Here is a 144,179-nt window from a genome sequence, read left to right as displayed (position 1 = left end):
CCTGGAACAAAAAAAAAAAAGTGGGAGATAAATATTGGCCTCTGGGCTTGTGTGCCACTCCTGACTCCTGTGTGCGTCATCTCTCACTTAGTGGGCCATAGAAAGCCTTTTTTTGTTTTCTTTGGTTTCTAAATTCTCCCTGAAAAAATCATTTTATTCTTTTTTTTTTTTTTTCCTAAAGTCTCCCTGAAAAAAACAAACAAAAAAAAACAAATCAGTGGGAGATTAATATTGCCCTTTCTGCTTGTGTGCCAGTCTTGACTCCTGGGTGTGCCATCTCTCTCTCTCTCTCTCCAATTGTGGGCCATAGAAAGCCTATTATTTTTTTGCTTGATTTGGGTTCCAAAATCTACCTGAAAAAATCACTACATCAATCAGTGGGAGATAAATATTGGCCTCTGGGCTTGTGTGCCACTCCTGACTCCTGTGTGCGTCATCTCTCACTCAGTGGGCAATAGAAAGCCTTTTTTTGTTTTATTTGTTTTCTAAATTCTCCCTGAAAAAATCATTTTATTTTATTTGGTTTCTAAATTCTTCCTGAAAAAATCATATTATTCTATTTTTTTTTTCCTAAAGTCTCCCTGAAAAAAAAAAAAAAAAACAACAAATCAGTGGGAGATTAATATTGCCCTTTCTGCTTGTGTGCCAGTCTTGACTCCTGGGTGTGCCATCTCTCTCTCTCTCTCCAATTGTGGGCCATAGAAAGCCTATTATTTTTTTAGCTTGATTTGGGTTCCAAAATCTACCTGAAAAAATCACTACATCAATCAGTGGGAGATAAATATTGGCCTCTGGGCTTGTGTGCCACTCCTGACTCCTGTGTGCGTCATCTCTCACTCAGTGGGCCATAGAAAGCCTTTTTTTGTTTTATTTGTTTTCTAAATTCTCCCTGAAAAAATCATTTTATTTTCTTTGGTTTCTAAATTCTTCCTGAAAAAATCATTTTATTCTATTTTTTTTTTTCCTAAAGTCTCCCTGAAAAACAAAAAAAAACAAACAAATCAGTGGGAGATTAATATTGCCCTTTCTGCTTGTGTGCCAGTCTTGACTCCTGGGTGTGCCATCTCTCTCTCTCTCTCCAATTGTGGGCCATAGAAAGCCTATTATTTTTTTTAGCTTGATTTGGGTTCCAAAATCTACCTGAAAAAATCACTACATCAATCAGTGGGAGATAAATATTGGCCTCTGGGCTTGTGTGCCACTCCTGACTCCTGTGTGTGTCATCTCTCACTCAGTGGGCCATAGAAAGCCTTTTTTTGTTTTATTTGTTTTCTAAATTCTCCCTGAAAAAATCATTTTATTTTATTTGGTTTCTAAATTCTTCCTGAAAAAATCATTTTATTCTATTTTTTTTTTTCCTAAAGTCTCCCTGAAAAAACAAAAACAAAAAACAAATCAGTGGGAGATTAATATTGCCCTTTCTGCTTGTGTGCCAGTCTTGACTCCTGGGTGTGCCATCTCTCTCTCTCTCTCCAATTGTGGGCCATAGAAAGCCTATTATTTTTTTGCTTGATTTGGGTTCCAAAATCTACCTGAAAAAATCACTACATCAATCAGTGGGAGATAAATATTGGCCTCTGGGCTTGTGTGCCACTCCTGACTCCTGTGTGCGTCATCTCTCACTCAGTGGGCCATAGAAAGCCTTTTTTTGTTTTATTTGTTTTCTAAATTCTCCCTGAAAAAATCATTTTATTTTATTTGGTTTCTAAATTCTTCCTGAAAAAATCATATTATTCTATTTTTTTTTTCCTAAAGTCTCCCTGAAAAACAAAAAACAAAAAACAAATCAGTGGGAGATTAATATTGCCCTTTCTGCTTGTGTGCCAGTCTTGACTCCTGGGTGTGCCATCTCTCTCTCTCTCTCCAATTGTGGGCCATAGAAAGCCTATTATTTTTTTGCTTGATTTGGGTTCCAAAATCTACCTGAAAAAATCACTACATCAATCAGTGGGAGATAAATATTGGCCTCTGGGCTTGTGTGCCACTCCTGACTCCTGTGTGCGTCATCTCTCACTCAGTGGGCCATAGAAAGCCTTTTTTTGTTTTATTTGTTTTCTAAATTCTCCCTGAAAAAATCATTTTATTTTCTTTGGTTTCTAAATTCTTCCTGAAAAAATCATTTTATTCTATTTTTTTTTTTTCCTAAAGTCTCCCTTAAAAAAAAAAAAAATCAAATCAGTGGGAGATTAATATTTACATTTGTGCTTCAGTGACAGTCCTGCGTGTGTGGCATCTCTCTCATTTGGTGCCACCAAAAACAGAGTGTGTAACATTGTGCCTGATTTTCGTTGTGGTCTCACTCACCTGTAAAGGGGTAGCTAAATCATACTGAGGTTATAGCTCACCGTGTAATTTGTGTGACAGCAACAAATACCGTTAGTTTGTTTACGTTTTTAAAACAATGAGGAAGTATGGTGGAAGAGGTCGTGGCCGGGGGCGTTCATTGTCAGCTGGTAATGAGGGTAGTGGTAGTGGTGGAGCATCAGCTGGTCGTGGGAAAAAAAATATTGCACCTAAGTCTGGAGCTGTGGAGCCAGGTTCGTCGTCTGGCTACACAAGGCCTCGAACGCTCCCTTTTCTGGGAGTAGGAAAACCGCTTTTAAAGCCGGAGCAGCAAGAGCAAGTTTTGGCTTATCTTGCTGACTCAGCCTCTAGCTCTTTTGCCTCCTCTCGTGAAACTGGTAAATGTCAAAGCAGCGCGTCGTTAGTGGATGTTCACGGTCAGGGACAAGTCGCTTCCTTGTCCTCTTCAGCAAAAACAACAACAGAGAAGAATGCAGCAGGCGACACAACGGGTTACTCCATGGAGCTCTTTACACATACCGTCCCTGGCTTAGAAAGTGAAGCAGTTAACAGTCCATGCCCATTACAAGTTGAATCTGACATAGAGTGCACTGATGCACAGCCACAGCCAGACTACTATGCTGGTCCTTTGACTCAGACCACAACATTGCCCTCGCAGGGTGCTGATCAAGAATCAGACCCTGATGAGACTATGTTGCCCCATCACGAACGCTATACCACCGACCGACACGGTGACACAGACGAAGTTGCACACGAGCTACAAGAAGAGGTAATAGATGACCCAGTTCTTGACCCCGATTGGCAGCCATTGGGGGAACAGGGTGCAGGCGGCAGCAGTTCTGAAGCGGAGGAGGAGGGGCCGCAGCAGGCATCAACATCGCAACAGGTTCCATCTGCCGGGCCCGTATCTTGCCCAAAACGCGTGGCAAAGCCAAAACCTGTTGGAGGACAGCGTGGCCATCCGGTTAAAGCTCAGTCTGCAATGCCTGAAAAGGTATCCGATGCTAGAAAGAGTGCAGTCTGGCATTTTTTTAAACAACATCCAATTGATCAGCGCAAAGTCATCTGTCAAAAATGTTCAACTACCTTAAGCAGAGGACAGAATCTGAAAAGTCTCAATACAAGTTGCATGCATAGACATTTAACCACCATGCATTTGCAAGCCTGGACTAACTACCAAACGTCCCTTAAGGTTGTAGCACCCTCGGCCAATGAAGCTAGTCAGCAACGCAACATCCCTTCCGGCAGTGTAGGGCCACCATTTTCCGCACCACCTGCAGTATCTGTGCAGGTTTCTTTGCCAGGCCAAAGCAGTCAGGGTCAGGGAATCACCAGTTTCGTAGTAGGAAACACTGCATCTAGGGCACCGGTGGCAACAATACCATCTCCCACCGTCTCTCAGTCTGCCATGTCCACCGGCACCCCCGCTAGTTCCACGATCTCCAGCTCTCCAGTCCAGCTCACCCTACATGAGACTATGGTTAGAAAAAGGAAGTACTTAGCCTCGCATCCGCGTACACAGGGTTTGAACGCACACATAGCTAGACTAATCTCGTTAGAGATGATGCCCTACCGGTTAGTTGAAAGCGAAGCTTTCAAAGCCCTGATGGACTACGCTGTACCACGCTACGAGCTACCCAGTCGACACTTTTTTTCCAGAAAAGCCATCCCAGCCCTCCACCAGCATGTTAAAGAGCGCATCGTCCATGCACTCAGGCAATCTGTGAGCACAAAGGTGCACCTGACAACAGATGCATGGACCAGTAGGCATGGCCAGGGACGTTACGTGTCCATCACGGCACACTGGGTAAATGTGGTGGATGCAGGGTCCACAGGGGACAGCAAGTTTGGGACAGTTCTGCCTAGCCCACGGTCTAGGAAACAATTGGCTGTAGCCGTTCGCACCCCCTCCTCCTCCTCTTCGTCCTCCTGCAGAAGCGAGAGCTCGTCCACAGACCGCAGTCGCACAACCACTCCATCCGCAGCTGCCACTGTTGCACACCAGGTCTCCCATTATGGGGCAGCTACTGCCAAACGTCAGCAGGCTGTATTGGCTATGAAGTGTTTGGGCGACAACAGACACACCGCGGAAGTTCTGTCCGAGTTCTTGCAGAAAGAAACGCAGTCGTGGCTGGGCACTGTAGATCTTGAGGCAGGCAAGGTAGTGAGTGATAACGGAAGGAATTTCATGGCTGTCATCTCCCTTTCCCAACTGAAACACATTCCTTGCCTGGCTCACACCTTAAACCTGGTGGTGCAGTGCTTCCTGAAAAGTTATCCGGGGTTATCCGACCTGCTCCTCAAAGTGCGTGGACTTTGCTCACATATCCGCCGTTCGCCCGTACACTTCAGCCGTATGCAGACCTATCAGCGTTCTTTGAACCTTCCCCAGCATCGCCTAATCATAGACGTTGCAACAAGGTGGAACTCAACACTGCACATGCTTCAGAGACTGTGTGAACAGAGGCGGGCTGTTATGTTTTTGTGGGAGGATACACATACACGGGCAGGCAGTAGGATGGCAGACATGGAGTTGTCAGGTGTGCAGTGGTCGAAGATTCAAGACATGTGTCAAGTCCTTCAGTGTTTTGAGGAATGCACACGGCTGGTTAGTGCAGACAACGCCATAATAAGCATGAGCATCCCCCTAATGCGTCTGCTGATGCAAAGTTTGACGCACATAAAGGATCAGGCGTCTGCAGCTGAGGAAGAGGAAAGCCTTGATGACAGTCAGCCATTGTCTGGCCAGGGCAGTGTACAGGACGAGGTAGCGGGCGAAGAGGAGGAGGAGGACGAGGAGGATGATGGGGATGATTATATTTTTAATGAGGAAGCTTTTCCGGGGCCACTGGAAATTGGTGGCGCGGCAAGGCCGGGTTCTGGTTTTTTGAGGGACACAAGTGACGTGGATTTGCCTGAAACTGCCCCTCAACCAAGCACAACCGCAGATTTGAGAACTGGAACTTTGGCCCACATGGCGGATTATGCCTTACGTATCCTCAAAAGGGACACACGCATAACTAAAATGATGAATGATGACGATTACTGGTTGGCCTGCCTCCTTGATCCTCGCTATAAAGGCAAATTGCAAAATATAATGCCACATGAGAACTTGGAACTAATATTAGCAACCAAACAATCAACTCTTGTTGACCGTTTGCTTCTGGCATTCCCTGCACACAGCGCCCGTGATCGTTCTCACACGAGCTGCAGAGGCCAGCAGACCAGAGGAGTTAGACGGGCAGAAATCAGAAGTGGCGTTGGCCAGAGGGGTTTTCTGACCAGGTTGTGGAGTGATTTTGCTATGACCGCAGACAGGACAGGTACTGCAGCATCAATTCAAAGTGACAGGAGACAACATTTGTCCAGTATGGTTACAAACTATTTTTCATCCCTTATCGATGTTCTCCCTCAACCGTCATTCCCATTTGATTACTGGGCATCAAAATTAGACACCTGGCCAGAATTGGCAGAATATGCATTGCAGGAGCTTGCTTGCCCGGCAGCTAGTGTCCTATCAGAAAGAGTATTCAGTGCTGCAGGTTCAATACTAACAGAAAAAAGGACTCGTCTGGCTACCCAAAATGTAGATGATCTAACCTTCATTAAAATGAACCACAACTGGATTTCGAAATCTTTTGCCCCACCTTGCCCGGCTGACACCTAGCTTTCCTATGAAAAGGTCTTGCCTGTGGACTATTCTGAATGCCTTTTCCAATCTCGTAATTTTCTGCACCTGATTGTCCAGCATACGACATGTTTACACCTCACTAAATGGCCAAACTCCCCACACGGGGCCATGGTATCGACACTTGGCGACAGCACCCGTGAGAGTGCAGTTTGTCTGAAGAGGTGGGTGAGCCCGCTTTTGGTCGACGGCACTGCCACTGGGTCCCTCCTAGTACAATAAAGTGTCTCTGGCGGTGGTGGTGCGCACCCAACGTCAGACACACCGTTGTAATATGAGGGGCCCTGGGCCTGTACCGCCGGCCACAAGACAGTTTCCCCCCACCCCAGCTCAAACAGTGCTCTACCACTTGCAAAATTATCTCACAGCTCCACCAATGTTTAGTCTATGCGCTGACATCCTTCAATGCCTGCCACTGACAATACCATTGTATTGACATTTTTGTTATGTTAGGCCTTCGATGCCTGTCTGTGGTCACTCCTTCCACTAGGCCTCCACTGACCACACCACTGCTGCCCGTGTACCCCTGTAACCAATTTAAAATTGCCTACAGCCATGTGTTATTATTTTAGGCCTTCGATGCCTGTCTGCGGTGACTCCTTCCACTAGGCCTCCACTGACCACACCACTGCTGCCCGTGTACCCCTGTAACCAATTTAAAATTGCCTACAGCCATGTGTTATTATTTTAGGCCTTCGATGCCTGTCTGCGGTGACTCCTTCCACTAGGCCTCCACTGACCACACCACTGCTGCCCGTGTACCCCTGGAACCAATTTAAAATTGCCTACAGCCATGTGTTATTATTTTAGGCCTTCGATGCCTGTCTGCGGTCACTCCTTCCACTAGGCCTCCACTGACCACACCACTGCTGCCCGTGTACCCCTGGAACCAATTTAAAATTGCCTACAGCCATGTGTTATTATTTTAGGCCTTCGATGCCTGTCTGCGGTCACTCCTTCCACTAGGCCTCCACTGACCACACCACTGCTGCCCGTGTACCCCTGGAACCAATTTAACCCCTTAGTGACAGAGCCAATTTGGTACTTAATGACCAGGCCAATTTTTGCAATTCTGACCACTGTCACTTTATGAGGTTATAACTCTGGAACGCTTCAACGGATCCCGCTGATTCTGAGATTGTTTTTTCATGACATATTGTACTTCATGTTAGTGGTAACATTTCTTCGATATTACTTGCGATTATTTATGAAAAAAACGGAAATATGGCGAAAATTTTTAAAATTTTGCAATTTTCAAACTTTGTATTTTTATGCCCTTAAATCAGAGAGATATGTCATAAAAAATAGTTAATAAATAACATTTCCCACATGTCTACTTTACATCAGCACAATTTTGGAAACAAAATTTTTTTTTGTTAGGGAGTTATAAGGGTTAAAAGTTGACCAGCAATTTCTCATTTTTACAACACCATTTTTTTTTAGGGACCACATCACATTTGAAGTCATTTTGAGGGGTCTATATGATAGAAAATAATGAAGTGTGACACCATTCTAAAAACTACACCCCTCAAGGTTCTCAAAACCACATTCAAGAAGTTTATTAACCCTTTACGTGCTTCACAGGAACTGAAACAATGTGGAAGGAAAAAATGAACATTTAACTTTTTTTTGCAAACATCTTAATTCAGAACCATTTTTTTTATTTTCACAAGTGTAAAAACAGAAATGTAACCATAAATTTTGTTATGCAATTTCTCCTGAATACGCCAATACCCCATATGTGGGGGTAAACCACTGTTAGGGCGCACCGCAGAACTTAGAAGTGAAGGAGCGCCGTTTGACTTTTTCAATGCAGAATTGGCTGGAATTGAGATCGGACACCATGTCACATTTAGAGAGCCCCTGATGTACCTAAACAGTGGAAACTCCCCACAAGTGACACCATTTTGGAAACTAGACCCCTTAAGGAACTTATCTAGATGTGTGGTGAGCACTTTGAACCCCCAAGTGCTTCACAGAAGTTTATAACGTAGAGCCGTGAAAATAAAAAATCGCTTTTGTTTACACAAAAATGATCTTTTTGCCCACAAATTCTTATTTTCACAAGGGTAACAGGAGAAATTAGACCACAAAAGTTGTTGTGCAATTTCTCCTGAGTACGCTGATACCCAATATGTGGGGGTAAACAACTGTTAGGGCGCACCGCAGAGCTTGGAAGAGAAGGAGTGCCGCTTTACTTTTTCAATGTAGAATTGGCTGGAATTGAGATTGGACGCCATGTCGCGTTTGGAGAGCCCCTGATGTGCCTAAACAGTGGAAACCCCCCACAAGTGACACCATTTTGGAAACTAGACCCCTTAAGGAACTTATCTAGATGTGTGGCGAGCACTTTGAACCCCCATGTGCTTCACAGAAGTTTATAACGTAGAGCCGTGAAAAAAAAAAATTGCATTTTTTCTACAAAAATGATCTTTTTGCCCACAAATTTTTATTTTCACAAGGGTAACAGGAGAAATTAGACCACAAAAGTTGTTGTGCAATTTCTCCTGAGTACGTCGATACCCAATATGTGGGGGTAAACCACTGTTTGGGCGCACCGCAGAGCTTGGAAGAGAAAGAGTGCCGTTTTACTTTTTCAATGTAGAATTGGCTGGAATTGAGATTGGACGCCATGTCGCGTTTGGAGAGCCCCTGATGTGCCTAAACAGTAGAAATCCCCCACAAGTGACCCCATTTTGGAAACTAGACCCCCCATGGAACTTATCTAGATGTGTGGTGAGAACCTTGAATGCCCAAGTGCTTCACAGAAGTTTATAATGCAGAGCCGTGAAAATAAAAAAAATTTTTTTTTTCCACAAAAAAGATTTTTTAGCCACCAAATTTTTATTTTCACAAGGGTAACAAGAGAAACTGGACCCCAAAAGTTGTTGTCCAATTTGTCCTGAGTATGCTGGTACCCCATATGTGGGGGTAAACCACTGTTTGGGCGCACGGCAGAGCTCGGAAGGAAGGAGCGCCGTTTTGGAATGCAGACTTTGATAGAATGGTCTGCGGGTATTATGTTGCGTTTGCAGAGCCCCTGATGTACCTAACCAGTAGAAACCCTCCACAAGTGACCCCATTTTGGAAACTAGACCCCCCAAGGAACTTATCTAGATGTGTGGTGAGAACTTTGAATGCCCAAGTGCTTCACAGAAGTTTAGAATGCAGAGTCGTGAAAATAAAAAATATTTTTTTTTTCACAAAAAAGATTTTGTAGCCCCCAAGTTTTTATTTTCACAAGGGTAACAAGAGAAATTGGACCCCAGAAGTTGTTGTCCAATTTATCCCGAGTACGCTGATGCGCCATATGTGGCGGTAAACCACTGTTTGGGCGCACGGCAGAGCTCGGAAGGGAAGGAGCGCCTTTTTGGAATGCAGACTTTGATAGAATGGTCTGTGGGCATTATGTTGCGATTGCAGAGCCCCTGATGTACCTAAACTGTAGTAACCCCCCACAAGTGACCCCATTTTGGAAACTAGACCCCCCAAGGAACTTATCTAGATGTGTGGTGAGAACTTTGAATGCCCAAGTGCTTCACAGAAGTTTAGAATGCAGAGTCGTGAAAATAAAAAATATTTTTTTTTTTCACAAAAAAGATTTTGTAGCCCCCAAGTTTTTATTTTCACAAGGGTAACAAGAGAAATTGGACCCCAGAAGTTGTTGTCCAATTTATCCCGAGTACGCTGATGCCCCATATGTGGGGGTAACCCACTGTTTGGGCGCACGGCAGAGCTCAGAAGGGAGGGAGCACCATTTGACTTTTTGAGCGCAAAATTGGCTGTCGTGTTTGGAGACCCCCTGATGTACCTAAACAGTAGAAACCCCCCAATTCTAGCTCCAACCCTAACCCCAACACAACCCTAATCCCAACCTCATCCATAATCCTAATCACTAACCCTAACCATAATCACAACCCTTACCCCAAAACAACCCTAATGTCAACCCTAACCATAACCCTAATCAAAACCCTAAATCCAACACACCCCTAATCCTAATCTCAACCCTAACCTCAAACCTAACCCTAATCCCAATACACCCCTAATCACAACCCTAACCTTAACCCTAATCCCAAACCTAACCCTAATCCCAAGCGTAACCCTAATGCCAACCCTAACCCTAATACGAACCCTAATCCAAACCCTAACCCTAATCCCAGCTCTAACCCTAACTTTAGCCCCAACCCTAGCCCTAACTTTAGCCCCAACCCTAACCCTAGCCCTAGGGCTACTTTCACACTTGCGTCGTTTGGCATTCCGTCGCAATCCGTCGTTTTGGACAAGAAACAGATCCTGCAAATGTGCCCGCAGGATGCGTTTTTTGCCCATAGACTTGTATTGCCGACGGATCGTGACGGATGGCCACACGTCGCGTCCGTCGTGCACTGGATCAGTTGTGTTTTGGCGGAGCGTCGGCACAAAAAAACGTTCAATGAAACGTTTTTTTGTATGTCGCATCCGCCATTTCTGACCGCGCATGCGTGGCCGTAACTCCGCCCCCTCCTCCCCAGGACATAGATTGGGCAGCGGATGTGTTGAAAAACTACAGCTGCTGCCCACGTTGTGCACAATTTTCACAACGTGCGTCGGTATGTCGGGCCGACGCATTGCGACGGCCCCGTACCGACGCAAGTGTGAAAGAAGCCTAACCCTAAGTTTAGCCCCAACCCTAACCCTAAATTTAGCCCCAACCCTAACCCTAAATTTAGCCCCAACCCTAGCCCTACCCCTAACCCTACCCCTAACCTAACCCTACCCCTAACCCTACCCCTAACCTAACCCTAACCAAACCCTAACCCTACCCCTAACCCTACCCCTAACCCTACCCCTAACCTAACCCTAACCTAACCCTACCCCTAACCCTACCCCTAACCTAACCCTACCCCTAACCTAACCCTACCCCTAACCTAACCCTACCCCTAACCTAACCCTACCCCTAACCCTAACCCTACCCCTAATTTTAGCCCCAACTGCTGTTCTCCTGCCGGCCGGCAGATGGAGACAGATGGCGGGCGCACTGGGCATGCGTCCGCCATGTTCTGCTGCCGGCGGCCAGGAGGAGCAGCAAGAGGATCCAGGGACCTAGGTGAGTATGCTAGGGTCCCCGAATCCCCCTATTTCTCTGTCCTCTGATGTGCGATCACATCAGAGGACAGAGAATTACACTTTACTTTTTTTTTTTTTTTTTCCGGTCGCCGGTAAACAGTTAATTACCGGCGATCGCAAAACAGGGGTCGGTAACACCGACCCCGATCGTGCTCTTTGGGGTCTCGGCTACCCCCGGCAGCCGAGACCCCAAAGATTCTCCCGGTGCCGGCCGGCGGGCGCACTGCGCATGCGCCCGCCATTTTGAAGATGGCGGCGCCCACCGGGAGACACGAGGAGCATCGGGGGAGCTAGGTGAGTATTGGGGGGCCACCTGGGACCCCTTTTCTCTGTCCTCCGATGTGCGATCACATCGGAGGACAGAGAAATTAAAAAGAGATCGCTTTTTTTTTTTTTTTTTTGCGATCGCCGGTAAACGGTTAATTACCGGCGATCGCAAATGCGGGGTGGGTTAAAAACCCCCCGAATCATGTTCTCTGGGGTCTCGGCTACCCTCGGCAGCCGAGACCCCGGAGAAAATCGGCCTCTGGGGGGCGCTATGGACTTTTTCCACAGCGCCGTTAATTAACGGCGCTGTGGTTTAAGTACCCTTAGCGGCCGCCGTTAAAAGGCGTATCGGCGGTCGCTAAGGGGTTAAAATTGCCTACAGCCAGCCCAATTTTTTTATTTTAGGCCTTCGATGCCTGTCTGCGGTCCATTCTTTCTACTACTACTACACTGACCAGGGCACTGCTGCCCGTGTACCCCTGGAACCAATTTAAAATTGCCTACAGCCATGTGTTATTATTTTAGGCCTTCGATGCCTGTCTGTGGTCACTCCTTCCACTAGGCCTCCACTGACCACACCACTGCTGCCCGTGTACCCCTGGAACCAATTTAAAATTGCCTACAGCCATGTGTTATTATTTTAGGCCTTCGATGCCTGTCTGCGGTCACTCCTTCCACTAGGCCTCCACTGACCACACCACTGCTGCCTGTGTACCCCTGTAACCAATTTAAAATTGCCTACAGCCATGTGTTATTATTTTAGGCCTTCGATGCCTGTCTGCGGTGACTCCTTCCACTAGGCCTCCACTGACCACACCACTGCTGCCCGTGTACCCCTGTAACCAATTTAAAATTGCCTACAGCCATGTGTTATTATTTTAGGCCTTCGATGCCTGTCTGCGGTGACTCCTTCCACTAGGCCTCCACTGACCACACCACTGCTGCCCGTGTACCCCTGTAACCAATTTAAAATTGCCTACAGCCATGTGTTATTATTTTAGGCCTTCGATGCCTGTCTGCGGTCACTCCTTCCACTAGGCCTCCGCTGACCACACCACTGCTGCCCGTGTACCCCTGGAACCAATTTAAAATTGCCTACAGCCATGTGTTATTATTTTAGGCCTTCGATGCCTGTCTGCGGTCACTCCTTCCACTAGGCCTCCACTGACCACACCACTGCTGCCCGTGTACCCCTGTAACCAATTTAAAATTGCCTACAGCCATGTGTTATTATTTAGGCCTTCGATGCCTGTCTGCGGTCACTCCTTCCACTAGGCCTCCACTGACCACACCACTGCTGCCCGTGTACCCCTGGAACCAATTTAAAATTGCCTACAGCCATGTGTTATTATTTTAGGCCTTCGATGCCTGTCTGCGGTCACTCCTTCCACTAGGCCTCCACTGACCACACCACTGCTGCCCGTGTACCCCTGGAACCAATTTAAAATTGCCTACAGCCATGTGTTATTATTTTAGGCCTTCGATGCCTGTCTGCGGTCACTCCTTCCACTAGGCCTCCACTGACCACACCACTGCTGCCCGTGTACCCCTGGAACCAACATCAGAAAATATAAAAATAAGTATTTTGCTTATAAAAAAGAAAATACTGAAGAGATATCAAATGCAGACATTTTAACATTAAAAACAAACACATACAACAAAAATCTGGTACAGTACTAAAAATGGCCACCAGCTACAATAACTTTCTCCTGCAAGTAGTTAACTGAAAGGTTTTTTCAATTTTAAACACAGATATGGCATCCACCGAGTGTTGTCCTGTCGCGTCTTCTTTATATTATTGCCAAGAAGATGCAAAACAATGAAAATAATAAAATCATTATTTACCAAAAAAATAGAGTAAGTCAAAACCACATTGCAAATAAACATTCATTACAAATAAAGAAGCAGGGCGCGTCCGAGGGTGAGTATATACCTAATAAGAATATAATCACCCTCGGACGCGCCCTGCTTCTTTCCGACAGCCTTCCTTCCTAAGAATCAGCCCTTCCGTGGTGTAGAGAGAGGGTTTGTTACACTCCAAGGTGTTCCCCAGGTTGCCTTTCCTGAGCTTCGATCTTCCGGCTCTCGTTTAGTAGTTGTTGGAAACTACGCTGCATTGGGCCTACAAATTGGGTATGGGGTATAGAGAGATGGTGTGTTCCACTCCAAGGTGTTCCCCAGGTTGCCTTTCCTGAGCTTCGATCTTCCGGCTCTCGTTTAGTAGTTGTTGGAAACTACGCTGCATTAGGCCTACAAATTGGGTATGGGGTGTAGAGAGATGGTGTGTTCCACTGTAGAGAGATGGTGTGTTCCACTCCAAGGTGTTCCCCAGGTTTCCTCGCCAATGCTTCGATCATCATGCTCTCGTTTAGTAGTTGTTGGAAACTACGCTGCATTAGGCCTACAAATTGGGTATGGGGTGTAGAGAGATGGTGTGTTCCACTCCAAGGTGTTCCCCAGGTTTCCTCTCCATTGCTTCGATCTTCATGCTCTCGTTTAGTAGTTGTTGGAAACTACGCTGCATTAGGCCTACAAATTGGGTATGGGGTGTAGAGAGATGGTGTGTTACACTCCAAGGTGTTCCCCAGGTTTCCTCTCCATTGCTTCGATCTTCCGGCTCTCGTTTAGTAGTTGTTGGAAACTACGCTGCATTAGGCCTACAAATTGGGTATGGGGTGTAGAGAGATGGTGTGTTACACTCCAAGGTGTTCCCCAGGTTTCCTCTCCATTGCTTCGATCTTCCGGCTCTCGTTTAGTAGTTGTTGGAAACTACGCTGCATTAGGCCTACAAATTGGGTATGGGGTGTAGAGAGATGGTGTGTTACACTCCAAGATGTTCCCCAGGTTTCCTCTCCATTGCTTCGATCTTCCGACTCTCGTTTAGTGGTTGTTGGAAACTACGCTGCATTAGGCCTACAAATTGGGTATGGGGTGTAGAGAGATGGTGTGTTACACTCCAAGGTGTTCCCCAGGTTTCCTCTCCATTGCTTCGATCTTCCGGCTCTCGTTTAGTAGTTGTTGGAAACTACGCTGCATTAGGCCTACAAATTGGGTATGGGGTGTAGAGAGATGGTGTGTTCCACTCCAAGGTGTTCCCCAGGTTGCCTTTCCTGAGCTTCGATCTTCCGGCTCTCGTTTAGTAGTTGTTGGAAACTACGCTGCATTAGGCCTACAAATTGGGTATGGGGTGTAGAGAGATGGTGTGTTCCACTGTAGAGAGATGGTGTGTTCCACTCCAAGGTGTTCCCCAGGTTTCCTCGCCAATGCTTCGATCATCATGCTCTCGTTTAGTAGTTGTTGGAAACTACGCTGCATTAGGCCTACAAATTGGGTATGGGGTGTAGAGAGATGGTGTGTTCCACTCCAAGGTGTTCCCCAGGTTTCCTCTCCATTGCTTCGATCTTCATGCTCTCGTTTAGTAGTTGTTGGAAACTACGCTGCATTAGGCCTACAAATTGGGTATGGGGTGTAGAGAGATGGTGTGTTACACTCCAAGGTGTTCCCCAGGTTTCCTCTCCATTGCTTCGATCTTCCGGCTCTCGTTTAGTAGTTGTTGGAAACTACGCTGCATTAGGCCTACAAATTGGGTATGGGGTGTAGAGAGATGGTGTGTTACACTCCAAGGTGTTCCCCAGGTTTCCTCTCCATTGCTTCGATCTTCCGGCTCTCGTTTAGTAGTTGTTGGAAACTACGCTGCATTAGGCCTACAAATTGGGTATGGGGTGTAAAGAGATGGTGTGTTCCACTGTAGAGAGATGGTGTGTTCCACTCCAAGGTGTTCCCCAGGTTTCCTCGCCAATGCTTCGATCATCATGCTCTCGTTTAGTAGTTGTTGGAAACTACGCTGCATTAGGCCTACAAATTGGGTATGGGGTGTAGAGAGATGGTGTGTTCCACTCCAAGGTGTTCCCCAGGTTTCCTCTCCATTGCTTCGATCTTCATGCTCTCGTTTAGTAGTTGTTGGAAACTACGCTGCATTAGGCCTACAAATTGGGTATGGGGTGTAGAGAGATGGTGTGTTACACTCCAAGGTGTTCCCCAGGTTTCCTCTCCATTGCTTCGATCTTCCGGCTCTCGTTTAGTAGTTGTTGGAAACTACGCTGCATTAGGCCTTCAAATTGGGTATGGGGTGTAGAGAGATGGTGTGTTACACTCCAAGGTGTTCCCCAGGTTTCCTCTCCATTGCTTCGATCTTCCGGCTCTCGTTTAGTAGTTGTTGGAAACTACGCTGCATTAGGCCTACAAATTGGGTATGGGGTGTAGAGAGATGGTGTGTTACACTCCAAGGTGTTCCCCAGGTTTCCTCTCCATTGCTTCGATCTTCCGGCTCTCGTTTAGTAGTTGTTGGAAACTACGCTGCATTAGGCCTACAAATTGGGTATGGGGTGTAGAGAGATGGTGTGTTACACTCCAAGGTGTTCCCCAGGTTTCCTCTCCATTGCTTCGATCTTCCGGCTCTCGTTTAGTAGTTGTTGGAAACTACGCTGCATTAGGCCTACAAATTGGGTATGGGGTGTAGAGAGATGGTGTGTTCCACTGTAGAGAGATGGTGTGTTCCACTCCAAGGTGTTCCCCAGGTTTCCTCGCCAATGCTTCGATCATCATGCTCTCGTTTAGTAGTTGTTGGAAACTACGCTGCATTAGGCCTACAAATTGGGTATGGGGTGTAGAGAGATGGTGTGTTCCACTCCAAGGTGTTCCCCAGGTTTCCTCTCCATTGCTTCGATCTTCATGCTCTCGTTTAGTAGTTGTTGGAAACTACGCTGCATTAGGCCTACAAATTGGGTATGGGGTGTAGAGAGATGGTGTGTTACACTCCAAGGTGTTCCCCAGGTTTCCTCTCCATTGCTTCGATCTTCCGGCTCTCGTTTAGTAGTTGTTGGAAACTACGCTGCATTAGGCCTTCAAATTGGGTATGGGGTGTAGAGAGATGGTGTGTTACACTCCAAGGTGTTCCCCAGGTTTCCTCTCCATTGCTTCGATCTTCCGGCTCTCGTTTAGTAGTTGTTGGAAACTACGCTGCATTAGGCCTACAAATTGGGTATGGGGTGTAGAGAGATGGTGTGTTACACTCCAAGGTGTTCCCCAGGTTTCCTCTCTATTGCTTCGATCTTCCGGCTCTCGTTTAGTAGTTGTTGGAAACTACGCTGCATTGGGCCTACAAATTGGGTATGGGGTGTAGAGAGATGGTGTGTTCCACTCCAAGGTGTTCCCCAGGTTTCCTCGCCAATGCTTCGATCATCATGCTCTCGTTTAGTAGTTGTTGGAAACTACGCTGCATTAGACCTACAAATTGGGTATGGGGTGTAGAGAGATGGTGTGTTCCACTCCAAGGTGTTCTCCAGGTTGCCTTTCCTGAACTTCTATCTTCAGGCTCTCATTAAATTGTGGTTAAACGGAACAACTGCATTTGGCGTACTAGTTGGTTTGGGGCCTACTATCGGTGTCTGCCACTCCTTGCTGTTCTCCTCCACTGAACAAAGCTGTGCCGCCTGTTTACTACTGTTGCCAATTTTGAACTGCATTTCGACTACTTACTGATTTGGCCCTACTCTCTGTCAGCCTCTCATTCCAGTTGTCCTCCACTGCAATGCCCCCTGATTAGTCCTGTGTTACCAATTTTGAACTGCATTTAGCCCACTTTATTCTTTGGGCCTATATCTGTGTTTCCTCCTCATCCTGCCCATTGCCCAGCCAGTGATAGATGAGTCTGCTGGTACATTGACCCATAACGCAACATTTCCCGTGCACGCTACACTGCAAGATTGTGACCCTGCTGAAAGTCAGGTCCCCCTTCCCGCATACCATACCACCTTACACGGGGACAAACAGGAAGGTGCAGATGAAAGTGCAGGTTCCTTCATCAGGTGGGGGGAGGAATACTAGTTGGCGACGTCACTGGCACAGGGCCTCTCATGGTACGCAAAAGTGTTGCTGCCGGTGGGAGGCGCCCCCGCCGTGCAAACACACCGCTGCACTTTGAGGGGCCCTGTGCCAGTGCCAATGCCAACGAGTGGGCCCCCCCTGCTTGCTCAGGTTCACAGCACTTGCAAAGTTGAAATACTTACCTCTCCCTGCTCCACTGCCGTGACGTGGTCCAGATTTCCTGGGCCCACTAATTACTTGAACCAGCCCTACCCACCACAACTTTAGCCAAATGACCCCCAATTTCAAATGCCTTCCAATTATTATAAGGTAAATTACGCTTGACAAGCTTCATTAAGAAGAATGGATGATTTTGACATTAAAATGGGCACTCTAGGTGTTTTCCTGGCCCCCACTCACTGCCGACTATGCTGCCCCATTGACTTGCATTGGGTTTCGTGTTTCGGTCGATCCCGACTTTACGTCATAATCGGCCGATTTCACTCGACCCGACTTTTGAGATAGTCGGTTTTCGCGAAACCCGGCTCGACTCTAAAAAGGTCAAGGTCGCTCAACTCTAGTAAGGATCATTATTTCCTTATTACGTGGCGACCCTCAAGACTGGGCATTTTCTCTTGCGCCAGGAGACCCGGCATTGCGTGATGTAGATGCGTTTTTCCTGGCGCTCGAATTGCTTTATGACGAACCTAATTCAGTGGATCAGGCAGAGAAAATCTTGCTGGCTCTATGTCAGGGTCAGGATGAAGCAGAGATATATTGTCAGAAGTTTAGAAAGTGGTCTGTGCTCACTCAGTGGAATGAATGTGCCCTGGCAGCAATCTTCAGAAAGGGTCTCTCTGAAGCCCTTAAAGATGTCATGGTGGGATTTCCCATGCCTGCTGGTCTGAATGAATCTATGTCTTTGGCTATTCAGATCGATCGGCGCTTGTGTGAGCGTAAAACTGTGCACCATTTGGCAGTACTATCTGAGCATGAGCCTGAGCCTATGCAGTGTGATAGGACCTTGACCAGAGCTGAACGGCAGGAACACAGACGTCAGAATGGGCTGTGTTTTTACTGTGGTGACTCCACTCATGCTATCTCCGATTGTCCTAAGCGCACTAAGCGGTTCGCTAAGTCTGCCACCATTGGTACGGTACAGTCTAAATTTCTTTTGTCCGTTACTCTAATTTGCTCTTTGTTGTCCTATTCTGTTATGGCATTTGTGGATTCAGGCGCTGCCCTGAATTTGATGGACTTGGAGTATGCTAGGCGCTGTGGTTTTTTCTGGGAGCCCTTGCAGCATCCTATTCCATTGAGAGGAATTGATGCTGCACCTTTGGCCAAGAATAAGCCTCAGTACTGGACCCAATTGACCATGTGCATGGCTCCTGCACATCAGGAGGATATTCGTTTTTTGGTGTTACATAATCTGCATGATGTGGTCGTTTTAGGGTTACCATGGCTACAGGTCCATAATCCAGTATTGGACTGGAAATCTATGTCTGTGTCCAGCTGGGGTTGCCAGGGGGTACATGGTGATGTTCCATTTTTGTCAATTTCGTCTTCTACTCCTTCTGAAGTTCCGGAGTTTTTGTCGGATTATCAGGATGTATTTGATGAGCCCAAAGCCAGTGCCCTACCTCCTCATAGGGATTGCGATTGTGCAATTAATTTGATTCCTGGTAGTAAGTTTCCTAAGGGCCGATTGTTCAATTTATCTGTGCCAGAACATGCCGCTATGCGGAGTTATATAAAGGAATCCTTGGAGAAAGGCCATATTCGCCCATCATCATCACCGTTGGGAGCAGGGTTCTTTTTTGTGGCCAAGAAGGATGGTTCTTTGAGACCTTGTATTGATTACCGCCTTCTTAATAAAATTAGTCAAATTTCAGTATCCTTTGCCGTTGCTGTCCGACTTGTTTGCTTGTATTAAAGGGGCTAGTTGGTTTACCAAGATAGACCTTCGAGGGGCGTATAATCTTGTGCGTATTAAACGGGGCGATGAATGGAAAACAGCATTTAATACGCCCGAGGGCCATTTTGAGTACCTGGTGATGCCATTCGGGCTTTCCAATGCTCCATCAGTATTTCAGTCTTTTATGCATGACATCTTCCGAGAGTACCTGGATAAATTCCTGATTGTGTATTTGGATGATATTTTGGTCTTTTCGGATGATTGGGAGTCTCATGTGAAGCAGGTCAGAATGGTGTTCCAGGTCCTTCGTGCTAATTCCTTGTTTGTGAAGGGGTCAAAGTGTCTCTTTGGAGTTCAGAAGGTTTCATTTTTGGGGTTCAATTTTCCCCTTCTACTGTCGAGATGGACCCTGTTAAAGTCCAGGCCATTCATGATTGGACTCAGCCGACATCTGTGAAGAGCCTGCAAAAGTTCCAGGGCTTTGCTAATTTTTATCGTTGCTTCATCGCTAATTTTTCTAGTGTTGCTAAACCGTTGACTGATTTGACCAAGAAGGGTGCTGATGTGGTCAATTGGTCCTCGGCGGCTGTGGAAGCTTTTCAGGAATTGAAGCGTCGTTTTTCTTCTGCCCCTGTGTTGTGCCAGCCAGATGTTTCGCTCCCGTTTCAGGTTGAGGTTGATGCCTCTGAGATTGGGGCAGGGGCTGTTTTGTCGCAAAAAAGTTCTGATGGCTCGGGAATGAAGCCATGTGCTTTCTTTTCTAGAAAGTTTTCGCCTGCTGAGCGCAATTATGATGTTGGTAATCGAGAATTGTTGGCCATGAAGTGGGCATTCGAGGAGTGGCGTAATTGGCTTGAAGGAGCCAAGCATCGTGTGGTGGTCTTGACAGATCACAAAAATTTGACTTATCTTGAGTCTGCCAAACGGTTGAATCCGAGACAGGCTCGATGGGCGTTGTTTTTCTCCCGTTTTGATTTTGTGGTTTCGTACCTTCCGGGCTCTAAGAATGTGAAGGCTGATGCCCTGTCAAGGAGTTTTGTGCCTGACACTCCGGGTGTTCCTGAGCCGGCGGGTATTCTCAAAGAGGGGGTAATTTTGTCTGCCATCTCCCCTGATTTGCGGCGGGTGCTGCAAAAATTTCAGACTGATAGACCTGACCGTTGCCCAGCAGAGAAACTGTTTGTACCTGATAAATGGACTAATAGAGTTATCTCTGAGCTTCATTGTTCGGTGTTGGCTGGGCATCCTGGAATCTTTGGTACCAGAGATTTGGTGGCTAGATCCTTTTGGTGGCCGTCTTTGTCACGGGATGTGCGTTCTTTTGTGCAGTCCTGTGGGACTTGTGCTCGGGCTAAGCCCTGCTGTTCTCATGCTAGTGGGTTGCTTTTGCCCTTGCCGGTCCCGAAGAGGCCCTGAACGCATATTTCTATGGATTTTATTTCGGATCTCCCCGTCTCTCAAAAGATGTCAGTCATTTGGGTGGTTTGTGATCGCTTTTCTAAGATGGTCCATTTGGTACCCTTGTCTAAATTGCCTTCCTCCTCTGATTTGGTGCCATTGTTTTTCCAGCATGTGGTTCGTTTGCATGGCATCCCGGAGAACATCGTTTTGGACAGAGGTTCCCAGTTTGTTTCGAGGTTTTGGCGATCCTTTTGTGCTAGGATGGGCATTGATTTGTCTTTTTCCTCGGCTTTCCATCCTCAGACAAATGGCCAAACCGATCGAACTAATCAGACGATGGAAACATATCTGAGATGCTTTGTTTCTGCTGATCAGGATGATTGGGTGTCCATTTTGCCGTTGGCTGAGTTTGCCCTTAATAATAGGGCCAGCTCGGCTACTTTGGTTTCGCCGTTTTTCTGCAATTCTGGTTTCCATCCTCGTTTCTCTTCAGGGCAGGTTGAGTCTTCGGACTGTCCTGGTGTAGATACTGTGGTGGATAGGTTGCAGCAGATTTGGACTCATGTGGTGGACAATTTGACATTGTCCCAGGAGAAGGCTCAACGTTTCGCTAACCGCCGGCGCTGTGTGGGTCCCCGACTTCGTGTTGGGGATTTAGTTTGGTTGTCGTCTCGTTATGTTCCTATGAAGGTTTCCTCTCCTAAGTTTAAGCCTCGTTTCATTGGTCCGTATAAAATTTCTGAGGTTATCAATCCTGTGTCATTTCGTTTGGCCCTTCCAGATTCTTTTGCCATCCATAATGTGTTCCATAGGTCGTTATTGCGGAGATACGTGGCGCCTGTGGTTCCATCCGTTGACCCTCCTGCTCCGGTGTTGGTTGAGGGGGAGTTGGAGTATGTGGTGGAGAAGATTTTGGATTCTCGTATTTCGAGACGGAAACTCCAGTACTTGGTCAAGTGGAAGGGTTATGGTCAGGAGGATAATTCCTGGGTTTTTGCCTCTGATGTTCATGCGGCCGATCTGGTTCGTGCCTTTCATTTGGCTCATCCTGGTCGGCCTGGGGGCTCTCGTGAGGGTTCGGTGACCCCTCCTCAAGGGGGGGGTACTGTTGTGAATTCTGTTGTCAGGCTCCCTCCTGTGGTCATGAATGGTACTTCGGCTGGTTCTGTCCATGGACTTTCTCTGGTGCCTGTGGGTGTTTCTGAGTTTCCTTCCACAAGTGACGAGGCTAATTCGTTAGTGGGCTGCTCTATTTTACTCCACTTAGATCTTTGCCCCATGCCAGCTGTCAATGTTGTACTATGGCTCTAGTTCGCTCCTGGATCGTTCTGAGTTCCTGTTGCTCCAGCAGAAGCTAAGTTCCTCTGTGCTATTTTGCTTGTTTGCTATTTTTTCTGTCCAGCTTGCTTTTGTCAATATTGCCTTGCTTGCTGGAAGCTCTGGGACGCAGAGGGGCGCCTCCCGCACCGTGAGTCGGTGCGGAAGGTATTTTTCCCTGCACTCTCTGTGTGGTCTTTTGTAGGTTTTTGTGCTGACCGCAAAGTAACCTTTTCTATCCTCTCTCTGTTCAGTAAGTCGGGCCTCACTTTGCTAAATCTATTTCATCTCCGTGTTTGTATATTTTCATCTTTACTCACAGTCATTATATGTGAGGGGCTGCCTTTTCCTTTGGGGAATTTCTCTGAGGCAAGGTAGGCTTTATTTTTCTATCTTCAGGGCTAGCTAGTTTCTTAGGCTGTGCCGAGTTGCATAGGGAGCGTTAGGCGCAATCAACGGCTATTCCTAGTGTGTTTTGATAGGTTTAGGGATTGCGGTCAGCAGAGTTCCCACGTCCCAGAGCTCGTCCTTATTATCAGTAACTATCAGGTCCATTATTTGTCCTAACCACCGGATCATAACAGCTCACTCTGTCTTTTGACAGTGTGGAAACCGTGGCTCTCTGACTGATGGTGATGTTTTTACTGCAGATTAGAAGTGGTGTTTGCAGCGCTGTCATGCACATGACAGCATGGCAAGCACTGGATGTTCAGGCCCCCCATTCAAGTGAATGGGGTCCAGGTTCGGTACTGTTCTGGTACCTGAACCTGAACTTTTTGTAACTGTTCGGCTGAACTCACCGGACCCGATCATCCAGATGTCCATCTCTAATTGCGACCCAACATCCTTTGGGAATCTTCACATTTCATGATGCCTTGCACACCGTCAAGTCACCCAGTGCCGAAGGAAGCAAAACAACCCCAAAATATCTTTGAACCTCCATATTTGACTGTAACTACTGTGTTCTTTTATTTGTAGGCCTCATTCCATTTACAGTAAACAGTAGAATGATGTACTTTACAAAAAAGCTCTATCTTGGTCTCATCTGTCCACAAGACGCCTCTTGGCCCTCTAAAAATAGTGGGGGATGCCCACAAAGTTTCAAATTTTACAGTATTAATCCAAAAAAGAAAATGTGCCCACCTCAGGTGTATAAATTATATTGCAGTAGCAATAGAAGGCTATGCAAAACATAGCCGTCTGCTGGCCCTCCAAAAATGCTTAGTGAGGGCTGGCTGCTGGCCCTCCAAAACTGTGAGGGCCGGCTGCTGAACCTCTACAATTAGAGTGAGGGCCACCCGATGGTCCTCTGACAATAGTGAGGGCCAGCTGATGGCCCTCTAACAATAGTGAGGGCCGTATGACTTTCAGAGTCCCTTTTTCATAAATTAAACAGGATGTGTCTGATCATGTCTCACACATTATATGACCAGATAAGGTAGTAAAATGTTAAAATTACATTTCTTGGTGAATGTTTTTTTTCACCATTGAAAGCAATGCAATCCAAAAATGTAGCAAAAAACACTACGTGTGAACATAGCCCAAGGTGTGGAGGAGAATATTTTTTTCTGTTATTTATTTTGTTTCTTAAAATTGTTTCCAGTCAAATCCATTTTAAGTGCGGTTTTGAATGTTTCATTGTCAGTCTGTAAAAGTGGCGTAATATTCTGACAAATTTGTTCCCAGAAGCGACCTGGGATTCAGAGATGCTTCCAGGGGTCTTCCCCATGCTGTTTCCATGCTATTTCAGCGCTGTTTCTATCAATTTGAGCAATTTTAGACTCCTCCAGACCTCTGGGGATTGGGGGCGCCGGGAAAATTTTCGAGTTTCCCATTGACTTCCCTTTTACTCAGTAATCGGGTCGAGCACCCAAGCATTACGATTTGCTCAACTCGAGTAACAAACACACGAGCATTTTAGTGCTCACTCATTACTACTGGGCACAAAAGGCTTATTTTTTTCCAACACAAAGCTTCCGCTATTACTGTGAGCGTGAGAAAGTTCTCCTGCAGGGGTGTGCTGGTGCAGGGGTGTGATGAGATGTCTGTATTTTTATTTACAGCTTAGTTGGTTAATCTGAGAATGGTAGGTTCTGAGCTGTCTTCAGGTGTTTCCTGTCTCAGGTTATTGCCCAGCTACTTAGCTGGTCAGATCTCTGCTAGACTTAGGTTCTGCTCTGTGTGGTTTGTCTCAGTGCCTTGAATGCTGTATGTAAATCTTTTTGCTGCCTGACCTTGGATCTCTTTCTGACCATCTTTTTAGCCTGCTCCCTTTGCTGTGATCCACTTTCCTCCTGGGATTCTGATCTCGGGCCGCTCTCTGACTACGCCTTTGTCTCTTCCCTCTGTTTATGGCGTACTGTCCTGGCTTTTGACCTCTGACTCCTTGACTACCCTGACTCTCAGCTTGTCCACGAGAACTGACTCAGTGTCATAAGCACCTATTAAAATCTGTTCTACGAAGGACAAAACTGAAAACATGCAACTGGGTCTTGGATGCACAAGGCTAATTCAGGAGCAAGGGAAACAACAGTTAGCCCAACTGATTTGATCCCACAGAAAACATACTGAAACACAAGCTATAGCAAAAAGGTACTCCTATACTACTATAAAAAGTGTCAAAACATACAGAAAATAAGAGCTTGCTGTATATTGGACAGAGTAGAGTAAAAGTGTAGTAGTCAGTAAGAAATTAGCTTATGGGATTGCTATTTCCTGGATTAGATGAGCTCATGGCAGCGTGCACATGACTGAGTTTAGTCCAAAATAGACGATTCAGCTTTATACACTTCTCACTCATACTAAGTAATTACATCAAAAGTATAAAAAATGCCTAGGCCACCTGACCGCTCACTTATATCATCTCTTTCCCAACTATCTGTTTGAAGGACTGCCAACTAGCACCTCAAAACACTTGTCAATAACAATCATCACAACTTTTGTCAAGATTTATGGAGGTGCATGCTATGCCCAACGGTGGCGCAAGAGGATTTGTGGACCCACTGTGCCACAGGACTGGGCCTACCTAGGAAGAGGCATACCTAAGCAGCTGCCAGGTGTTCACTGGAGCTCCTGATGATGGAGACAGACTGGGCTGCAGTTAGCCACCAGGTACCACTCCTGGGCAGATTCCAGTACTGCAGCTGTTGAGGTTTGCTGACATAGATTAGAACTATGATCAGACACATCGGTCTAGGATACCTGATCAGGGACTGGCTACACACCAACCGGGACGATATTCAGGCAACTGGCCTCACTGGGACCTGGATACTTTGGAAACAGGACTGGTCTCATGGGACCAGTGGACTCCAAAATCAGGAATGGCCACTCCAGGACCAGGGAAAAATATTAGCACTGGCAGCATTGGGGCTAGGGGACTTCGGTAACAGGACTGAACACACTGGGACCAAGGGACAACATTCAGGCAATGGCTGCACTGGGATCAGAGGACGAGGTTCAGGACACTGGCCGCCACGGAACCAGGGATTCGGTTTGAGGGCACTGGCCTCATCTGGACCAGGGGACCTCACCCCTGACTGGTAGAACACACTACCTAATGACTCAACTTGTTCCTTGGCGACTCCAAAAGGGAGAGGGAGTCTTTTATATAAGATCCCTCCAAGCTATTGGGAACAAAACACAGGAAGCAGGAGCATGCCTGGGCCACGCTGAGGTCCAGGGTGGAGAGTAAGCCGGCATCTCTGCATGGAAGGAGGAGGGGACACCATGCAGGGGCGCTGGCCATAGTACTAAAGTGCAGCATTGTGTAAAACTTTTTTGACTAGTGTTGGTTTTAAATATTATTCTTAAAGTGGTTAGCTGTTTTATAAAAATATTTGATGATGCCAAGTTCTAAAGGGGAGTCCCTTACTCTCCATTATTGGCCAGAGTACAGGAACCATACAAAGATGGCCTTTCTCTGAGGATGACCTGGCTTCTTCTTACGTGATATAGACATTCTGTTGATTCCATTAGAACTGTGTAATACCTCTTTCTTACTGTGGGGGCACTGTATGAAAAATGAACACTTGTTACCAGGTTCTCCCACAGAATGCAACTGATTGTTGTGCAAGTATTAAAAGCAGCTTATATATAACTTATTGTAAATACATTTATTAAAAGTGTTTAATCCACAAGAGGAACAAAACCACAGAAGTAACGAACAGTGACCATGTGTGGAGTCATCTGCAATGAAACTATCCTGGCCGCAGTCACACCAGGGTCCTAAGTCCTCCTGCAACAAGAAAAAAAACAGTATTATAAATGGCACATGGCGGCTGTGGGGCCTTGTAATACAGGTCCTTCTCAAAAAATTAGCATATAGTGTTAAATTTCATTATTTACCATAATGTAATGATTACAATTAAACTTTCATATATTATAGATTCATTATCCACCAACTGAAATTTGTCAGGTCTTTTATTGTTTTAATACTGATGATTTTGGCATACAACTCCTGATAACCCAAAAAACCTGTCTCAATAAATTAGCATATTTCACCCATCCAATCAAATAAAAGTGTTTTTTAATAACAAACAAAAAAACCAACAAATAATAATGTTCAGTTATGCACTCAATACTTGGTCGGGAATCCTTTGGCAGAAATGACTGCTTCAATGCGGCGTGGCATGGAGGCAATCAGCCTGTGACACTGCTGAGATGTTATGGAGGCCCAGGATGCTTCAATAGCGGCCTTAAGCTCATCCAGAGTGTTGGGTCTTGCGTCTCTCAACTTTCTCTTCACAATATCCCACAGATTCTCTATGGGGTTCAGGTCAGGAGAGTTGGCAGGCCAATTGAGCACAGTAATACCATGGTCAGTAAACCATTTACCAGTGGTTTTGGCACTGTGAGCAGGTGCCAGGTCGTGCTGAAAAATGAAATCTTCATCTCCATAAAGCATTTCAGCCGATGGAAGCATGAAGTGCTCCAAAATCTCCTGATAGCTAGCTGCATTGACCCTGCCCTTGATGAAACACAGTGGACCAACACCAGCAGCTGACATGGCACCCCACACCATCACTGACTGTGGGTACTTGACACTGGACTTCAGGCATTTTGGCATTTCCTTCTCCCCAGTCTTCCTCCAGACTCTGGCACCTTGATTTCCGAATGACATGCAAAATTTGCTTTCATCAGAAAAAAGTACTTGGGACCACTTAGCAACAGTCCAGTGCTGCTTCTCTGTAGCCCAGGTCAGGCGCCTCTGCCCCTGTTTATGGTTCAAAAGTGGCTTTACCTGGGGAATGCGGCACCTGTAGCCCATTTCCTGCACACGCCTGTGCACGTTGGCTCTGGATGTTTCCACACCAGACTCAGTCCACTGCTTCCTCAGGTTCCCCAAGGTCTGGAATCGGTCCTTCTCCACAATCTTCCTCAGGGTCCGGTCTCCTCTTCTCATTGTACAGCGTTTTCTGCCACATTGTTTCCTTCCAACAGACTTACCATTGAGGTGCCTTGATACAGCACTTTGGGAACAGCCTATTTGTTGAGAAATTTCTTTCTGGGTCTTACCCTCTTGCTTGAGGGTGTCAATGATGGCCTTCTTGACATCTGTCAGGTCGCTAGTCTTACCCATGATGGGGGTTTTGAGTAATGAACCAGGCAGGGAGTTTATAAAAGCCTTAGGTATCTTTTGCATGTGTTTAGAGTTAATTAGTTGATTCAGAAGATTAGGGTTATAGGTCGTTTAGAGAACCTTTTCTTGATATGCTAATTTATTGAGACAGGTTTTTTGGGTTATCAGAAGTTGTATGCCAAAATCATCAGTATTAAAACAATAAAAGACCTGACAAATTTCAGTTGGTGGATAATGAATCTATAATATATGAAAGTTTAATTGTAATCATTACATTATGGTAAATAATGAAATTTAACACTATATGCTAATTTTTTGAGAAGGACCTGTACATTCCAGAATTCATCGCAGAAGCTTCAAGTTAGAGTACACGTAAGAGACATCATGGCGGCCACTAATGTGGAGGATGTTAGTGCCCTGAAAACTCTGCCCAGACATTTCAGGGATAAACACAATTGTGACCCGAAATGTCTAAAAATATTTGGCATTGATAGAGTCAGATTGGGAATTAGAGGGGGGGACTACAAGCGGATTCTGGCTCAAAGAGAATGTAAGTGGATAGCAACTCTAGGAAGCATGGTCCCTAACGGACTGAATGAACAACTGAGCTTTGCCCCATACCTATGATTTAGATTTAGCTTTTATCTTGTGTGTCTGTATTTTCTTCTGTATTTTAATTGAATCTTTTCTTTTTTTAGTTTTTTATGTTTATTATATATGGTTCTCTGAATGAATTCACCTGATCCCCTAGAGTGGAGATACATATGAGTGTTGCCGCATTGCCCTGTTCATGGACTAGAACTTGAAAATGATAATGGAGTGAAGGACTTAAATCTACATGACTCAAGCCGGATGCACGAAATTCCTTATATGTTGATTGGAATTTCTCTTATTATGTCACGTGTTATTATTATTGATATATTGATTGTTGTTATTATTATTGTTTATTATTATTATTTGCACTCAGCACTTTTCACTAGTAATCTATTATCATTCCATTTTTTGTTTTTAGCGTTGGTCTGGCCATATTTGGCTATGCATTTCACTATTCATATGTTTATTTATATAATTATGATTATTCACTTTGCTTATGGTCACTCATCCGGCTTGTGTTAATTGAAGGGATATAACTCCATTGCGATCCCCGCTCCGTTCTTAATGGTGCGCGACGATTCATATCATCATGGTCAATGTTTACATAATACTCGTACCTGGGCGGAGTTTATTTGGATACGTCATTTCCGGTTGTCCGGGATTCATCTATACGTCATGGGAGGCGTTGAATAGGGCACTGGGACATGTGCGCATGTCCGCGATGTGTGTGGGCGGTGGCATCGCTCCGGCGTCCTGATTGCGGCGCGCACAGGCCTCGGTCACCATGGCAATGGCCGGGGTCGATGTGAGTTGCATGGGACGCTTTGTGGTGATGTCACATCCGGTCCTGCGGACCTTGCGGGCATGCGCCGCTGATTGTGTCCACAGTGGGGACAGGTGGGCTGGGTATTTATAGTCCAGAGACACACACTAGCAAGCATGGCCCCCTGAGGAAGCCCACGCGAAACGTGCGTTGGGGCTGCGTTCAACCTTATAAACGGACCTTGCTGGGTAAGATACAAATTTAGCTACTTTTATTCACATCACACTGGGCTGCGGATATTGAACCTTGGGCCACACTTGTGGTGATTTATGCATTTCTTTTCCTTGGATCTCTCCGTATAGCCAGTGTTGGATGGTGATATGTATATCATGCTATACACCCATGGTCCTTTTTTACACTATGTAAACTTGGTTGTTTCTGTCTGTGTCCTTCACATATTTTAACTTGTCTGTCCTTTGGTATATAAATTTTTTTATTATATTTTATTGTATGTTTTATATTTATTATTAATAAACAATTGATTTTAATTTTTTGGTGGTTTGGTACTCCTGTTTCTCCATTGTCTACAAGTTAGAGTACATGTGTACAAGTCTCATTGTAGAGACTTTACTTATCCTTCCCACTATAGCCAATTTTTTTAATCCACCAGACTCTTTTCCAAGAGGAGCAAGGAGGTAATAGAAAGCTGAATAAAATGATACCTTGATACATGCGATCTGATGTTTTATTCCAGAGAAATCCACAATTTTTTTATTATATGTAAATAAGCTGTTCATGACTATGGGCCGGACATAGATCTGCAAGAGGATCTGCCTCCAGAGCTTATTTTTAATAAAAGGGGAGTTACCAGTGTGATGTGTGATGGCCGCTCTCTGCTGTGTGTGATTTGCATGACAACATACCATCTAGAGGAGTTTTTTCACTGACTGCAACAGCCGGGTCTGAGCTCTTAATAAACAGTGCACAGTTTTGCCCTGCCACTGCCCTGTTGTGTTACTACAGGCTCTATTCCCTTTTAGAATATGCAGCAGAATGTTTTTGTCTCTCCCTACTCCCCCTTTGATCTGCTGTTAATAGTACAGCCTGTCTAGGCTCTGTATTCAAGCCCCTCCTTAATCCCCCATGTATGTGGTGGTGGTGGTACATCGCATATTCATATAAGCCTCATGCGTAACTTGAGCTGCCTCTTTCCAGCTGCCTTCTCTGGAGCACTGTTGGCGGTTCATGGTTACTCTGGAGATGAAGTGATGGAATTGAAGGCAGATTTACTCACTGGGCGTCCCGCAACCAGCATATTGCTTCAACAAGGTGATAATTTACATGGCACTTTAACTGGTTTAATGGTTACATTTTAAATAAAAGCTATGGACGAACCCCGTCCAACAAAATAATTTGTGTGTTGTGCTTTACTGGGCCAAGGAGGGGAGGGCTTTAAAATGTTGGTCTCTGCAGTCGTGACTGACCATGTGCAGGTTCCTCTCAGTTTCAGCTTCCATCTCATTGGCAGCCAATGTTGCAATAGTGTTGCAATACAGCAGAGCTGTGATATCTGCAGCAAATGTGTTTGTTAGGAGACAAAGTTCAGTTCTACTGCTCTGCCTTAGCTACTTGTCTCACACTGGTAATGCCTCCCATTGTTCATAATAAGCTTTGGAGGTTTATTCTCAGGGAGATCAGTGTCCTGTACAGAGTCCTGGCATAAGGGTACAACACATCTTTTAATGATTTTAAAAGTCCCTTCCTTCCCAGTTCCTCCCAAGCTGCACCCACTTTGGCGGAGATGGCCGAAACTGGCTTGAAAACATAAAAGTCATACAATTTTCATGTTATGCAAACATTTTAAGGCATTTTACAGAGTAAACACCTAAGGCTTAATTCACATATCCGTGTGGATTTTACCATTTGCGAAAAAAGGTACATTTTTGTTTTCTCACAGGTCATCTGTTTGGCATCCATGTTCATGGATCCCCACAGACTTGTATTAGGAAAGGACCTACTCCGAATCTCATGGATGTCACTCATATCTAGGTTTTCCCAGATTTGTGTATAGCTCAATGAAACTCTATGGGTCTGTGTGCTGTCTGAGATTGCACGCGGACATTTCACACGAATGTAACCCAACTTGTACACTCTCACCAGACATAGGTGACAAATCTTGATAGAACGCATATACCTTCTAGGACTTTACCAATCACTGCCTTAAAATTGTCATATTGTTCAGAATCAGTAAATCTGCCCTATTCAATTTCCCCCAAAGATTTCAGTGAACGTGTTAGAAACTCACATCCTGACGATGGAAACTGGTAACTAGAAGGTTGATACCAATATTGAGAAGATCGGTAACAGTGATGTCCAACACCATGAAAACAAATGCAGAACATTTGGTCTGGAGTCTGGAGTCATGGGGGCTCAGTCTCGCAGCATGGGTGCTTTGGGGCAACAGGTCGTCCGCCCTGCTGGTGCATTGCCGCTGTGGCGGTGGTGACGCACGGCTCTGCTCCGTTAGGGCGGTAGGACCCACTACGAGGTTTGCCGTGACGTGGCAGTGGGCTTCATACAGTCTGATCAGAATGTTAAACTGAAAACCTCATATTCAGTTATATAAATTTTTGCCTAGTGGCTTTAGATCAACTTATGATTTTTGGAGGTGCGGTTCATGCCTTTTTTTTCCTTTTTGTGCAGAATGGAAAATGATGGGAAGCGGCCATCTGTAATGCCATAGCCATCTGTAAAGCCGAAGCCATCTGTAAAGCCAAATCCATCTGTAACGCCAAAGCTATGTGCAAAATGAATAAAGAGAAAATGACATCACCGCGGCACAGTGGATCATTTGTGGCAATACTACCAGCACTTCCTTACAGGGTTTTACCTGTCATCTCCAATATACATTTAGATGACCAAAGTTGCAATCAAAATTATTCAAACCTCACTTTCCAAAATTACCAGTTTTCTGAAGATTGCAATATATAAAAATGTAAAAACAGCTCAGCACAACTAATATAACACGTAATACCACTTTCAATGACTACTACAGTCTCAAATCAACATGAAAGATGTGGTGGCCATTGTAACCTATGGAAAAGTCAAGTGGGGCAAAACGGAAAAGAGCTGCAGAATCAGGGGAACTAGGGGATTTTTGCAAGGTATTCAACTCAAGCTTTTCTGCAAGTGACGGGTCCTCTTTAAACACTCATCATGTAAACTTATTACCGGATCCTCCTCTAACAGTACAGTCGGGGGGCGCCCAGCCTTCTTCACAATGACACTCCAGCTCATGATCACATACCTATGGAAAAGAGAAACTTTATTATCCTCAAAACAATTACTACAGAATTAGAGCTCATTCATGGAAGCGTATTAAAATCACACCATGCACCATGATCTTTACAAAGTCTATGGGTGAGTAAAAAAACAGAATACATTCGGGTTACCATCCGTATGTCATGCATTTTTCACAGCCCACTTGCATTTATTAATATAGGAAACTGTATTTGACCTAATATTATATTTTAAAATGTTGATGTATAAAATGGATGTATAAAACGGAAGTAAAAAATTGGCATATAGATGACAATACAAATGTAAAATTGTCTGCTTTTTTCTAGATGAAAGATGGATGATTTTGAACATTCTCATCTGATTCTGGTCTTGAATATACACCAGGTATTGGAACAGAAATTCAGGGAGATTATAGTCTGATTCATCCAGCCATTTTGAACAGTGTTCTGGTCTAAAACTTATTATATCTCACATAACTTTTGTGAAACTCTTAGTTGTGCAAAAATGTTGTGATTTTTGACATTTTAAGGCCAGTCCCGGACACTGACACTTTTCAAGAAGTTGAAACTCCAAAGATTCCAAGGAACCAGAGAATAGTATGTAAATCAAAATGAATATCCCATGGAGTTCTGGATTTGGGATGATACTCAAAATTAAAGTGGAAAATCTAATTACAGGCTGATCCAACTTCAGTGGAAATACCTCATGACAAGGAAAAGATGCTCTGTATTGTGTGTGGCCTCCCCGTGCCTGTATGACCTCCCTATTGTACAATGCCTGGGCATGCTCCTGATGAGGCGGCGGATGGTCTCCTGAGGCATCTCCTACCAGACCTCGACTAAAGCATCCGCCAACTCTTGGACAGTCTGTGGTGGCATGGCGTTGCAAATTGGAGTGATAACCTTCCTTATTCAAAATCCCTTTTACCTTGTACAAATCTCCCACTTTACCAGCACCAAAGCAACCCCAGACCATCACATTACCTCCACCATGCTTGACAGATGGCATCATGCACTCTTCCAGCATCTTTTCAGTTGTTCTGCATCTCACAAATATTCTTCTGTGTGATCCAAACACCTCAAACTTGGATTTGTCTGTCCATAACACTTTTTCCAATCTTCCTCTGTACAATATCTGTGTTCTTTTGCCCATATTAATCTTTTCCTTTTATTAGCCAGTCTCAGATATGGCTTTTTCTTTGCCATTCTGCCCTGAAGGTCAGCATCCCAGAGTTGCCTCTTCACTGTAGACGTTGACACTGCCGTTTTGCGTGTACTATTTAATGAAGCTGCCAGTTGAAGACCTGTGAGGCGTCAATTTCTCAAACTACAGACTCTAATGTACTTGTCTTGTTGCTCAGTTGTGCAGCGGGGCCTTCCATTTCTCTTTCTACTCTGGTTAGAGCCTCCTCTGACGGGAGTAGTACACACCATTGTAGGAAATCTTCAGTTTCTTGGCAATTTCTCGCATGGAATAGCCTTCATTTTTAAGAACAAGAATAGACTGTCGAGTTTCACATGAAAGTTCTTTTTTCTGGCCATTTTGAGAGTTTAATGGAACCAACAAATGCTCCAGATTCTCAACTAGCTCACAGGAAGGTCAGATTTATAGATTCTCTAATCAGCCAAACTGTTTTCAGCTGTGCTAACATACTTGCACAAGGGTTTTCAAGGGTATTTTAACCATTCATTAGCCTTCTTACACAGTTAGCAAACACACAGTACCATAAGAACACTGGAGTGATGGTGGTTGGAAATGGGCCTGTATACACCTATGAAGGTATTGCATTGCAAACCAGATGTTTGCATTGTATATAGTGTATTTCTGAATCATATAATGTTAGCTTCATTGGAAAAAAACTGCCTTTCTTTCAAAAATAAAATTTCGTAGTGACCCTCCTAAACTTTTGAACGTAAATATATATATACAGTGCCTACAAGTAGTATTCAACCCCCTGCAGATTTAGCAGGTTTACACATTTGGAATTAACTTGGCATTGTGACATTTGGACTGTAGATCAGCCTGGAAGTGTGAAATGCACTGCAGCAAAAAAGAATGTTATTTCTTTTCTTTTTTTTTTAAATTGTGAAAAGTCTTTTCAGAGGGTCATTTATTATTCAACCCCTCAACCCACCAGAATTCTGTTTGGTTCCACTAAAGTATTAAGAAGTAGTTCAGGCACAAAGAACAATGAGCTTCACATGTTTGGATTAATTATCTCTTTTTCCAGCCTTTTCTGACTATTTAAGACCCTCCCCAAACTTGTGAACAGCACTCATACATGGACAACATGGGAAAGACAAAGGAGCATTCCAAGGCCATCAGAGACAAGATCGTGGAGGGTCACAAGGCTGGCAAGGGGTACAAAACCCTTTCCAAGGAGTTGGGCCTACCTGTCTCCACTGTTGGGAGCATCATCCGGAAGTGGAAGGCTTATGGAACTACTGTTAGCCTTCCACGGCCTGGACAGCCTTTGAAAGTTTCCTCCCGTGCCGAGGCCAGGCTTGTCTGAAGAGTCAAGGCTAACCCAAGGACAACAAGGAAGGAGCTCCGGGAAGATCTCATGGCAGTGGGGACATTGGTTTCAGTCAATACCATAAGTAACGTACTCCACCGCAATGGTCTCCGTTCCAGACGAGCCCGTAAGGTACCTTTACTTTCAAAGCGTCATGTCAAGGCTCGTCTACAGTTTGCTCATGATCACTTGGAGGACTCTGAGACTGACTGGTTCAAGGTTCTCTAGTCTGATGAGACCAAGATCGAGATCTTTGGTGCCAACCACACACGTGACGTTTGGAGACTGGATGGCACTGCATACGACCCCAAGAATACCATCCCTACAGTCAAGCATGGTGGTGGCAGCATCATGCTGTGGGGCTGTTTCTCAGCCAAGGGGCCTGGCCATCTGGTCCGCATCCATGGGAAGATGGATAGCACGGCCTACCTGGAGATTTGGGCCACAAACCGCTCCTCCATCAAGGATCTTAAGATGGGTCGTCATTTCATCTTCCAACAAGACAACGATCCAAAGCATACAGCCAAGAAAACCAAGGCCTGGTTCAAGAGGCAAAATATCAAGGTGTTGCAGTGGCCTAGTCAGTCTCCTGACCTTAACCCAATTGAAAACTTGTGAAAGGAGCTCAAGATTAAAGTCCACATGAGACACCCAAAGAACCTAGATAACTTGGAGAAGATCTGCATGGAGGAATGGGCCAAGATAACTCCAGAGACCTGTGCCGGCCTGATCAGGTCTTATAAAAGACGATTATTAGCTGTAATTGCAAACAAAGGTTATTCCACAAAATATTAAACCTAGGGGTTGAATAATAATTGACCCACACTTTTATGTTTAAAATTTATAAAAATTTAACTGAGCAACAAAACTTTTTGGTTTGTAAGATTTATGCATCTGTTAATAAATCCTGCTCTTGTTTGAAGTTTGAAGGCTCTAACTTATTTGCATCTTATTAAACCTGCTAAATCTGCAGGGGGTTGAATACTACTTGTAGGCAATATATATATATATATATATATATATATATATATATATATATATATATATATATATATATATATATATATATATATATATATTGCCTACAAGGTTAGTGTACAATTATGCTGAACACTATATATATATATATATATATATATATATATATATATATATATATACAGTATATATATATATATATATATATATATATATATATATATATAGTGTTCAGCATAATTGTACACTCCTTTATTGCATTAGCTTTAGTGATTTGAAACTCAGAAGTTTTCTCCAGCACACTATGTATTGACAGGGGTTAATCAGCCATTTTAAGGGCTAGGTCTTTGTGGACAACCATAGAGCAGGTGCAAGGTTATCCACCTTATCTCCACCCCAGGGTGGCCCCCAGAGTCATTTATTGTAGGTCTGGAGAGTGGAACTCAAATGCTAGGTGTCCTGACAAGGAAGCTAAACCTGCCAATGTTTCTTTTTCCCTGAGCGGAATGATCCCCGAAACCACTCAGACTGTGCTGTATGTTTTGCTTTGTTTTTTTTCTTTAGACCAAAAAGGCATTGTTTTAATTTGATAACTCTGCACTTTCTTATGCAGCAATAGACCAATGAGAGTCTTTAAGAGACAGTGGTCTACCCTGGTGTGCAGCCGAGTGAGATATATATGTATTATATTCACAGCTCAAAAAAATAAAGGAAACACTTAAACAACATAATGTGACTCCAAGTCAATCACACTTCTGTGAAGGCAACCTGTCCAGTTATTAAGCAACACTGATTGTGAATCAGTTTGGTGTTGTGCAAATAAAACAGACAACAGGTAGAAATGATAGGTAATTAGCAAGACATCTCCTATAAAGGAGTGGTTCTGCAGGGGGTGACCACAGACCATTTCTCGGTTCTCATCCATTCTGGCTGTTTTGGTCACTTTTGCATTTTGTCATTGCTCTTACCCCTAGAGGTATTGTACAGTAGCGTGAGGCAGTGTCTACAACTCACAGAATTGGTGCAGCTCAACCAGGATGGCACATCAATGGGAGCTGTGGCAAGAATGGTAGCTGTGTGATTCAGCACAGTGTTCACAGCATGGAGCAGATACCTGGAGACAGGTCAATACATCAGGAGACATGGAGGGGGCTGTAGGAGAGCAACATCCCAGCAACAGGACTGCTACCTTTTCCTTTTGTGCAAGGAGGAACAGAAGGAGCAGCACCTGAGTCCTGCAAAATGACCTCCAGCAGGCCACTAACATCCATGTCTCTGCTCAAATTGTCAAAAACAGACTCCATGAGGGTGAAATTGGGGCCCAACGTCCACAAGTGGGTGTTGTGCATACAGCCCCACACCATGCAGGGCGATTGGCATTTGCAAGAGAGCACAAAGTTTGGCAGATTCAATATTGGCGCCCTGTGCTCTTCACGGATGAGAGCAGGTTCACACTAAGCACATATGACAGAGTCTGTGACCAGCCTTTCTCGAAACATTGCCACACCATATGGGCTAAAAAAGTCCACCTTTTCATCATTTACTGGAGTGCTGCCTCCTCTTTTCATATTGTAAGATAGCGCTCACAAGCGTATTGGGGAATACTCGCTTGGCAGCAGGATAAACATAGACAGGCATGGTTTCTCACATAAACAGTCCATGTGGTTTATTATCCACTCAGCATAAACCACTGTAGGCCATGTTACACATCACAAACCTCACATAATACTTAGCACTTCATAGTATACGGCTTTGAAGCACAGTCAGTAAACATGCTGGACTTTACTTTGTCCAGTTGCCATGGGTGACCGCATGCCGCACAGTTCATATAGCAGACACACCTCTCTGCCTTTCTTACAACCCCCTTGTCTGAGGTTACCTTCCAGGACCTCCTGCTCCACACAATGGCCTCCTGTCAGTCCTCTCTCCTGGGGAACTGCCTTATGGGGATCACTGTCCTTGTGACCAGGGCACTCCCGACAGTCCATGCCCACCGAAGGTCAGTAGCTCCCCAACACAGCGCCGTCACTGACTCTGCACACAGAATGCTCTGTAGTGTACCGCCTGGACACATGGAAGTCTGTACATGCTGACAGACTCCCAGACAACTCTCCATGTGCCAGACACACTTCCATTATGTAGTTTGTAACCACACCCACAGGTGAGGTATGGATCACATGGGCTGATTACGTGATCCTGACATCACTGCAGGTCCTCAAACACCTGCACTTCACGCAGGAAAAAGGGGTACAGTGAGCACCCTCACCAAGTGGTAAGGTTTGTGGGTAGCCAGACTCTCCCATCTCTCATAGCTACCCGCAACCCGGACCCAGATTCACTAAACAACATCTTAGTGCTCATGTGCATCAAAGACCAAATACTGCATTGCAGGGAGCAGCTCCCCATATCATGGGAGTCTAACAGCGCAGAAGACCTCCTCTGCAACACGTACCGGCCATTCACCACAATGCCGGACACTGTCTCACTATCCACATTACGCCTCCATGCGTGCCCTGGCGAGCACATACAGCGCCCTCTAGCTGTAACAGGGGTCACTGCATCACTATATATATATATATATATATATATATATATATATATCTGTAGAAAAGATAAGCTCCGGGTACCACATTAGGTCTTACCGCATGTCCTGTGCATTTTGATTCACATCCTGCTGTTATGTAGGCTTCCTCGATTTTGGTACATTTATTATTGATACAGACCTGAAAGACAGAGTAATTCCCAGTTACATATTTATATTAAATAATGACAAAGCCGTCTTTCAGATAGTTTCTGTGTTAACCCTTTTGCTGACTTTTTTCCACATTTTGCGCCTGTGGTAGCTCGGACGATATTCACACTTTTGCTGGAAAAAAACACATTATGCCTCCACATCTATATATTTCGAGAAATTAGACACCAAGCACATTGTCAAAATGCTACGCAGAACTCTGATGCAAAATTTCATAAAGGTGTCTGCATGTGCAAATTGAATTTTTTTTATAAAAATTGCATAAAAATGTATATTAGTGGCTTAAAACATGTCTCAGATAGGAAGTGAGATACACTACACCTCCTTAAAATAAAATTTTGGCATGTGCAGAGTCCAAACATACCACTTAGGTCTATGTCTTTATATATTTTATACAATTATCAGAAATGGAAAGGCCAAAAATCTGGTTTTATAATGAAAATTCTAAAAGGTTACAATTTATAAATAATAATAATAATAATAAAATATAGGGATTATACCTTGAAAACTAAGTGAACAACTATGCTCTATATAATTCCTGAAAGCAGACAACCTGATGATTGCAACTGTGTTGACGTGCTGTTGACAGCCATTTTCCACATTCATGTTATTAGGCGACAAACAGAAATTATTTAATAAAAATAATATAAATGAAAACATACATTTGTGCCTAAAACGCACATACAAGTAGTGATTTACACACAAAAACTATTTAAAAAAATGAGCTCAATGTCAGCAAAGTTCATATATGCCACAATTATCTACACTATTTCAGATGTTGGGATGAAGTCCCATTTTTCTAATCTGACATGTGTCACTTTATATAGCAATAACTTTGGTTTACGTATCCCAGAAGTTTTGAGACTGTATTTTCGTTACACTTTGTACTTTACGTTGATAATACAATTAGTTCACTATGTCTTACATCTTTTATAAAACAAACATGACGTTTAGAACAAAATTAGATATATTTGCAGTATATAAACTTTTAATGTGTCTGCCCTTAACACAGATAGTTGTTAATAGCATTGGGGATGTTCTAGGGCAGTCCCAATGGGTGGTAAAAACAACAACTGAATATGCCATCCTCCAGCAGACAGTGGCTTAGCAGGACTTTACACAGCAAGTTGGGGTCAGCAGAAGTTATATAGTAAATCTTGAGAAATGTCCACCCAGGAGGCCCGATTGCCTTTGTAATGAACAGTAACCCAAAAAGGGCAGAGGTTTATACTTGGCATTGTAGACTTCCACAACAGACAACCTGATCAACTTGGAGATGGTTATTTTAGGGTGTCAGTCCTTGCTTTGCTCATCAGGGATCAAAGAGAGAATTTAAACTCCAGAATACTTCTCTAATGGTAAGGTAGGTTCTAATTGCTTTGACCAGATAAAGATGATGTGTAGAAGGCTCCGCTGGATCGATGGGAGTTGTATTAAAACCCCTTAATGACCACCGATACGTCTTTTAACTGACCTGAGATATAAGAGAATAGCCTCCCCATACAAGTGACAATCCAGCAGCTGTCGGCTGTACACTTTAGCTGACAACTTGCTGTATAAGCCACGATCTGTGTTGGCACTGTCCATATCTGTTTAACCCCTTAAATGCTGCTGTCAATAGTGACTACATCATAGAAATGTTTAACAGAGTGTGTGGGCTTCCTCTTTATCCCAGTTGGTGCCCTCAGATCATGATTGTGTGGTCCTGATGTTTGCCATGGCAATTCACGACCAAATAGCGGCCTTACAGTCTGACGGCTGTAGTAATCTGTTCAGAAGTTAGAGGCATTTAGGTGGTAAAAATACACATTTTCATTTCTGTCATTCCACTTTGCATTAATTCCTGAAAATCACCTGAAGGGTTAATAAACTACCTGACTGCAGTTTTCAATATGTCTGAGGGTGCTGTTTTTAAAATGGTATTACTTTGGGGGGTTTCCCAATAAATAGGACCCCTAAACGCACTTCAAACATGGATAAGTCCCTAAAAAAATAAATTTCCTTGAAAAAATGAAAAATTACTGCTATATTTTTAAACCTCCTAAAATGCTAACAAAATAATATAACATTTTACAAATGATGCTGATGTAAAGCAGACATGTGGGAAATGTTATTTATTAATGTTTTGCTGCGGTATGACTATCTATCTGGATTAAAGGGATAATCATTCAAAGTTTGAAAATTGCTAATTTTTAAAATTTTTCTCAAGTTTCTGATATTTTCTATAAATAAACACAAAACATATCGACCTAAATTTAACATTATCATAAAGTATAATGTGTCACAAAAAAACACTGGGATTTGTTGAAGTGTTCAAGAGTTATTACCACATAAAGTGACACTGGTCAGATTTAAAAAATTTGGCTCCGTCACTAAGGGGATAAAGGAAGGAAGGAGGCTGAGAAGGAAGGCCAAAAACATATTTCTAAGAAATTATGACATAGGACTCAAGACCTCTTTCCCAATGGAGAAAAAGGAATGGAGCCCAGCGGGAGAGGGAAGCGAGTCAGCGACCCCAGACACCATGTGAATGGTGATCACCAGAAATGCGACTTTCTAGAAATGCTGCAAAGATGCTCAAAGTGAGACTGCTGCAGTGCAGACAGGGCAATGTTGAGGTCCCAAAGTTCCACTGGATGCCTGCAAGTAGGGTCACACCCCCCCCCTTTGTCACCCCATAGGTAGGGACAATAAAAAAAAAATAAGAATTTTTTTTTTCCCACTAAGGTTAGAATAGGGTTAGGGGTAGGGTTAGGGGTAGGGTTAGGGGTAGGGTTAGGGGTAGGGTTAGGGTTAGGGGTAAGGTTAGGGGTAGGGTTAGGGTATTTTCAGCCATTTTAACCCTAAAAAACTTCCTAGAAAACACACAGACTCTGCATAGAAAACTGCATAAAAAAAAGGATCAAAAAAGGATAAAAAAACGCATCAAAAAAGGACAAAAAAAGGACCTGCATTTTCTGCCAAGAGCTGCAGTTTTTTAAAAAACAGTCCTGAAAAAAAAGGATGGAAATCAGGAACATGTGAACATACCCTTAGAGATGAAAGAATAATCACCTGGCCCCTTCCTCCCCTGACCTACACCCTATAGAGAACTTGTGGACTCTCCTTAATCGGGAGATTTACGATGAAGGAAAACAGTTGCCTTTCTGAACAGTGTCTGGGAGGCTGTGGTTTGCCGATGCCCAAAAAGTTGATGCTCAAAAGATTAAAAAAACTGACAGACTCCATGGATGGAGCTTATGGCTGTTATTGAAAAGAAGGGCGGCTGTATTGGTCATTGAGAATTTAATGGAAATGTCAGAAATTTGTATTTTTGTACATTTTGAGGTGTTTGGCTATTATTTTCACTTGAACAGGTGAAAATAAACAATTGAGATGGGAAAATTCATATGTTTCATTTAGTTGCTCAATAATTCTGATAATAAAAACAAAATGTCATTTTTACTACCATCTTAAAAAGTCATATTTCCGGTTTAGTTACCTTTTGGATTGACAAACAGCACTGTAGTTGATCAATAATAAAATTAGTCATCAAAGATACAAATTGCCTGATAATCGTGCATAGAGTGTAAATCTGAAGCTTCTGTCACTCCAGCTCTATTCTTTCCCCAGCACAGGATCCTCCTCCTTTACTGACAGCCACTCTGCATTGGGAATTCAGGCAAAGGAGCCTCCATAGGGTATTGCCAAGTTCGGGAGACATTGCTTTAAAAAATGTTGGTTTCTTTTTCTAAATCTTATTACTCCATGTGAAAATGAAAAACTGGAGGCTAAAACTTAAATTTGGTGAACTTTAATTTTTAATTTTTTGCTTCCCAATGCCATCAACTTTTGTTAAGCACCTGAGGGTCCGAAAGGGTCTCTACACCACTTTTTTGGAAACTGCACTCCTTAAGACATTTATCAAGTGGTGTAATGACTATTTTGAAAAGTATCTTCAAAAAATAAATAGGTGGCAGGTAGCAAAGAAATGAAAATTTCCTTTTTTTTCCAGTTTTATTATTTTTTATGTTGAATGTGGTGTTATAAGTGATGAATCAACTGTATTCTGTGGGTTAATGCAATTAATGATATACCGAATGTATATTGTTTTATTTATGTTTTGCTATGTTGCATAATGAAAAAAGTACAAAAATTAAAAAAATAAAAATATTCTTGAGTCGCCACATTCTGGGAGACTTAACCGTATTTTTCTGTTGGCAGCATTTTAATGAGAGATTCTGTTTTAAGGGATCATTTGTAGATTAAAGTAATATTAGCAAAAAGTGGGGTTAAAACATAACCTTTAATACAGTGGCATGTAAAAGTTTGGACACCCCCCTTGTCAAAATAACTGTTATTGTGAACAGTGAAGCAAGTTGAAGATAAAATGATCTCTAAAAGGCCTGAAGTTAAAGATAAAAGATTTTCTTTGATTTTAGGCAAAAAAAAAATATTATCATTTTTTACATTTTGAAAACTTACAAAAATGAAAATGGGCCAATGCAAAAGTTCGGAGATTTGTGTGCTCAGATAATTTTGACCAAGGTTTCAGACCTTAATTAACCTGTTGGGGTTATGTTTTGTTCACTATCATCATTAGGAAAGGCCAGGTGATACAAATTTCCCAGCTTTATAAAAGTGGAGTTCAAGATAAGATCTGGAAGACCAAGCAAAATGTCAGTGAGAGTTGCTTGCAGGATTGCTAGCTACTAATGGCCATATGTCAGTCTTAAGGTACCGTCACACTTAGCGACGCTGCAGCGATACCGACAACGATCCGGATCGCTGCAGCGTCGCTGTTTGGTCGCTGGAGAGCTGTCACACAGACCGCTCTCCAGCGACCAACGATGCTGGTAACCAGGGTAAACATCGGGTAACTAAGCGCAGGGCCGCGCTTAGTAACCCGATGTTTACCCTGGTTACCATCCTAAAAGTAAAAAAAAACAAACACTACATACTTACCTACAGCCGTCTGTCCTCCAGCGCTGTGCTCTGCACTCCTCCTGTACTGTCTGTGAGCACAGCGGCCGGAAAGCAGAGCGGTGACGTCACCGCTCTGCTTTCCGGCTGACCGACGCTCACAGCCAGAGCAGGAGGAGTGCAGAGCACAGCGCTGGAGGACAGACGGCTGTAGGTAAGTATGTAATGTTTTTTTTTTTTTACTTTTAGGATGGTAACCAGGGTAAACATCGGGTTACTAAGCGCGGCCCTGCGCTTAGTTACCCGATGTTTACCCTGGTTACCAGTGAAGACATCGCTGAATCGGTGTCACACACGCCGATTCAGTGATGTCTGCGGGGAGTCCAGCGACGAAATAAAGTTCTGGACTTTCTTCCCCGACCAGCGACAGCACAGCAGGGGCCTGATCGCTGCTGCCTGTCACACTGGACGATATCGCTAGCGAGGACGCTGCAACGTCACGGATCGCTAGCGATATCGTCTAGTGTGACGGTACCTTTAATCACAACTACACCAATGATCCAGGTTTAATTTTGAAGCTGAGATCCACTTCTGTATCAGCTTAGGATCACTAGTGTTGCTGCTATGCAGGATGAGATATACAGTAGTCAGTTAAAATGCCACCTGGACTTCAGCTGGACTCACTGAAGGAGACATTGGGCTGCAGGAACTGGAGGGAGATGTTCAGATGTTTAAACCTCCTCATGTCCTTGTGTAAGATTAGGTGTTGTTCACTATGATGTTGAATATTAAGTTGAATATTTAGCACCCGTAGAGTATTTTATTTGTCCTTGGCTACTGAGTTGCCGCTCTGCAAAGATGTATAAGATAGATACTTGTTGGGGAAAGCGTTAATTCATGCTCTCCTGCTGCCAGCCCTCTCCTCAATCACACTGGCTGAAGTCAGAAAGGGGGGAGGAGAATTTTAACAAGCAATATTTCAGCAGATATCTAAGACTAAGAATCTCAGCTTTATGGCTCATTCAGACATCCGAGCTCATACAGCTAATGCACGGACTGACCTCGGCTCTCCTGACCCAAGCGTGACATCTTCATGTTTTCCTATGAGGTTCTCACTCTCGGGTCGGGAGGATTGTGGCCAGTTCGTGCATTGTGGTCCGATCTCGGACTGATTGGCCCAGATGTCTGAATGAGTCCTTAAAACAAGACTGGAATTGCGGCTGTAGTTGTGACTCAGCCTGAAGTATCACAAGGTAGGGCTTGTTCACAAGATCAAATTTTCAGTCCGTGACAATAGCATTAAAAATAGCCGTAATTTCGACCAGGGGTGCCTAAATTTTTACAAGCCACTGTACAGCAGTGAAAACAGGGATTCTATTAAAACTGATTCAAGCAGTCCAATAAGTGAGACTTATGGTAGTTGGAATCAGGGTCTTTGTCACTATATCATGCTGCTCTTAGATTGAATACCAAAAACCTGCTGACAGATTTCATTTAAACTTAGATGCATTACAGCAAAACACAATGGTCGTAACTGATGGTTTTAAATAAACTTAAGTCATATTTATATATTTTGGTGGCTATTGAGGTTTGCACAGCTACAAAACCCTACTAACTAACATAATATACAGTTCTCACAGCAGAGCGCGGCGTGGCACAGACAGGTGCTTCACTGTTTTCCATATATTTAGACGACTAATGAGGTGTGCACAGCTACAAAACCCTAATAACTAACAGTATATACTGTTCTGTATGACTGCTTCTTCCTGAGCAGGCAGATAAGCAGAGGTTTACTTACATTTGTAGCACTGCACTTTGTCCCTTCAGCCACTATTCCTTTATTAAATACAAAAGCTTTGCATTGGTCCATAGTAATAATGACGCCTTGTAAGTTAGGAGAGTCAGCACCACCACTACAAAACAGAAGTCCACACTTTACATCCCTGTAAGAAACAACAAAAGAAATTTATTAATGGCTTTGTAAAAGTTTTATTGGTTTACTAAAATTACTGACAGATGTGCAGCTTTTAATAAAATTTGCTACAATGCCATTAAACTTATGTTTTAGACTGGCTCATGAAACACCAGTGCCAATACCGCATAGTCATAGTCTGCTCTACAAAGGATGAGGAATCTACAGATCACAGAGTATTATATAGAGATATAGCACAGCCCGATTCTGATATCTGACCACTGAGCAAGGAAGACCAAAGAGGACATCTCTTGTCAATAAATAGTTATCATAATACAGGTATGCAAAACTTGGGTCTATGAAAATTATTTCTAATTCAATGACTAACTCCTATGTTTTCTTATGCCTTGATTTAAAAAAACAAAAAACAAAAAAAAACCTCTATTTGTAACCATCACGTATGGATTTTGCACAAAACCCTTGTAAAATTACGTATAAGCGAGATGAACAATAACATTTTTTATTAAAATGTGCACAATATTATATATAAAAATGTATTGAAAATTAATTCTGCAATTTTATTGGAAATAAAATTCTGGCGCCTTTTCCTTTTCTCTTCAAAGCGTTTCTTGATACCTTTTCTCTTATAGTAGACCTAACAATCTTATTTGTGAAGTATCCAGCAGTAGTCCCCCATCATGTTCTCATTCCATCTCATTGATTTCCTGATTTAAGATTTATCTTTGCTCTTCGCTAACAGCACCAAGGTTTTCGTGAAAGTAGGCCAAACAGGAATGTAAAAAATGTAACTTCAAATGCATCACACAACCCAAGGCTTTGAAACATTTCAGAATGTTCTCCACAATGGATTTAAATGTTGAATCTTTGCTATAACCTAGAAATTTCTTTATGACTTCTTTAAAAGAATCCCAAGTCTTTTTCTCAACAGCTTTCATTTTTGTTTCAAACACGTTGTCCTTCATGAGTTTCCAAATATCCAGACTGGTAAAAATGCCTTCCTTCAGTTTTGCTTCTGACAATCCCTGCTTGGTACACAGGTACTTAAAAGTCTCTCCTTCGTACGGTAGAGCTTTCACAAACTCTTTTTTGCTCCAGTGATGAGTCCTATGCCAGATTTCCCATTCCCACAAAAAGCACGCATAAGCCGTGTATCCTCCTTGCTGCCCAAGGAGCAAAGAGAGCACTTTCAGATCACCACAAATTGACCATACTTGATACTTGTAGTTAAGTTTTTTGTAAATAAAGTCTAAATTCTGTGGCAGATTGGCTCACTCGGCTGCTAACATAGGTAGACACAGGTGGATAGCTTCCCGGGCCTGTGCTCCACAAGAAAGCTGAAGTCCTAGAGCACTAGAAACCACCTTATCACCAGGGCATTTTTCCCCATCGTTTCCCTCATCCATGTCAGGGGTGCATGATCTCTCACTAGCCTGAACGTCCTTCCTAACAGGTAGTAACTTAGCCTGTCAACTGCCAATTTAAAAGCCAAGCATTCTTTCTTTATGATGGTGCAGCGCCCCAGAGACCTGGTCGTTGCAGTATGACGCTCTGCCTCTAAGGGGAGTGATGGTACGTCTGATGGCACTAAAGGAGTTCATCTGACCAGGTATCACCAGCACACATTACACTTCACACTCCGGCCACTAGGGGGAGCAAAAGGTTTTATTTACTAGGCCACTCCTCACACTGGTAAAACTAGGGGTTGGATAGGAAGTTAGTCAGAAGCTGACTGGGTTGGATTCAGGCAACATCCCGTGGCAGGGGGTGTTGCAGGGAGAAGATTCAGGGGGGTCCCTGTCAGGCGTGGGAACCTGGCAGGTATCTAGCGACCAGAATAGAACGTTACGGAACCGCGCCTGCACACCCCGCAGCGGTATCCTAAGAAAGAGACACGAAGCGAAGGATATTGTAGAACAGTGAAAAACAAGATCAAGCACAAAGGAGAGCCAGTAGGAGTCGTGCCCGGAGAACGGCAACTTCTTACTGAGGCGCGTAACCGGTGGCCGGAACACCGAGGAAGTAACTGACTCTATGCCTTACTTCAAACTCCGCAGGACAGTTAATTATAGGTTGGCTGTCTACCTTACATCACCTAAGCAGACATAGGGGCCAACGCGTGGAGAGGGGCATCTCTAGGGTCCCGGAAGAGCTCCGAGCCTACCCGTCAAACGGGTGCGTCCTAGCCATAACATACCTGGGGGACGGAGAACTAGAAAGATCTGGAACGAATTAAAAAGAACAAACGAACGAGAACAGAAGTTGTGAGGACTATTCCGAATGCTCAGCAGGATAGCACTACAACACACAGGCGCTATTGGTAGGCAACGATTTCCACCTGCAAAGGGAACTCTGGATGTGCCATCGGACCGGCCGGTCTCAGACAGCCCTGTTAATCGTGCTCTGGATTGAGGATCCTGAAGTCTTCAGTAAAGAGGTAAAGAGACTGCAACTTTGTGTCCTCGTTATTGACTGCACCTCACGCCATCACCATCCACCTTACTGGGAAGCCCTGGGGACATACTTCACCTGTGGGAAGGTATACCATCTAGCTGCCATTCCAACTCCCCCAGCGGACCCCTAAGCAGCGTCGGTCGCCCTGACCGAACCCCACAGGTGGCGTCACGAAACCTTGACAAACTACCATCACCCCTTTTATTGGACGCCCCTTAGCAGGGTCACGGACCGGGTCCTGCCACCGTGACAACCCCAGAACTGAGACAGAGAGGACCGGTACCGAGTAACCTGTGGCCCTGTGTCTGGGGGCGCTCCAATGGCTTAGCTATTTTCACAGGAGGAGAGTTTCCTACTTAGATATATGATTGGATGTTATTTACCATTTATCTCCTGGGACAACATGGCTCCCAATTTTACCTCAGAGGCATCCGTCTGGACCACAAACTCCCTACTGAAGTCAGGCTCTACGAAAACTGGCTGTTTACACAGGGCAAGTTGAACTCCTGGAACGCCATCTACGCTTCAGAAGAGCACTTGGAATCAATGACTTTATGCCCTTAAGAAAGTCAGATAGGGGTGCAGTTATCATGGCGAGATTTGGGATAAAGCGACAATAGTATCCCATAATTCTCCGAACCACCCTGACCTGTTTCTTGGAGATCAGTTGCAAACAGTCCACCTTTATTTTGCCCTTTCCTACAACATAGCCCAAGTGTCTTGCCTTTTCCTACAGCATAGCCCAAGTATCTTTCCTCTTCTTTCCCCATGGCGCATTTCTTTGGGACTATGGTAAACCCTGCTTCCCTCATCGCACCTATTACCACCTGGAACTCTTGCAGATGACTTCTCCAATCAGGGCTGAAGATCACAATATCATACAGGTAAGCTGCGGCATACTTTTTGCGAGGGGCTAAGATCCGGTCCATGGCCCTCTTTAAGGTAGCTGGCATGCTGGTATACAGATAGCAACCTTCAGTTGTACAGAAGGTTGTCTTTTCTTGACATTTTGGAACAGGAGGACATGCCAGTACTCTTTTGTTAGGTCCTGGGTGGTCATGTATCTGACCTCTAAATGAGTTCATCGCCGCGGGGCATTGGATATGCATCGAATTTGGACACCTCATTTAGCTTTCTGTAATTGTAACAACAAATGCCATTCTCCATCAGGCTTCAACACCAGGACAATGGGGCTGGACCAGTCACTCTTTGACTCCTTGATGACACCCAGGCTCAACATTTTACTCACCTGCTTCAAAATCAACTTGCAGCGGGCTTCGGGAATTGGATATAGCTTTTCGTTCACCTAAACATGCGGATCCGTCAGAATTTCGTGCTCAACAACACAGGACAAAAGAATGTTTCTCATCTTCTACTGGTTTATTTAAAAAGTACAGCATAAACCAGTGCAAAGTTCAGAAAAATAAACAAGGCCTCTCTGGTATAACAAGGATCTGACCGCTCAGGGTAAACAACAAGGTTCAACTTTCTTTCACAAACAGCTCTCTGAAGCTTTCGTCTCCAGGCACACCGAACTCTGAATGATTTAGAAGGCTGACTATTTCTCTCCTAAACCACTCCCCGGGGTGGAAATAAGGTGAATAGTCTTCCACCTACTTTTCAGCTCTCACTAAACCTAGCCCTTAACATGGCCGATTAACCCCTCTAAGCACTTAGTGTGTTGGAGTATTTTCCTAGGTTCATATCACCGAAGCTAACAACCTCAGTGACACACATCTCCCATCCAGTACTTTGCCAGTGACATTGTCACAATTCTCATAGCTTTCCTTCAAGTGCACAGAGTCTCCACTCGCTCACATTTTACTTAATGTTAAATTTTTCCATCAGCCCAGGAACATCACTGCAATACACTAAAGCACAGTCTTGAGAAACGTATGAAAGTAATTCCTTTTCTCTGCTTCTGTACCTTGAAAAAAACATTTCTAACCAATCTAATGACACCAAAATCACCCCAAAAAGACAGTGCAAAGGGGTCAAATTATGGTGCAAGAAAATAATATGGACTCAGTGTTTGTGAAAAAAGCTGTATGTGATGGAATTTTTTGGATATTTTTATTGAGTTCAGTGATCAAAAGTATATAAAAATCATGTCTTACTTTTCAAACAATTTTACTCTTGCAGACCTGTGTAATTTACTGTGAATATTTCATGTACTAATTAAATTCAACATCAGGCATGGAAGACAGGTTTGATTTGAGCATCCCTCTTGTTAAATCTTCCCCATTTTGTACTTAAAGGATATCTATCATTAGAAAATTGCCTATTTAAATCAAGTTTTTGTGTTTAATTTATTTATTTATGTTTCACAATATTTTTTCCCTTATACTAATATAATCTGTATAAAAAAATAAATATGAGAAATCTTGCAATTTTTGCACTGGCATGTGGGACTTTTTTTAGACTGTAAGTTCCAGTCGTTTCAGGAAATGTGCATGTACATTTTCCTCAGATAGACTCCGACCCCATATTTTGATTGATGTATCTAATGAGCATGTGCAAAGTTCCTTGTGAAGGGAGTGGGGATCAGGTACAGCTGTCATATCGGCTATTGTGATTGGTGGATCCTGTGTTATCAGCCATTGTAACACTAGTAACACTAACTTTGATGATAAAGAAACTTTTTAGAACTCTTCCTGAAAGGACAGTAAGTATAATTCTAAAAAAGCCTTAAGGTACCTTCATACATAACGATTTCATTAACGATATCGTTGCTTTTTGTGACGTTGCAACGATATCGTTAACGAAATCGTTATGCGTGACAGCGACCAACGATCAGACCCCTGCTGGGAGATCGTTGGTCGCTGGGAGTGATCCGGACCTTTTTTTGGTTGCTGATCACCCGCTGTCATCGCTAGATCGGCGTGTGTGATGCCGATCCAGCGATGTGTTCACTGGTAACCAGGGTAAATATCGGGTTACTAAGTGCAGGGCCGCGCTTAGTAACCTGATATTTACCCTGGTTACCATTGTAAAAGTAAAAAAAAAAAAACACATACTCACATTCCGATGTCTGTCACGTCCCCTGGCGTCAGCTTCCCGCACTGTGTCAGCGCCGGCCGGCTGTAAAGCAGAGCACAGCAGTGACGTCACCGCTCTGCTTTACGGCCGGCGCTTACACAGTGCAGGGAAGCTGACGCCGGGGGACGTGACAGACATCGGAATGTGAGTATGTGTTGTTTTTTTTTTTCCTTTTACAATGGTAACCAGGGTAAATATCGGGTTACTAAGCGCGGCCCTGCACTTAGTAACCCGATGTTTACCCTGGTTACCCGGGGACTTCGGCATTGTTGAAGACAGTTTCAACGATGCCGAAGTTTTTCCCCTGATCGTTGGTCGCTGGAGAGAGCTGTCTGTGTGACAGCTCCCCAGCGACCACACGACAACTTACCAATGATCACGGCCAGGTCGTATCACTGGTCGTGATCGTTGGTAAATCGTTTAGTGTAACGGTACCTTTAGTATCCAGTGAGAAAGCTGCAAGATTACTATTTTGTGTTTTTAAAAAATAGAATTTTTTTAATACATCTAACTAAAAACCTGATTTAAACAATAGATCATTTAATTTAAGTGAAACAATATTGGTGTGTGTTTATTAAGTTGTTTTTCAGCCCCCAACCAGTGACGCGATCGCACAATGTAGATTAGTATTTCCCAAACTTCAATCCTCACGGCCCCCAACCCATCATTCATCATACTAAGGAAATCCTGAAAACATGATCTGCTGGGGGCCTTGAAGTTTGGGAAACACTGATCTAGATGTTCCTTTGAAGTCACAGAAGTAACTACTGTATTTTATCACTTGTATTATATACTGTACTGTACCAGTATTGCAGTATATAGTATGAGACATAAAATGATTGCCTGTTCAAGTTCCCTATGGGATGGTAAGATGAGTGGAGTGAAAAATTAAAAATGGCAATGGAGCAAAACACAATTCAAACAACCCCTCCCCCCCCCCCCCCCAAAAAAAAAGAAAAATTATAATTGGATGGCAAGTTTACGAGGGCTAATGATCAATAGTAATCGTTCTTATGCATGCTGGTTTGCCCGACCATCAAGCTTCGTGATGCGGCCTTCTTTTAATAACAGGAAAACTGTTGACAGTTCCTTTCTATCCAAGCCATGCCAAAGTGCTAGTGGGTCATTAGTGAATCATGACCGTGTGGTCAACTACATTGCTCATTTTAATTCTTCATCATATTTTCTTTCTTTCTGTCACTTTACTGTACTGTATTTCCAAACCAAACTAAACAAATCTGTTATTTTACTCCAATCTGATATCATACTCACGCCTTCCCACATGGAACGTATCTTTGCCCTTCTTTTCTGCAGTGTCCATATATGGCGCCATATTTATTAAGTGAAAAACAGTCATCACCTGCAGGGATGGCTCCTGAATAAAGAGAAGCTTGAAATGTAACTAAATCTGTGAATATATCATTCATTTTAGTAGTTATATGATGTTATTCTACATCTTGATTACATTTTTGGCACTGCCCTTTACTGTACTCACATTCTTACCAGGGATGTCCTAATAGCTGTGCCATCATCTAAGAAAGTGACAGACTGTAAACTCCAGGCTTCCTCCAACGTTACTCACCTGGACCCCAGATGTCAATACATTGGCTTCTCATTACCGGACATTTTCCCATGTAACAGGCCCCATTTCCGTTCATACATGGGAAGCCATTTACTTTAAAACTATCCTTTGGACACTCCGGAGACCTCCCATCACACATATCGGTAAGGTCACACTCCTCCTTGGCCGGTCTACAAATAGATCCCGCAGGTTTAATCTGTGGGGAAATCATATATAGCGCATAGGAATGATACATACACAGTTACAGATTTGATTATTTTTAAAACATTCACCTTTCTGACCCTACTCTACAATCTCATTGCAAGGGATACAAAACAAAACTAATTTTCCCATACAGGGCTGGTCTATGACAAAAAAGCAGCCCTGGAACAAAACCCCACCAACCCATACATATCTATAACAACCCACCCCATGCAAGATGCAATTTGGTTCAGAAAATTTTGCTTTAGTTTGGAAGTTATCACTTGTCTGTGGGATAGGAAATAACTTCTCGATGACCAGTTCACCCAAATGGCAGCATTGCTCACAGACACTTCCTACTTCAACTTGAACCTGTCTCTATCTGCCTAACTACAGGAAGTGATGTTTTCCTAACACTAAGCCACTCCCACTATGGGCTATTCTCAAACATTAACACCATCCTTACCCTGATGTCACTACCTAACTACAGCCACTAACTATCTTACCTACCTTGTGTCATAACTTATGTCTTATCCCATATTGTACACTACCAATACTTTCCCTGATGAAGCCACACTCCTGAGTGGCGATACGCTTGGGATCACTGTTATCCTTGTCTGCATATCCTTACAGTTCAAAAATAGCCTTAATATCTTTTCTCCCTACTTATTTGTGCCACCAGTATATTTTATTTTGCTCTTACTGTATGGGATTGATGTCTAAATATTGCACATACACTTTATTTTATTTTGCATGGTTGCACAGGGCAAATATTTGTATGACCTCTTTTGATATTGTCTATACTCAATGCTGCAATACTGCATGGGCACTTTATTTTGCATTATTGCGCAAAATACATCCTTGCATATTTCAGTTACCCTACTTATCTACTTACCAATTTTGCTAGGCTTCTTCAATCTTAAATTATAGTGTCTTCTTATATAAAAGAAATATCACTACTTGTAGCATCTAAATATGTACAAATTTTGTTGGTGAATTATTACCTATTTGATGCTTAATTAATTTTTTATACCTAACAGACCAATTGCTGAGACCATGAGAGTGTAGTAGATGTTAACAGGATCGACCTCAGCTCCATTCAGACGAAGCTCTTCAGAGCTCCAGTTCTCATGATCAGTGATAACTTCCAAATGTAAGATAAACATTATCCAGGAGTCATTTATTAATATGTATTTACCGTATTTTCTGGTGTATAAGACGACTGGGCGTATAAGACGACCCCCAATTTTTCCATATAAAATATAGAATTTGGGATATGCCCGCCGTATAAGACGGGGGTCATCTTATACGACCAGTCATCTTATACGGCGTGTGGTTCCCAGGCTCTGAAGGACAGGAGACTCTCCTTCAGGCCCTGGGATCCATATTCATGTAAAAAATAAAGAAAAAAAATATGGATATACTCACCCCTCCGAGAAGCCTGGCTGTCACCGCTGCAAGCTTCTGCCTCTGTTCCTAAGAATGCAGAGGGTGAAGGACCTTCGATGATGTCGCGGTCTTGTGATTGGTCCGTGACCGCTCATGTGACCGGTCACCTGACCACGACGTCATCGAAGGTCCTTCACGCTCTGCATTCTTAGGAACGGAGGCAGACGCTTGCAGCGGTGACAGCCAGGCTTCTCGGAGGGGTGAGTATATCCATATTTTTTATTTTTATTCTTTATTTTTTACATGAATATGGATCCCAGGGCCTGAATGAGAGTCTCCTCTCCTTCAGACCCTGGGAACATCCAAGATCGCTCCCTGCACACGCCGTACCCGGCGTATAAGACGACCCCCGACTTTTGGGACAATTTTTAGGGGTTAAAAAGTCATCTTATACACCGGAAAATACGGTACATACAGTGCCTTGCGAAAGTATTCGGCTCCCTGGAACTTTTCAACCTTTTCCCACATATCATGCTTCAAACAAAGATACCAAATGTAATTTTTTGGTGAAGAATCAACAGCAAGTGGAACATAATTGTGAATTTGAACGAAATTTATTGGTTATTTTAAATTTTTGTAGAAATTCAAAAACTGAAATGTGGGGCGTGCAAGATTATTTGGCCCCTTTAACTTAATACTTTGTTGCGCCACCTTTTGCTACGATTACAGCTGGAAGTCGCTCGGGGTATGTCTCTATCAGTTTTGTACATCGAGAGACTGAAAATCTTGCCCATTCTTCCTTGGCAAACAGCTCGAGCTCAGTGAGGTTTGATGGAGATCGTTTGAACAGCAATTTTCAGCTCTTTCCACAGATTCTCGATTGGATTGAGGTCTGGACTCTGACTTGGCCATTCTAACACCTGGATACGTTTGTGAACCATTCCATTGTAGATTTTGCTTTATGTTTGGGATCATTGTCTTCTTTGAAGACAAATCTCCGTCCCAGTCTCAGGTCTTTTGCAGACTCCAACAGGTTTTCTTCAAGAATGGTCCTGTATTTGGCTCCATCCATCTTCCCATCAATTTTAGCCATCTTCCCTGTTCTTGCTGAAGAAAAGCAGGCCCAAACTATGATGCTGCCACCACCATGTTTGACAGTGGGGATGGTGTGTTCAGGGTGATGAGCTGTGTTGCCTTTACACCAAACAGATCGTTTGGCATTGTTGCCAAAAAGTTCAATTTTGGTTTCATCTGACCAGAACACCTTCTTCCACATGTTTGGTGTCCCCCAGGTGGAGTGCAAACTTTAAACCACACTTTTTACGGATATCTTTGAGAAATGGCTTTCTTCTTGCCACTCTTCCATAAAGGCCAGATTTGTGCAGTGTACGACTGATTGTTGTCCTATGAACAGACTGTCCCACTTCAGCTGTAGATCTCTGCAGTTCAACCAGAGTGATCATGGGCCTCTTGTCTGCATCTCTGATCAGTCTTCTCCTTGTTTGAGATGAAAGTTTAGAGGGACGGCCGGGTCTTGGTAGATTTGCAGTGGTATGATACTCCTTCCATTTCAATATGATTGCTTGCACAGTGCTCCTTGTTTAACGTTTTGGAAATAATTTTGTATCCAAATCCGGCTTTAAACTTCTCCCCAACAGTATCACGGACCTGGCTATTGTGTTCCTTGGTCTTCATGATGCTCTCTGTGCTTCAAACAGAACCTTGAGACTATCACAGAGCAGGTGCATTTATACGGAGACTTGATTACACACAGGTGGATTATATTTATCATCATTAGGCATTTAGGACAACATTGGATCATTCAGAGATCCACAATGAACTTCTGGAGTGAGTTTGCTGCACTGAAAGTAAAGGGGCAGAATAATATTGCACGCCCCACTTTTCAGTTTTTGAATTTCCACAAAAATGTAAAATAACCAATACATTTCATTCAACTTCACAATTGTGTTCCACTTGTTGTTGATTCTTCACCAAAAATTTACATTTGGTATCTTTATGTTTGAAGCATGATATGTGGGAAAAGGTTGAAAAGTTCCAGGGGGCCGAATACTTTCGCAAGGACTGTACAGTCTTGCAGACATGGCAAATATTAAACACACCAATACTCACCCCCCTAAAGTTCAATGCCGTCTTTCAACAGGACAGGAGAAGTGGTAATGTGCAGTGTATACATTCAGAATAATTCAGAAACTGAAAATTACATCAAGTATGGATGACAGCAGGTACTGTGTACTGTATATACTAGTGATGAGCGAGTATACTCGTTGCTTGAGTTTTCCTAAGCACACTCGGGTGGTCTCCAAGTATTTGTAACTGCTCGGGATTTAGTTTTCATTGCCTCAGCTGCATGATTTACAGCTGATAGACAGCTTGAATACCTGTGGGGATTCCCTAACAACCAGGCAACCCCACATGTACTCAGCGTGGCTAGCAGCTGTAAATCATGCAGCTGAGGCAATGAAAACAATCTCCGAGCAGTTACAAATACTCAGAGACCACCCGAGCGTGCTCGGGAAAACCCGAGCAACGAGTACAATCGCTCATCATTAGTGTATGCATAAAATACACTGAGAATGCTGTATACACATCACAAAAGATACATTAGGACTGAACATTTGGTTTTCTTTTTATGTGAAACAAAAAACAACAAATAAGACAAATCAACTGAAAACTTCAGTGTGAATAACTATTCACCTCCCTAAAGTCAGTACTTTATAGAGCCTCCTTTTGCGGCAATTACAGCTGCAAATTGCTTTGGATAAGTCTCTATGAGCTTTCCACATCTTGGACACTCAGTTGAGTGTCTGTATTCTGTTGTGAATGTTTTCCATTTTCTGGTTGAGTCATTCAGATAACTAAGTAAAATAATTGCGGTGAGTGAACTGTTTAGGGGTCGTTTTTTTCTCGCACATGAGTTTGCTGCATCCTGAGTAACACACCCCGGTACATGACTTACATTGTCACTTGGATTTTTGCCCTTTCCTCAAGGCAAAAGTGCTGCAGCTCTTTCAAGTTAGAAGGTTTCCTCTGGTGAAAAGCAATCTTCAATCTGACCACAGATTCTCAATTGGATTAAGGTCTGGGCTTTAACTAGGCCACTCCAAAACATTTACACACTTCCCCTTAATTCACTCAAGTGTTGCTTTAGAAATATGTTTGGGTCACTGTCTTGTTGGAGGTGAACTTCCCTCCCAGTCTCAAATCACTGACAGACAAACAGGTTCTTCTCCTGAATATCCCTGTATTTCGCACCATCCATCTTCCTTTTAACTCCAACCATTTTCCCAGTCCCTGATGCCGAAAAACATTGGTATCGCATAATGATCGCCACTGCCATAACGTCGCATTATGCTGCCGCTGCCATGTTTCATTGTTCATATGGTCTTCTTGGGGTGATGAGCTGTGTTGGTTTGACGCCAGACATAGTGTTTACCTTGGTGGACACAAATTTAAGTTTTGGCTTCATCTAACCACAGCACCTTCCTCCATACATTTGGTATGGTTTGTTGGTATTTCCTGATGAAGGGGGCATGAGACCCCTGAAACGCGTTGAATAAAACCACTGTGAATCAACTATACTCTCCTGAAATTCATCTCAGTGGCAGCGCAGAATTTTAACTACGAATCTCCCTTTGAAGACACTAAGTCTAGTTTAGCAATGACTTTCCCATACCACCTGATGACAGCAGCCTTAAAGTGTTTTTAATCTTCAATATTTGAATTAGGCCCACCAGTTGTTGCCTTCAAGCAGGGCCAGGACGAAGGGTAGGCAGGGTAGCCACCTGTCAAGGGCGCCACCTCCTGCCTACCCAAGGAGGGCGCATTTTGAAAAGAAAAATTGCTGAATTTCTGTGGTTGTCCAACATCTTCCTGTGTCCGCAGACATTCAGGACAGCGACGGCCAGGGCGTGGGCACACAGGAGAGCAGTATCAGTCACTGACACAGCTCGCCCTTTTCTTTGACTGCGCCACGGTCGACACTACCTCCCTGAACTCCATTGCATTCGCGGCTATCAGATGTGAATGCAATTGCTGTGTGCACTGCCCAGGACAGGAGCAGACGAGCTGTAATATCCCCTGCTCCACCAGGATCTCCAGCAAGACGCAAGCCACTTCCAACCTGTGCCTTGTTGGAGAAGGCACGCGCAGGGGGATGTTGAATAGTGCTGTGTAGTGACTTCATCACTCCGTCCACTACTTCACTTCACAGAAGAGGAGGAGGTGGACAAGAGCCGGGATTATGTATAACCATTTTTTTTAAATTCTTCTATTACAGTGCAGGACGGCATAAAATGGGAGAAGGGGCTGTCCTGATGGGGGGGATAACATGAGGAGAGGGGCTGTGCTGATGGGGGGAAATGGGGGAAGAGGACGGGCTGTGTTAGTGGGGGGGATAAAATTAGGGGAGAAGCTGTGTTAATGGGGGATAAAATAAAGTAAGAGGTTGTGCTGATGGGGGGGATAAAATGACAGGCTATGTTGAACAGGAAAAGGGGAATAAAATGAGGGTCTGTGCAGAAGGAGAAATAAACTAAGGAGCTGTATTGATGTAGGTAAACTGAGGGGCTGTGCAAATAGGGGAATAAACTGAGGGGCCTTGCAAGAGAGGAAGAGAAGAATAAAATGAGGGTTGTGCAGATGGGGGGAATAAAGTGAGGAAATGTGCTAATTGAGGGTAATAATCTGAAGGGTTTTGCAGAGGGGGGATTAAAATGAGGATCAGTGCAGAGGAGGGAATACAATGTGGGGCTGTGAAGGTGATGGGAATAATATTAGGGGCTGTGCAGAGGAGAGCAATAAAATTAAGAGCTGTGCAGAGGAGAGGGAATAACATTGGAGGGGGAATATAATAATAAGGTATTGTGCAGATGGGGAATAAGCAGAAGGGCTTGCAGATGGGGGAAATAAACTGACAGGCTAATTATCATCATTGATTGTTCTACTAAGCTTAGTTCTTGTATTCAAGTACTTTTGGTTCTGGTCATGAATGTGTATACTTATAGTGGTCTTGGTGACATATTCATGCACTGAAGGAGGTTCTGGTGACGGAGTCTGGGTCTGTTGATGTATTCATGGTGGATCTAGTGATTCATTCATGCACTAATGGTGGTTTTGGTGATGTATTCATGGACTGATGGTGGATCTGGTGATGCATTCATGTACTGATGGTGGTTCTGGTGATGTATTTATTTACTAATGATGTTTCTGGTGCCATATTCATGTACTATTGATAGCTCCGGTGCTCTAATTATGTACTGATAATAATTTTGGCTTCGCAATCAATGATTGATGATGGTTCTGGTGATGAATATATCAACAGAATCGTCATCACTACATTAATACAGCACCAGAAAAACCATCACTACATAAATATATAAATATGTCACCAGAACTGGAATACATCATCAGAGCCACGATCAGTTTTGTGCAAGTTGTATTTGTCGCATGACGGATACAAAAAAAAAATCAGATGTATTCCTTTATTTACAATGGGGGTCTGTTTATTTTCCATTAGGATATTTGCCAAATGCTGGACACCTTAATTAAAACCAAATGGCCCCAATTATAGCTACGCTTTATTAGTTTCCATAACTATCTCTGGGTTCTACATTTAAAAAAATACGATGACAGGGATGAACATCGCTATTTTTTCCCCTGTATTGTGTAAATGGTCCATAAAAAATTATTGATTCTGTGTGTAACTTTGAAATTGCACTTTCTCTTAAGTCACATTCCTAAAATACATTACTTTTTTACTTATGATAACACATTTTTGTGAAAAAGGTAACAATTCTAGTGGAAGTGGTCATCAGAGTTTGCTATCTAACCCATTGGAGGGGAAGGGGTGATGTGCATTAGTGGTACTGTTACCTTAGTCTCTGACCATTCCTTTACTTTGGGGTGGAGGGGGGCACTATTGGCTTCATCTGCCTAGGGAATCAAAATACTTTGTCACGGCCCTACCTTCAAGGATCCATGGATGACTAAATGACCCTACTTATGTTTTTTTTCCTGTGCAAAGCCTTTATGAGCATAGAAGTGCATCAACTACACTCAAAATATTTTAATAAGGCCCTCCAGTTGTTGACTTCAAGGGTCTATGAATGACTGAATAACCCTCCTTAAATTTTATTACTGGCTTTGCACTGTGTTGTGCAAAGCCTTTTTGAGAGTAGAAGTCCCACAACTACACTTTTTTACAATATTTAAATGAGTTACTACAGTTGATGTCTTGAAGGGTGTATGGATGATCCTGCCTGTAATTTTTGGCAGTCTTTGCACGGTTTACAGAGCTTTTATGAGTGTACAAGTACCGCAACTACACTTTCTTCACAATATTTGAATGAGGTACCACAGTTGGTGCCTTGAAGGGAGTATGAATGACCCTGCTTGTAATTTTGGTAGCTTTGCACTTAGTGCAAAGCCTTTATTAGTCGAGGAGTACCACTACATGACAATTTGAAAAGAATGTGTATGAGGCCCTCCTATATGTATAATACAGAGTGAATATGAGTTCCTCTGAGACCCCATTTTTTTGGAACTTCTTGATTTCTTCATAAACTACACTGAAATTTCCAATTTTTTTTTTTACATTCAAGTTTGGTTTACAGAAATCATTTATTTTTTTTAATCCTTTTTAAATTGTGCGTTATATACAAGTCCTTATACAGGAAAAATGGTCTGATACTTGGAGGCACTTATATGCATTGAATTATCGGCTGGTACCACTGAATGAGCAGCTTCAGCTGATATATTGTACATCTAATGTACAGTATACCCCTTAAAGGGGTGGTCCAAAACTAACACTGAGTTAATCCTAAATGTCTATCTATTTAATGCAATAATCTAATTGATTTCCTAATATATTTTAATTAAAAATTCCTTACTGTTCCTTCTCTGCTCTAGCAGCTTTTTTTTTATTTATTATCTTTTTTACCAACTGCTTCCTGCTTCATGACATTTTGTTTGAGAATCCCCAGTGCATGCTGGTATATTGAAATTGGACATAATTAAAGGGCAGAGGCTGCTGTCACAGCCTCTGCCCCCTCCATGAAACCAAGTGTCATCAATGACATACGTTTAAGGGGCTGGGCTAGTAACTGCTCTACTGACCATGTGCCATTTGTCAGTTCTGAAGCATGCTCAGTAGGATTTTGTGCAATGTTCTTTTTAATGCACAATGACAGCAAGAGAGTGCACTGTCAGTGCACATTGTAAGCAGTTAACCCAGCGAGCAGGAAAAACAGAGATCATCTCTGCCCCTGAAACAGACGTGGGAGTGAAGGAGAGCAATTTCACTGTGCATTAAAAAGTATATGCACAATGACAAGATCTTAATGAACATATGTGGGAATTGAAAACCGACGTATGCTCAGTAGAGTAGGGACTAGCCCAGCCCCTGAAACGGACGTCACTGATGATGTTTAAGCTCAGAGTGGGGACCGAGGCTGCAAAAGGGACTGCCGCCTATGTGCTCTTATGAGTTGAGTATCCCAACATGCACTTGGTAAAAAAAAAAACCTGACAAGAGTAGAGATGCAACAATTGATATTTTTTAATTAACGTATATTAGAACAGCAATAAGATTATTTCATTAAATAGACATTTAATTTTAGACATCAGTAGTTTGTACCATCTCTTTAAAGCTTATTTTTATCCCCAACTTTTACAAACAGATATGTATTGAATTCACACTATAGGATCCACATACATTACTGAACTCTTGATCTACATAGTGAGATAACGCATCTTCTAATATTATATTCTACCTTTTCAGTTTTTGCTTCCCTTTTTCTAAGACTCATAATTTTGTTATTTTTCAATTCACATAGCTGTATAACGGTTTATTTTTTATGGGACGAGTTGTACTTTTGAATGACATCATTCTTTTTTTTACTAATTTCTGCACTAATCCGTACCTCCCACTCCCATCTCCAAGGCTTCTCCAGCGCTGCGCCAATCCTCTGGAATGCTCTACCCCAAGAAATTAGGACCATCCACAATTTGCATAGTTTTAGGCACTCCCTCAAAACATATGTGTTCAGAGCGGCCTATCATGTTCCCTAATCAAAGTTATATTATGTGCAAGGGCGCGTGTGTAGTCCATTCACTATCTCCATCTATCCCCCACTCCTTCAAGATGGCTGGACCATCATTGTAAATACATCATTGTAAATAAGCTCCTGTACTTTGCATCTCCCCCACCTCATTGTAGATTGTAAGCTCTCACGAGCAGGATCATCTTATTTTGCTTTAATTATTGTATTAACGTTGTTACTTATGACTGTTGCGTTTGAAACTGTTAGGCTGCCGTCACACTATCAGTATTTGGTCAGTATTCTACATCAGTATTTGTAGCCAAAACCAGGAGTGGGTGATAAATGCAGAAGTGGTGCATATGTTTCTATTATACTTTTCTTCTAATTGTTCCACTCCTGGTTTTGGCTACAAATACTGATGTAAAATACTGACCAAATACTGATAGTGTGACGGCAGCCTTAAACTGTAAAGTGCTGCGGAATATGTTGGCGCAATATAAATAAAGATTATTATTAGGTTTTTTTTAGTTTTTTTCATGTTATGCACTGGAAAGTGGGAATACAAATTCCAAGTACAATGAAATTGCAAAAAAAGTGCAATTCCACAATTGGTTTTTGGCTTTTTTATTTACCATATTCACTATATGGTAAAACTGACCTGGAGATATGACTCCCCAGGTCAGTGCGCAGATACTAAACATCTGTAGATTGTTTTTTTTATTTAAGTGGCGAAACAAAAAGGAAAAATTTGTCCCCACCCCCAAAAATTAGCTTTTGTTGCCATTTTTTACGAGACGTGTAACATTGACCTTTTTTGGGATCTGGGGCTGGGTGAGGGTTTATTTTTTGCGTCCTGAGCTGACAATTTCATTAATATCACTTTGGTGTAGATACAATGTATTGATCGCCTCTTATCGCATTTTATTGCAGTGTTGCAGCGTCCAAAAAATGTAATTCTGGTGTTTGTTTTTTTTCTCATTGCGCCGATTACCGATTGGATACATTTATTTTATATTTTGATACCAAATGTGTATTTTTTATTATTATTTTATTTTTATTTGGGCAAAAGGGGGGTGATTTAAACTTGTGGGTTTTTTTACATTTTTTTAATATATTTTCTAAAACTTTTTATTTACTTTTTACTATATTCAGTACTTAGCACTGCTATGTATAGCAGATCTCACTCTCTCCTATGAACGTCTCCCGATCACATGACGGAGGTGCGTCCATGGCCAGGATTTGTGATGTGCTTCCAGCCAGTGTGTGTTAAATCCCAATGTCAGAGATTGAAAGCAGGATTTAACTAATTAACATTCTTGGGCGGAGCATTGCTCCACCAGCGACTGTTAGAGGCACTTGATGGCTGATTAAACGATACTTGTGAGCCCGCATTAAAGGCAGGGACACAACAATTGACTTATCCTGATACGCAATCTCCCCTCCACTGTCCCTATATAATATCGCTGTTCCCCTATGTGGCATATAAGGAGCATTACTATGTCATTCTGTTGCTTGACTTTATACACTCACCTTACAATCTTGGCAGCACAGATCAACGTCGTCACACTGACATCCTGGCTTCAGCATGCAGGTCTTAGCATCACAGGAGTTATTTGTACATTCCTAGCCAAGACACAACATAACGTTAATAAAGGCTGCTGTGGCCATATATATTCCATCGTCACTCAGCGTTATGTCTTTATTCTTTATTGCCATAGACACTTTTCAGTACCCTAGTCATGTTCTCTGTGCATCAGTTTCTTGTGCCCTCAGCTTTGCTTTCATTGTACGGGATCCTTCATGGTTGAGTTCTAGAAGGTAAGATCCTGTCCTCACCAAGGGAAGGTCACGTACATGTTTGTATGGCTTGTTACAATGACAGTACAGGAATCAGAGCTCTTTTTTATCACGTGGAGCCTTCCACCTAGGTGACCTGACAACCGCTTCCTTCAGGATCCCTGACAACCCCCATGTGGACTAACAGCCTCAATGTTTAAGGGTATGTGCACACGTCAGGATTTCTTGCAGAAATTTCCTGAAGAAAACCGGAAATTTTCTGCAAGAAATCCGCATTTTTTTGTGTTTTTTTCCCGTTTTTTTCGCTTTTTTTTAGCATTTTGCAACCGTAATTAGCTTGCAGAATGCTAAAGTTTTCCAAGCGATCTGTAGCATCGCTTGGAAAACTGACTGACAGGTTGGTCACACTTGTCAAACATACTGTTTGACAAGTGTGACCAACTTTTTACTATAGATGCTGCTTATGCAGCATCTATAGTAAAAAGATATCATGTTAAAAATAATAAAAAAAATAAAATAAATGGTTATACTCACCCTCTGCAGACAGCCGATGTCCTCAGCGGCGTCCGTTCCTATAGATGGTGCGCGCAGGACCTTCGATGACGTCGCGGTCACGTGACCGGTCACATGAGCGGTCGCGCGACCAATCACAGGACCGCGACGTCATCGCAGGTCCTTCACACAGACCACCTATAGGAACGGAATCGGCAGCATGCAGCGCAGTGAGGCGGGAAGACATCGAAGGTGAGTATATAACTATTTTTTATTTTAATTCTTTTTTTTTTTACCAATTATATGGTGCCCAGTCCGTGGAGAAGAAAGGGTGAAACTAGTCAAAGTCTTTATGTCGGCTTTCTGGCTTAAAAAAAAAAAAATTTGCAAATATTTGTTCATCAGGCAGAGGCACACCATAAAAATTGAGATAATTTTTATGCCAGGCTCATCACAGAAGGGGGAACAATGCGGCCCCTGAGAATCTACTTGGGGGCCTGATAAAAGGTCACCGAGGCCGTAAATGGCCCTGGGGCCTGAGGTTCCCCACCCCTGGTCTAGTTCATTGGATTATTGTACAGGATTGGGTATACAATCTGCCACTTGACTTATGATGGGTTAGATCCTTTCCTAGGGTGCAAGGAAGCTCAGTTTAGAGCCAGAAGGAGAAAAAGAGCAATTCTGGGATCCGGACACATCTGGATGGAATAGGACTTGTTTGTCAAATATTCTACCGAATGTGATCAGGAGAGAAGGTAGACAATACATTATAGGATCATCTCGTTCACATGATGTCCAAGCCTACGCATCTCCATATAATAAAGAAAAAATATAAGCTACTTTCGACTGGTCAGAAAAAAGTTCAAAATGTATAGTGCAATAGTTCACAAAACCCCAGCAGACCTTAGAGTCACCATCAAAATTCACAGGAGTAGGCAAAAGTGGAGATGCTCCCCAATATGAATGTCCCAATTTTATGATAATAGAGAAAGGGCCAATATTGTAGCACAAATTAGAGATCCGTATATACAGTAAGTCATGTCTAATAGAATTTATGTAGATAGTGAACAAACTCTATAGCTATCTACATATAACTCGTATACTAATAAGTGGGATAATAAGTGTGATATATATTGGTACAGCTTACTAACAGTGTTCATTTGGTCTATACACATCAATACTTTGCGCTATGTTATGGCTGTACCTGTTATCTCTACTGAACCGCCAATATTAGAGATACTATATATGACAGCTTTTACATGCTATATAACATTATACACTAGAATTCTTCTATTACCGTTTCATATACCTTTGTTTTTATGCTCGGTTGTCATGTTTCTGGTTTCTCTTATTTGAGAGCCATTATTTCTGATTTTAACTTTTCAATTACCGTATACACTCGAGTGTAAGCCAAGAATTTCAACCCATTTTTTTAGGCTGAAATTGCCCCTCTCGGCTTATACTCGAGTCATACCCAGGGGTCGGCAGGGGAGGGGGAGCGGCAGCTGTCTAATAATACTCACCTACTCCTGGCGCGGTCCCTGCATGTCCCTGGTTCTCCGGGTGCCGGCAGCTTCTTCCTGTAGTGTGCGGTCACATGGTACCGCTCATTACAGTAATGAATATGGACTCCCATAGGGGTGGAGCCGCATATTTATTACTGTAATGAGCAGTACCATGTGACCGCTCAACACAGGAAGAAGCTGCCGGCGCCGGAGAACCAGGGACCGTGCCAGGAGCAGGCGAGTATAACGCAGTGCACGATATTCACCTGTTCCCCGTTCCACCGATGGGCGCCGCTGCGTCTTCCGCGTCCTCTGCAGTGACGCTCAGGTCAGAGGCTGCGGTGATGCAATTAGTGTGCGTGCTGCCCTCTGCGTGAACGTCAGTGCAGAGGACGAGGAAGACACAGCGGCAGCCGTCGGTGGAACGCGGACTAGTGAATATAGCAAGTGCCTGAGAGGTGAGTATGTGATTTTTTTTCTTTTTTTTTTAATCGCAGCAACAGCATATGGGGCAAATGTCTGTATGGAACATCTTATGGGGTCATGTGCAGCATTATATGGGGCAAATATCTGTATGGGGCCAGGTGCAGCATTATATGGGGCAAATATCTGTATGGAGCATCTTATGGGGCCATGTGCAGCATTATATGGGGCAAATATCTCTGGAGCATTTTATGGGGCCATAATCAGCATTTGTGGAGCATTATACGGGGCAAATGTGTCTATGGAGCATCTTATGGGGGCCCTTATTAACCTTTATGCAGTACTGTATGGGGCAAATGTGTCTATGGAGCATCTTATGGGGCCATTATTAACCTTTGTGCAGCATTATATGGGGCATATTTTAATATGGAGCATCATATGGGGCCCATCATGAACTTTATGGAGCATCTTATGGGGCCCATCATGAACTGTATGGAGCATTATATGGGGCATATTTTGTATGGAGCATCTTATGGGCCCATCATGAACTGTATGGAGCATCTTATGGGGCCATCATGAACTGTATGGAGCATTATATGGGGCTCCTGATTCAATAAGGATATTCAAAAACACTGAACCTACTGATGTCTCAATTAATTTTACTTTTATTGGTACCTATTTTTATTTCTTAAATTTACCGGTAGCTGCGGCATTTCCCACCCTAGGCTTATACTCGAGTCATTAAGTTTTCCCAGTTTTTTGTGGCAAAATTAGGGGGGTCGGCTTATACTCGGGTCAGCTTATACTCGAGTATATACGATATATGTCATTATATCACTTCTTTATGGTATATCAAACTAATATATACAATTTTCTGCTAATTCAAGGCCATGATCAAGGTCCATATGAGCAGGAACCTTGGGAATTTTGTGCAATTATGCTGACACCCTAATAAATCTTCTTTACTACAATTGATACTAGGCTAAAACTGAACTGTTTGGTGTCGGAAGAGAGGGAAGAGCCCAGTAGACAAAACCAAAAGTTTTTTTCAGCTAGTGTCAAGCCTGCTAGTGGCAGAATGTATACCCATGCTATTAAGGAGTATTCCCTTTTTCAAGCATTTTCCTATAACAATACATTCTTATAGGGAAACAAAGCATTATCAAAAGGATAAGTGAACAAAAAACTCTAAAAAAAGGAAAAAATGCTTCTAAGCAGCCGTGAACTACATGAATTTTTTTTTTAAACAATGCTTTATCAAAACTGTCTGAAAGAAGAAGCTGGCCATACGTGTCAGAAAGATGTCAGTCAAACATTGGTTCAGTGCACAGTTCTCTATTCTGACTCCTCCATATACATTAATTTGTTTTCAAGGTGAAAAGAAGAGAAAGCCACTGCCAAAAATGTTTGCCAATGGCTAATCTTCCCTGAAAACAAAAGGATCTAGCATTGAAATGCCAACTGCTGTTTGACAGACTTTCAGATTACGTGTATTAAGGCCTTAAAGGCTCATCCAGTCTTCTGCCAAAAGTTTGCAGTCACTGCAGACTGCAGATTTCTGTATCTTGAGAGCAAGCAGTGAGTGCACTGTCAGGATTCCACTAGATTGTCAGTGAGGATGGGCAGTCATGCGACTACAAATATGCAATTTGCACCGGCCGACTAGACATGCTTGGCTTCTCTTAATTCACTTGCAGCTGGTACTAGCATGGTCCTTACCTCGGGTTCTCCACAATCACACTGCTCCCCATTTTCAATGAATTTATTACCACACACGGGGGGAGTCAGCACTTGTGAGGTCTGCGGAATATTTAATAAGCAGTCTGGAAAGTAAGTATAGATGAAGTTCCTCATGTCTTCGATGCTGCAGCTGGTGAAGGCGATCGGAGGCCTAATACTGGAATGATAAAAGCACATGGGATTATATGGGTGAGTGATAGTGACTGCACAAGATCTGCAGACAATGGTATTATCCACGAATCTGCAGGCTGGGAACTCGGGCGCACCTAACAGGTTTACTAAGAAAGAAAAACAACCATTAGCATATGTGAAAAGTACATGAGCCTTATAGAAAAACTTTAAAAAAGGGATCACACTGAATATTGACCCTTAACAAGTCTGGTGGCCCAATGGTAGGTGTAATGTCTGCCATCCATGACAGGATCACATGTGACTGAGCTTTGTATCCATAGCTGCCTTTATTCTGTAAATGGGGTAACTTAATAAGAAGGGCGTTTCATAGTCTTGAACCTACAGCCTACTGGAGAAAGGTGAGCAAGATTTGTTAAGATTAGCACCCCTCTTAATAAGTCTTATATTTTCAGTTGCCTGTGGGCCAGAATATTAAAGGAAATTTGTCAGCAGATTTTCTCTATGTAATCTGACAACAGCATCATGTAGGTGCAGAGACCCTGATTCCATCAATGTATGACTTAAAGGTAATCTGTGAGCAGGTTTTCGCTCTGTAATCTGAGTTCAGCATGAGGTAGGGGCTGGGACACTGATTTCAGCGATGTGTCACGTATTAGGCTTTGTGCTGTTGTTTCAATATAATGAAAGTTTTATAACCAGGAGATTATCACTGCCTGCAGTATAGTTCAAGTGAGTCCTGGTCTGACCACACCCCATCCTCTGATAAGCAGCTTAGTTTGCATCTCGGCTTCAGGAAAATGGCCGCCGTGATCTCCATCTGCGCACGCGCGACATCCCGCGGCCATTTTCCTGAAGCCCCGTGCAGCAGAGCACTCCATCTGCGCACGCGCGGCCTCAGGAAGATGGCCGCTCCCACCGATGACAAGGGTAATAGCGCAGATCGCGCGCTTTTTCTTCACATGCGCGCAGTGGATTCGGCACGGACATGCGCACACCACTACACCACCAACGGAAAGCTGGGGAAGAAACAGCGATGTCACCACGCCCACCTGACCTGACCAGCCTGATTGACAGGCGAAAACGGCGACTTTGGTAATGTATTTCGCAGCATAGGTGGGGAATCAGGGTACACTACATACACTATTGTAACGCACAGCGCAGGCCCTATTTAACAGTATTTTTATCTCAATCTGAAAAAACGGGGTGACAGGTTCCATTTAAGTTCTATATTGTTGGAATCAGGGTCTCTTTCCCTACATTATGCTGCTCTCATATGAGGCAGTAAACAATTGGTGACAGATTCCCTTTAACCCCTTCTCGACATGCCCCGTATTAGTACTGCGCATGCCGTGTCACCCCCTTTGATGAGGGCTCCGGCGGTGAGCCCACATCAAAGTCGCGACATGTCAGCTGTTTTTGTACAGCTGACATGTGCGTGCAATAGCGGCAGGTAAAATCGTGATTCGTCCGCCGCTATTATCCTGTTAAATGCCGCTGCCAAATGCTGACAGCGGCATTTAACTACTGCTTCCGGTAGCGCGGCCGGAAATGAGCGCATCACCGACCTCCGTCACATGATCGGGGGTGAGCGATGCGTCAGTCAGGATGGTAACCATAGAGGTCCTTGAGACCTCTATGGTTATTGATGCCAGCCTGCTGTGAGCGCCTCCTGTGGTCGGTGCTCATAGCAGCAATCTGATGATCGCTGCTATGTAGCAGAGCCGATCGAGTGGTGCCAGCTTCTAGCCTCCCATGGAGGCTATTGAAGCATGGCACAAGTTAAAAAAAAAAAGTTTTTAAAAATATGAAAAAAATAAAAAATATATAAAAGTTTAAATCGCCCCCCTTTCGCCCCATCCAAAATAAAACAATAAAAAAAGGAAAAAAAAACTACACATATTTGAAATCGCCGCGTTCAGAATCGCCCGATCTATCAATAAAAAAAAAAAGCATTAACCTGATCGCTAAACGGTGTAGTGAGAAAAAAAAATCGAAATGCCAGAATTTACGTTGTTTTGGTCGCCGCGACATTGAATTAAAATGCAATAACGGGCGATCAAAAGAACATATCTGCACAAAAGTGGTATCATTAAAAACATCAGCTCGGCGAGCAAAAAATAAGCCCTCACTAAACCCCAGATCATGAAAAATGGAGACGCTATGGGTATCAGAAAATGGCGCATTTTTTTTTTTCTAGCAAAGTTTGGAATTTTTTTTCACCACTTAGGGTACGTTCAGACTAGCGTTGTGCTAGTGTGCGTCGGCGCCGCGTCGGGCGACGCAGCGGGGACGCACGCGTCATGCGCCCCTATGTTTAACATGGGGGACGCATGCGTTTTTGCTTGTTGCGTTTTGCGACAAATGCGTCTTTTTTGCCGCAATCGTCGGACCAAGAAAACGCAACAAGTTGCATTTTTCTTGCGTCCGATTTTCGGCAAAAAACTACGCACGCGTCGCAAAACGCAGCGTTTTTGCGTGCGTTTTGCCGCGTTTTTCGGTGCGTTGTGCGTCGCGTCGCCGACGCAGCGGCGCACAACGCTAGTCTGAACGTAGCCTAAGATAATAAAAGAACGTAGACATGTTTGGTGTCTATGAACTCTTAATGACCTGGAGAATCATAATATCAGTTTTAGCATATAATGAGCCTAGCAAAAAAGCCAATCAAAAAACAAGTGTGGGATTGCACTTTTTTTGTAATTTCACCGAACTTGGAATTTTTTTCCCGTTTTCTAGTACAAGACATGGTAAAACCAATGGTGTTGTTCAAAAGTACAACTCGTCCTGCAAAAAATAAGCCCTCACATGACCATATTGACGGAAAAATAAAAAAAGTTTTGGCTCTGGGAAGGAGGGGAGCGAAAAACTAAAACACAAAAATGAAAAAGGGCCGCGGCGGGAAGGGGTTAATTTACTGGGTGCAGTAGTTGTGATAGAATTACAGTTTTCTCTGCTGCAGATCTAGGAGAACCTGGAGTTCTGAGCCCTGTATAGCCGCGCCCACACCACTGATTGGCTGCTTTCTGTGTAGACTGTACAGTCCTTGCGAAAGTATTCGGCCCCCTGGAACTTTTCAACCTTTTCCCACATATCATGCTTCAAACATAAAGATACCAAATGTAAATTTTTGGTGAAGAAACAACAACAAGTGGAACACAATTGTGAAGTTGAACGAAATGTGTTCAAACAGAACCCTGAGGCTATCACAGAGCAGGTGCATTTATACGGAGACTTGATTACACACAGGTGGATTATATTTATCATCATTAGGCATTTAGGACAACATTGGATCATTCAGAGATCCACAATGAACTTCTGGAGTGAGTTTGCTGCACTGAAAGTAAAGGGGCCGAATAATATTGCACGCCCCACTTTTCAGTTTTTGAATTTCCATAAAAATGTAAAATAACCAATAAATTTAATTCAACTTCACAATTGTGTTCCACTTGTTGATTCTTCACCAAAAATTTACATTTGGTATCTTTATGTTTGAAGCATGATATGTGGGAAAAGGATGAAAAGTTCCAGGGGGCTGAATACTTTCACAAGACACTGTATATTGACTGAAAGCTCCCAGACACCTAGTCCTCTAGTGATAATCTCCTGCTGATCAAACACTAATTTTATTGAAACAACCAAACACGGCCTAGTAAGTGACACATTCCTGGAATCAGGGTCTCTGCCCCTACATCATGCTGCTCTCAGACTACATAGTAAAAACGTGCTGACAGATTCCCTCGAAATCTAGGTCAGCAATGAGCTGGCATAGATTTCACTAATAATGTAATAACTAATCAACATTAAACAACATTAGAATATAATCAATTCTCTTTAATCCAGAAGCATCTATAAGGTGTGGGATGAACTTTAAGTTGATGCTTTTACCTGAGGACTGGATTCATGACACAGGCTGGAGCTTCGCATTTGCAGGTTTTAAAGTCATGATGATCCATTCCTAAGTTATGGCCCATCTCATGTGCGACAGTGAAACCAACGGAAGCAGCATTACTACTGTGATCCTGGGGGGAAAAAATAGCTAGGTAACTAATGTGATTGTTGAGAAAAAAATTATTCAGGGTTACAGTAAAAGTATTCTTAAAAATAAAATGAAAAAAATAATAGATTGGACCCGTCACACTACACATGCTATTCACTAAACCACCAAACCGATAAAAACAAAGTGAGCAAATAACCTGCAATAAATACATAGCAATAGTGCATGAAAATAACATAGGATACTTATTTAACATAATTTTGATTAAACAAAAAGTAAAACCCATCAACCATGTCAAGGTGACCCTATTTGGGATGGTCCTAACCTCTAGTATTAAAATATTTTCATATGTCAGTAGATATAACTGTGAATATAGAAACAAGAGATTTTTCCGGCACAGGAGTCCTTTTCTTAAAAAGATAAATTTATTCAGACATCTTCATCAATAAAAACAGTGCATGAGGGAGGAACCCCCAACGGCTGACGCGTTTCGGACCCGTTAAAAATGGTCCTTCCTCAATATGGGGTAGTGGGGGCTAGCGTGATAGGAGACAGTATGGGAATCTGAGAGGGGATATGCGAGAAGATAGTATTGGTAGAATATTTAGATGAAGGAAAAGTGGGAGGAGGCACAGTGTAGAGACTGAGTAGTGTGTAGGGGCAGAATAGAGAGGGGGCAGCATTGGGGGACAGTATACAGAGGGGGGAGTGTGAAGAGGGGGTTTAGTATAGTGACTGGGCAGGGAGGGACGCAGTGTGAGCAGACAGTGTGGATGGCATGTACCATAACAGGGACAGTGTGGGAGCACATTAAGTGCAATTATTTAAGGGCTTAGCATAGGGCAGATATTTTTACTCAGAGGCATAATAACCACGCTGTTATTTTTAAGGGCACCATGTCGAAATGTGCTGCAGAAGACTGAAGAAGAGAGAAGTTTACATATACGAGCTGTTGACGTTCAAAGACACCATGGCGTCTGAACAAAATAAAGAACAAAATGAAAGAGAACAACTCTAATTAGAGAAGATGTCACCTATAAGGTACTTGGATGTAAATGTAAACTTGTGATACTAACTATGTCTCATCAGTACTGTGGTTCCTATATGGTCTAAAGCCTGATGATGACTAACAATAACTCCCACTATCACCATTGTCCCACCAATTACCATTGTTAAGAACATATTGGGAATTGTAGGTTCATGTGATATAATTGTAAATGGGGCTAACCTGACATTGCAATTGATTGATGTACTAAGCTTGGTGCTTTATCCATGTACTGATGGTAGTTCTGGTGATGTATCCATGTACTTACTGATGGTGGTTCTGGTGACTTATTTCTGTGCTGCTGTGGTTCTGGTCATGTATTCCTGAACTGATGGAGGTTTTGGTAATGTATTTCTGTACTTTTGGTGATTCTAGTGATAAATTCCTGTACTGATGGGGGTTATTGTGAAGTAATTATTTACTGATGGGGGATATGGTAATATATTTCTGTGCTGTTATTGGTTCTGATTCTGCACAGATGTAATATTTCATAACTTGTAACATTAAAAGGGTTGTCAAGGTTTGTGGTGAAAGTCTGCACTCTATACAGTCACATAAAGTGAGTACAGACTCATCACAAACCTGGACAACCCCTTTATTTATAATACTAAGCACTGTAGCAGGCTTGCTGGTTCCATCTATCCTCACATAACCACTAATATGCGATATTCATACGTACAGTCATGTGACTTCTGTTCCTGCTTTTCTCAATGAAGCTGTAGTTTTTCACTGCCCATCAAGAGAATTAGGAAGAGCAGCTCGACTGCATGTGACTGTCTGTATGCAAATCACATATGAGTCTTCACATGAGTACACAAACTACTTGAGCAGGGCTGGGGGATGTCATCATATTGAATTCTAGGAAAACCTAGATCCTTTTAATAACCCCTTCCAGCCGCGGCCAATTTCTGTTTTTGTGCTTTGTTTTTTCCTCCCTTTACTGCTTTTTTTAATTTTTCTGTCGAAATAACCATGTGAGTGCTTGTTTTTTTAGGGATTAGTTGAATTTTTGAATAACACTATCCATTTTATCATGTGATGTACAGGAATGCCGGGAAAAAAAAAAGAAGTATGTTAAAATAGCAAAATTATTTTTTGACATGGAAACATGATTCTCAAAGTAAATAGTATTACGGTCATACCAATTTTTTTTTTTACTTAAGTGGTGAAAAAAAAATCGAAAATTAAAAAAAAACAAATTGCTTGTGCCGCCATTTTCTGAGAGACAAAGTTTTCAATTTTCAGGATATGGAGATGTGTGAGGGCTTGATTTTTTTTGTGTCATGAGCTGATGTTATTAATACCATCTTGGGATAGATAGAACGTTTTGATCTTCTCTTATTACATTTATTTGCTCTGTTGCGACAGCCGAAAAAAAACAATTGTGGCATTTAGATTTTTTTCCTGTTATGCCATTTACCGATTAGATTAATTTATTTTATTATAATAATATACTTAATCGACACCTGGCTGGAGCTCAAATAAATTGTCTCCGTTCCTATCCCCAACTTGAATAACGCAACCAATGTTATTTGCAAGCTCGGTCCAACTTATTAGTTGATGTCTACACCAGGCTCTCAGCACACCAGTTGACAACTCCTCACAACTCTTCACACTCATATTCACATCAGGCCTATGCAATAAATGTAATTCATTTCTTCAAACTTTCTCTGGTTTCCATTTAGTTCTCTGTTAAACTGCTATTAACCGTTGCACTGCAGGAAGAAACCAGATGCCTTTACTTCTCTGTTACGTAGCTTCTATTAGCTATTGCCCTTCTGGAAGATAACAGACTGCATGTTCTTCTTGGCTAATCCTGTGTCTAACCGGATTGCATTCCTGTGATTAACGTTTTCAATGCCCAAAGATACTAGTTTCCTATGCAGTTACTGTTCCCATGTGTATCCGCACACCTGACTCTGATTCATCTATGCTACCCGATCTACCTATTTGTCATGGCTACCCTGTTGTCCTAGTCGTCGTTGATCCACCTGTTTCTATCAAGACTTGTTATCCAGCATCATCGCCTCCAGATCACGCTCTTCACACAGTCGCCCAGACCTATGGTTTAGAAAATCTATCTCACCAAGTAAGCCCTTAATATTACAAGGGCATACCTTATTCACAGTTAGGATGAAGTTACCATGTGAGGGACCCTACTCTTTTAGGCCAAACTACCGCTTTAAGATGCTGAGCAATTAACTTCCACTTGTTCTTCATTTATCAGGGCCATCTCTGTATAGATATACATTGTTTATCCACAAAGGGCTACACATACAACCAACAGACTGTGTGGCCCAGCTGGAGAAACTCAACTTACCTGGATAACTCCAGCAGAATTTGCTCCACACATCGCAGACACAGTTGCAAGTCCGACTGTATTTCCATCAAAGTCAACATTCCTAAAAAAAAAAAAAAAAAATTGTGCCTAAATATTTGGAGAATATGCACTCTATGTACCTAAAACTGTACAGTGAAAATAATAAATATGTAATCAACAGGAATCCAGATATCAGGATTATTAAACTGGATTTTATCTTCCTGATTACTGGGAAAGAGCATTCCTATAAAAGCTTGTTTCCCAATATTTGTGCAGTATAAACAGGCTGCCAATCACCCAACGAGCGAGCAAAACAGTTGTTCAATGGATGAAATGTCTTTTCAGGCGAAGTAAAAATCAATCTGCTTGCCTAGGCTTCCTATTAAACAACCGCTGATCAGCAACATGTTTAACGCCGCAAGCCAGGTGATGGAAACCCAGCCCTGGAGGCTTACGTGATAAACTGGGCATTATCATGAGGTCTCCTGGGCAGCAAGTTCTGAATTCTCCATTCTTGGAATCTTTGCAGCAGCACATGGTAATCAGAAACCACGTTAATCTGATCTGTAGAGTCCCAGATTTCAATCCCAATGAGGGCGACAAAAATGTTGATGGTTTTATACACCTGAGTAGGAAAGAAGAGAGGTGTCTTTATTAGAAACAGCAATGATTATAAAGATATTCTAGTGTTTCCTGTAGAAGTGTAAATGATACCAGCGGCCTTACCGTATTCATATAGTTCACCACTCCAAAAAGATGCATTTTAACATTGTCTATATTACGTCCATATTTATTGTACTGGAAGATAAAGAGTTATTAAGATGTGATAATAGTTGTACAAATAACTTTCTGTCATAAAAATTAGTAATATATGAACACATCCAGAGCTTTAGTTAGGAGCGTACCCAAAATGGGCTCTAGCACCACAAAGTTGCAAAAGAGGAGAAGAAAAATGTAATGCAATAGCAATCATTATATTGATCGGCACCGCCACAACGTAAAAAAAATTGTAAAAAAAACAAACCACAAAATTAAAAAAATGACAAAATATTAACCTAATAAATACCTATATTTGTGTAAAAATAAAACTAAACAAAAAAGTACACATATTTGGTAGTGCCATGTCCAGAACGACCCAACCTATAAAACTGTCTCAATAGTTAGCCCGTTTAGTGAACACTTTATAAAAATTAAAAAACAAGGCAAAAAACTATGCTTTCTCATCATACCGCCGAACAAAAAGTGGGATAAAATGCAGTCAGAAATAAAAAAAATGGTATAGCTGAAAACGTCATCTTGTCCTGCAAAAAACAAGCCACCATACAGCTCCATCAGCAGAGAAATAAAAAGTTATAGCTCACAGAATATAAACATGGAAAAACAATACTTTTTTTCTATTGTAAAAAAAATGATATAAATGTGGTATTGCTGCCTTATCAATTTTACCACAAAGAGAACGGCATAAAAAAAAAACAACTACAACTTCTGAACTTCTGCTTTTGGTTCATTCTGCTTCTCAAAAATATTATATGCTCGAAAATAGTATCAATAAAAACATCAACTCGTCCCGCAAAAACAATCCCTCACATGACTCTGTAGAAGTATAGAAAAATTATAGCTCTCAGAATGTGGCGATGTAAAAACTTTTTTGCAAATCTGGCATCGCTGTAATCGCACCAACCCGAATAAAATCAATTATTGAACTGCTGTTGAATTGTTCATTCTGCCCCCCAAAGATCACATATTTATGGATGTTGCTGAGTGAAAATTGCAAATCTGCTATTGTTGTGTCCAGTATGTTGTGCTTGTGCTTCTGGAAATATGGACCCCATAAATTAAGTGTGTTGCATTGCTACAGAAAAGACAAACGAAATGCTAACTGCAGTTTATGCACACTGGGGCATTAGGATTTGGGAGAACAGAATTCGCTGGATTTCTTTTGGAGGGTGAGGTGCCATTTTGCTTTTTCAGAGCCTTTGTACTACCATTAACGTGGAATCCCTCTACATTTCCATTGGCAGATGACGGACCTGAATGGGTACTTGCTTTATTTGTGGATTGAGTTGAAACTTTTATTGCGAACATTTTACATAATATTTTGGATCACATTTATCCGGCGCTCTACGCTTAGAACTTACATTGGGGTTTCCAGCTAAATTTATTAATGATGTGATTCAGATGATATCCCTGAGGGATCCATTCACTTTAATGAGTCCGCAGAGTTACTCTGGACTCTGACTGGCCTCTGTTCAGTAGTGTCCTTCTTTTCAGAAGTGCACAAAACTGTGGCCTACTGCTCTTTTGTTCACTCTTAAAAAGACGGACATCGCCAGATCATAGGCCAGACGGCGTCCACAGTATGTCCATCTGCCTTATTATAGGGAATCTTCCGCTGAGGGTTCCGTTTTGTTTCAGAGATTTACATGGATACCCCGTTGTAAGCAGTCAGTGCAGAGTGCAGGATTGCTGCTTGTAGGTGGAAAACACCGATGGAGTCAAAATTGTCACTATACCGGTAAATAAATTCCCAGAAGGGTATAATTTTTAAAATGTGGTTACTTGAGAGGGGAATTCTGCTCTTCTGGCACTTAGGGGCTCTGTATATGGATTCTGCAAACTATTCTACTATAATTTGTTCTCCAAGAGTCAAATAGCTCTTCATCTCTACCAAGTCTCACCGTGTAGCTAAGCAGTTCTGTATAGCCACATATGGGGTATTTCCACATTCAGCAGAAATTTGGTGACAAATTTTGGTGCCATTTTTACACATTTTCCAATGTTAAAATGTAAAGTCTGGGGATTAAAACAAATTTTAGGTGGTAAAAATATATTTCTTTTTCTTTTCACAGCCCAATGGTAAAAAAAATTCTGTGACCTACCTGTGGTGTCAATATGATTACTGCACCGCAAGATGAATTAATTGAGAGGTGTAGTTGTAAAATGGGGTCTCTTATGTGGGTTCTGCTGTTGTGGCACCTCAGGGGCTCTGCCAATGTGACATGACACCCTGAAACCAGTCCAGCAAAATCTGAACTCTATTATGGTGCTTATTCCTGTCTGAGCTTTGCACTGTGCTTCAAAAGTTGTTTTTGACCACATATGGGTTATCGGGATACTCAGTAGAAATTGCATAAGAAATTTTCAGGCCCATTTTCTCCTGCTATCCTTGTGAAAATGAAGAAAATTGAGGCTAAACCACATTTTGGGGTGAAAAATATATATTTTTTCATTTCCACAGATCAACGGTGTAAAACTCTGTGAAACACCTGTGGGTTCAAGGTGCTCAGCATACATCTAGATAAATTCCCTGAGGGGTCACTTGTGAGGGTTTTCTACTGTTTATGCACATCTGGGGTTCTCCAAATGCAACATGAGACAGGCAGACCGTTCCATCAAAGTTTGCATTCCAAAACATCACTCCTCCTTTTCTGAGACCTGAGACTCCTTTTCTGAGACAGTAGTTTACCCCCACATATGCAGTATCAGTGCACTCAGGAGCAATTACACAACAAATTTTGAGTTCCATTTTCCTCTACTATCTTGTGAAAATAAAAAATTTGGGGCTAAAATAACATTTTTTGTCGAAAAAAATGGGATTTTATTATTTTCACGGCTCTACATTACAAACTCCTGTAAAGCATCTGGGAGTTCAAGATGCTCATCACACATCTAGATACATTCCTTGAGGGGTCTAATTTCCAAAATGGGGTCACTTGTTGGGGGTTTCCACTGTTTAGCCATATCTGGGGCTCTCCAAGCACGAAATGACACCTGCAAACCATTCCATCAAAATCTGCTTTCCAAAACGTCACTTCCTTTCTGAGCCCTGCCGTGAGCCCAAATAGTAGTTTTACACCACACATGGGGTACCTGCATAGTCAGGAGAAATTGTACAACACATTTTGGAGTACATTTTTTCCCATTACTGTGTGAAAATAATACATTTGGGACTAAAAGAACATTTTTGTGGGAAAAATGTGATTTTGTTATTTACATGGCTCTACGTTATAAACTTCTGTGAAAAACCTTGGCGTTCAAGGTGTTCATCACACATCTAGATACATTCCTTGAAGGGTCTAGTTTCCAAAATGGTGTCACTTTTTGGGGGTTTCCACTGCTTAGGCACATCAGGGGCTCTCCACAAGGGACATGGTGTCCGCTAATTATTCCAGCAAATTTTGCTTTCAAAAAGTCAAATGGTGCTTTCAAGCACTGCAATGTGCCCAAACAGTGGTTTTCTTTCACATAAGGGGTATTGGTATGCTCTGGAGAAACTGCACAACAAATTTTGGAGTACAATTTTTCACATTACCATTGTGAAAATAAACAAAAATTGGGACAGAAGTTAAATTTTTGTGAAGTTAAATGTTAATTTTTTCCTTTTACATTTACGTTTCGGTATTTTCTGTCATATAGACCCCTCAAAGTCACTTCAAATGTGATTATGTCCCTAAAAAAATTGTTTTGTAAATTTTGTTGAAAAAATGAGAAATCGTGGGTCAACTTTTAACTCTTAGAACTTCCTAACAAAAAAGAATTGTGTTTAAAAAATTGTGCTGATGTAAAGTAGGCATGTGGGAATGTATTTTATTAACTATTTTGTGCGACATAACTCTCTGATTTAAGGGCATAAAAATAAAAAATGTGAAATTGCTAAATATTCTACATTTTGCACCAAATTTCCATTTTTTTTTCACAAATAAACGCAAGCCGTATCAAAGAAGTTTTACCACTTTCATGAAGTACAATATGTCACAAAAAAAATTCTCAGAATCAGTGGGATCTGTTGAAGAGTTCTAGAGTTATTACCTCATAAAATTACACTGGTCAGAATTGTACAATTTGGCCTGGTCATGAAGGTGAAAACTGGCTTAGGGGCTGAAGGGTTTAAAAGGCAGGAGCATGTGGCCATGTACAATACCCCAAAAGTTTTGCAGTTGGCAAAATCTCTAACATAAAACTAATTGCCTGAAGATACATTAGTGAACTCTTTACACAGCTTGATCCTATAGCAAAACCCGCAATCATTGCATGTGAACGTACTACAGATCTTCAACCATGTATAAACTGAGAACGAGCTGATCTCTAATGGAACGACTTTTCCTATAGGTAATATTTGGGCTTGATTAAATTCTTAAGATCTGGATTAGCACAGTGTTTTTTAGGACCCGGTATACCTGATTAGTCTGATTGTGATAGGTGCCAATTATTCCCTTTATCTTGTAGTAGAGGAGTGATTTCCTTTCACTATATAAGGTATAAAAAATGGCAGAATCCAGAATTTGAGGGTATCTTCTCTGAGTGAGCCTAGTCTTTAAATGGGTGGCTTGTACCAGGAAGACTTCATCCCTAGATCAGTTGCTCCTGATTTGGAGATATTGGCCCTATGATATTTCTGTTTTTAGAGGGACGGGATGATAACTCTTCCATTTTAAAAGTTATTATTCGCTGTTGGTTTACAATATGTAAACTTTGTCAAGTTACCATCCAAACCTCATTTTTCAATCAAATCGAGGAAGGGTAGCTCATTTTTGTTACTTTTGGATGTGAATCTCAGTCCTATATTATTTGTATTTAAGAAATTAAGAAAAGTGATAAAATCATAATCGGTTCCAGACGATAAAACAAATGTCATCTATGTATCTGGCCCAAAATATAATTTTAGGATTCCACCACAACTCATCCTCTTGAAAGACCACAGCTTCCTCCCACCAGCCCAGGAGGAGGTTGCCATAAGACGAGCCACAGGGGATTCCCATCATGGTTTCCTGAGCTGGTGGAAGAATTTGCCATAAAAAAGAAAATAGTTGCGAGTGGGTACAAAAAGAAGCAGACGTCTGAGGAATTGATAATGCAGTTTACACTGCACTGCTTTAGATTTCAGAAAATAAAAAACCTTTATACCAGCTCCATGTGGAATTCTGCTGTATAACACCTCCATGTGTCAAGAGTAGCCGTCTCAATCGTTATGCCCTCTAGTTTGATAAGAAAATCTGTTGTTTCTCTGATATATGATGCAAGTGCAGTAACAAATGAACGTAAAATCCTATCAATGTGTATGCCACCATTTTGGCTAACTGACATCACCGCCGAGACGATGGGACGTCCTTTGAGTAGGTGTAAGCCATTATGGATCTTCGGGAGCGATGAAGAGTGGGTATAGTGGGAAAGTAAGGGTCCACAAACTTAAATTCAGTTTTTGAGATTGAGTCTTGACCAGACACTCCACAAAGATTTTGTGAAGAGATTCACTGTACGCTGATGTAGGGTCCAAATCTACAATTTGATAAGTTTCCACATCTCTCAAGATGGAATAGCACCTAGACAAATATTTGCAATGATCTAACAAAGTCAGATTACCTCCATTATCTAAAATATCTTTAAAATAATATGTTGATTTTTTTTCTAATCTGTCCAATTACTTAGATTCGGATTTATATATGTACTGGATTGCTACAACAAATTTTCCATAGGTCTTCCTCTACCACCATAAGGAAGAGATCAATGCTTGTCACGTCTTCTATAAGGGGCATTTTAGTGCTTTTATCTTTAAGATTGGTGAATGGTCCTGTCCTATATCTATCATTTTCATTAAGTAGTTCTACCAATGTTTGGACCCCTTCCCAATATTCTTCAGATAATCTCAATTTTGAACATTGTACCTTATGATGTTCAACCCCTTCACGACATTTGATGTACCCATACGTCATGGTTGGGAAGGTGTTCCTGATCAATGATGTATGGGTATGTCATGGCGACCGCGCGGGGCACACTAGGATACATCGGGGGCTTATCTACAGCATTCCAGAATGTTGTAGATAAGCCCCTGATGCTGGTGGGCTTAGCTCACCTTCGATTTTGGGGGTGACAGGTTCCCTTTAAGTGAAAGCCGAGACCCGGCTGTCACAGCCAGAGGCAGTCCCCGCACTACACACCAGATGTTTAACCCCCTTAATGCTGAGTTCAATAACTCCCAGGAGCTTGGTCATAGGCTTTTGTCATGGTAAAACTGACAGGTACAATGCATTGCAATAAATTATACCAGAGATCAGAATAATAAAAGCTAAAGTCTCATAGAGGGACTAAGTACAAAAATTAAAAAAAAATATATATATATTTTTTTTTTAAATCCCAAAATAAACAACAACAAAAATAGAAAAAATAGAAAAAGTATTATACCAATACATACAGGTGTTTCTCACAAAATTAGAACAAAAAAAGTTAATTTATTTCAGTTCTTCAATACAAAAAATGAAACTCATATTATATAGAGTCATTACAGAGTGATCTATTTCAAGTGTTTATTTCTGTTAATGTTGATGAGTTGATGAGTATGGCTTACAGCCAATGAACACCCAAAAGCCATTATCTCAGTAAATTAGAATACTCTATAACACCAGCTTGAAAAATTATTTTTAAATCCAAAATGTTGGCCTACTGAAATGTATGTTCAGTAAATGCACTCAATACTTGGTCGGGGCTCCTTTAAGTACCCATATTTGGTGTCATCACATCTGGAACGACCTGACCTGTAAAACCATCACACTAGTTTACTTCTTCAGTGAACCCACATAAAAAAAAACTTGCCTAAAAACTATGCTTTTTAATCATACCACTGAAAAAATAGTGGAATAAAACGCGATAAAAAATAATGTAATGAATGTAAATAAAAACGTGATCTTGTCCCACACAAAAACAAGCTGCCACACAGCTCCATCAGCAGAGAAATAAAAAAGTCATAGTTCTTAGAACAAAGTGATGCGAAAAACAATTTTTGTTTTCAATGCATAGTTTTTATTGTGTAAAAGCACCAAAATAATAAAAAGTTGTATAAATGTGGTATCACTGTAATCGTGCTGACCCTAAGAATAAAGCTGCTTTATCACTTTTACCACACAGTTGAAAGGCATAAAAAACAATTCCTGAATTGCTGATTCTTATTCATTCAGCCTCCCAAAAATCATAATAGAAAGCAATAAAAAATGTCCCTGAAAATGGCACTAATAAAAACATCAACTCGACCCACAAAAAAAAGGACTCTCATGACTCTATTGACAGAAATATAGAAAAATTCTAGCTCTAAAAATGTGACTATGCAAAAACTTATTATTCAAAAAAATGCGTCTTTCGGTGTGTGACAGCAGCCATACATAAAAAAAATATATAAATCTGGTATCACTGTAATCGCACTGACCCGAAGAATAAAGTCATCTAACCACTTATATCGCAAGAGAAACGTCATAAAAAATAAATAAAAAGAATTCTTGATCTGCTGTTGATTTGTTTGTTCTGCCTCCCTAAGATCGCAGTAAGGCTTGGCTCGGCTCAGCTCACATTTATCCTGCGCTCTATGCTGAGCACTTACATTTGGATTTTTGTGTAAATCTCTGAAATACATGATTCAGATGAAACCCCCGAGAGAAGATTCCCTATGCTGAGGCTGATGGAGGCACTGTGGACGCCGCCTGGCCTATGATCCACCAGTGTCCTTCTTTTTAAGTGTGCATAAAATGCGGTTGGCCAGTTTTGTGCACCTCTAAAAAGGACACCGCCAAACAGAGGTCAGATGGACTCAAGAGTAACGCTGCTGCCTCATAAGTGAAAGGACCCATGGTGGTTTCATCTGAATCGCGTGAGTCGGAGATTTTGATGGAAACCCCAAAGTAAGTGGCGGAGTGTTAGGACTGGCGGAACGCACCAAGTACAAGATGAAATGGAACTAGGTGCGTTCGCAGTCCGAGGTCCACCATGCAGGTAAAAACCCTGCTGCTAGTAAGACGGACTATATGGCGGTACTACAAGTATACACGCACGAGTTAACTGCACCCTGCGTGAAGGAAGCGATCCTGTTGCATCACAGGACCGCGGTACCGCACATAGAGCGCGAGCAATAAGTCAGCGAACTCAACCCCAACTAGGATTGAAGTCCGATTAGACACTTGCTGGCACAACACCGCAACTGGGTGTGTAAGGAAACTAAATAATAATATAAAGGCACAAGAGTGCGTGCGGTGCCGCACAGACGGACGCCACTAACCACCCAGGCTTGGGTCAGGAAAGCGCAGAGAAAGCGCACGGCGCCGTACAGGCGGACACAGCAACTGGTAGCTGTAATGTGTGTTACGTGCTGTTGGATAAGTCGGGCGCTAGATAGCAAACATACACCTTCCGCGAACAGACATTCAATAGGGAGGGTATTTAAAGAGCGACTTTCACTCACAAGACACACATATATTTACAAGACAATACTAGCGCATGGCCGTGCGGTCATGCGCAGTTTATATAGCTGCAGCACAGGAAACAGCTACAGAAGTTTTGCCCTTTCAGGACCTGCCAAAAGGACCAATGGGATGTGCTGCAGTACCTGAGCATGTGACCCTCGATCTCCAACAGGAGATCTTGCCCTGGGCATGCTCAGTGTGTGCAAATAAGGACTTAGATCCAGAAATGTCCACTCGCCGCTGCCAAGCACTGGCTTCAATGGCAGAAGCAGGAAAAGCAGCAGTAACTCTTCGCACAGAGTCAGACTGAGCGAGACGCTGGGATCGACGTCCCTGCTGAGCAGACTCCACTGCGGCTGGAGGAGAATGGGAGACCGCAGCGGAGGAAACTCGACTCCTAACATTGCCCCCCCCTCCTTGGGCCTCGCTACGCTCGAAGGCAGCAATGAGCTGCGGGGCCCGAATGTGCTCAACAGGCTCCCAGGACCTGTCCTCGGGGCCATAACCCTTCCAGTCTACCAAATAAAAATTTTTGCCACGTACCACCTTGCACCCCAAAATAGCGTTCACCTCATAATCGTCCGTAGATGAACCCGATGTCCCAGCAGATGACTCGGAGAACCGGGACATATACACGGGTTTCAAGAGGGACACATGAAAGGTGTCGGTGATACCCAGGCGTGGCGGAAGGGCCAAACGATAGACCACAGGATTAACCTGCTCGAGGACCTTGAATGGGCCCAAGTAGCGAGGAGCAAATTTAGTGGACTCAACTCGCAGCCTGATGTTACGGGCGGAGAGCCACACCAAGTCGCCAGGAGCAAAGGTCGGAGCGGGGCGCCGATGAGCATCGGCGGAGGACCTCATTCTCTCCTTAGAGGCCCAAATAGCATCCTGAGTGCGGTCCCAAATATCCCGTGCCTCCACAGCCCAGTCTGCCACCCTGGAGTCTGCGGAAGACACGGGCATAGGCACAGGTACCCGTGGATGCTGACCATAGTTGAGGAGGAATGGGGTTTGTCCAGTGGAGTCAGCTATGGCGTTGTTCAGTGCAAACTCTGCCCATGATAGCAAGGATGCCCAGTCATCCTGCCTGGCTGAAACAAAATGTCGCAGGTATGTGACCAAGGTCTGGTTGGCCCTCTCTACCAACCCATTCGTCTCGGGATGATATGCGGAAGAGAGATTTAACTCAATGCTGAGAAGACGACAAAGCTCTCTCCAGAACTGAGACGCAAACTGGGGACCCCGGTCACTGACAATTTTGTCTGGCATGCCGTGTAGGCGGAAGATGTGCCTTATGAACAACGCTGCCAAGGCCCGTGCAGAAGGTAACCGTGGGAGCGGCACCAAATGCACCATTTTCGAGAAATGATCGATAATAACCCAAATGACGGTACAGCCACGAGACTTGGGCAAACCCACTACAAAGTCCATCCCGACCATCTCCCAGGGCCTGTCTGCCACCGGCAAGGGATAGAGTAACCCAGATGGCCGTTGTCGAGGAGACTTATTTTTGGCGCATGAGACACACGCCAGAACGTAATCTCTGACATCTCGGACCATATGCGGCCACAAGTACGTCCTCGCCAGTAGCTCAGATGTCCTCTTTGTCCCAAAGTGTCCACCCACCCTGGACGAATGAGCCCAAGAGAGAACCTCCGGTCGCAAATTAATGGGCACAAAAGTCTTGCCCGGAGGCACAGACTCTAGCGAAACCGGCGCTACGGTTCTCAGGCTCTCGGAAGGGACAATAAGCCGAGGCTCCTCTTCCTCCTCCTCAGTTGACATAAGGGAGCGAGAGAGAGCGTCAGCACGGATATTCTTCTCCCCGGCGAGAAAATGAAGGGAAAAGTGGAACCGGGAGAAGAACAGGGACCATCTGGCCTGGCGAGAAATTAGCCGCTGGGCTGTCTGCAAATAGACCAAATTTTTGTGGTCCGTGTAAACTTGGAAGGGAAACCGCGCACCTTCCAGAAGGTGTCTCCACTCCGAAAAGGCCAACTTCATTGCTAGCAACTCCCTGTCCCCGATGGAGTAGTTTCTCTCCGCTGGCGTGAAGGTCTTAGAGAAGAAGAAGCATGGATGCTTCCGACCTTGAGCATCCTTTTGATAGAGGACTGCTCCAGCACCAACGGACGAGGCATCCACCTCCATTAGGAATGGCTTATCCACATCGGGACGATGTAAGATGGGAGCGCTAGCAAAGTGGGACTTAATAGAAGTGAAGGACTTGGAGACCTCTTCCGACCACAATTTGGGATTCGCTCCCTTCTTGGTGAGGGCTACCAAGGGAGCTACCAGAGTTGAGAAGTGGGGAATGAACTGGCGGTAATAGTTTATGAACCCCATAAAGCGCTGCACCGCTTTAAGAGAATGGGGCTCTTGCCAGTCCATCACAGCCTGTAGTTTGGCAGGATCCATAGCCAATCCCTGGGCGGAGATGATATAGCCCAGGAAAGGTAAAGACTCCTGCTCAAACATACACTTCTCCAACTTTGCATAAAGAGAGTTTGCCCGTAGGAGGTCGAAGACTCTGCCAACATCTCTCCGGTGGGAGTCAATATCTGGAGAAAAGATGAGAATATCATCCAGATAGACTACAACTGAGGTGGAAAGCATATCCCGGAAGATGTCGTTGACAAAGTCTTGGAAAACGGCTGGGGCATTACAGAGCCCGAAGGGCATTACCAGATACTCATAGTGCCCATCTCTGGTGTTAAACGCCGTTTTCCATTCGTCCCCCTCACGGATGCGAATCAGGTTGTAAGCACCCCGCAGATCTAGTTTAGTAAACACCCTTGCTCCCCGAAGCCTATCGAAAAGCTCAGATATCAAGGGCAAAGGATACTTGTTCTTAACGGTGATAGCGTTAAGACCCCTGTAGTCTATGCATGGACGTAGTTCCCCATTCTTCTTCTGCACGAAAAAGAACCCTGCCCCAGCAGGTGACACCGACTTCCTGATGAACCCTCTTGCCAGATTCTCTTGAATGTACTGAGACATTGCCTCCGTCTCCGGGAGAGATAATGGATAGACTTGACCCCGGGGAGGCTCAGCACCAGGCAAGAGATCAATAGGACAGTCATAGGGGCGATGGGGTGGAAGGGTCTCTGCCTCCTTTTTGGAGAACACGTCTGCATAAGACCAATATTGCTTGGGGAGAGAGGATAGATCTGCGGGTACCTCTGTAGTAGCAACCTGAACGCACTCTCGGTGACACCTACCCCCACAAGATTGACCCCATCCCAGAATTCTGCCTGAGGACCACTCGATGTGAGGAGAGTGGTACCGTAGCCAAGGTATCCCCAACAGGACCTCATCAATTCCCTCAGGAATGATGAGCAGAGATATAATCTCCTGATGGGATGGCGGCATAGACAGAGTAAAAGGGATGGTCTGATGTGTTATCTGTGAGGGCAGTGTCCACCCATTCACCACTCGTACCGTTACTGGTTGAGGTAGCATAACCAGGGGTATTGCATGACGTTGGGCGAAGGCAGAAGACATAAAATTGCCCTCCGCCCCAGAATCCACGCAGAGCTCTACCGAGTGGGAGGATGAGCCTAATGTTATTGTCCCCTTAAAGGACAATTTGGAGGCAAATGTCGCCGTGTCTAGTGTACCTCCACCTGCTACCACTAGACACTTGTTGTGAATTCTGTGGCTGAATTCACTCCTATGGTCACAAGTGGTACTGCAGCTTCTGAGCTTCCTCTCTCAGGTGTTCTGGTGAGCTCGTTGGCTGCTTTGTTATTTAACTCCACCTGATTCTGTCTTCCTTGCTCCTTGTCAATGTTCCAGTGTTGGATCTGAGCATCTGGATCTTTCCTGTGGCCTGCTGCTCTGCTTAGATAAGTGCTTTTTGCTTTTGTTGCTACTTTTTCTGTCCAGCTTGTCATTTCGTTTTGCTGGAAGCTCTGAGACGCAAAGGGTGTACCGCCGTGCCGTTAGTTCGGCACGGTGGGTCTTTTTGCCCCCTTTGCGTGGTTTTTTGCTTTAGGGTTTTTTGTAGACTGCAAAGTTCTCTTTGCTATCCTCGCTCTATCTAGAATATCGGGCCTCACTTTGCTGAATCTATTTCATCCCTACGTTTGTCTTTTCATCTTGCTAACAGTCATTATATGTGGGGGGCTGCCTTTTCCTTTGGGGTATTTCTCTGAGGCAAGTCAGGCTTGTTTTTCTATCTTCAGGCTAGTCAGCTCCTCAGGCTGTGCCGAGTTGCATAGGTAGTGTCAGGCGCAATCCACAGCTGCCTTTAGTTGTGTTTAGGTTAGGTTCAGGTATTGCGGTCTACAGAGATTCCACGTCTCAGAGCTCGTTCTATTGTTTTTGGGTTATTGTCAGATCACTGTATGTGCTCTGATTGCTGGCACACTGTGTCACTGGATTGCCTACATAACAGACACTGACGTTTCCTCGTCCGCTGGGAACATCTGGTGGCAAGATGTCCTGACTGCTGGCACACATGAGAAACCTGGAGTGCACGAGCGGTCCGGGACTTAGATCCCACTCGTGACACTACCATAGGCTCATGGGACTCAGGGGCCTGGACTGGAGATTCCAAAGGTTTGGTGAAGGTGGGAGCCAGCCGAAACCTCTGCCTACACTGGGCTCGCTCTAACCTCCGCTCGTGAAAACGGAGGTCAATACGAGTGGATACTGTTATTAATTCCTCCAGTGTGGCGGGAATCTCCCTAGTGGCCAGAGCGTCCTTAACGTGGTCAGCCAGCCCCCTCCAAAATATAGGAATAAGGGCTTTATCCGACCACTCCAGCTCAGATGCTAGGGTGCGGAAGTGTACGGCAAAATGGCTGACCAAGGACGAGCCCTGAGTCAATGCCAACAGTTGGAGCGCCGTATCATGGGTGACACGAGGTCCTAAAAAGACCTGTTTCAGAGTGCTCAGGAATAACGGAGCACTCTGCACCACATGATCGCCACACTCCCACAGCGGCGTAGCCCACTGCAACGCCCTGTCCGACAGGAGAGACACGATAAACCCCACCTTTGCCCGCTCTGTAGGGAAACGAGAGGCCAGAAGCTCGAGATGTATAGAGCACTGACTCACGAAACCCCTACAAGACTTACTGTCACCAGAAAATTTCTCTGGTAGCGGGAGGCGAGATAGAGTCGGAACAGGGGTGGCAGTGGACAAGGTAGCTGCAGCCACGCTAGCAGCCTGAACAGCGACAGCAGTGACATCCACAGCTGAGGTTGAACGCTCTAGAGCTGCCAACCTTCCATCCAGCTGCTGGATGTACCGCTGTAAACGCTGAATGTCCGCCATTTACTAGCCAGACCTTGGCGCTAGTATTATGTTAGGACTGGCGGAACGCACCAAGTACAAGATGAAATGGAACTAGGTGCGTTCGCAGTCCGAGGTCCACCGTGCAGGTAAAAACCCTGCTGCTAGTAAGACGGACTATATGGCGGTACTACAAGTATACACGCACGGGTTAACTGCACCCTGCGTGAAGGAAGCGATCCTGTTGCGTCACAGGACCGCGGTACCGCACATAGAGCGCGAGCAATAAGTCAGAGAACTCAACCCCAACTAGGATTGAAGTCCGATTAGACACTTGCTGGCACAACACCGCAACTGGGTGTGTAAGGAAACGAAATAATAATATAAAGGCACAAGAGTGCGTGCGGTGCCGCACAGACGGATGCCACTAACCACCCAGGCTTGGGTCAGGAAAGCGCAGAGCAAGCGCACGGCGCCGTACAGGCGGACACAGCAACTGGTAGCTGTAATGTGTGTTACGTGCTGTTGGATAAGTCGGGCGCTAGATAGCAAACATACACCTTCCGCGAACAGACATTCAATAGGGAGGGTATTTAAAGAGCGACTTTCACTCACAACACACACACATATTTACAAGACAATACTAGCGCATGGCCGTGCGGTCATGCGCAGTTTATATAGCTGCAGCACAGGAAACAGCTACAGAAGTTTTGCCCTTTCAGGACCTGCCAAAAGGACCAATGGGATGTGCTGCAGTACCTGAGCATGTGACCCTCGATCTCCAACAGGAGATCTTGCCCTGGGCATGCTCAGTGTGTGCAAATAAGGACTTAGATCCAGAAACGTCCACTTGCCGCTGCCAAGCACTAGCTTCAATGGCAGAAGCAGGAAAAGCAGCAGTAACTCTTCGCACAGAGTCAGACTGAGCGAGACGCTGGGATCGACGTCCCTGCTGAGCAGACTCCACTGCGGCTGGAGGAGAATGGGAGACCGTAGCGGAGACGGATCGAGATTCCCCCTGTGCAGCAGAGGAAACTCGACTCCTAACACGGAGAAAATTGCGCGGGAGCCCACGCCAATTTTTTTCAGCGATTTAACCCTTAAATTTAATAGCTACAGCGCCCAAATTTTGCACATACACACTACTAACATTAGTAGTGTGGAATATGCAAACAAAATGGGGATATGACATGGTTTACTGTATGTAAACCATGTCTCATATCATGTCGGGTTTAGGAAGGAGAAATGAAAAGCCGGCAATTGAATTACCGGCTTTTCTGCTATATTGCTCTGAAGTAAATATAAATATATATATATATATATATATATATATATATATGTGTCTCAATGACATATATATATAAAAAACTAAACCCAACTGGAGCGAAGATCGCCGACCTCCGACCCGATCCCACAGTGGGATCGGGTCGGGTTTCACGAAACCCGACTTTGCCAAAAGTCGGCGACTTTTGAAATTGGCCGATCTGTTTCGCTCAACCCTACTGAAGAACATAACTTACACGGAACAGAACATGAGCTGAGCCCAATGTATGAGAACTACAACGTACTGAGCACTACAATGTATTGGGGCTACAATTTAAAGGGCACTAAACTGGCAGATTTGCAATTTTCACTCGGCAAAATCCATTGCTGCTCATTTCTGGAAAACAAACACGGAGACAAAATTGTGACTACACCAAAGAAGATCATTTCTCATAGAGGTGTAATTTCCAAAATAGGGTCATTTGAGGTGTGATTCTGAGACTGTATATAGAGTCCAAAAACTATTCTACGATAATGACATATTTTGGTGCCATTTTTACCCATTTCTCTGTGTGAATATGTAAAATCTTGGGCTATAATAAAACGTTTGTGGGAAAAATGTAAGTATTTTTTCTTCACTGTCCAATGGTATAAAATTCTGTGACACACCCGTGGTGTCAATATGATCACTGCACCCCTAGATGAATTCATTGAGAGGTAAAGAGCAAAATCTGCACTGTAATATGGTGCTCCTTCCCTTTTGAGCGTTCTGAAAAGTATTTCCCAATTACATGCAGTAAGTTTTTCGAATTAGCCCTTATAAAACTTAAAAATTGGGGATAAAACAACATTTATTGGTAAAAATGTATTATTTCTTCACTGCCCAATGGTATAAAATTCCGTGAGGCACATATGGTGTCAACATGCTCACTGCACCCCCTAGATGAATTCATTGGGGCTGTAGTTTGTAAAATGGGGTCACTAAGGGGGATTCCGCTGTTTCGGCACCTCAGGGGCTCTGCTAATGCGACATGGCACCCTTTAACCATTCCAGCAAAATCTGAACTCCAATATGGGGCTCCTTCCCTTTGAGCTTTGCACTGTGCCTTAAAAGTAGTTTTCAACCAAATATGGAGTATTGGCGTACTCAGGAGAAATCACATAACAAACTGTATTGCTCATTTTCTCCTATTATTCTTTTTGAACATTTAAGACTTGGGACCCATGTAACATTTTAGTGGAAAAAATGTAATATTCTATTTACTCAGCCCAATGTTATACTCTTCTGTGAATCACTTGAAGGCAAAAATACTCACTACATCTCAAGATGAATTCCTCGAGAGGTGTAGTTTTCAAAATGAGGTCACTTGTGGGTGTTTCTGCTATTTTGGCATGTCAGGAACTCTTCAAATGTGACATGACATCTGCAATCTATTCCAGCCAAAATGGTGCTCAAGAATTCAATTCTCACTCCTTCGAGCAATACAGTGTGCCCAAACAGTAATTTTCCACCACATAAGGTGTATCGGTGTACTCAGGAGAAATTGCACAACAAACTGCACCTGTAGGTTAAAGGTGCTCATCACACTTCTAGATACATTTCTTGAGGGGTGTAATTTCCAAAGTGGGGTCAATTTCCACTGTTTAGGCACATCAGGGGTCCTGCAAACATGACACGGCTATCTCTTCCAGCCAATGTTTTGCTCCAAAAGTCAAAAGGCTCTCCTTTTGAGTGACTGCAGAGTTAACATTTTGAACTAGACAAACCCCTTTAAATGATGTGGTGGGTACAAAATTCAATCTCTTCTGTAATATTCTGCAATCTTTTCTTGACCGTCTATAGTAAGAAAGATTAGTAATCTGGTTATGATTTGTTATAACCTTTTCCTCAATTGAGAACTGATTGGAGCTCTTTGTTCTAAAAAAACAGAAGAGGATTGTGACAATGATGGGACAAAATAGGTGTTATAAACTCTCTTGGGAAAATTGGAGACATACTAAAAACTGTAACTAAGCCTGCCAGTTCCTGTAAAAGTCTAGAGATTTTGCCTCCCGCAGACCATAGTGGTTCCTGCATGAGCTGAGATAGCGCTAACCACAGATTAGATGAAGGCAACTTGGACAAATACTGCATGAAAGGCTGTCAAGTGGTTCACATTCCTCCTAATGAACCGCAGGGCAAGGAAGAGTGCAAATTACCTACAGAAGAGAAAGTGTGCTGAAATAGAAAGATGCCAGAGTGAGTAACAGAAATCACGAAGTACAAAACAAAGGATGAAGTATGTACTGCTAGAAAATATGCCACCTACCTCCTAAAAATAAAAATAGGTGCAGGGTACAGAACATAAACAGCAGAGCGATAAACCCTAGTTGGACTGTCACTGACTGGCTTAAACTACAGCTGTATGGCTGGACATCCAAATAAGACTATTACCAGCAGGAAACAAAAGCAGGGGGAAAGTAAATAAAGCCGCACCAGAAAGGTGATAGGGCAGTCGTATGAGTAAAGGAAAACACCTGTTATCCTAACAAGACTGAAGCAAGGATGGCAGAAACTAAACACCCAGAAAAAAATGTATCTACGGTGGCTTGGCAGACAGAGAAGTCGACCACAAAACACAGGCTCAAGGGTTTGAACCCAGACACATGACAATAGGATTGAGGTATGCCAGGAATGCCGCCCTGTATTGTTTTTGTATTTGTGATTACAAAGTCCTGACCTTGTCTGGCTCTTTTCCCTTGCCATCTTGTTTTAAAAGGCCTCCCGATCTCTTTAGTCCCAACGTACACCATCCTTTATTATCTGACCTCTCTGTGCCTGATGTCAGCATCAGATGAGGAGATATCTGTCATTTTATTATTGTTGGTTGAGAAATTATAAGATTATTCTTAAATCATCCTAGATATCTCAGGAATTGAGCATGTTTTTTCTCCTTTAATAGCGTTTGATATCTCTGAACCGAGATCTCCCTCATGTATTAAAGTAAGGATCACACTTAAATTTCAATGTACGCTCAATGAATTAATTTAGTTGTTTAGTAGAGCTCCACTCAAAAATGTTTTTTCATCCTCAAGGAGGATATTCATAAACCTGACTGATGAAGACGCCGATTCCTTCAACCAAGCCACTCATAGTTCTGGATTAGTTGTCCTTGGTGATGGATAAATATTAATGTGAAGACCCTTTGGGACAATGTGGTGTTTTATAGAATTCTTAATCTCCCACCATGATTTAATATTGTTTTTATATCACATTTTTATCTAGATCATTGAAGAGTGTTTTCAAAGAGGGCGTATCAGTTCACCCCATAGAATAATCCTGCGTGCAGAAAACCTTCCTTCAACCATCAATCAGTATCAATTGGGCCCGACAGAAAACCTGCCATACTCAGCAAATCTAAAGAAATTCAACATATATATGGTGTTGTAGTTACCTAATTTTAATACTTTTCAGGGAGCATATTTTTATTATAGCGTCCTGATAAGTGAAACCATAGACGTCAAAGAGGGTATACCGGTACTTAGTTTTTCCCATGACTGTATCTTTTGCCTGTTCAGTTCACAGCTAATTAGCTGGTGGTCTGGAGATACTAGCATATTATCTCTATAGGCTATATGAGGTCATCTTCCCACTCGTCCAGTTATGCTCTTTATGAGATAATTGTTATTGGGCATGGAAGACATCCTGTACTTATATTATCTCCTATAATGAGTGACTGCCCAGTATCTGCTATATTACAGCACATTGATTTGCTAGTACACATAATACAATGACTTTATCAGGGATTTCATATAAGATCCCACTTACCATACTCAGATCTGCCACTAAAAAGAGCTCAATGTACTTTTTTGATTTCCACAGATTGTCCTTCTGAAAACAAGATCATATAATATTTCAGTACAGGTACAACAACAAGAGACAAAGCTAACGTTCTAAATACGTCAGTAACTTACAGGACAGGTCTGCAACATATCTCATGAACACAGTGCATGTCCACTAAGCCATACCAATGGGAAAATACATTTGTATCTCTGCTTGTCATGTGACTGGATGAGTAGAAGGAGGATGTCACAGGGTTACTGAAACAGAGAGAAGACAGAAGACCGCAGCATCTGATTGCTCCTACTCCTGTGCTGAAAAAAATCACTTCTTTTTAAATAGTGTTTATTTCTTTTGGCATAACAGGGGTTAATAGGCCATGTTGGAAACTCTGGGAGTATGAGCTCTCAGCTGAGCTCGGTTAGCCACTCCCATCCCCACTATAGTCGGGGTCCTGATTCAAACCCATGTCAGAGCTAGCTTTTGCTGCATTTCTTGGAGGAGAGGAGTTTTATATGACAAAGAGCTTTGGAGGAGTTATCTGTGACTGTTGCATGGTTTGTAAGTGTGATAATTTCCTTCCATCCTCTTACTTTGGTTATTTCCACTTCCTCCACTCCCTGGTGCATTCCTTTTGTTATATGTGGGTGAATATTTGTATGCTTGGTATTTTCAGTTTGCCCTTGTTTGTGCTGCCTTGTTCATCGGGTTGGTGTAGAGTACTGCGGTGCACAGTAGCACCCCTCTTCCCTGGGTGGGTGAAGAGAACAGACGGAGGGCTGATTCAGGAGATAAGGCAAGAGTGGTGACCCCGGAATCTTCACCTAGAGAAGTGTTCCTGGGAATTGGGCAAGCCACGGCACCCCCTAGTGGTAGGGACAGGGAAGGAGCCCCTGGTCCAGGGTCACACGACAGCAAACACAGCAAAGCAAAGACAAGTTTATTATCAGCAGTTGAACAGAGAACAAAACAAGCAGAGGGAAACTGACTACCAGCCAAAGGTCACCGGATTGAGCCACGAAGCCAAGCCATGACAATGGTAAACTACTGGATAACATCACCACCTATCAGATCCCTCCTGGCAGCTCTCAGACTCCCCACAAGCTCCACCCCCATCCTTCCATACATCCTACCATGAAAGTAAAGATAAAGCTGAAGACTTATGAAACTCTAAATGAACTACTGCCTTTGCTGCCTCCAACAACCAATCATAACATAGTAACATAGTAACATAGTTAGTAAGGCCGAAAAAAGACATTTGTCCATCCAGTTCAGCCTATATTCCATCATAATAAATACCCAGATCTACGTCCTTCTACAGAACCTAATAATTGTATGATACAATATTGTTCTGCTCCAGGAAGACATCCAGGCCTCTCTTGAACCCCTCGACTGAGTTCGCCATCACCACCTCCTCAGGCAAGCAATTCCAGATTCTCACTGCCCTAACAGTAAAGAATCCTCTTCTATGTTGGTGGAAAAACCTTCTCTCCTCCAGACGCAAAGAATGCCCCCTTGTGCCCGTCACCTTCCTTGGTATAAACAGATCCTCAGCGAGATATTTGTATTGTCCCCTTATATACTTATACATGGTTATTAGATCGCCCCTCAGTCGTCTTTTTTCTAGACTAAATAATCCTAATTTCGCTAATCTATCTGGGTATTGTAGTTCTCCCATCCCCTTTATTAATTTTGTTGCCCTCCTTTGTACTCTCTCTAGTTCCATTATATCCTTCCTGAGCACCGGTGCCCAAAACTGGACACAGTACTCCATGTGCGGTCTAACTAGGGATTTGTACAGAGGCAGTATAATGCTCTCATCATAAGGCAGCTTTTTTTCTATATTTTGCTCTGGTAAAATGAAAGCTGGATGACTGTGATTGGCTGCTTTCTCTGTTAGATAATTTCATTAATGTGTCCTATTATTTCTGATTTATATAAGAGAGCAGTGATATAGCAGGAGAGACTAGCTGTATCACATAGGGTACACTGAGACTGCTTTATATAATGTACATCACATAGGACACACTGAGACTTTTGTATATATTAAATAGGATACACTGAGACTGCTGTATAAACATCACATAGGAGACACCGAGACTGCCATATACATCACATAAAATATAATGAGACCACTGTATCTAAATCACATAGGATACAATGAGACTTCTGTATACATAACATAAGATACACTGAGACTGTTGCATACATCACATAGGATACACTGAGACTGCTGTATACATCACATAGAATACACTGAGACTGCTGTATAAACATTACATAGGAGACACTGAGACTGCCATATTCATCACATAGAATATAACAAGACTACTGTATATACATCACATAGGGTACAATGAGGCTTCTGTATACATAACCTAGGATACACTGAGACTGTCGTATACATCAACTTGGATACACTGAGACTTCTATATACATCACATGTGATATACTGAGAATGTTGTGTGCATCACATAGGGAGAATGTAAGCTCGCAAGGGCAGGGTCCTCACCACTTTGTATCAGTCTGTGATTGTTAGTTTGCTTAAATTACAGATATCACTTATAGTAAGCAATCTAACAATCACAGACTGATACAAAGGGGTGAGGACCCTGCCCTTGCGAGCTTACATTCTCCCTATGTGATGCACACAGCATTCTCAGTATATCCCATGTGATGTATATAGAGCAGTCTCAGTGTATCCTATTATTATTTATTTATATAGCACCATTGATTCCATGGTGCTGTACATGAGAAGGGGTTACACACAAATTACAGATATCACTTATAGTGTGTGTAACCCCTTCTCATGTACAGCACCATGGAATCAATGGTGCTATATAAATAAATAATAATAATAATAAAAGGATACACTGAGACTGCTCTATATACATCTGTGGTGAAATATGTGTATATATATCTATATGTGTGTAGTGACATATGTCTAGGGTTATATGTGTGACTAGTGATAATGTAACATCTGTCCTGAAGGCAAGTCGAACCTAGGTGTTAATAGGTACTTCCTTGGGACTAGTAGAAATTGTGTCTCCATATCTCACCAGGAGGTCTAGCTAGGGCCAAGAAGAAAGGGAACCTCCCAGGTCTTGGAGGGGAGATGCTAATTGTGGCCTGAGGTTATCTATTCCGGAGAACCTTTTCACAAGAGAAAATAATATATTCTTTAGTAGCGCGGCCAATCAAAAAGCCAGCAATTATGATATTAACCTGAGGGGCTGGTCTAGAAACCTGACCTCCAGACCAAAGTTATAAATTTAGGCTGCAGACAGAGAATTGTGTTCAAATTATGGGGGCAGCCTGAGAAGCTGGTGTGATCCAATCTATATTCTTCCTACCCTCAGGGAGCAGAAAGCTGTTTTGCATAAGTTGTATGTCTTTTTATTATCAGATTTTTATACCTTTTCTTATTGTAAGAATTGAACCTTTTGTTATTAAAGTATAAAACTTTAACAAGTTGAACCTTGAATGCTCTAAAATGCTCTAAAAGAATCCATAGCCTAAGGAGTGTGAGCCTTATGAGCGATAGACATTATTAGTATTATTAGTTCCGGGACTCATCGCCCGTGTATTCGATGAGTGGTGGCAGCGTGTATGAGCGGGTGTGTGGGCCTGGGTCGGTGTGTTATTTATGCTCCCATTACAGCATAGGACAGAGGTTGAATGCTGGACTGAGAGTGGGGAGATAGATTAACCCTTGCAGGCACAACCACAAGTCACGTGTGAGAGCGGGCACGTGACGAATAGGTGACACCACGAAGTAGGGAACCGTGACAACATCATAGAGGATACATCAAGTCTGCTGTATGTATATCACATAGGAAACACTGAGACAGCTATTTACATCACATAGGATACACTGAGACTCTACTGTTTACATCACACACTTAGACTAGACTGCGGTATACTGAGACAGATAGGGTAGTAGAGGAGACTAAACGGATAATATCACCTCATTAACTGAAGCCCGAAATGATGCAATGGACGGTGGTTTCTGTTTTGTAGAGTTCTCACTGACACCGCAGCTTCTCATGGGCAGTTCCACTTGCTCATATACTGCGTGCTCTTGACTTTCTGTGAACATCAGCGGTTCAATAAAAAAATTCTGCCCCTGTGTCTGGATAAGACCGCTGTGAGATGAACAACATGGAAAAATCACAAAAACATGAGTTATTCAGTTTATAAGAGATAGATAAGTATTACAGAAAGGATATGTAAATAAAAGATTAGCAGACAGTCTGTAATGCCTGTGGAATCTAAAAGTCCAAACATGTAGGCGGCAATCCAAAAGTTGTATTGTGAAAAAAAAGTGATAAAGTTTATTAGCCTTTGTGAAAAAGGCAACATGGCGGCTCAAAAATACAAAGCCTTTTTCAAGGCTTGAGAAAGGCTCTGTTTTTTACTTAAAATGTTGCCTTGTTCACACGGGCTAATAAATTTTTGCACTGTTTTTCATAATACTACTTTTGGAGTCCTGCATTTTTAAACCTTTAGATACATACATAGATAGATTACACTTGACACCTATAGGAGCTTTTATGGCATGACATTCTAAATTCATAGGTAATATCGAGTCGGTCCCCCCTTTTCAGTTATAACAGCTTCTGCTCTTCTGGGAAAGTTTTCTACAATATTTTTGAGGTTTCTGTGGGAATTTTTGCCTATTTATTCAAACAATCATTTAAAAGGTCAGCCACTGATGTTGGAGGAGAGGCCGAGCTCACAATCTCCGTTCTAGTTCATATCAAATGTGTTGGATTAGGCTGGGGTCAGTGCTCCGTGCAGCTGGTCAAGTTCTTCTACACCAAACTCCCCCAACCATGTCTATATGGACCTCACTTGAGTCACTGGGGTACAGTCATGGGGATCAAAAAATGTATTCCTCAAACTGGTCCACACAAAATGGGAAGCTAGAATTATCCAAATGTCTTATATGCTGAATTATTTCGATTTCTCCTTCCACTGGAACTACGGTGTCTAGGACAATCCCCAAAGAACGTAACCATAGCATTATCCCTTCTCCACCAAAGTTTACATCTGGCACAATGCAATCAGGCTGGTAACGTTCTCCTGGCATTAGCCAAACCAAGACTTGCTCATCAGAGGCCAGATAGAGAAGTTTATCCGTCACCCCGCCACGTGTTTTACATTACTCCACCTGATGCTTGACATTGTGCTTGTTGATATAAGGCTTGTACTGTAGATGTTACAATATGGAAACCCATGCAAAACAATAAAGCTCCTAGGAAACAGTTTGTGCTAATGATAACACTAGAGGAGGTTTGGACTCTGCACTTATGGAGTCAGCAGAGCATTGGTGACTTCTTCCCTCTGCTCCTCAGCAATCGGTGACCCCACTCTGGAACTTTACATGGTCTCCACTTCGTGGCTGGGTTGCTGCGGTTTCTTCCAATTTTCAATAATAAATATGATAGTGAAATATTTAAGAGAAAGAAATGTTACGATCTGACTTGTTACACCAGTGACTCCTATTACAGGACCGCGCTTGTATCAGTGAGATCTTTACCACCCGCCATTCTGTCATATATTAGTAAAGCCAGATGGCATGGATATTATACAGCGGGGGCAATGGCAATGAATCACCAACCTGATTCAATGATAAGAGACGTTTGTACCAATACTTTTGTCCATATAGTGTAGATAGACAAATTAGATTAGATAAATACCTTAAGCCGTTACATGTACTGAGGATAACCATTGAGTCGTTCTCATGCTTTACATGCCCTTGGTAGTTGCAATGATCCTAGAGAGAGAGAGATTTTTAGAAATCTATATGTATATACAGTATATCTGTTTAGTTATATACAGTAAATATGTTTATTTATTTTTAGTTATTTTACTCACTTATATAGTGCTATTAATTCCACAGTGCTTTACAGACATTATCGGCACTGTCCACATTGGGCTCACAATCTAAAATCCCTATAAGTATGTCTTTGGAGTGTGGGAGGAACCCGGAGAAGCTGGAGGAAACCCACGCAAAATAGGGAACATACAAGCTCCTTGCAGATGTTGACCTTAGTGGAATCCCAGCGCTGCAAGGCGGCAGTGCTAACCACTGAGCCACTGTGCTGCCCGGTATATATACAGTGGCATGTAAAATATTTTGCACCCCTGGTCAAAATTATTGTTATTGTGAACAGTTAAGCAAGTTGAAGATGAAATTATCTCTAAAAGTGCTTAAAGGGAACCTCTCACCCCCCACCCCCCTTCCTGGTGTTTTTAACTAAAAGAGCCACCTTGTGCAGCACTAATGCTGCATTCTGTCAAGGTGGCTCTTTGATTTGGGGTCCCTTCCAACCCTGCAATATTCGTTTTTTTTATTTGCCTGTAGTCTGTTCGGGGGTCACGTCTTTTCCCCCCTGACACAAACGCCTCCCAGCCATCACTCAGCCCCTCCGTGTAAGGGCGCCGCCTCTTGTGCCTTCATTAATGTCCCCGGCGCCTGTGGCTGTAAGTCGAAATGCAGCGCTAACTGCGCATGCCCGAAAAAGGAACTTACAGTAAAAATGTAAATGGGTCAATGCAAAAGTTTGGGCACCCTTGGAGAGTTGTATGCTCAGATAACTTTGCCCAAGGTTTCAGACCTTAGTTAGCATGTTAGGGTTATGGATTGTTCATTAACATCGTTAGGAAAGGCCAGGTAATGAAAATTTCCCAGCTTCATAAAAAATTCCTCTAACCTTGTGCAAAAAAACAGCAGCCATGGGTTCTAAGCAGATGCATAGCATTCTGAAAATGAAAATGGTGGAGGCTCACAAAACAGAAGATAGAAGATAGCAAAGCTTTTTCAATTTGCCCTTTCCTCTATTTGAAATGTAATTAAGAAATGGCAGTTAAAAGGAACATTGGAGGTCAGGATAAGGTCTGGAAAACCAAGCAAAATTTCAGTGAGAGCTACATATAGGCTTGCTAGGGAGGCAACTCAGAACCCCTGCTTGACTGCAAAAGTCCTTCAGAAAGACTCTGGAGTTGTGGTACATTGTTCTACTGTTCAGAGACACCTGCACAAATATAGTCTTCATGGAAGAGTCATCAGAAGTAAACCTTTACTGCGTCCTCACCATAACATTCAGCGTCAGAAGTATGCAAAAGAATATCTAAACAAGCCTGAAGCATTTTGGAAACAAGTCCTGCAGACCGGTAAGGTTAAAATAGAACTCTTTCGCCAAACAATGTTCAAAGGTATGTTTGGAGAAAAAATGGCACAGAATTTCAGGAAAAGAACATCTCGACAACCATTAAGCATGGGGTTGGATCAATCATACTTCGAAGTTGTGTTGCAGCCAATGGCAAGTGGAACATTTAACGGGTAGAGGGAAGAATGGTTTCAATTAAACTTCAACAAATTCTTGATGCAAACATAACACCATCTGTAAAAAAACTGAAGTTAAAAAGAGGATGGATTCTACAAATGAATAATGATCCTAAACACGTGTCAAAATCCACAATAGACTAGCTCAAAAGGCGCAAGCTGAAGGTTTTACAATGCCCCTCACAGTCTCCTGATCTGAACATCATTGAAAATCTGTGGTTAGACCTCAAAATAGCAGTGCATGCAAGACGACCCAGGAATCTCACAGAACTGGAAGAATTTACAAAGTAAAATTACAAATGTCTTTTTTCGGCCTCAAATGTCTTTTTTCGGCCTTACTAACTATGTTACTATAATGGAACTAGAGAGAGTACAAAGGAGGGCAACAAAATTAATAAAGGGGATGGGAGAACTACAATACCCAGATAGATTAGTGAAATTAGGATTATTTAGTCTAAAAAAAAGACGACTGAGGGGCGATCTAATAACCATGTATAAGTATATAAGGGGACAATACAAATATCTCGCTGAGGATCTGTTTATACCAAGGAAGGTGACGGGCACAAGGGGGCATTCTTTGCGTCTGGAGGAGAGAAGGTTTTTCCACCAACATAGAAGAGGATTCTTTACTGTTAGGGCAGTGAGAATCTGGAATTGCTTGCCTGAGGAGGTGGTGATGGCGAACTCAGTCGAGGGGTTCAAGAGAGGCCTGGATGTCTTCCTGGAGCAGAACAATATTGTATCATACAATTATTAGGTTCTGTAGAAGGACGTAGATCTGGTGATTTATTATGATGGAATATAGGCTGAACTGGATGGACAAATGTCTTTTTTCGGCCTTACTAACTATGTTACTATGTTACTATTGAAAACTCTTACTTGCAAAGGAGGGTGCTACTAGGAAATGACCAATCGACTCATTGTCACTTGTGTGATGGCTTTTACGCTTTTTTTTAAATCAAAAACAGTGTTTACTAAGTACCCTTATTTATATGCACTATTTCTGTTTACTTATTTAGCTACAGCAGGGTATATGCTCATTTTACTTCTATCTTAGGTTTTGTCAGTTTATAATGATTGTAGAGATCAATGAGTCTGATCTTAAAAAAGCTTTCCCATCACAGTTTCTAATCCCTTAATATACTGAAGTCATCATATTACATAGCACTGTGTGCTAACAATTGCTCATTTTGCCTTTCTACCTAGAACCATATTTTTTTGACTATAAGACTCACCTGACCATAAGATGCACCACAAATTTTGGGGTGGAAAATAGCAGAAAAAAGATTTTTATAAGATGGGGTCCATCTTATTGTCCAAATTTAAGGTATCTAAAATGAGGGCTGGCGGTGGTAGAGTGTGGTCACAGGAGGCATGAAAGTCGGGGGTGGCAGAAGTGGGGCAATGCTACAGTCCCGGGATATCCCAGCGGTGCGATGCTGTGGGTCTGGTGTCGGCGGTGAGGCAAAGCATGGAGCAGGTTCCCTTCCTCAGGATACCGGCTGCAGAAATGTGGCGGCGCCGCGGCCCGGTGTCCACGGCGAGCAGAGCGCAGTGCATCACTGGTTTCTTGGCGGCCATCTTCCTGAGGCCACGCATGTGTAGAATGAGATCTCGGCAGCCCTCGGCTTCAGGAAAATGGCCGCCAAGATCTCAATCTGCACACATGCAGCTTCCGGTGGCCCACAGCTTCAGGAAGATGGCGGAGGGCCTGTCTGTCTTGCGCTTGTCACTATCCCTTGTGTTTGTACCATCTGCAGTGGTGAGGCTAGCATCACCAGTTCACTAGCCAGGGTTAAGTGAGGTGGCAGCTAGGGACCAAGTTCAAGATGGTGGTGGGGGGAAGGACCCGCATAGGACATTAGGGGAGCTTAGGGATAGGCACAGGCTGAGTTAGGAGGTGCCCCATCCCTTGTTCCCTGCTATTAAAGCCTTCCTCCCCCTTTTCCCATCATGTTATTGGTGTTTGCTGTGCCATCGGCTGGACCAACCCTTGTGGTCGTGACATTATCACCAACTGTACAATTCTTCCGGTGAACCTATGGCACATGCAGAGGCTTTGGCTCACCTGATCCAGACCCTCACAGATGAGTTAACGGATCTGTGGTCTCAGGTGGTACATCAGCTTCAACAGGTGTCTTGTCTGGGTTCATGGTCTCGGCTCAACTGCAACTTAAGATATCTCTCCCTGACAGGTTCTCTGGAGGGAGATATAAATCTTTGGTCTTAAGGAGGCCTGTAAGTTATATTTCAGGCTTTGCCCTCGTTCTTCAGGACCGATGCGCCATCTTTGTATGCGTTGGATGAGTTTTTTGCGGCATTGGCCCTGGTGTATGGGGATCCTGATGGCGTCTCCCTGGCGGAGTCTTGACTCCGTAAGATCAAGCAGGGGGCCGGCCAGCTGAGGAGTACTGCTCAGAGTTTCGGAGATGGGCCACTGACACACAGTGGAACGACCCTGCTCTTAGGGCCATTTTTGTAAGGTTCTGTCAGCTAGGCTTCAGGATACACTGGTGCATTATGCTACTCCTGGGTCATTGGAAGCCGCATTCCCCTGGTCGTATGGAGGGAGGCAACGAGGGTGTGTTCATTTCCTCCACCTTCACATCTCAGTTTTCCATTTCTTCTGAAGTGGTGATTGTTGGGGAGACTGAGACGGTACCGGTTCCTGTTGATAGTAAAGCTGGGGTCAATCTGGTGGATTCTCACTTTGTTCAGACCCATGGTCTGTTTGGTAGGACCCTGGTGAGACCCATTTCCATTCATGCGATTGACTTTGTTCCTCTCAGTCAGAGGAGTCTGACCCAAGTCGCAGACAATATTAACCTGCATATAGGGACTCTTCATGAAGAGTCCATGTCGTGCTACATCTGGAAGGTATGCAAACTCCCATCATCTTATGTCTTCCCTGGCTGAAGAGACACAATCCAGTCATAGATTGGCAGTCCAAGAAAGTAGTGAGCTGGGAACCGGTCTTATAAAGACTGTTGCCTGGGAGCTACTGTCTCTGCCGTCCTTCTCAAACCTGCCCCTTCTTCTCCGGTGTAGGCAGATAAGGTGCTACCAGGGAATAAGGGCAGGATTCAACCCTCACCACAAGTAAACCCTGAGTCTTGGTGTTCTCTCAGGAGGATGGATCAGGTTAGAGTGGTGGTTCCCCCTGAATGTAATGAGGGTATGTGTTTGGTGACATGGGGGAAAACCTCTGTGGGTTGAAGCGTCTTCATCGTACCACATTTCTAGTGAGGTCTGGTGTTAATGAAGCCCCTCATTGAAAGGGGGGTAGTGTAATGATTTCTTTTTGAATTCGTGACAGTCTGGCTCTGATTTAATTTAAACGTTGTTTTTGCTTTCGTGCCAGCAAGGGTTAATGTCAGTTTCCTTGCTGGCAGCTGATGTGTAGCTGGTCAGCTGATGTGAGTGGTGACCACTCCCACCATCCTTTAAATAGCCACCTGATGCATCAGCTGACTGATAATGATAGAGTTTTCTATGGAGACCAGCCGAGGAGTTGCAGCTCTCTTGTGTAAGCTCTGAATCTGCTACTTCTGTGGAGTTTGGGGTACTGTTTCCTTATTCTCTGTGGTGTGGAGCTTGGCAGCGGTGCCTGTATAGCACCCCAGGTTACCACAGTGCCATTGCCTTCCTCGGGGAGGTGATGCCATGCCTGGAAGCAAGAGGGATCCCCTTAGCAGGTAATACACTCAGCATACAACACCTTTCCTGACTCCAGACCAGAATGGGGAGCTCTAACACCTGTTTTAGGGGAACTTCCCTTCGTAAATTTTGGCCTGGAGGCGGAGTTAGTCAATTTAGTGTGAGAAAGCCGACAGTAACATAGGCAGAAAGTGAGGAGAATCTGGTGATAGGAGCTGCGACTGAGCTCACCCCAGGACTAAGCGCCGAAGACTGGACACCAGAGTCCATGTTTGTGTGGGAACTTCAGGCCCCGCAATCAAATCCGGTGGACAGGAGATTGCAGATCTCCTGGCCTTAGATGTCACCCAAAGGCACAGCAGCATATGAGAACCCGGAGTCACCACGAGGAACAGGCTCAAGCTGCCTGCCATGCGGGTGGTGTTTCACTTAGTGGACAGGCTGAGAAAGGGACTTGAGGAGAACTAAAAGCACCAAGCCCCTAGAGAACAGCACAGTAGGAAGGCCTCAACCCCAATCCCCTACAAACATTCCCTTTTATTGCGCGCCCAGGGCCACGGATTGGGTTACTGCTACTGTGACCACCCCTTTAAGAGCCGTGCGACCCGTTTCCGAGTGCCCCACATTCCTGGTGGATGTTGCACCTGGAGCTACGTTAGTTGTGTTTTCACCTTGTCTGTCTCACACTTGTCACTACCCCCTGTATTTGTACCATCTGCAGTGGTGAAGCTAGCATCCTTGCTGACCTTTGCACTAGCCAGGGTTAAGTGAAGTGACAACTAGGGACCAGATTCATGATAGTGGCGGGGGGGACCCGCATAAGGTGTTATTGGAGCTTAGGGATAGGCACAGGCTGAGTTGGGAGGTGCCCCATCCCTCGTCCCTACTATTAGGGCCTTCCTCCCCCATTTCCCATCCCATTGTTGGTGTTTGTGGTACCGTCCGCTGGACCGACACTTGTGGCCGTGACATTATCACTAGATCCACCATCAGTACATGAATACATCAACAGACCAACCATTAGTTCTTGACTATGTCACCAGAACCACCATCAGTACATGAATACGTCACCAGAACCTCCATCAGTACATGAATACATTACCGGGACCACCATGAGTACATAAATACATGACTAGAACCAAGAGTACTTGAATACAAGAACCAAGATTAGTACAACAAACAATTGTAATATCAAGTCAACCCCACAAACAATTTTATTGCATGAATCTACAACCCTACAACTCCCAGAATGTCCTTAACAATGGTAAGGAGATACTGGGAATTGTTATTAACAGCCATCATCAGACCATGGACCATACAGGAACCACAGCACTGATTAGAATTAGTCAGTATCACAAATAAACATTTACATCCAGCTACCTTATGGATTACATCTTACAGTCGTCTCTTTCTTTTCATCTCCATCTTGTCTAGATTTCTTGATGACTTTTCACATCCACAGCTGTTCTCTGCAGACCTCTCTCTTCTCCGGTCTTTAGCATCCCGACACAGCATTAAGAGTGTTATTAAAATGCCCACTGCATAAAAATATCTGTTCATATCTACTATATAAATGTCTAAGGGTCACTTCCGTCTTTCTGTCTGTCCTTCTGTTACGGATATTCATTGGCCGCGGCCTCTGTCTGTCATGGAATCCAAGTCGCTGATTGGTCGTGGCAAAACGCCCACGACCATTGCCACGACCAATCAGCGACGGCCACAGTCCGGTGGCAATATGGCCGCTCCTTCATCCCCGCAGTCAGTGCCCGCTGCATACTCCCCTCCAGTCATCCAGTCAGCCCTCACACAGGGTTAATGCCAGCGTTACCGGAGCGCGGTGTAATGCACTCCGGTTACGCAGCTATTAACCCTGTGTGACCTACTCATTACTATTGATGCTGTGTATGCAGCATCAATAGTAAAAAGATCTAATGTTACAAATAATAATAATAATAAAAAAAAACGTTATTCTCACCCTCCGACGTGTCGCCCTGTCCTCGGCAGTGCAAGCGGCAGGTTCCGATGCTAAGAATGGTATGCAAGAAGGACCTGCCATGACGTCATGGTCATGTGACCGTGACGTCATCACAGGTCTTGCGCTCATACCAACCCTGGGACCGGAAGCTGCAATGCACCCAGTCCTCATCTCTCTCTCCAGCCTGCAGCTATGGCATTTCCAGGAAGAGGCTACTATCCGGCCCCGGGGGTGAGTGCTGTTCCCCCTCTGCACAGCCGCTCAATTTATTCCCCCACCTGCACTGCCCCTGAGTTTGTTCTCCCCATCTGCACTGCCCCTCAGTTTGTCCCCCATCTGCACAGCCCTTCAGTTTATTCCTCCATCTGTACAGCCCCTCTGTTTATTCCCCCACATCTGCACAGCCGCCCCTCTGTTTATTCCCATATACACAGCCTGTTTTTACCCCCATTTGCACAGGTTATCATGTTATCATTTTATCCCCCCATCTGCACAACCCCTGAGCTTATTCCCTCAATCTGCACAATCCCGTCAGCTTATTCCCCCGTCTGCATAGCTAGTCAATTTATTCCCTCCATCAGCAGCCCCTGTTTATACATACCCATCTGCACAGCACCTTACTTTATTCCTTCATCAGCATAACCCCACAACTTATTCCCCACATCTGCACAGCCTATCAATTTATCCCCCATCTGCATAGCCCTTCTGTTTATTCCCCCCATCTTCATCGCCCTTCATTTTATCCCCCTCTGTACAGCCCCTCAGCTTATTCCCGTCTGCACAGCCCACCAGTTTATGCCCCCAACTGCTCAGCCCTCTGTTTATTCAGCCCCAATTGCACATCCCCTATGTTTATTCCCCCATCTACACAGCCTCTCATTTTATTCTCCCCCCCCTCTGCACAGACCCTCATTTTATTCCCCTGATCTGCACAGCCCCTCATTTTATTCCCCCATCAGCACAGCCCCTCAGTTTATTCTCCCAATCTGCACAGCCCCTCAGTTTATTCCCGCACCATCAGCACAGTGCCTCAGTTTATCATCCCATCAGCACAGCCCCTTCCCTCATTTTATCTGCTCCCCATCTGCATAGCCCCTCATGTTAAGGCCCCTGCACAGTAATAAAAGTTAAGGGAAAAAAAAGGTCATACTCACCTAATCCCGGCTCCCGGTCCACCGTCTCCTCTTCTTTGAAGTGCCGCAGTGGACGCTGGATGGTGCACTGACGTCACTGTAACTCGCCATCCAAACTCCCCTGCGTGCGCCTTCTTTAACAAGGCGCAGGCCGCAAGTGGCCTATGTCTTGCTGGAGATTTCGGCAAAGCAGGGGAGAGTACAGCTCCTCTACTCCTGTCCCGGGCGATGCACACAGCAATTGCATTCGCATTTGATAGACGCAAATGCAATTGAAAACAGGGAGGGAGTGACGCCCAGGGTGCAGGAGAGATCGGTGATCAGTGTCAGTGACATCGCTCACCTTCATGCCTGTGCCCCAACAGTCACAGTGCTGAATATCTGTGAAGACGTAGAGCGACCACAGACATTCAGCAATTTTTTTTTCAAAGTGCGCCCAAGAGGGGTAGGCAGAAGATAGTAGCATTTTCTCCTACCCTGTCTACCCCTCGTCCCAGTCCTGGATAGAGATAAGTCATTGTACAGAGGAGAAATAACTCCTGCTATTTCTAAATTTAATGCAAATAAATTTAAAAAAAAAGTTCCCCTTGTGATATTTTTATCATCCTTTTTCAAGTTTTAATATATCTGTGCCTGAAGACTGGTGACTTACTGTACCTGGTGCTCAGGGCTGCTGGTGACCAGAGTGCCGTCCTCTAGATAATTGCTTTCTGTGTAATCCTCCGCAAACAGACCCCTGCAGAAACAGAGAGAAGTTAGTCAGTATTAATGTATCATGACGTCAGTGGAAATCTGCAGTACTTCGTCCTGCTATAAGCAGTGGCGTAACTTGTGAGCCCAAATGCAAAATCTCCAATATATGTCTTCTAATATGGGTCAAAGGGATCGATTGGGCTCACGTAGGCTCCAGGTCTGGGGTGCGACTCCATCCCCTGCACCTATTATAGTTACGTACTTTGTTATAAGGGATATGTACAAGTATATACGGTCATCTCACCACCCGAGATATACATAACCCACACTGTGACCACTCACTCTGTCTTCTCAATGTGAATGACTGTTGGCTTCCCACGCAGGTGGATCTCATATTGAAGAACATCTGGATAAATGCTCTGGATAAACAGATAAAAAATACTATTTTAATAATTCAATAATGATTTTTTTTTTTTACATATTAGAGAAGTCTCTTGAAGACTAATTGATTGCAGGCTGCCCCTAATAATGGGACTTAAATAGATAAGCTCTATTCTTTTGGAGGACCAATCAGAAAGAGTTCAATTCACCCACAGCACCCCCAAAGGAGCAATCGGGTACTACACGGTTTATATTAAAATCAACAGACTTTCGTTCTCTTCACTCTGACTAATTGAAGGCAATAGTAAGTTTGTTTGTCTATATGTATACGGCTAAGTTCATATCTGGGTTGTAACTTCCATTTAAAATAAAAGCAAAACCTCTGCCATATCAATTGCATTATGGATACCACCCAGCCTGACAAATCCCATTCACTAATAATGGGGAATATTGGGTTCCGCCAAGATGTCCATAATTTTGACTGAAAATAAATCAATACATAAAAAATAAAAATATATTCATAACATAAAAAGAAAGTAAAAATAATATTATTCTTTTGAAATATGATGGTATCTGCGATGGAGGCTCTGATGAAGATGTGAACGGACTTCTTACCACCGTCACTTTATGATAGTGATACCCTTGATTAGAAGCTTCTTCTATAATTATTGGGCACATGGAGTGGGAGATACCTGGGTGTCTCTCTTGTAGACAGTGTGCAACCTCCGAGGAAAGACGACCTCATATGTCTGTCCTCCTGGTAACTGAGCGAATACTAAAAGGGAAAAATACAAAGACATTAACAAGTAGAAGTAATGAGGCCGGCATCTGCATCGGGCAAAGCTTGGAAGGTGCCAAGGACTATTGGGCTTGGGGGCAAAATGTGATCTGGACACACATGGAGTTGTCGCATTGAGGGTAGGTTATATGGGGCGTTTGTCATCAAAGGGCCAACATATACCATGACCGGGCACAGATTATAGATATAGGGGATCTAAAACATATCATATAGTGGCAGATTTCAATAACCGGGTGTGTATGGGGGCGGCCTGACCGTACCCTGATATCTACTGTCAGAATCACAGATCCTATGTTATTTGGAGACAATTGGTGCCGGGGCCGTCTGGTTACTGTCTGACAAAAAAAGATGGCTACGTTCTTCCTACACTAGCACCACAGACCGGTAATAGGCTGCGCCTGGTACTGCGGCTCAGACCCATTGAAGTGAATGAAGTGTAATAGGGAGGACGCGGCCATGATTTATTATCCCGGATAAACCCTATAAATCATAGGCTGCACCAGGTGATGTGGGTGACGGGAGCGGCCGCCACCTGGGATTACACTTCCCGTACAGCGGCTGTATGAGCGCTATATACAGCACACCGGGGTCTATACGTACACAGACAAGACGTGAGGACCACCACACATATATTACAGAACGGCAGTAATAGACACATCCCACAACCTGCAGAAGTAACACATGGGGAGAACGACGCCACATTCATAGAAAACCTCCAGAAATGGTGACTGTCCTCACCCAGGAGCACCAGAACCAGGAAAAGATGTCTCAGCATGGTCCGGACACGTCTTATCACCGTTATCCTGGAAGATAAGAAGAAGTGACGTATAATACCTGATAGCAGGTAATAATGGGCGGAGAGACCTAGTAATAATCCCCCCCGTATACAGCGGGGTGGTGAGACCCTGTACTAGTAATAATCCCCCCAGTATACAGCGGGGGGTGAGACCCTGTACTAGTAATAATCCCCCCAGTATACAGCGGGGGTGGGGGGTGAGACCCTGTACTAATAATAATCCCCCCAGTATACAGCGGGGACGATGAGACTAGTAATAATCCCCCCAGTATACAGCGGGGGTGGTGAGACCCTGTACTAATAATATACCCCCCAGTATACAGCGGGGTGGTGAGACCCTGTACTAGTAATATTCCCCCCAGTATACAGCGGGGGTGGGGGGTGAGACCCTGTACTAGTAATAATCCCCCCAGTATACAGTGGGGACGATGAGACCCTGTACTAGTAATAATCCCCCCAGTATACAGCGGGGATGATGAGACCCTGTACTAGTAATAATCCCCCCAGTATACAGCGGGGATGATGAGACCCTGTACTAGTAATAATCCCCCAGTATACAGCGGGGACGATGAGACCCTGTACTAGTAATAATCTCCCCAGTATACAGCGGGGTGGTGAGACCCTGTACTAGTAATAATCCCCCCAGTATACAGCGGGGGGTGAGACTCTGTACTAGTAATAATCCCCCCAGTATACAGCGGGGGGGGTGAGACCCTGTACTAGTAATAATCCCCCCAGTATACAGCGGGGGGGGGGGTGAGACCCTGTACTAGTAATAATCTCCCCAGTATACAGCGGGGGGGGTGAGACCCTGTACTAGTAATAATCCCCCCAGTATACAGCGGGGGGGTGGTCAGACCATGTACTAGTAATAATCCCCCCATTATACAGCGGGGTGGTGAGACCCTGTACTAGTAATAATCCCCCAGTATACAGCGGGGTGGTGAGACCCTGTACTAGTAATAATCCCCCAGTATACAGCGGGGGTGGTGAGACCCTGTACTAGTAATAATCCCCCCAGTATACAGCGGGGGGGTGGTCAGACCATGTACTAGTAATAATCCCCCCATTATACAGCGGGGGTGGTGAGACCCTGTACTAGTAATAATCCCCCAGTATACAGCGGGGACGATGAGACCCTGTACTAGTAATAATCCCCCCAGTATACAGCGGGGTGGTGAGACCCTGAGACCCTGTACTAGTAATAATCCCCCAGTATACAGCGGGGGGGGTGAGACCCTGTACTAGTAATAATCCCCCCAGTATACAGCGGGGGGGGTGAGACCCTGTACTAGTAATAATCCCCCCAGTATACAGCGGGGGGGGGGGGGGGTGAGACCCTGTACTAGTAATAATCTCCCCAGTATACAGCGGGGGGGGTGAGACCCTGTACTAGTAATAATCCCCCCAGTATACAGCGGGGGGGTGGTCAGACCATGTACTAGTAATAATCCCCCCATTATACAGCGGGGTGGTGAGACCCTGTACTAGTAATAATCCCCCAGTATACAGCGGGGTGGTGAGACCCTGTACTAGTAATAATCCCCCCAGTATACAGCGGGGTGGTGAGACCCTGTACTAGTAATAATCCCCCAGTATACAGCGGGGGTGGTGAGACCCTGTACTAGTAATAATCCCCCCAGTATACAGCGGGGGGGTGGTCAGACCATGTACTAGTAATAATCCCCCCATTATACAGCGGGGGTGGTGAGACCCTGTACTAGTAATAATCCCCCAGTATACAGCGGGGACGATGAGACCCTGTACTAGTAATAATCCCCCCAGTATACAGTGGGGGGGTGAGACCCTGTACTAGTAATAATCCCCCCAGTATACAGCGGGGTGGTGAGACCCTGTACTAGTAATAATCCCCCCAGTATACAGCGGGGTGGTGAGACCCTGTACTAGTAATAATCCCCCCAGTATACAGCGGGGGGTGAGACCCTGTACTAGTAATAATCCCCCAGTATACAGCGGGGGTGGTGAGACCCTGTACTAGTAATAATCCCCCCAGTATACAGCGGGGTGGTGAGACCCTGTACTAGTAATAATCCCCCCAGTATACAGCGGGGGGTGAGACCCTGTACTAGTAATAATCCCCCAGTATACAGCGGGGGTGGTGAGACCCTGTACTAGTAATAATCCCCCCAGTATACAGCGGGGTGGTGAGACCCTGTACTAGTAATAATCCCCCAGTATACAGCGGGGACGATGAGACCCTTGTAATGGGGGCCAGGGTGGTAGCCGCACCGAGGGATTGCTGCTGCTTCCTCATCACACCCTGACGCTCCGCTACAGAAATATCATGTCCATTTTGTGGTGAGCTGTGTGTGTCATGTAGTTCACCCACCTGTGAGTCAGAATCCTTCATAACATACAGGGCTCCAATCCGTCGCAGATACACACAAATGTTATCAAAGTCCTGATTCATTTTCAATAAAACTTTACTTAACTTGTGCATCTTCATAACAGTTACAATCCATCCATTTTCCCAATACATGAGTAATCCATCTCCTGCATTTTCCCTGGTCTGCTCCCTCAGCTTTTCTTCCTGCACCATGGCTCCCAGGCCCGCAGCTTCCTGAGCCATCCAGCTAGCTGATACTGAGTGCTCCCCGTCCACTTTCCCCATCTTGAGCGAAAATTCAGGTTGCCTCCGCAATTCCTGTTCGGACCGTAAGTCCCGGACGCCATGGGAGGTAACCCACAGACGAGCCACTGATTCTTCCAGGCCGCCTCGCTCTCTCAGCTCTACACTGTTGCTCTGTTCAGCTTTCTGTCACAGCTCCTTCTAGAACAATTCTCCTCACACAGCTCCAGCTCTTCTCACTACCTGAAAATTACCTCAGGAAGGCGCTCTCCCTGCCGCTACACTGGCTCCACACCTTTCTCACCTGTCACTACTCTGACTGAAACCAATTCTCAACACAATCTAATCTCCTACTCTACAGCGCCCCTTACACTAACCCACAACTACACTGCCATAACCCTTACCAATGCTGACCTACCACTGCCACTGACCGTCCCTATTCCTGTCCCCAACACACAGATATCAGAACAGTGTCAGCCATTATCATATTAAACAGTGTCAGCTATCATAAACTACACAGGGCACACAGCAAACACAAAACATACCCAGTTTCATTAGGTAGGCATGTACAGGAATGCAGGGCTCAATACAACCACCTGCACACCCCCTTACACCCTGTACTAGTAATAATCCCCCAGTATACAGTGGGGGTGGTGAGACCCTGTACTAGTAATAATCCCCCCAGTATACAGCGGGGGCGGTCAGACCCTGTACTAGTAATAATCCCCCCCAGTATACAGCGGGGGGTGAGACCCTGTACTAGTAATAATCCCCCCAGTATACAGCGGGGGTGGTGAGACCCTGTACTCGTAATAATCCCCCCAGTATACTGCGGGCGTGCTGAGACCCTGTACTAGTAATAATCCCCCCCAGTATACAGCGGGGGGTGAGACCCTGCACTAGTAATAATCCCCCCAGTATACAGCGGGGGCAGGAGACCCTGTACTCGTAATAATCCCCCCAGTATACAGCGGGGGGTGAGACCCTGTACTAGTAATAATCCCCCCAGTATACAGCGGGGGTGGTGAGACCCTGTACTAGTAATAATCCCCCCAGTATACAGCGGGGTGGTGAGACCCTGTACTAGTAATAATCCCCCCAGTATACAGCGGGGGGGTGAGACCCTGTACTAGTAATAATCCCCCCAGTATACAGCGGGGGGGTGAGACCCTGTACTAGTAATAATCCCCCCAGTATACAGCGGGGGTGGTGAGACCCTGTACTAGTAATAATCCCCCCAGTATACAGCGGGGGGGTGAGACCCTGCACTAGTAATAATCCCCCCAGTATACAGCGGGGGTGGTGAGACCCTGTACTAGTAATAATCCCCCCAGTATACAGCGGGGGGGTGAGACCCTGCATTAGTAATAATCCCCCCAGTATACAGCGGGGGTGGTGAGACCCTGTACTAGTAATAATCCCCCCAGTATACAGCGGGGGGGTGAGACCCTGCATTAGTAATAATCCCCCCAGTATACAGCAGGGGGGGTGAGACCCTGTACTAGTAATAATCCCCCAGTATACAGCGGGGGTGGTGAGACCCTGTACTAGTAATAATCCCCCAGCATACAGCGGGGGGGGGGGGGGGGAGGGGGGTGAGACCCTGTACTAGTAATAATCCCCCCAGTATACAGCGGGGGGTGAGACCCTGTACTACTAATAATCCCCCCAGTATACGGCGGGGGGGTGAGACCCTGTACTAGTAATAATCCCCCCAGTATACAGCGGGGGTGGTGAGACCCTGTACTAGTAATAATCCCCCCAGTATACAGCAGGGGGGGTGAGACCCTGTACTAGTAATAATCCTCCAGTATACAGCGGGGGTGGTGAGACCCTTTACTAGTAATAATCCCCCCAGTATACAGCAGGTGGGGTGAGACCCTGTACTAGTAATAATCCCCCCAGTATACAGCGGGGGGGGGGGGGGAGGGGGGTGAGACCCTGTACTAGTAATAATCCCCCCAGTATACAGCGGGGGGTGAGACCCTGTACTACTAATAATCCCCCCAGTATACGGCGGGGGGGTGAGACCCTGTACTAGTAATAATCCCCCCAGTATACAGCGGGGGTGGTGAGACCCTGTACTAGTAATAATCCCCCCAGTATACAGCAGGGGGGGTGAGACCCTGTACTAGTAATAATCCCCCAGTATACAGCGGGGGTGGTGAGACCCTTTACTAGTAATAATCCCCCCAGTATACAGCAGGTGGGTTGAGACCCTGTACTAGTAATAATCCCCCCAGTATACAGCAGGGGGGGTGAGACCCTGTACTAGTAATAATCCCCCAGTATACAGCGGGGGTGGTGAGACCCTGTACTAGTAATAATCCCCCAGTATACAGCGGGGGTGGTGAGACCCTGTACTAGTAATAATCCCCCCAGTATACAGCAGGGGGGGTGAGACCCTGTACTAGTTATAATCCCCCAGTATACAGAGGGGCAGGGGGTGAGACCCTATACTAGTAATAATCCCCCCAGTATACAGCGGGGTGAGAGACACGTCTGTCACCCCCTCCTCATTCGGCCAGGCTGGTGGGACCTGGGTTTGATGCAGGGCATCAATATCTGTGTATTTTAAGTGTCAGATAGTGGCCCAAAGGCATTTAACCCCTTAAAAACATCAGTTACTTATTCAAATGTGTGAAAATGGGCTGTTTGCCCACTTTGATGCCAGTTCTGGTGCCCAGAACCCATTTGGGCCAGGCTGTAGGGACCTGGGTTTGTTGCAGGGCTTCAATATCTGTGTATTTTATGTGTCAGATCAGTGGCCCAAATGCATGTAACCCCTTAAAAACATCAGTTACTTATTCAAATCTGTGATAATGGGCTGTTTGCCCACTTTGATGCCAGTTCTGGTGCCCAGAACCCATTTGGGCCAGGCTGTAGGGACCTGGGTTTGATGCAGGGCATCACTGTCTGTGTATTTTATGTGTCAGATCAGTGGCCCAAAGGCATTTAACCCCTTAAAAACATCAGTTACTTTTTCAAATATGTGAAAATGGGCTGTTTGCCCACTTTGATGCCAGTTTTGATGCCCAGAACCCATTTGGGCCAGGCTGGCTAGACCTGTTTTTGATGTGGGGCTCCCTGTTCTATATGTATGCACTGTGGTATCAGTGGCCCAAAGGCATTTAACCCCTTAAAAACATCAGCTACTTATTCAAATCTGTGAAAATGGGCTGTTTGCCCACTTTGATGCCAGTTCTGGTGCCCAGAACCCATTTGGGCCAGGCTGTAGGGACCTGGGTTTGATGCAGGGCACCACTTTCTGTGTATTTTATGTGTCAGATCAGTGGCCCAAAGGCATTTAACCCCTTAAAAACATCAGTTATTTATTCAAATGTGTGAAAATGGGCTGTTTGCCCACTTTGATGCCAGTTCTGGTGCCCAGAACCCTTTTGGGCCAGGCTGTTGGGACCTGGGTTTGAAGCAGGGCATCACTGTCTGTATATTTTACGTGTCAGATCAGTGGCCCAAAGGCATTTAACCCCTTAAAAACATCAGTTACTTATTCAAATCTGTGAAAATGGGCTGTTTGCCCACTTTGATGCCAGTTCTGATGCCCAGAACCCATTTGGACCAGGCTGGAGGGACCTGGGTTTGTTGCATGGCATCAATATCTGTGTATTTTAAGTGTCAGATCAGTGGCCCAAAGGCATTTAACCCCTTAAAAACATCAGTTACTTATTCAAATGGCCAAAATTGACTGTCTACCCACTTTGATGCCAGTTATGATGCCCAGAACTCATTTGGGCCAGGCTGGAGATAACTGGTTATGATGTGGGGCGCCCTGTTCTATATGTCTGCAATATAAAATCAGTGGCCCAAAGGCATTTAACCTTTTCTTCAGCGCTCTTTGGTGCCCACTTTGATGCCCATTTTTGTGCCATTTTTGTTGTTTTTGTAGCCGTTTTTAAGTGTATTCACATCAGGACATCTCACTGCATTGTATATTATTATTGTGAAGCCTATTTTTTGTTGTTAAACCTATAAAAAAACAGAAAAGAAAAAATTGCCGAATAAGAAACTGACGAATAAGAAACCAACTTCAGCTCCAAATAAGAAACTGAACAATAAGAAACCAACTTCAGCCTGGTGGCCTGTTTGTGAGTACTGGAGAAATGGTGCAGACAAGCACAGGACAGGGTGGATGGGAAAAGAAAAAAAAGGGCTTCCTATTGTTAACCCTTCAGTGCCCCCAGACTACAAGCATTAGTGTTACACCGTCCTTAAGTGCTGGAGTCAGGATCTGAGTTACCTTAGTCCCAAATAAAGATATAGTTTACTGACCTCATGCATGGCATATACTGTATATAGTATGTATAGGAGGAGGGACTCAGCAGATTGTTTGGTATCATAGTATTAGTCAGGACTGAGGAGGATTCAGGACAGGAACATACAGGGAGGAGGATGGACGGTGTCACTTGTTGCTGCTGAGGATAGGGTAATAAGTTATGTAAATTGATTTTAGGTGGAACCTGTGGTGAGATCTAGTACAGCTTCAATGATTATATAGAGTTACGCTGGTTTCACACTTGCATATTTCGCAATCTGTGTGACAATGGCTGCACACGGATCCGTTTACGTCTCCATTGCCTTTCACTGGTGACAGATGGGTCCTGCGTGTGCATCCAGTCGTCACCGTTTTCCCATGGATCCATGTGTCTGCATATTTTACCAGACGCACAAAAACGCAACTTGTTGCAGTTTTGTGTAGTCTGAAAAACACGCAGGGACATGGACACGCACGGACCCATGGCTACACGTCTGGAGTTACCATGAAGCACGGATCCAGGACACGCACAGATCTATATGACTCCGTGTGCAGGGATCCGTTATGCGGAACGGCGCATGCTGGGAGGCAAGGGATGTGCTGTATGGGAAAGTGATGAAACTGTATGGGAGCAGGATGCAGACATAATGTAGACTCTGCCTGCTGTGCCCTATGTTATAGCGTGCTAATGTTAATAAAATGCATTGAGAGCCTGTATATAACATGGGGCACCTGGCATGGGTGTTAAAAAAATCTGCAGACATCCTGGTACGTGGCAGCGCATCCAAAACAAATATGATTGTCAGTGTAGATGCCCCCAAATCAGGATGCCTGCGTCCAATCTGCATGTGGATGTCATACTGCCCAGGCTCGGAACCCCATTTTTTTTGTTTCACTTTCACCAGTCTCTCCCCTCTCCTCTGCCCCACAAGTCAGAATTTGACATTTCCAACCAAATCCTGATCAGGATGCAGTTCCATGTGTTTACTTCCGTTTAGAGAAAAAATACGGATGCAGATAAATTGTGCCCAAGAGGGAATGACTACAGCAATGTACAAAAACCGCCACATATTAGAAAGTAATACGTTAAGACTACAGCCGAGTAGCGGAGGGGCCCTGTTCACAAGAGCTAACAATCTGGGGAAACGGCAATGCTGGAAACACCGTCTGTACTGCTTCACCAGATACTAGTCCAGGTCTATAATGAGGCTCTCACTGTACAGGCAAAGACCTGGAACAATGACAGTGGAAAACGCATTTCTATTTAAAAAAGAGTCGGCTCTTTAGGGTGAGCGGAGCCGAATGAACCGGATCACGAAAAAAAGCCACACTGCCCATCACTAATCGTAATAACCATTGCTCACCTTCCTGTACTGCTCTCTGCCGCAGGGCCTCAAACCTGTTTGTAAGGAGATCCAACAGCTTCCAGGGGTCAGCCAGGGAGAATGAGAAAGTTGCTGACCTGGGTTCCTACATTTAACCCATGTAGGTGTGGCCGGACCCCCCCTCCCCTCTATTCCCATTGGTCAGTTGGGGTCCCAGTTAGAGCATCACCTGGGGGAGCAGCGGGGGGGAATTGGGCACTGACAGTGCTTTAACGCTATGTGCTCCGCAGTCAGAGGTACATTCCTTAATTAGTACTGTACCTGCCATTAGACCTGCTCCTCAATAGGAATCCGCAGGTGTAAAACCACAGGTGGAATCCGCACAAAAACCGCCGTAAATCCGCAACAAATCCGCAGGTAATCTGCAGTGCGGCTTACCTGCGAATTTTGCAAAAACAGTGCGGAAAAATCCGCACACCAATCCACAACATGTGCACGTAGCCTAACAGCTCTACTTTACTTATCAACAGGGTTTTCATAACAGATGCGGCACAGTGCATATGTGGCGCCCCAGGGTCCTGGTCGTCACAGTAGCATTGCTTTCCTCACAGGGAGAGCGGTTACATTTGGAAGCGATGAAGGATATTTTTTATCAGGTAACCACAATGCACACAACATGTTCACACTCCAGGCCACAAGGGGGAGCTTTTGATCCTCTTTCCTAGGTGAGGCCTCTCTCCCTGCTCACTGCACGCCGGCGTTTATGATCAACATGTCCCAAGGTAACTTTACACAATTACAGTGATATATACTTATAATCTTGTTGCCTGGACTATATTATGTGCGTCTTGTCTTCTGTTATCAATAGGGTTTAGCCCTTAGGGATCGTCCAATCCATGATTGATTGCACATTTAGGATCGCTAACCCTAGTATGATCATTTAGCACACGCTGGTATGCAGTTAGAGTTAGGGTGCTCGGATTTTTGATGTTATCTTCAGCATTGCTTTTGCCATCTATATATGCTGCTTTTTTAGCTGTTTCCTTTCTTTTTCACCTTTTTGTCCACATATTGTGTTTATATATATTATGCTGATGTATATTTAATATCTCAATCAACGAAAGTGCATATTGATTACTTCCTTTCATACCTCTATTTCCTGGCATGGACCTTTGGTCAATGACCATTTCATGACAAATTATGATCCTTTGGATCTAGCGATATTAGCTATTATTCTACGGGCCTGGTATGTTTGTTTTTTTAGGTTTATATGGTATGGCCTAGAGGTATGCCCCTTGTTGGCCGAGAGGGCGTTATTGTTTAGGTGTTTTTTTCTTAATCAGTACTGTACCTGCCATTACACCTGCTCCTCAATAGGAATCCGCAGGTGTAAAACCGCAGGTGGAATCCGCACAAAAACCACTGTAAAATCCACGGCAAATCCGCAGGTAATCTGCAGTGCGGTTTACCTGCGAATTTTGCAAAAGCAGTGCGGAAAAATTCGCACACCAATCCGCAACATGTGCACATAGCCTAACAGCTCTACTTTACTTATCAACAGGGTTTTCATAACAGATGCGGCACAGTGCATATGTGGCGCCCCAGGGTCCTGGTCATCACAGTAGCATTGCTTTCCTCACGGGGAGAGCGATGTTACATTTGGAAGCGATGAAGGATATCTTTTATCAGGTAACCACAATGCACACAACATGTTCCCACTCCAGGCCACAAGGGGGAGCTTTTGATCCTATTTCCTTGGTGACTCCCCTGCATATGCATATATATTGTGGTTTTGGAAGGAAAGTAAGTCAGACTTAATGAGAAAGTGCCAGGAAGCAGACTGGAGTAGTCTGAGGCAGGAAGAACGCATAAGGGGCTGTGTAGTCTGAAGTACTACAGCTCATAGAAAGAGACATACAGAGGGAAAGGACATTGTTTAGTGAGCGTGCAGGAGAGCAAAGCACAGGAGAGGATACATCAAGGGAGACCAGCTGCGAATGAACTATCTCCCTCTGAAGCGCAGATAACCGGTAACCGGGACACCGAGGTTGTAAGGAACTCTACGACTTACAGCAGTGACCGGCAGGACAGCTGAACTGCAAGTTACCTCTCCACCACACACACCTGAGACACAGTAACAGAGCTCAGGGCGTGCTAGAGTCCCTGTAAAAAGGCTCGAGTTACCTGTCATGCAGGTATTGTCCTATCCTATATGGGGGACAGAGAGAAGAACTGTGAGGACCTTATCTGAAGCCATAGGTAGTAAGGGACTACAACACCACCCCGTTAGAGGAAGGCTTTTAATTCCTCCTGGTAAAGGGGACTCTGGATTCGCTTCCAAGCCAGCTTGACCCTGCCTGCCCTGTGATCTGGTACCCTGGACTGCGGCTGCCTGAAGTCTTCAGTAAACCCGGTAAAGAGACTGCAAACTTGTGTCCTCATTCTTTACTACACCTTTCACCATCATCTTCCATCTACACACCGGGAGCCCTGGGGATATACTTCACCTGTGGGAAGTTATACCATCTAGCTGCCATAACATCACCCCAGAGGACCCCTTAAAGCAGCGTCGGTCCCCACTGACCGAATACCACAGGTGGCGTCACGAACATAAACTTTATTCAATTTCTCCTTTTACATGGGCGCCCAGGGCCACGGACCGGGTCGCCACCGTGACATCCACCTGTGAACACTGGATCCGGTACCGGGTATCCTACGGCCCTGGCGGGCGACTCACAAACACAGTGACATTTCTAGGGCTTTCCCTGTCTTCCCTGCAATCCCAACTCTTCCTGGCAATCGCTATCTCGCTGGTCAATCCCTGTCCCATCCTGGCAATCACTTTCTGGCTGAACAATCTCTGTCCCGTCCTGGCAATCACTGTCTGGCTGGACAATCCCTGTCCTGTCCTGGCAATCACTGGACCGCGTATTGTCAAGACTGGGTCTTCTCTGTAATCAATCTTCCAACCCCACTACCCTGCCCCCTACGACTCCACTTGCCAACTATTGAAATTAAAACGAAACACATACATTTCTTTGCATAAATTGGCCACAGCGGCCATTTTACCCTGCTGTTCTGTTCGCATTTGCCATACACTTGTACTGTTCCCGGGTCAATATGACCCGACCTATTAATTCTTGATTTTTAGCTACTCTAAGTGTTTTATTTGAATACTTTTTTCATTATTATACTGTATGTGAACATGGTTGATCATAAACAAATGAAAAATTTAAATTTAACCCCTTAGTGACAGAGCCAATTTGGTACTTAATGACCAGGCCAATTTTTGCAATTCTGACCACTGTCACTTTATGAGGTTATAACTCTGGAACGCTTCAACGGATCCCGCTGATTCTGAGATTGTTTTTTCGTGACATATTGTACTTCATGTTAGTGGTAACATTTCTTCGATATTACTTGCGATTATTTATGAAAAAAACGGAAATATGGCAAAAAATTTTAAAATTTAGCAATTTTCAAACTTGGTATTTTTATGCCCTTAAATCAGAGAGATATGTCACGAAAAATAGTTAATAAATAACATTTCCCACATGTCTACTTTACATCAGCACAATTTTGGAAACAAAATTTTTTTTTGTTAGGGAGTTATAAGGGTTAAAAGTTGACCAGCAATTTCTCATTTTTACAACACCATTTTTTTAGGGACCACATCACATTTGAAGTCATTTTGAGGGGTCTATATGATAGAAAATAATGAAGTGTGACACCATTCTAAAAACTACACCCCTCAAGGTTCTCAAAACCACATTCAAGAAGTTTATTAACCCTTTACGTGCTTCACAGGAACTGAAACAATGTGGAAGGAAAAAATGAACATTTACCTTTTTTTTGCAAACATCTTAATTCAGAACCATTTTTTTTATTTTCACAAGTGTAAAAACAGAAATGTAACCATAAATTTTGTTATGCAATTTCTCCTGAATACGCCAATACCCCATATGTGTGGGTAAACCACTGTTAGGGCGCACCGCAGAACTTAGAAGTGAAGCAGCGCCGTTTTACTTTTTCAATGTTGAATTGGCTGGAATTGTGATTGGACGCCATGTCGCGTTTGGAGAGCCCCTGATGTGCCTAAACAGTGGAAACCCCCCACAAGTGACCCCATTTTGGAAACTAGACCCCCCATGGAACTTATCTAGATGTGTGGCGAGCACTTTGAACCCCCATGTGCTTCACAGAAGTTTATAACGTAGAGCCGTGAAAAAAAAAAAATCGCATTTTTTCTACAAAAATGATCTTTTTGCCCACAAATGTTTATTTTCACAAGGGTAACAGGAGAAATTAGACCACAAAAGTTGTTGTGCAATTTCTCCTGAGTACGCTGATACCCAATATGTGGGGGTAAACAACTGTTAGGGCGCACCGCAGAGCTTGGAAGAGAAGGAGTGCCGTTTTACTTTTTCAATGTAGAATTGGCTGGAATTGAGATTGGACGCCATGTCGCGTTTGGAGAGCCCCTGATGTGCCTAAACAGTGGAAACCCCCCACAAGTGACACCATTTTGGAAACTAGACCCCTTAAGGAACTTATCTAGATGTGTGGCGAGCACTTTGAACCCCCATGTGCTTCACAGAAGTTTATAACGTAGAGCCGTGAAAAAAAAAAATTGCATTTTTTCTACAAAAATGATCTTTTTGCCCACAAATTTTTATTTTCACAAGGGTAACAGGAGAAATTAGACCACTAAAGTTGTTGTGCAATTTCTCCTGAGTACGTCGATACCCAATATGTGGGGGTAAACCACTGTTTGGGCGCACCGCAGAGCTTGGAAGAGAAAGTGCCGTTTTACTTTTTCAATGTAGAATTGGCTGGAATTGAGATCGGACGCCATGTCGCGTTTGGAGAGCCCCTGATGTGCCTAAACAGTAGAAATCCCCCACAAGTGACCCCATTTTGGAAACTAGACCCCCCATGGAACTTAAATCTAGATGTGTGGTGAGAACCTTGAATGCCCAAGTGCTTCACAGAAGTTTATAATGCAGAGCCGTGAAAATAAAAAATATTTTTTTTTCCACAAAAAAGATTTTTTAGCTCCCAAATTTTTATTTTCACAAGGGTAACAAGAGAAATTGGACCCCAAAAGTTGTTGTCCAATTTGTCCTGAGTATGCTGGTACCCCATATGTGGGGGTAAACCACTGTTTGGGCGCACGGCAGAGCTCGGAAGGAAGGAGCGCCGTTTTGGAATTCAGACTTTGATAGAATGGTCTGCGGGTATTATGTTGCATTTGCAGAGCCCCTGATGTACCTAACCAGTAGAAACCCTCCACAAGTGACCCCATTTTGGAAACTAGACCCCCCAAGGAACTTATCTAGATGTGTGGTGAGAACTTTGAATGCCCAAGTGCTTCACAGATGTTTAGAATGCAGAGTCGTGAAAATAAAAAAAAAATTTTTTTCCACAAAAAAGATATTGTAGCCCCCAAGTTTTTATTTTCACAAGGGTAACAGGAGAAATTGGACTGCAATAGTTGTTGTCCAATTTATCCCGAGTACGCTGATGCACCATATGTGGGGGTAAACCACTGTTTGGGCGCACGGCAGAGCTCGGAAGGGAAGGAGCGCCTTTTTGGAATGCAGACTTTGATAGAATGGTCTGTGGGCATTATGTTGCGATTGCAGAGCCCCTGATGTACCTAAACTGTAGTAACCCCCCACAAGTGACCCCATTTTGGAAACTAGACCCCCCAAGGAACTTATGTAGATGTGTGGTGAGAACTTTGAATGCCCAAGTGCTTCACAGAAGTTTAGAATGCAGAGTCGTGAAAATAAAAAATATTTTTTTTTTCCACAAAAAAGATATTGTAGCCCCCAAGTTTTTATTTTCACAAGGGTAACAGGAGAAATTGGACTGCAATAGTTGTTGTCCAATTTATCCCGAGTACGCTGATGCGCCATATGTGGGGGTAAACCACTGTTTGGGCGCACGGCAGAGCTCGGAAGGGAAGGAGCGCCTTTTTGGAATGCAGACTTTGATAGAATGGTCTGTGGGCATTATGTTGCGATTGCAGAGCCCCTGATGTACCTAAACTGTAGTAACCCCCCACAAGTGACCCCATTTTGGAAACTAGACCCCCCAAGGAACTTATCTAGATGTGTGGTGAGAACTTTGAATGCCCAAGTGCTTCACAGAAGTTTAGAATGCAGAGTCGTGAAAATAAAAAATATTTTTTTTTCACAAAAAAGATTTTGTAGCCCCCAAGTTTTTATTTTCACAAGGGTAACAAGAGAAATTGGACCCCAGAAGTTGTTGTCCAATTTATCCCGAGTACGCTGATGCCCCATATGTGGGGGTAACCCACTGTTTGGGCGCACGGCAGAGCTCAGAAGGGAGGGAGCACCATTTGACTTTTTGAGCGCAAAATTGGCTGTCGTGTTTGGAGACCCCCTGATGTACCTAAACAGTGGAAACCCCCCAATTCTAGCTCCAACCCTAACCCCAACACACCCCTAACCCTAATCCCAACCTGATCCATAATCCTAATCACTAACCCTAACCATAATCACAACCCTTACCCCAAAACAACCCTAATGTCAACCCTAACCATAACCCTAATCAAAACCCTAAATCCAACACACCCCTAATCCTAATCTCAACCCTAACCTCAAACCTAAGCCTAATCCCAATACACCCCTAATCACAACCCTAACCTTAACCCTAATCCCAAACCTAACCCTAATCCCAAGCGTAACCCTAATGCCAACCCTAACCCTAATACCAACCCTAATCCAAACCCTAACCCTAATCCCAGCTCTAACCCTAACTTTAGCCCCAACCCTAGCCCTAACTTTAGCCCCAACCCTAACCCTAGCCCTAAGGCTACTTTCACACTTGCGTCGTTTGGCATTCCGTCGCAATCCGTCGTTTTGGACAAGAAACGGATCCTGCAAATGTGCCCGCAGGATGCGTTTTTTGCCCATAGACTTGTATTGCCGACGGATCGTGACGGATGGCCACACGTCGCGTCCGTCGTGCACTGGATCAGTTGTGTTTTGGTGGAGCGTCGGCACAAAAAAACGTTCAATGAAACGTTTTTTTGTACGTCGCATCCGCCATTTCTGACCGCGCATGCGTGGCCGTAACTCCGCCCCCTCCTCCCCAGGACATAGATTGGGCAGCGGATGCGTTGAAAAACTACAGTGCCGGCCGGCGGGCGCACTGCGCATGCGCCCGCCATTTTGAAGATGGCGGCGCCCACCGGGAGACACGAGGAGCATCGGGGGAGCTAGGTGAGTATTGGGGGGCCACCTGGGACCCCTTTTCTCTGTCCTCCGATGTGCGATCACATCGGAGGACAGAGAAATTAAAAAGAGATCGCTTTTTTTTTTTTTTTTTGCGATCGCCGGTAAACGGTTAATTACCGGCGATCGCAAATGCGGGGTGGGTTAAAAAAACCCCGAATCATGTTCTCTGGGGTCTCGGCTACCCTCGGCAGCCGAGACCCCGGAGAAAATCGGCCTCTGGGGGGCGCTATGGACTTTTTCCACAGCGCCGTTAATTAACGGCGCTGTGGTTTAAGTACCCTTAGCGGCCGCCGTTAAAAGGCGTATCGGCGGTCGCTAAGGGGTTAAACTTAATTTATTTTTTTCATAAAAAGGTTACACAGGCTTTTTACAACTATCTTTGATTGTTGGCATTCTGCACACAAATAACAAAGAAGCTTTACATTACTATCACTAAAATATGAAATTTAACTTTTTGAAAACAATATTTATAAATCAACAAATGAAAAATCATAAAAACTTCAACCTTTTTAGAAAGAAAAAAGAAAAACTGAACATGTTCATGCGTTTTTACACTGAACACAATAATAAGACACATGTCCTTTACACAGATATTTTGAACATCCAGCACATGTCAGATTAGTCTTATTGTCACAGGAAGATGGACAGAAGCTACATCTCTTCCTTTTTTTTCTGGTAGCTGTGCTGGTGGAGGCCGTTTGTTGTGGAGTCTCTTTCTTGAGCATGCTGGACACTTTTTACAATGGCTTCACTTCTGGGGGTCACTTTTCTGCTCTCATTATATGGCCTAACCAGGGATTTGCCCAATTCCTCAAGAAATAATCTTCTTTTATGCAGCTTATTCCGGTTCCAATCGGGGTCGATTTCTCTCCATAAGACAAATGCATTGTATGCAGAAACGTCCAGTATGTTATAAAATAAAATCATTGGCCACCGATTGGTTTTGCGTTTGCATGTATATGTTGATATTGCTTTGAATAAAGTATCAACTGCTCCCTTTGTGGCATTATAATCCAAAATAATGTCAGGCTTTCTGTCTTCTCTATCACTTACGGCATTGTCATGGTTCATTGTGCTCATTAAAATTACCTGCTTGGGTTTTTTTGAAACATAAGAAACAACAGTTGTATTTCCAGAAAAAAAAAAGTAGAACTGTACACCTCTCTCTTGCTAAGGATACCTTGCGGTAGTTCAGGTTTGTTTTTTATTATAGTACCCAGCATGGTAAGTTGTTTTTTCTTCAACATCTGGCCTAGTTGATAGGATGTAAAAAAGTTGTCACATGTGACATTTTGTCCTTTTAGTCCATGAGTCAAATCGAGAACAACACGCATACCCTGATTTTTTCAGGTCTTTCACCAGGAGTTTTTCCTGTATACACTTGAACATTTAGAGCATATGAACTTTTGCTGTCGCAAAGTGTCCAGATCTTGATGCCGTATTTTTCTGGCTTACTTGGTATATATTGTCTGAATTGGCACCTACCTCGGAATGCCACCAGTTGCTCATCAACAGTTACATTTTCACCACTATTATACAATTTTGGTAGAATCTCTACCCATTGATTCCAAACATTTCTAATAGGTGCTAGTTTATCTTTAGCTCTTCTTTCCATTCTATCTGTTTTAGAATCAAACCTCAGTACTCTAGAAATTTCGTGAAACCTTTCAAGACATATGGTAGCTATAAATATGTGGCGACCGGTTTCGCAATTCCACAAACTGTTAGTTGATTCACCATAAGATTTGTATACTCCCGCTAAAAGAAGTAAACCAATATAAGCATTTAGAGCTGTCACATCTAATTTTTTCCATTTATCACCATAAACTACTTGTCCCTCAATGTTTGTCATTTGTATTATAATATTTAGGATAGTCATATTTAGGAACAATGCGAATGCTGATCCTATATCAGATATTCTTGATGTAGCGTGTTGTGAATTCTGTTGTCGGGCTCCCTCCTGTGGTCATGAATGGTACTTCGGCTGGTTCTGTCAATGGACTTCCTCTGGGTGTTTCTGAGTTTCCTTCCACAGGTGACGAGGCTAAGTCGTTAGTGGGCTGCTCTATTTAACTCCACTTAGATCTTTGCTCCATGCCACCTGTCAATGTTCCAGTATTGGTCTAGTTCACTCCTGGATCGTTCTTGTGACCTGTCTTCCCATCAGAAGCTAAGTTCCTGTTTGTTTTTCTTTGGTTTGCTATTTTTCTGTCCAGCTTGCTATTTTTATTATTGTCTTGCTTGCTGGAAGCTCTGGGACGCAGAGGGAGCGCCTCCGCACCGTGAGTCGGTGCGGAGGGTCTTTTTGCGCCCTCTGCGTGGTCTTTTTGTAGGTTTTTGTGCTGACCGCAAAGCAACCTTTCCTATCCTCAGTCTGTTCAGTAAGTCGGGCCTCGCTTTGCTAAATCTATTTCATCTCTGTGTTTGTATTTTCATCTTTACTCACAGTCATTATATGTGGGGGGCTGCCTTTTCCTTTGGGGAATTTCTCTGAGGCAAGGTAGGCTTTATTTTTCTATCTTCAGGGCTAGCTAGTTCCTTAGGCTGTGCCGAGTTGCATAGGGAGCGTTAGGCGCCATCCACGGCTATTTCTAGTGTGTGTTATAGGATTAGGGATTGCGGTCAGCAGAGTTCCCACGTCCCAGAGCTCGTCCTTAATTATCAGTGACTATCAGGTCATTCTGTGTGCTCTTAACCACCAGGTCCATTATGGTCCTGACCACCAGGTCATAACAGTACAGGTGGCCCAAAGTACTAATGCATCTCAATAGAGGGATAAGAGAAGTTCTGAGACCATTTTTTTTTCTTTGCAGTGTGTTTTTTCTCTCTTTTCCCCTTTACCTCTGAGTGGTTCAGGACACAGGTGTAAACATGGACATTTAAGATCTGTCCTCTTGGATGGATAATCTCACTACAAGGGTACAAAACATTCAAGATTTTGTGGTTCAGAATCCGATGTCAGAGCCTAGGTTTCCTATTCCTGATTTGTTTTTTGGAGATAGATCTAAGTTCTTGAATTTCAAAAATAATTGTAAATTGTTTCTTGCCTTGAAGCCTCGCTCCTCAGGTGACCCTGTTCAAATAGTAAAGATCATTATTTCTTTGTTACGTGGTGACCCTCAAGACTGGGCATTTTCCCTTGCGCCAGGAGATCCGGCATTGCGTGATGTTGATGCGTTTTTCCTGGCGCTTGGATTGCTTTATGACGAACCTAATTCAGTGGATCAGGCAGAGAAAATCTTGCTGGCTCTGTGTCAGGGTCAGGATGAAGCGGAGATATATTGTCAGAAGTTTAGAAAGTGGTCTGTGCTCACTCAGCAATCTTCAGAAAGGGTCTCTATGAAGCCCTTAAGGATGTCATGGTGGGATTTCCCATGCCTGCTGGTCTGAATAAGTTTATGTCTTTGGCCATTCAGATCGATCGACGCTTGCGTGAGCGTAAAGCTGTGCACCATTTGGCGGTACTATCTGAGTATGGGCCTGAGCCTATGCAATGTGATAGGACTTTGACCAGAGCTGAACGGCAAGAACACAGACGTCGGAATGGGCTATGTTTTTACTGTGGTGATTCCACTCATGCTATTTCCGATTGTCTTAAGCGCACTAATCGGTTCGCTAGGTCTGCCACCATTGGTACTGTACAGTCTAAATTTCTATTGTCCGTTACTCTGATTTGCTCTTTGTCATCCTATTCTGTTATGGCATTTGTGGATTCAGGCGCTGCCCTGAATTTGATGGACTTGGAGTATGCTAGGCGCTGTGGTTTTTTCTTGGAGCCCTTGCAGTATCCTATTCCATTGAGAGGAATTGATGCTACGCCTTTGGCCAAGAATAAGCCTCAGTACTGGACCCAATTGACCATGTGCATGGCTCCTGCACATCAGGAGGATATCCGCTTTCTGGTGTTGCATAATCTGCATGATGTGGTCGTTTTGGGGTTGCCATGGCTACAGGTTCATAATTCAGTATTGGACTGGAAATCAATGTCTGTGTCCAGCTGGGGTTGCCAGGGGGTACATGGTGATGTTCCATTTTTGTCTATTTCGTCTTCCACTCCTTCTGAAGTTCCAGAGTTTTTGTCGGATTATCGGGATGTATTTGATGAGCCCAAATCCAGTGCCCTACCTCCTCATAGGGATTGCGATTGCGCAATTAATTTGATTCCTGGTAGTAAGTTTCCTAAGGGCCGAATGTTCAATTTATCTGTGCCAGAACACGCCGCTATGCGGAGTTATATAAAGGAATCCTTGGAGAAAGGCCATATTCGCCCGTCGTCATCACCGTTAGGAGCAGGGTTCTTTTTTGTGGCCAAGAAGGATGGTTCTTTGAGACCTTGTATTGATTACCGCCTTCTTAATAAAATTACAGTCAAATTTCAGTATCCTTTGCCGTTGCTGTCTGATTTGTTTGCTCGTATTAAAGGGGCTAGCTGGTTCACCAAGATAGATCTTCGAGGGGCGTATAATCTTGTGCGTATTAAACAAGGCGATGAATGGAAAACAGCATTTAATACGCCCGAGGGCCATTTTGAGTACCTGGTTATGCCATTCGGGCTTTCCAATGCTCCATCGGTATTTCAGTCCTTTATGCATGACATCTTCCGAGAGTACCTGGATAAATTCCTGATTGTGTATTTGGATGATATTTTGGTCTTTTCGGATGATTGGGAGTCTCATGTGAAGCAGGTCAGAATGGTGTTCCAGGTCCTTCGTGCGAATTCCTTGTTTGTGAAGGGGTCAAAGTGTCTCTTTGGAGTTCAGAAGGTTTCATTTTTGGGGTTCATTTTTTCCCCTTCTACTATCGAGATGGACCCTGTTAAAGTCCAGGCCATTTACGATTGGACTCAGCTGACATCTGTGAAGAGCTTGCAAAAGTTCCTGCGCTTTGCTAATTTTTATCGGCGCTTCATCGCTAATTTTTCTAGTGTTGCTAAACCGTTGACTGATTTGACCAAGAAGGGTGCTGATGTGGTCAATTGGTCTTCTGCAGCTTTGGAGGCTTTTCAGGAATTGAAGCGTCGTTTTTCTTCTGCCCCTGTGTTGTGCCAGCCAGATGTTTCGCTCCCATTTCAGGTTGAGGTTGATGCTTCTGAGATTAGAGCAGGGGCTGTTTTGTCGCAAAGAAGTTCTGATGGCTCGGTGATGAAGCCATGTGCTTTCTTTTCTAGAAAGTTTTCGCCTGCTGAGCGTAATTATGATGTTGGTAATCGAGAGTTGTTGGCCATGAAGTGGGCATTTGAGGAGTGGCGTCATTGGCTTGAAGGAGCCAAGCATCGCGTGGTGGTCTTGACAGATCACAAGAATTTGACTTATCTTGAGTCTGCCAAACGGTTGAATCCGAGACAGGCTCGATGGTCGTTATTTTTCTCCCGTTTTGATTTTGTGGTTTCGTACCTTCCAGGCTCTAAGAATGTGAAGGCTGATGCCCTGTCAAGGAGTTTTGTGCCTGACTCTCCGGGTGTTCCTGAGCCGGCGGGTATTCTCAAAGAGGGGGTAATTTTGTCTGCCATCTCCCCTGATTTGCGGCGGGTGCTGCAAAAATTTCAGGCTGATAGACCTGACCGTTGCCCAGCGGAGAAACTGTTTGTCCCTGATAGATGGACTAGTAGAGTTATCTCTGAGATTCATTGTTCAGTGTTGGCTGGGCATCCTGGAATCTTTGGTACCAGAGATTTGGTGGCCATCTTTGTCACGGGATGTGCGTTCTTTTGTGCAGTCCTGTGGGACTTGTGCTCGGGCTAAGCCCTGCTGTTCTCGTGCCAGTGGGTTGCTTTTGCCCTTGCCGTTCCCGAAGAGGCCCTGGACGCATATTTCTATGGATTTTATTTCGGATCTCCCCGTCTCTCAAAAGATGTCGGTCATTTGGGTGGTTTGTGATCGCTTTTCTAAGATGGTCCATTTGGTACCTTTGTCTAAATTGCCTTCCTCCTCTGATTTGGTGCCATTATTTTTCCAGCATGTGGTTCGTTTACATGGTATCCCGGAGAACATCGTTTCTGACAGAGGTTCCCAGTTTGTTTCGAGGTTTTGGAGATCCTTTTGTCCTAGGATGGGCATTGATTTGTCTTTTTCCTCGGCTTTCCGTCCTCAGACAAATGGCCAAACCGAACGAACTAATCAAACTTTGGAAACATATCTGAGATGCTTTGTTTCTGCTGATCAGGATGATTGCGTGTCCTTTTTGCCGTTGGCTGAGTTCGCCCTTAATAATCGGGCCAGCTCAGCTACTTTGGTTTCGCCGTTTTTCTGCAATTCTGGTTTCCATCCTCGTTTCTCTTCAGGGCAGGTTGAGTCTTCGGACTGTCCTGGTGTAGATACTGTGGTGGATAGGTTGCAGCAGATTTGGACTCATGTGGTGGACAATTTGACATTGTCCCAGGAGAAGGCTCAACGTTTCGCTAACCGCCGGCGCTGTGTGGGTCCCCGACTTCGTGTTGGTGATTTGGTTTGGTTGTCGTCTCGTTATGTTCCTATGAAGGTTTCCTCTCCTAAGTTTAAGCCTCGTTTCATTGGTCCGTATAAGATTTCTGAGGTTATCAATCCTGTGTCATTTCGTTTGGCCCTTCCTTCTTCTTTTGCCATCCATAATGTGTTCCATAGGTCGTTATTGCGGAGATACGTGGCGCCTGTGGTTCCATCCGTTGATCCTCCTGCCCCGGTGTTGGTTGAGGGGGAGTTGGAGTATGTGGTGGAGAAGATTTTGGATTCTCGTATTTCGAGACGGAAACTCCAGTACCTGGTCAAGTGGAAGGGTTATGGTCAGGAAGATAATTCCTGGGTTTTTGCCTCTGATGTTCATGCTGCCGATCTGGTTCATGCCTTTCATTTGGCTCATCCTGGTCGGCCTGGGGGCTCTGGTGAGGGTTCGGTGACCCCTCCTCAAGGGGGGGGGTACTGTTGTAAATTCTGTTGTCGGGCTCCCTCCTGTGGTCATGAATGGTACTTCGGCTGGTTCTGTCCATGGACTTCCTCTGGGTGTTTCTGAGTTTCCTTCCACAGGTGACGAGGCTAAGTCGTTAGTGGGCTGCTCTTTTTAACTCCACTTAGATCTTTGCTCCATGCCACCTGTCAATGTTCCAGTATTGGTCTAGTTCACTCCTGGATCGTTCTTGTGACCTGTCTTCCCATCAGAAGCTAAGTTCCTGTTTGTTTTTCTTTGGTTTGCTATTTTTCTGTCCAGCTTGCTATTTTTATTATTGTCTTGCTTGCTGGAAGCTCTGGGACGCAGAGGGAGCGCCTCCGCACCGTGAGTCGGTGCGGAGGGTCTTTTTGCGCCCTCTGCGTGGTCTTTTTGTAGGTTTTTGTGCTGACCGCAAAGCAACCTTTCCTATCCTCAGTCTGTTCAGTAAGTCGGGCCTCGCTTTGCTAAATCTATTTCATCTCTGTGTTTGTATTTTCATCTTTACTCACAGTCATTATATGTGGGGGGCTGCCTTTTCCTTTGGGGAATTTCTCTGAGGCAAGGTAGGCTTTATTTTTCTATCTTCAGGGCTATCTAGTTCCTTAGGCTGTGCCGAGTTGCATAGGGAGCGTTAGGCGCAATCCACGGCTATTTCTAGTGTGTGTTATAGGATTAGGGATTGCGGTCAGCAGAGTTCCCACGTCCCAGAGCTCGTCCTTAATTATCAGTGACTATCAGGTCATTCTGTGTGCTCTTAACCACCAGGTCCATTATAGTCCTGACCACCAGGTCATAACAGTAGCGTACCTTGTAGGACCAGGAGTAGCTTTTATGATATTTTCAGAGGACAATCTACCAGCCTGACTAGGCTGCAATTTCCAAATTACACACTTGTTTTTAGAAGGGATTTCTTGCATCCGGCTAGCTGTCTGGGTATCATGTACCTCTTCATAATCCACTTCAGAATCCGAATTTTCAACATTGCTTTCCATCTCGCTTATGTGGTCCTCCTCTTTGGACATTATTTTCTGTGGGACATCATCTTCTGAATCAGAGGCGTTGACAAGCTCTTCCAATTCAGCATCAGTCAATATTCTTTTTCTAAACATTTTTATCTAAGTTTGAAAAAGAAAAGAATAGTTGTAAAGATATGTATTCACAGCGTCAGTCAATAGACATTTTAGAAACATTTTTATCCAAGTTTTGAAAAAATAAGAATACCTGTAAAGATGTGTATTCACAGCTCAGTGCTCTCTCTCTCTCACAGATTCCAGTGTGTCTTTCACAGGACTTAGCTTCCAGGTGTAAGTCAAATGACTGGTGTCCAATTTATAAGACAACAGTGTCTTCTCTCACAAACTGAAAATGCATTTGACTACATAAATACTTGATTACTGATAACAGTGAAACCCCCAGCCTTTGAATGATAGACAACCAGTCTCCTTTCTCACAAACAGCAAATGGATAATACTAAATAATTACTTGTTTACTGATAAGAACAGTGAAACCACGACCATTTTGAGATGAAGTACACATAAAAAACATAACTTTTGCAGTCAGAAATAATCAGAGACCTGTAGAACAGTATAAAATGCTATCGGGTCATATTGACCCGAACAGTACAAGTGTAACAATCAGCGTGTAGCAAAAAGTAAACAAAAAAACAAAAACAAAAAAATAGAGAGAGCTCCACAAATGAAGAGAAGTCAAGATACCACTAGTTTCAAATCCTCATATAAAAAAAATCTACAGGGTCTCAAAAATCATTTCGGGTCATATCGACCCGAACAGTACAGCAGGGTTCATGAATAACAACATGTATACCATTGCATATGTAAAACCTTGAGGGGAGGGTTCTTGGAGCTAAAAAATCTGGCTCACAATAGGCAGAAAGCCACCACAAAAATTTAAAACCAAAACACTTTTTTACCCTCAGCCGTAACCACCAGCTCGAGGGCACCATGTAACCCGTTTCGGGCAAACAAACACCAAAGCTCCCGAGGTAAACTCCCCGTCCAGAGCCCGTAAACAAAAGCCAGATCAATCCCATAAAACATCATCAACTCCAAGAACCCCACCCTCCACCACACACGAACAGCCCTGACCACCTCATGCTCGTGAGTGCCCCACCACCGCCATAGCTCTTTCGACTCCTTCCTGTAAACCGAGCACCCACAAATCCATACCTATATCATTGAGATGCACTCCATCATCCCTGCAAAAATTGCCAATCCCAGACTCCAGTTCAAAATGTCTCACGGCGATACCCCCGTTCCGAGACACAAAACTCGCCACCACCCTATTCAGTTTCACCCTGGCCCTATTAATCCTTTTTTGAGAACGTGCATCCCACCACTTCCACCGTGGCACAATGTCTGACCAAACCGTCAAAACACCAGGAAAAGATACCCACAATCTCAAAAAATCGAAACAGATATCCCGAATCAATTCCCTCACTGGTTTTGCTCCTAAATCGTTTCCTCCGAGATGAACCACCTTGATGTCCGGGGGTCGATCCAAACGAGCGGCGCTAGAAAATTCCGACAACAACCTACACCACAACATGCCTTGAAAACCCAACCATCTAATGACCACGGCATCCCTGCCAAAACCTAATTGCCTACCATTCGGCCTAGCATCGGCCCGGAGAGCACCCCAGTAAACGAATGAATGTCCAACAATCCAAGCCAGGAGGGGGAGTCCGACCTGGAAAACATAACAACAATTAACACCACACCATAACTTGCCCCAGTACCCTTGACTCAATGCCTAACATAAGACACATAACGATTCGAACTCCATCTGCCCATTCTCTTAATCACCTCAGCCCCCAAGCCCAAACTATCGGCTTCGGACGCAGCCCCAATTCTAAATGAGTGCGACCCGAAACTCTTTGGGTTAACACCCAGCAACCCCAAACCTTTATTTAATATGGCCATAAATTGAAAACGCGACAAAAATTCCCCCTTTTGGTGTCTCAACAAAGGGCCTGCCCTCCCCGGCCACAGACTCCAGTATGCTTCCAAACAATGTTGCGGGCATATACCGCTAACGCCAACTCTTCCCAACACCACCCGCTTTCCCCTACCGAGCTGATCAGTCTTTGAACGTCTGATCCAGAAAACAATACCTCCCGCTCAAAAATCGACATCTTCCGCTAAAAGACCACCCGCCTTATCTTTGTTCGGGGAAACCAACTCCCCCAAGCGCAAAGCCCCAAAAAATGCTAACGAAAAGGCCAACCGAAAAAGTACTACCTCGAACTGAGAACTACAAATGTTACCCAAGGCCTCACCCAACCGCTCCAGCATCCCAAAAGAAATGGGCCTACGCTTATCAAAAGTCACATTGCCTTTTCGAAAACCCTTCAAAGCCTGCCTTATCACAAAATCCTTTGTCACATCAACCGACCCTTGCAGCCGAAAACTGAAAGCCAAACCCGCAACAATCTGCCACAGATGCGAAGGACATCCCGCTCTTGTAGCCTCCGAATCTGGTGCCAACTCCCGGAATTTGTAGTCCCACTACAAACGAGACAAAGCCTTTGAACACCTGGCACATGTACAGCCGAAATCCAAGCATTCAATTCCAGGCACTTCAACACCAATTCCCTGACCAACCTGATCACTGGGGGGGGGAGGGGGGAGAAAAAGATAGGCTATTAATCACCGACACCACGCTAAGGTTATCGCAATGAAAATGTACACGGCGGTCCCTAAAAGTGTCGCCCCAAATAAACACCGACACCACAATTGGGAACAACTCCAACAATGCCAAATTCTTGGTAAGCCCATTTTTCGCCACTCTTCCAGCCACACCCCGACACTCCATTTACCTCCACAATAGGCACCATAACCAACTTTTCCAGCTGCGTCCGTGTAAATCTCGCAATCAAAGGCATTCAAATCCTCCTGCTAAATCAACGCCCTGCCGTTATAATTTTCCAAGAAACGCTGCCAAACGAGCAAATCCTCCTTATGTTCTCTACTCAAGCTGATAAAATGATGAGCCGCACGAACTCCCGCCGTAGCTCTGGACAATCTACGGCAAAAAATTCTGCCCATAGGCATGAGACGGCACGCAAAATTCAGGCGACCCAGCAATGACTGCAACTCCTTCAATGTCGTTTTTCGCAATTTTCCAATTCTGAGCACCCTCTGCTTAAGCAACAACAACTTGTCGTCCGGCAACCTACAGTCATGGCCAAAATTTTTGAGAATGACACCAAAATTATATTTTCACATGATCTGCTGCCCTCTGGTTTTTATTAGTGTTTGTCTGATGTTTATATCACATACAGAAATATAATTGCAATCATATTATGAGTACCAATAGGTTATATTGACAGTTAGAATGAGTTAATGCAGCAAGTCAATATTTGCAGTGTTGGGAAAAAGAACCGTAAGCACTACCCTGTGAAGGTGCCCGGGTAGGATCCCACACCATATATCAATATAAAATAAACCCGGCACTGAACTTATGGTGAATCTCTTGGGATTTATTAACAAGCGGTGGACACCGCGTCGCATGGACTAATCAGTTCCACAGCTCCTCTCAGGCCACCCACGCTATTCCAGACCCTGTTTTGGTCGGACCCTGTGAGCCTGCTTCTATCTACTTCCTGAACTCACAGCACTGGCAGAATTTCACTGCCTCACCTTTCACCGCTCCTATTGGCAGTACGTTACTGAGGAAGGCCAATATTGGCCGAAACGTTTATCTTCTCTCTTGTTAATAAATCCCAAGAGATTCACAATATTTGCAGTGTTGACCCTTCTTCTTCAAGACCTCTGCAATTCTCCCTGGCATGCTCTCAATCAACTTCTGGACCAAATCCTGACTGATAGCATAATCAATGTTTGCATTTTGCCAGAATTTGTTGGTTTTTGTTTGTCCACCCGTCTCTTGATGATTGACCACAAGTTCTCAATGGGATTAAGATCTGGGGAGTTTCCAGGCCATGGACCCAAAATCTCTATGTTTTGTTCCATGAGCCATTTAGTTATCACCTTTGCTTTATGGCAAGGTGCTCCATCATGCTGGAAAAGGCATTGTTGGGCGCCAAACTGCTCTTGGACGGTTGGGAGAAGTTGCTCTTGGAGGACATTCTGGTACCATTCTTTATTCATGGCTGTGTTTTTAGGCAAGACTGTGAGTGAGCCGATTCCCTTGGCTGAGAAGCAACCCCACAGATGAATGGTTTCAGGATGCTTTACAGTTGGCATGAGACAAGACTGGTGGTAGCGCTCACCTCTTCTTCTCCGAATAAGCTGTTTTCCAGATGTCCCAAACAATCGAAAAGAGGATTCATCAGAGAAAATGACTTTGCCCCAGTCCTCAGCAGTCCACTCCTTGTACCTTTTGCAGAATATCAGTCGGTCCCTGATGTTTTTTCTGGAGAGAAGTGGCTTCTTTGCTGCCCTCCTTGAAACCAGGCCTTGCTCAAAGAGTCTCCGCCTCACAGTGCGTGCAGAAGCACTCACACCAGCCTGCTGCCATTCCTGAGCAAGCTCGGCACTGCTGGTACTTCGATCCCGCAGCTGAAACAGTTTTAAGATACGGTCCTGGCGCTTGCTGGTCTTTCTTGGGCGCCCTGGAGCCTTTTTGACAACAATGGAAGCTCTCTCCTTGAAGTTCTTGATGATGCGATAGATTGTTGACTGAGGTGCAATCTTTGTAGCTGCGATACTCTTTCCTGTTAGGCCATTTTTGTGCAGTGCAATGATGGCTGCACGTGTTTCTTTAGAGATAACCATGGTTAACTGAAGAGAAACAATGATACCAAGCACCAGCCTCCTTTTAAAGTGTCCAATGATGTCATTCTTACTTAATCATGACTGATTGATCGCCAGCCCTGTCCTCATCAACACCCACACCTGTGTTAATGGATCAATCACTAAAACGATGTTAGCTGCTCCTTTTAAGGCAGGACTGCAATGATGTTGAAATGTGTTTTGGGGGTTAAAGTTCATTTTCTGGGCAAATATTGACTTTGCAAGTACAGTAATTGCTGTTAAGCTGATCACTCTGACATTCAGGAGTATATGCAAATTGCCATTAGAAAAAATGAAGCAGTAGACTTTGGAAAAATTAATATTTGTCTCATTCTCAAAATTTTTGTCCATGACTGTATACTCCATTTTTTTCTGAATCAATAAGAATCCAGAGAAAACTTAAAATCGTGCAGGGGCCCTCTGTTTTTTCCTGAGCCAAGGGGACTCCAAAACGCCCAGCCACCCATTCCATGGCAGCCAGTAAATTTCCACATCCAGCAGAGTCCAGAGGACCTACAAACAAAAAATCATCCAAGTAATGAATGACTGAAGGAACATCAGAAACGTCTCTAACAACCCATTCAAGAAAAGTACTGAAAGTCTCGAACAACGAACAAGAAATCGAACAGCCCATAGGCAAACACCTGTCCAAATAAAAACCCCCGTCCCAACAGCAACCCAATAAAGGAATACTCTCCGGGTGCACCGGCAGCAGCCTAAAAGCTGACTCAATATCTGTCTTTGCCAGCAAAGCCCCTGCCCCGTACCTACGCACCCACTGCACCGCCGCGTCAAATGACGTGTATACAACAGAGCACAATTCCTCCACGATGCCATCGTTCACAGAGCATCCTTTGGGGTATGACAGATGCTGAATTAAACTAAACTTATTCAGCTCCTTCTTGGGTACCACTCCCAACGGGAAAACAATCACCCCTTCCATGGGCAACGAACTAATCGGCCCCGCCATTCTCCCCAGCTCCACCTCTTTTGCTAGCTTAGCCGTAACAACATCCGCATGCAAACTTGCTGACCTCAAATTCTTTGTAGAAAAGGGGACCACATGAGTCGGGCGAGGAATCCTAAAACCTTCAGCAAAACTGTCCCTAATAACCGCCACCTTTAATCGGTCCGGGTATCTACTTAGATAGGGGGCCATCTTTTGAAGCCTCACTGGCGTCACCCCCATGACCGCCACCCACTCGTGGCTTGCCCCTTGCTTTTTTAAAACATTTAGATGCCCCATGAGAGGCCCCGTTACAATGGGAGCATACGTGTTTAAACTTGCAGGTATTGCCATACTTGCACTGGCCGTCATTAAATTGCCAACACGTACCTGTTTTTTCTTTTGCACCCTGTGACCCCTGTCCTCCTCCCCCTTGTCCTGACTGCTGACTGCTACCACCCCCAGCCCCCCTGAAAGGACTGCCCATACCGCATCGGGGCCATCACCTTCAACCACAATCCAATGTCCTTTTGATCCCATTTAATCTCGGGCCTAACCGCCTTCCGCTGCCTAAATTGCTCGTCATAGTGCAGCCAAGCCTTGCCCCCATACGTACGATGTGGTTCCCCAATGGCATTGAAGTAACAAAAAAGACCCGAGCAATTTTCTGGGAATTTCTCTCCTATAACACTTGCCAAAATAGCAAAAGCCTGCTGCCAATTTACGAACGTCTGAGGAATCAGGCGCCAACGTCTCTTTTCCTCCTCTTCCTTTTTGCTATCATCTTTCTTCCCTTTGTCCAAGTTAAATTTTTCCAAAGGGAGGAGGGAGAAAATCTCCACGTATTCATCCTTCCAAATTTTCTCCTTCACCTCTTTTTTTAAATGGGCCCCGAGAGGACCCTCAAAACACACTTAAACCTCCCCTTTCGCCCTATTGTCTAATTTCACCGCATCACTCTTCCCTGTTTCAGTTTGAACCGACACCCCAGCTGCTTGAGCCGGCATAGCACCACCAGACCTCGCTATCTCACCAGCCCCCCAGCTGCGTAACCAGATTCTGTCAACTAAGCCCACCCGGTACCAGAAAAAGACTAGACATATACTAACGAGGCTGCGCGGGTGCTGTGTCCCCACCAGCCGTGTCTCCTGAATCCCGCTGCTCTCCATCGTCTCGATGATCGCTCCCAGATCCGGAGTCGCTGCTTCCACTTTGCTGCCCCAGGCCCGCGCCCCTGGCCTCCACGTCACCCGGGGGGACCGAGACTGGTGAATCATTCCGGTCCCTTGACTTCCTGCTGGATCGAGACCTGGCAACTGTCGGGAGTCCTCTGCGCCCTTCAGCCGGACTGGCCCCGCTGGCTGCTGCACCCGCAGCGCAACCTCCGCATCCTGAGCCCTGCTGAACCGCTGTATTCAGCCTGCCCGTCACCCTGCTCTGCCATCCGGTTCCAGTGCCAGGTACACTCGGGGACCGTGATCCCGGTGTGCCCGCCGCTGCACGTCCTGCTTCCGAAGTCCTTGTCGCTGATGTCTCTGCTGGGCTCCTCCCTTGCACCGTTGCCGCCGCTGGCTACGCTGCTGTCCGACGGGTCCTGGATCCACTAGAGGGCGCCGCAGCCCCGTCGCGCCTGGGAATAGGCCGAACTGTTGTGAATTCTGTGGCAGAGTTCACTCCTGTGGTCACAAGTGGTACTTCGGCTGATTCTCTCTGGGAGCTTCCGTTTGTGGAGGAAGTGGTACTGCAGCTTCTGAGTTTCCTCCCTCAGGTGATCTGGTGAGGTCGTTAGCTGCTTCTCTACTTAACTCCACCTAATGCTTTGATTCATGCTTCCTGTCAATGTTCCAGTGTTGGACTTGTGTTTCTCTGGATCATTCCTGTGGCCTGCTGCTCTGCATAGCTAAGTGCTTCTTTGCTATTTGTTGCTATTTTTTCTGTCCAGCTTGTCTATTTGTTTTGCTGGAAGCTCTGGGACGCAAGGGGTGTACCTCCGTGCCGTTAGTTCGGTACGGAGGGTCTTTTTGCCCCCTTTGCGTGGTTTTCTTTAGGGTTTTGTGTAGACCGCAAAGTTATCTTTCCTATCCTCGTTCTGTCTAGAATATCGGGCCTCACTTTGCTGAATCTATTTCATCCCTACGTTTGTCTTTTCATCTTACTCACAGTCATTATATGTGGGGGGCTGCCTTTTCCTTTGGGGTATTTCTCTGAGGCAAGGTAGGCTTATTTTTCTATCTTCAGGCTAGTTAGTTTCTCAGGCTGTGCCGAGTTGCATAGGGAGCGTTAGGCGCAATCCACAGCTGCCTCTAGTTGTGTTTGGAGAGGATTAGGAATTGCGGTCTACAGAGTTCCCACATCTCAGAGCTCGTTTTGTTATTTTGGGTTGTTGTCAGATCACTGTGTGTGCTCTGATCGCTATGTACATTGTGTTCCTGAATTGCCTATCATAACACCGAACTTCCGGTGCGGCCCTGGCGTTCCGGCCGCGCCTGTCCTTGCTGCGCGCTGCCAAATCGCGTTGGCAGAGCCGCCGGGTGGACTCCCGCCGGAGGGGGGAGCGGGCGGGGTTGTCGCGCTACATCCCACGGCTCCCGCAGGCTCCCCAGAGGGGCTCCGCGGCCTGCGTCTGCCGCGCGGTGCCATGTCGGGGGACAACCTCTCCGGCGGCCTCGTCCTCCTGGTCCTGCTGCCCTTGCTCCCGCTGTCTCCAAGCAGCCTGGCGAGCTGCTCCTCCAGCCATCCATCGCTCCTGGACCGTGCTTCTCTTCGCAGCTGCGCGACCAGGCTGTCCACTGAGGCCATGGTAAGTCCTGCTTAAGGTGACAGGTCTTCTCACTTCCTCTGGCACCGCATTAATGAAGTCTTCCCGCACATTTTCTAGCCCCCGCCTCCTTGTCCCAACAAAACGCCCCCCCCCCCCATTCATAACCCCACCAATTCCGGCACAATCCCTGTTATTATTCAAACTACAAACTCCTCCTCTCGGCAACGCAGTCATGTGGGGGCTTCCATCAAGCTGCGCCCATTACAGCCCCCCTGCTTTCTGGCTGGACAATCCCTGTCCCGTCCTGGCAATCACTGTCTGGCTGGACAATTCTTATCCCGTCCTGACAATCACTGTCTGGCTGGACAATCCCTGTCCCATTCTGGCAATCACTGGCTGGACAATCCCTGTCCCGTCCTGGCAATCACTGTCTGGCTGGACAATTCTTATCCCGTCCTGACAATCACTGTCTGGCTGGACAATCCCTGTCTCATTCTGGCAATCACTGGCTGGACAATCCCTGTCCTGTCCTGGCAATCACTTTCTGGCTGGACAATCCCTGTCCCGTCCTGGCAATCACTTTCTGGCTGGACAATCCCTGTCCCGTCCTGGCAATCACTGTCTCGCTGGTCAATCCCTGTCCCGTCCTGGCAATCACTTTTTGGCTGGACAATCCCT

General features: G+C 44.1%; 1 protein-coding gene across 1 annotated transcript; it reads right to left on the bottom strand.

The window, feature by feature from the left end:
- Nucleotides 1-25,963: 25,963 nt before the first annotated feature.
- On the bottom strand, nucleotides 25,964-142,017 carry LOC138674619 (zinc metalloproteinase-disintegrin-like VLAIP-B). The gene is made up of 21 exons (XM_069762435.1): nucleotides 141,877-142,017; nucleotides 134,828-135,135; nucleotides 111,607-111,671; nucleotides 110,762-110,844; nucleotides 110,031-110,107; nucleotides 109,653-109,731; nucleotides 104,893-105,056; nucleotides 98,847-99,024; nucleotides 94,868-94,930; nucleotides 76,054-76,125; nucleotides 75,783-75,952; nucleotides 75,328-75,409; nucleotides 71,854-71,987; nucleotides 67,819-67,996; nucleotides 63,413-63,505; nucleotides 52,254-52,449; nucleotides 51,944-52,046; nucleotides 45,047-45,191; nucleotides 38,237-38,317; nucleotides 32,033-32,108; nucleotides 25,964-26,100 (listed from the first exon to the last, which is right to left on the bottom strand). Exons 1-21 carry the CDS (start codon nucleotides 142,015-142,017, stop codon nucleotides 26,078-26,080), a joined length of 2,511 nt encoding a protein of 836 aa, XP_069618536.1. The 3' UTR covers nucleotides 25,964-26,077.
- Nucleotides 142,018-144,179: the final 2,162 nt, after the last annotated feature.

This window comes from Ranitomeya imitator, chromosome 4, assembly GCF_032444005.1.
Source record: "Ranitomeya imitator isolate aRanImi1 chromosome 4, aRanImi1.pri, whole genome shotgun sequence".
Lineage (NCBI taxonomy): Eukaryota > Metazoa > Chordata > Amphibia > Anura > Dendrobatidae > Ranitomeya > Ranitomeya imitator.
This window is presented reverse-complemented; position numbering and strand designations above follow the sequence as displayed.

Bases quoted from the DNA above. Each gene is read 5' to 3' on its own strand.
- LOC138674619 (XM_069762435.1), bottom strand. From the start codon at position 142,017: ATGATTCACCAGTCTCGGTCCCCCCGGGTGACGTGGAGGCCAGGGGCG. The intron at 99,025-104,892 runs GTACCGTCTCAG...TTCATCTCACAG, and splicing joins TTTACTATCAACAGGAACCG to CGGTCTTATCCAGACACAGG. The intron at 52,450-63,412 runs GTGAGTGTATAA...ATTTCCCCACAG, and splicing joins TGTGCTGCCAAGATTGTAAG to ATTAAACCTGCGGGATCTAT.